The sequence below is a fragment of the Juglans microcarpa x Juglans regia genome, chromosome 5D (assembly GCF_004785595.1).
Source record: "Juglans microcarpa x Juglans regia isolate MS1-56 chromosome 5D, Jm3101_v1.0, whole genome shotgun sequence".
Taxonomy (NCBI): domain Eukaryota; kingdom Viridiplantae; phylum Streptophyta; class Magnoliopsida; order Fagales; family Juglandaceae; genus Juglans; species Juglans microcarpa x Juglans regia.
The window spans coordinates 29,926,931-30,071,109 of record NC_054602.1 but is presented as its reverse complement, the minus strand read 5'-3'; the positions used below and the strand labels follow the sequence as shown (position 1 = coordinate 30,071,109).

The following is a 144,179-nucleotide window of genomic DNA, read 5'->3' as shown; positions in this document are numbered from 1 at the left end:
ATTAAAAATGCGAGCAATACGGACCTGTAAACATTAAGCCCAACATCAGTACCACAGGTCAATTGTAAATTCATAAAAGTGGTGAAATGGCAGGTGACAGCAACATACATAGAGTTTTAAATAAAATATCCCAACTACATCATATCTCATTTTCAATTACATTATTTACAACTTCTGTTCATATGATGGACCTGCAAAGCATTCAGACATCAGAACAGATCAAATTTCATGCCTCGACACATAATGGCAAATCAATCAGAGAATATAGGATTCTCCATAGTTGGAAGAATGCAAAACTTGCCAAGGCTTAAAACAGGCTTAGACATTCATTTTGTGCTCAGTCTACTTTTGTTGAGAGTACTCAAGCTGCCAAGCATATGAAGCACAGATATTGATACAAATACCAGAATTGGATAAAGATATGCAGCAATAAAGATATATCTGAATACCTATCCTTGTGGAATAGAGAACAGCAGAAAATTTAAATGCCTGCAAGTGTCTGTGAGTTTGAGTCAATGTGAGTGTGTACATCGCTGTAGATTTTATAACTGCCACCAAAAGGATTCTAATTTTTAGAATCATGCTCTTTTGTTGTTAAAGATTAGAACCAATTTCTGGTTAATTGGTTTCTGGGAGATAGATAAGTCCTCAAAACACAGTTTCAAGGAAATAACTGATAATGATGCAGGCCAGGGATGGTAAAATCTGAAACTATATCATACAAATAGATATCCATCTGTAATTATCTGAAGGCAAACAACAGGATAATTAAGATGACATAAAATATTCAATTATTAAGTAATAATTGATTGACTTACTCAATTATTAAGTTCCTTTGTGTTTAATGAGGTGTCTTTGGCTGGAAATGAATGGGAGATGTTTTGAAGACAAAGAGCGTTCTTTCGGAGAACTTTAGAATTTTTTCTTTTCTACTTTGTGTTTGTGGGCTAGGATTTTTGTAAGGAATGATGACAATGTACTGAATCTGTATTAGTCTTTTCCTGCTTCTAGAGTGTAGTAGGTATTTCCTTTGTATACTTCTTGTGTCCTTGAGTTGTGCCTATTCTTGGTAATAAAATATCTTATTATTTATCAAAAAAAAAAAAAAAAAAAAAAAAAAGAATGAACCTCAAAGTTCGATCTCCGATGCGCCTTGAGAGTTTCATGGTATTCTCATTAGGCTTTGATGCATGTGATTCCCGTAAAGTTAAAATATGGGCGACTTTAAGCAGATCTAGGTCAATATATGCGAGTAAAACAACTGAAATCGAAATATAGAATTAGTATAACTTCTGGATAGGTAATTGTATAGCTATTGTACATGTAAATCTTAGAATCAGTTACCTCAACATCTGCACCTCGGTGATAATCCATTGCTAAGGTTTCGGCTGTCCGCTTTCCTTCATCGTAGCAGCTCCTCTCACCTAAACATTTTCAATGTCTCATAAACAAACCAAACGACACCAATGCCTCATGAATTGAACAACATCAACAATGATCCATCTTAAAGACCTCGCCTTATCACTAAACTACCATCTCACCTATTGGATTCACGTTTCCCCAATAAGTCTCTTTCTGGGGATGCTCAAGTGGGTCGCCATAAACCTCACTCGTACTCGTAAGCAAAAACCTAGCTCCAATTCTCTTTGCCAGGCCCAACATATTCAAGGTACCCATCACATTAGTCTTGTAATCACAGTTAAGGACCTCAAAATACTTCAAAATCAATGCATAAACAATCCCAATTGCCTGTTTGTATTAGTTTATCAAATTCACAACAAAACCATTGGATTTTTTTTTTTCTTTGATAAGTGAACCATTGGAAAAATTAAAACAAAAAAAGAAGAAATTTGTAAAGGATATGATGGTCTTGACGGGATTATACTTATAATGAACGGGCGAGGCCGGGCAAGCCAAGTGGTAGATCTGATCCACCTCAAGAAGTATCGGCTCCACGACGTCGTGGCGGATAAGCTCGAACCTCGGATTCCCAAAGCGATGAACCAAATTTTCCTTCCTCCCGGTGAAGAAATTATCGATGACTATCACATCGTCCCCTCTGTCGAGAAGCTTATCGACGAGGTGGCTGCCGACGAATCCGGCACCACCGGTGACCACAATCCTCGATCTCTTCCGCGGGATCCCGGCCGGGACCCGCCCAAGCTTGCCATGATTAATCGGGGGATATTGAGCGAAGTTAGAGACCTGGTCGCGTTGGGGCAGACCGGAAGAGAAGGAGCGAGGGACGGAAAAGGAGTTGGGCTCGGAGGGGCCGAAGCGGGACAGGGTTGGTTGTAGAATGAAGAATGTGGAGCCAATAAGAATGCCGACGAGGATGAAGAGGAGCCTCTGTTCTTTAAAGAGGTAGTTTATAGATCTGGGGATGGGAAGGGATCTGGGGTGTTTGAGGGTTTTGGGCGAGTATGGCGCGGTTGGACCCATGGACATCTCCTCGTCTCGTCTGTGATTAATGCTGGATTGCTTATGTAACTGTTTCATGCTGGCAACTTCAACTTCAACCCCACTGTCTCTGTGCTGTGCCTGGTTTGAATAACCAAGGATGGATTATCTTCGGAGCTTCTACCCAAGCGTTAGGCGCAAATAGTTTTTGTCTGGGTCGATTGGATCGGAAGGATTTGAAGCGCCGAAGCTGTGTGCATCGATTTCTGATTGTGTTCTCCTTCAGTCGGTACGAGGAAGGACCCGTTTCTTCAAGAACTGTCGCGTTGGTATTGATCGGTAGAGTGGTTAGAAAGGTAGTGACAGGCTAACAACCATTTACAACTTATAAATTATTTTAAATATAATAATTTTTTTTATATTTAAATACATAAAAACAAAAATTAAAATCAAAATCAATTTTAAAATAATATTATTTTATTAAATAGTTGTATCCAAATTATTATTTAATAATAATTTTATCATTTTCCAATTAGAAAGGGAAGCTTCAGCGGTTTCTGACGCTACATTTTTAGAGTGAATTTGGATCTTGAGTTGAGTTGAGATGATAAAATATTGTTAGAATATTATTTTTTAATATTATTATTATTATTTTAAAATTTAAAAAAGTTAAATTGTTTATTATATTTTGTATTGAGATTTGAAAAAGTTATAATAATAAATTGAGATGAGTTGAGAGTAGTTCATGTTCCAAACGAAGTCTTAATCATGTTTTTCTAGTGGTACTAATTTAACATTACATGTTAAAATAATTGTTTAAATTTTAAATATTAAATGATAGATGGTGAGTTGAAATTAGATTAAAATTAAAAATTTAATAAAATATTATTATTTGTTTAAAAATTTAAAAAATTTGAATTATTTATTATAATTATTCAAGTGGCATGAACTTCGATGGCACATCTGACACGTCCCTTTGTGCAGTGTGAAATGCAGGATCTACTCAGCGTGCCTCTTTATCCTTGACACACGGCATTCTCTTTTTGAGTCCATGCCCTACGTCTTCTCTCATTTTGTATCCCCGTAAGCGCCACGTCCCTTCTTCTTCCCCTTTCATCTTCTCTTCTTGCCCTCCCTCTCCTTACTCTGTCCCTTTCATTTTCTTCGGCTTTCAAGTTACTCACCCTCCTTTTACTTGCTAACTTTTGCTTTCCTCCATTCACATGACTCCCCATAACACCTTTTGTTATGCTTTCGGGGTGCGTCGACCATCTGGCATCCCTTGCTGCCACGAGGCCTCTCAATCCACTGACTTCAAAGGGAGTCAATGGGTAGCAACCCTTCACCAATGGAGTTGGACTTTGTGAGAGATTAACTCAGGGTCCCTAATTCAGTTAAGTTGAGGCTCCATTTGGGTAGTGGAGTATTTTACTATTCAATATTTTATCATTACTTTTCATGTACTTTTTATAATTTTTTTATTACTATTCATTACTATTCAATATTTTATCATTATTTTTCTATTATCATTCATAGAATATTTGGAATTATCTCACTACCCAAACGCAACCTGAGCCTTCCTGACTCTCATGAAGGAACTGTGAACCATGATGATTTAGCCAATTGAATGGGGCTATCGACATGCTTGAGATGGGATTGAAGCTTCCCTTTTGTCGCCTCATTCGCAACGTTTTAAGCTATCCCATATCGACATGCTCGAGATGGGATACTTGTTCTGATTCGTTTCATCCTTAGGCGAATCAGCTTGTGCCAAGCTTCATACGAGTTCTTCTCAAAGATTAGGCTTTTCAATGTTTGTAATAGTCTAACAAGCTTGAATCATGGAAAAACTCAGTAACTACAAGAATGACGGACCAACATTCTGTATTGCAACCAGCCAAAAATCCATCAAGGCCTGAAGCTGAGTCCACAGGTGTAGAAAAAATTGCATCTTTTAATTCCTTAATAGTTGGCTTTTCTAACAGCAGCATATTATTTTCCTCTGTCACCAAAGCAAGAATTAAATCAAGAAAAGCAGTTGAGATATGAACTTTTCTAAAAGTTGTTTCTAGAAGTAATCCACCGCTACCATGTCGCTAAAGAGAAGTTTTAAAGGTTAGTAGCATTCCAATCACTCGCATTTTCTAAACTTAACATAATTTTCAATCCTAGAGGGACAGGGTGTTATATCAATGGGTTGGAGGAATTGGATGCTAGTCAGACATTCCACGCAAACTAGTTTTTGATTAAGCTACAAACAATCTTTTTTTTTTTAATTAGCACTAGGTGTCCGGGAACAGTATCCTGACCAATCCCAAAAGTGCACAGACCCTTGACAAGAAGTTTCCCACAAGTACACCTCAAGCTACAAACAATCTTTAAAAACATGTTATAAGTGAAACGAGGGCTGGTTAGAATAATAATGCAGCTACGTCCCCCACATGACCAAGATATAATAACAACTATAAACAACTCTATGTAGCACAACCAAGGGATGATAACAACTACTTAAGGAACTAATTCTTAAAAGGGATGAAAATGTTTAGATAACTAAGCATCATTGGTGATTACACTGAAGTACTACAAAGAGAAACTATACACTACCAAAGGTCATGTAGACAAATAGCCCTAAAAAATTGTCTAATATCTTCTACACCACACTAGGTGTAATACATCCCTATAATAAATAGCAACTCAAAAGTAAAGAAAACAACAGAATTCAAAATATAAGATAAACTAAAACAACCTACTATTTGTTCTTTTCTTTTTCCATAGTTATAAAATTTAATTAAAGTTTACTAACGGTTCAACTACTCAGACGTTGCACGGTCAGCTTTCTTCGTTGTTTTTAGTTTTACCAATGGCTATCTCTCAAACACTTTCTTGAATGGCAGTCAGGTGCCCACATTCAACCTTCCTTCCAAATCCTGCACTATCAATCGAATTGGTCAAAACTGAAAACTAGACAAACATATCAAATCAAACACAACATACCCAAACATGGAAACGGATACACAAACACACCCACCCACCCACACACACACACACACACACACACATATATCTAAGTACCTTGACTGAAGCTTCACCAAACGAACATGTTTATTATGGCGAGAAAGGTCGAGTTAACACACACACACACATCTAAGTACCAAGACTGAAGCTTCACCAAATGAACAGGTTTATTAAATTATTATAGCTAGAAAGGTCAAGTTAACATCTTAAAATGGAGATTAAATATAATTTCATTGAGGTGTTTTATGTTTGCATTATAAAAATAATCTCCAAGGACGAAAATGTGCGCCTTAACTAGAAGATTGAGGATAGGTTGGCTGCATGAATAAAATACATGCAACTCCAAATAACCCAAAACTGCAAACCAACAATGTTATAAATTAAGGTTTAACAAATCCATTCATATCTTCATTGCCCACATCAGATATGTATACAAATTACAGAACTTACTGATCAAATTGACAAGATCCAGGAAGAAAGTATGTGAATACTAGTGCCAAATTGTTCCATTTCTCATGTAATGAAAAATAAAAGTTTGCAAAATTATCCAAATAAATAAAACTTTGTTTTTTTTTATCAGTAAATAAAATGTTATTGATTATAAAAATAGGCAAAACCTAAGTACACGGGTCATATACAAGAGCAATGCCTGGAAGTGATATTCTAGTGATACAACTTTGTGTTATAAGTTATTGCTAGCAGCTATCTAGTCTTGTAAGCTTTGGCAAACTTCGTCTTTCTTTTCTTCACTACTTTAGGCACTTTCCTCTTCCGAACCTCCCTCTTCTCTTCTTTTGACTTTTTTTTTATTCTCTTTTCTAGCAACTTTCTTATCCACAGGAACCTCTAACTCAGTTTCTGGGGAGGAACTCTCTTATGTATCGTTTGAGTTCTCTTCATCACTAACTTCTTGAGACTCGTTTACACTCGTGGGAGGACTAGACCGAGCAACTGGATTAACAGAGGAATCTTTACCAGGATTTGCTTCCTTTTCAATGGGAGTATGCTGAGCAATTGAAAGAGCATGCTTGAGTCCCGTGATCTTGACAGTCACGAAGATGAGGATGTGATGAGATCATGATGGTATGAAAAGATGATGAGATGATAAACGGTGAGATGATGATGAGTATCCTGAGGTAAAGAGATGAATCATAATGGTTATGAAGATGATGTAATGTATTATGATGATATTTAAAAGATGATGTAATGATAAATGATATGAAAAGATTTTGAGCTAACCTAAGCAAATCAGTAAGGGTAAAACCCAACACCTTGGCGTACAATGCGAAGGCGAGCAGGTCTGCTACCTGCTTGCATTCCAAAGGTGGACAAGCTTAAATTTGTCGATTTTTAATATATATATATATATATATATATAAATCATAATATCATATATATTAAAAAAAAACCCTAACTATAATACAATTTTTTCTCTTTCAATCTCTCTTATGTCATTTCTTTCCTTTCTAGCAGACATCCCTCTCCCCCTCTCTCTTCACCCCCTCATCCATCTCTTTTCCTCATTCCTTTTAGACTTTCTCACCTCAATGGCTACCATCCCTTTTTCTCTTTTTTTTTTCTTCTCCTCCATGTTTCTCATCTTCTCCTCCTCTTTTTAACTAACTTCTCATTCTTTCCTTTATCGTGGGTACTCATGGCCAACTTGCAGTCTACGACGATAAGACCACAGTTTGGTCGTGGGTCTCTACCACTCAAAACCACGATTTTCGTCGTGGGTCTGTATGTTAGACATTCACTGTGACTATGAGTGATGAATTTGCAAGTTTAACAATCCACTACGACGACCATAGGCTATAAAGATCTTTTACCCGAGACCACAGCCTGTGGGTCTGTGCACTATTATTACTTGGTTTCGTTTATTTGTTTCGTTTTATCTGTAATTTTGTGAGTTTGTTTTAGTTTTTTGTTAGATTTATGATATTTTCTGATATGTAATTTTGTTTGTTTTGATTTGTGAGTTTGTTGGTCTTTTTTTTTTTTTTCATTGGACCTTTTTGGTAAAAAATATTATGTTGAATGGGGTGGTCTGACGGTGGTGTCAATTGGTCTGAGTACCCTTTCCATAGGGTTGTACATCTTTATATAGAGAGGAATTTACACACTAGTGCCAGATTTTCTGGCTAGATTCCTACCATATTTCCTGGCCATGTTTCCTGGAAATATGTCTATACAATAATTCCATATTTCCTGGCCAGATTTGCTGGAAATATGTCTATACAATAGTTAGTGGGTGACATGTACAACAACTAAGTAATCCTATCTTAGTAACATCCGCCCTCAAGTTGATGCTGGGAAATCTAGAAGCATCAATTTGTCAATCAAGAACTGATGTCAATGCCGAGGAAGAGCTTTAGTGAAGATGTTAGCCGTTTGAAGTGTGGTGGAAATGTGAGGAAGAGTAATCACATGCTTGTCAAAAGCTTCACGGATGGAAGGACTATCAACTTCAATGTGTTTTGTGCGCTCATGAAAAATAGGATTAGCAGCAATCTAGATAGCATAAGTATTATCAGCATGGAGAGGAGTGAAATGAAGTTAAGGAAAACCAAGTTCTCCCAATAATCCACGAAGCCATGTGATCTCAGAGCAAGTGGAAGACATAGCACGATACTCAGACGTAATGGAGGACTTGGAAACTCTGATTTGCTTCTTACTATTTCAAGAAATGAGTGCATTGCCTAATAACATGCACCAGCAAGTAATAGAACGACGAGTATCTGCACAACCAATCTAATCAGCCAGTAACCCGCGTGTAGAGGTGTCCTTCAAATATCGGATAATACGACGAACAACAGCTAAATGAAGATGTCAAGGGGCCTGCATAAATTGACTGACCTGCTACATGCAAAAGAAATGTCAAGATAAGTAATCGTCAGGTAGTTCAAGCTTCCAACTAGCTGTCGATACAGGGATGGATCTAAGAGAAGCTCGCCTTCCACCTGGTGAAGCTTGAGATTTACTTCCAAGAGAGTAAGAACAGAGTTACCCGATTGGAGACTAGCCAATGAAATCACCTTCTGTGTGTATTTGTGCTGGTGTAACAATGTACAGTCGGAGTAATCTACACCTCAAGACCAAGAAAGTATTGTAGAGAACCAAGATCTTTCATGTGAAAATAGGCCTTGAGATGCTGCTGTAATTGCTGAATTAATTTAGTATCGGAGCCAGTAATCACAATGTCATCAACATATACCAGAAGCGAGACAATTCTTACAGAAAACTTGTGGAGAAAAAGAGAGGAATCATACAGACTCTAAGTAAAATGAAAAAGCAAGCAGGGTAGAGCGAAATTTATCAAATCATGCACGTGGAGCCTGTTTCAATCCATATAAGGATCGACATAGCTGACAAACCTCTGAGGAAAGTGTAGCCATTTTAAAGTCCAACGAGCGGGTGCCTGGTTGGGCCTTTGGCCCACAAGGCCTTTAATATATATATATATATATATGTAAATAAAAATATAAATCGTAATATCATATATATTGAAAAAACATAACCCTAACTATAATGCCACTTTTTCTCTCTCTCAATCTCTCTTCTATCATTTCTTTCCTTTCTAGCAGACATCCCCCCCTCTCTCCACCCTCTCACCCATCCGTTTTTCTCATTCCTTTCAGACTTTCACGCCTCAATGGCCACTATCCCTTCTTCTCTCTCCTTTTTCTTCTCCTCCATATTTCCTATCTTCTCCTCCTCTTTTTAACCAGCTTCTCAATTTTTTTCATTATCGTGTGTACTCATGGCCAACCCGCAGTCTACGACAGTAAGACCACAGTTTGGTCGTGGGTCTGAATGTTAGATACCTACTGTGACTATGAGTGACGAATTTGTAAGTTTAACAATCTACTACGACGACCAAGGGTTATAAAGATATTTTACCCAAGACCATGGCCTGTGGACTTGTCTATATATATAGATATATTTATAGATATATATATATATATCAATATATATATATATATAAATATAAATCATAATATCATATATATTGAAAAAACAAAACCATAACTATAATACCACTTTTTTTCTCTCTCTCAATTTCTCTTTTGTCATATCTTTCCTTTCTAGCAGACATTACCCTCCCCGTCTCTCTTCACCCCTCACCCTTATCTTTTCCTCATTCCTTTCAGACTTTCACGCCTCAATAGGCACCATCCCTTATTCTCTCTCTTTTTTCTTCTCCTCCATACTTCCCATCTTCTCCTCCTCTTTTTAACTAGCGTCTCAATTCTTTCCATTATCGTGGGTACTCATGGCCAACTTGCAGTCTACGACTGTAAGATCACAGTTTGGTCGTGGGTCTCTACCACTTGAAACCACAATTTTCGTCATGGGTCTGTCTGTTAGAGACCCACTGTGACTATGAGTGACAAATTTGCAAGTTTAACAATCCACTAGGACGACCATGGGCTATAAAGATCTGTGACCAAAGATCACAACTTGTGGGTCAGTGCACGATTATTACTTGTTTTGGTTTTTTGTTGGATTTGTGATATTTTCTAATATGTAAGTTTGTTGATTTTAGTTTAGATTTTTATTGGACCTTTTATTTTGTTAAAAATGTGGTGTTGAATGTGGTGGTCTGATGGTGGTGGCTCCAATCCGCCACCCGCTATCCAAACGGGGGCACCTGCCCACGAGGTTAAGCCCCCTCCCCCTCGGTCCATGCAAGTAACAATTGTAGTGAAGAGTGGATGCTTTGCAAAATGATAGTAAAAGTCTTCGTGCCTATTTCTCCCTAATTATTTAGCCCATCTCTAAAATCACAAGTAAAAGACAATATGTTTATGTATATATGATGTTTCCATGGTAAACCACCAATAATGGTAGTAAAAGAGAATGCGAAAAATAATACAAATATTTTTACAATACTTATCTTAATGTTATAAAAATGGACATCAAACCTGTAATTTTATAAGTTCAAGATAACTTCATCTTTTAACAACCTGTCATCACAAAATCTCTTGCAAATATTATAAATAAATTAAGAAAAATAATAGTATATAATAACAAATATCAATAATGATAACAATAATGAAACTAATGAGGATGATCTCAAAACTAATGATGACGATGAAATGAAAAGATGATGTGATGAGGTCATGATGACAGATGAGGATGTATGATGATGTGATGAGATCATGATAATAGATGGGGATGTAACGAGATGGATCATTATAGCCATGAAGATGAGGATGTGATAAGATCATGATGATATCAAAAGATGATGAGATGATAAATAGTGAGATTATGATGAGTATGCTGACGTAAAGAGATGAATCATGATGGTTATAAATATGATGTAATGAGATCATGATGATAAGATGATGTAATGATAAATGATATGAAAAGATGATGAGATGATAAATGATATGAAAAGATTATGAGTTAAGCCGAGCAAATCGGTAAGGGTAAAACCCAACACCTCAACCTACAATGCGATGGAAAGTAGGACTGCTAACCGCCTGCATTCCACAGGTGGACCAATTTTAATTCGCCTATTTTAAAGTCCAGCGGGCGGGTGCCAGGTTGGGCCTTTGGCCCACCCGACCTTTAATATATATATTATATATATCTATAAACAAAATATAAATAATAATATCATATTTATTGAAAAAATATACCGTAACTATAATACCACTTTTTCTCTCTTTGAATCTCTCTTCTATAATTTCTTTTCTTTCTAGTGGACATCCCCTTCCCCCTCTCTCTTCACCCTCTCACCTTTTATTTTCTTCAATCCTTTCAGACTTTCACGCCTCATTGGCCACCATCCATTCTTCTAACTTTTTTCTTCTCCTCCATATTTGTCATCTTCTCCTCCTCTTTTTAACTAGCTTCTTAATTCTTTCCATTATCGTGAGTACTCAAGGTCAACCTGCAGCCTACAACGGTAAGACCACAATTTGATCGTGGGTCTCTACTACTCAAAACCATGGTTTTCATCGTGGGTCCGCATGTTAGAGACCCACAATGACTATGAGTGACGAATTTGAAAGTTTAACAATCCACTATGACGACCATGGGCTATAAAGATCTGTCACCCATGACCACGACCTATCGGTGAGTGCATGATTATTACTTGGTTTCGTTTATTTGTAACATTTTCTCTGTAAGTTTGTGAGTTTGTTTGGGTTTTTTGTTGGATCTGTGATATTTTCTCATATGTAACTTTTTTTGTTTTGATCTGTAAGTTTGTTGGTTTTTGTTTAGATTTTTATTGAACTATTTTTGTAAAAGATGTGGTATTGAAAGGGGTGGTCTGACGGTGGTGGCTCCAATCCGCCTCCCACTATGCACCCCCCCCCCCCCCCCCCCCGCGCGGGCCTGCGTCCATGCATGTAACAATTGTAGTGAAGAGTGGATGATTTGCAAAATAATAGTAAAAGCCTCCATACCTATTTCTCTATAATTATTTAGTCTATCTCTCAAATCATAAGCAAGAGACAACATAGTTTATGTCTATATATGATGTTTGCAAGATAAACCATCAATAATGGTAGTAATAGAGAATGCGAAAAACAATACAAATATTTTTACAATACATAAACGTTATAAAAATAGACATCTATTGGATAAAAGCAATAAAAATAAGCTATTAACGGCAAAATAGAAAATTGGTCTGCAAACGGCAAAGTAGAAAACTGGTCTGTAGCTGGTATGATAATTGATGATATTAAGAGTTAGTTATCTGTATATGAATCATGGTCAATAATACACATTCGAAGAGAGGGCAATAAGGCAGCTCTTGTGCTTGCCAAGAATGCTCTTTTGTCTTCTACATCCTCTGTTGATGTAGGCAGTACTCTCTCTTGTATTCTTGATTACATTTGATGAATGATATTATGAAGAAGTTTCTCAATATATATATATATATATATGACTCGACATTCAATTATTTGATAAAAATACTTATGCAAGCCTATTTATTGATACATTTATGCCTGTTATAGTGTAAACAAGGCAAATTCAAGCAAGTATTGGGCCATCAAATCTTGTCCATTTGATTTTTATTTCAATACAAGTCTAGTTCGAGCTTATCACTGAATTGAATTTTATGTTCACAAACAAGTCATTTAATATTCAAGCAATTTATTTAATATTGGCCAGACATGCAAGGGTGGTGGAGAATACTCTTCAATGGTGGTTTCATCCTCTAGATTTTATTCTAGCTAGTTTGGAAGTTGAAGCTGAAACTAGCCTACAGGCTTAATGTATTTATTAAGTTTGTTTGTTTTATGTTCTGTATTACACTTTGTTTCTACATAATGGATGAAGTTTCTTGTTTCTCAAAAAAAAAAAAAAAAAAAAAATATTCAAGCAATTTGAATTTGTTCATGAGATTTTTTGTTTTGACAAACTTTGACTTTTTTCTAATACTTTTTTAAAATTTATATATTCATATTCTAATGATTATACTTACAAGAGTTTAACAAACATATTTAGCATTAGGAACATAAATTTTTCTTATCTTCTTAAATAAAATATTCTCATTATAAGTATAGAGATAATCTTATAAAAAGCAATAAAGGCAAAGTTGTTCAAGTTTATATGAGCTTATACAACTTGGGCTGAGCGTTATATTAATTTTCATAATTTGTGTTCATAAACGATTTATTTAATAAATGAATCGTGCCAAATTTAAGTTTGACCGAGCTAATTCCGAATTCCTTATTGAGTAATTTTGTGTATTTATATCCTTAACCTAACACTGATATGGAAGCCTTTTACATTAATTAGCATATAAAATATTTATACTTCAAATGAAAAAAAATTGATACTTCAAAATTTTAATAAATAATATTAGATATAGTTATAGGTTGTGCAACATTGTGTACTCTTTTTGAAAAAGAGTGAGATTTATTATTAAAAAATTAGTTTTTTTATGTGTGTTTCATATTTTACTTTTTTAAAAAATAATGTATAATATTTGCAAACTCTATGACTATAAATATCATTTTTTTTTTAATGTAATTATCCTCCTCCATATTAAAAGAAAAAAAAATTGTCACAGAGCTTGGGCTTGGTCCATAAACATGAGTTTGGGGTTCAGCGCATTCCATTAATTTGATTTTAAGGCCCAAAACCTTCTCACAGACCAATTAACTGTTTTTTCCTACCGTACCCTCGAATAAAAGTTCCAACAGACTCGCAACAAAAGCTTCTAGGGTTTTCAGGAGGCAACCAGGAGTCGAAGCCGCTGCTTTGTCCGTCCGGAATGGGTAAGCTACTGCCTTATTCCTTCGCATGTCTAGGGTTACTCTCCAAATTTTATCTTCATTCTGTCTTGTTACACATTCGTACGGGTTGAATTTGTATTTTCAATTTTGTTGTTGTGAATTGTCTGATCGAATGAACGGATGGGTGGAAATGTCTTGTAGCGAGGATCAAGGTCCACGAGTTGAGGAACAAGTCCAAGGTAGATCTATTGGCCCAGTTGAAAGACCTCAAGGCGGAGCTTGCTCTCCTTCGTGTCGCCAAGGTTACTGGTGGTGCGCCCAACAAGCTCTCCAAGATGTACATGCCCTCTCTTCCTCCCCTTCGCTATATATATTGAAGCCTTAAGGCTTTTGGGGGCTTATACGTGTTTGTTTGGATTTGCAGAAAGGTTGTGAGACTAGGAATAGCGCAGGTGTTGACGGTGATATCCCAGAAACAGAAAGCTGCGCTTAGGGAGGCCTACAAGAAGAAGAAGTTCCTGCCCATCGATCTCCGTCCCAAGAAAACCCGGGCCATCCGCAGACGTCTTACCAAGCACCAGGTTTCTATTTTCCTCCCAGATATGTTTTCTTGTTTTTTAAGTTTTTGTTCGCGGTTTGATTTTGAGATAACCCGACAAAAATCGATATTGTTCATGAAAAAACGGACTCTAAATTTGCCCCTATATATGTTGATTAAAGATTGGTTAAGGTTGTGCAACCTGCATGACTACGTTGCAAATGAGAGACTGGAATTAAAGTTCATTTTTTATGCTTGATGGTTGGTACAATCAGACTTGGATTATAACTTCCAATTGATAAATGTTTGAGGGATAAATTCTTAGGTGGTGGAATAGACATGTAGTACGAACTAAAATGCTCAGTGAGGGATTTTGGTTGTTGCTGCCTTGGATGGATGAATTGAAAGTGGAAAAGGAGAGTATGATAAACATTCACGAAAGACGGGGGGGGGGAAGGTTTGGATAGTGAGTTGAGATGAAAGTTAAATAAAATATTGTTAGAATATTATTATTTAATATTATTTTTATTTTCGGATTTGAAAAAGTTGAATTGTTTATTATATTATTTTTGGAAATTTGGGGAACTTGTAATGATTAGATGAGATGAAATGAGTTGAGATTTTTTGGTATCCAAACAACGCCTTAATTACCGATAGTTAGGCTTGAGACAAGAAAATTGGTTAAAGTGGCTTTAAAGGTGGAAGGAGGTACTAACTAGGTGTTTTCTCTTGTATACATCGTGTGTACTTGGGATGGGCTACGTATATTCCTCTATTAGTATTAATGGGATTGGCTATGTATATTCCTCTATTAGTATTAATGGGATTGGCTATGTATTCCTCTATTAGTATTAACAAAATATTTTTTACCTATGTAGGAAAGAAATGATTCAAAGAGTACTAGCACTTTAGATTATAAAATGCTAATGAAACATGCCTATAGCTATGCATAATAACTGGGGACCAGTTTCATTGACCTAGTTCTCTAATTTTGTGCATCTGTGAAAATGATTGCCAAGAATTTTTACATAATTCGATTGGCTTCCAAGATTTAAAGTTAGCTAACCATAATCAAAGGTATGGATGCTAATGATTGCCTATATAGCTTTTTGTGTATAGTAACTTTTGAATTCTTGAAATACCTTTGTTGTCATATTCTAGGTGATGGGTTGATGGTGACTATTGCTGAATTTTAAGTGAAGCTCCATAAACTTTAAAGAAAGCTTCTTCTTTTTACCGTTTCTGTTACTAATGTAATTTTAGAACCTTGGAAACTTATTTATATTTTCCAGTTGCACGGTTGTTTCGCTAACTCCAAATTCCAGTACACACAAGGATCTTCTATTGGAAAGGCTTTTTCTGTTTGCTTGCCCTGTTGATGTGGCTGATGTCAAACATTTGGATTCTCTAAACCCAATGATCTTATGTGGCATGCCTTTTTCTTCCTATTTGTGCAGGCATCTCTGAAGACAGAACGCGAGAAGAAGAAGGATATGTACTTTCCGTTGAGGAAGTATGCTATCAAAGTGTAGGCTAGGGTCACTGCTCTCAAGTTTTTCATTTAATGAAACATGCCACATTTTTACTGAGGCTGCGATTTAGTAGCAGCCTTGCAGGCAGCCTTTTTGTTGATCTGTTATATGCTTGAACCGCTTAGCTCGAAGTTTTAAATAAGAGTTTTTTCTAGGTTTGTGCTTGGTATGGTCCATCCATCTCCTCGACCAAGCAGACGGATTTCTTAACCACCACACCATAAAATTGAAAAGATAGATTGGGCTCACGTCGATTTCTGCCTAGAGTGACCTGTGACTATGGCTGCCAGTCTCAAGAAAAGTTATAGAATAATGACTTATAAGAGGCTTCGGAAGGGAGAAGGGAGAGGAGTGGGATAGAGAAATGAATTCAGAACTCATATCAGCACCTAGAAATGTAAAAATTAATCGAAAAATCAGATCGAACGGGTCCAAACCTTTGGAACCGGTTCCCTTAATTCTAAAACTGGCTGGTATCGATTTGATTCTTGTTTTATGCTTTTTAGGATTGGATCAGACTTGATTCACTATCTTATATATTTTAAATTAATTTTTTAATATTATATATGATATCTTTTATATTATCTAAAATTTATATATAATAATATAAATTATAATTATAAATAAGATAATATTGTTATAATTTATAACATAAAATTTTAATCTTAAATACGAAAATTTATCTGACCATATGTTTAAACATAAAATATATATATTAATAACATTTTATATCAATTTTTTTCTTTGTTTTATAGAAGATTTTTTTTTTTTTTACATAACAGATTTTTTTATAAAGCAGATTTTTGTAAATAGTAATAGATTTTTAATAAATAGATTTTTTTAAAGCAATGATTTTTTACGACAAATTTACATTTTATTAAAACCTGACCAAACTAGATCAGAACTAGAAACACTGAAAGCATCGGTTTAAGAATGTGGTTTAAGAATGTAATCGGTGTGTAATTAATTTTTGAAAATGTAAAATTAATGTATACGGATTTAGTTCTAAATTTTATCTAAAATAAAACTCGACCGAACGGTTACACCCAACGTCAGCACTTTATGTGGGTGGGGTTGTGGTTCTTTTGTTCTCCGTTGGTACATGTTTTCCATTTCACGCTGCTCTCTTCTAGTCTGACATGTTTGTTTATTTTTTTTTCTTTATTTTTTTTTTTTTTTTACTTTTGTTTTTATTTTTTGGTTGGGGTATAATCATTGGGCGAAAATGGCCTCACTCTCGAAACTCCACAAATCCTTCAACCATTATGGGTCGGACCACAAGCCTTGACAGAAGTACCATTAGTTAGAATAGATCACCTGCTGCTGCAAGTAAAAGCCATATTAATACACAAAGAAATTAATTAAGTTCTATTTATTTATTTATTTTTCATAAAATATGAGATATTTTCATCATATCGAAAATAATTAGATCGACAAGTTAAATGAAAAAAAATGATTCGATTTCCTCATGAACCAAATTAAAAGATCATTGACGTGTGTTTATCAGTGTTTTAAATTTCGTACTGCTGGTACGGCTAAAATTTTTCGTTTCGACCGTCCGGCCGGTACAGGTACTATATCTGTTCCGTACCGATCAAAATACCGGCGTACTGGCCGATATTTCGGCTTGTGTTTTTTTTTTTTTTTTCATTTTTTCAAACTACAAGCTTATTTTTTAACTTCTAATTCGGACTAGATTATTTATAATTTATATATATATATATATGTATTTATATATAATTTATTTATATATAGATTATTATTTTGGAATATAATTTTTATATATATTTTTATATATAATTTATTCATATTTTGACTATCTCAAAACGTTATCTCGAAATGCTATCTCGAAACGGTACCGGTATCGAAATATTTTGTTCCAGTACCTTGACCGGTACGACGTCCGGTACAGTATTTAAAATGTTGGTGTTTATTCTACATTCAAAATAAGAGATGGATTTAATTATATTCTTTTATATTTTGTGTAATCTTCTACATCCATGGTTTAAAGTCAGTCAAAATGCCAACAAAAAAATAAAAAAAGGTTTAACCACCGAGACAAGTATGAAACTATGAACTTTGTATGCTTTAAACTTTAAAGTCAAGGAAACTGTCAGCATCAAGATTCAAAATTCATCTTGGAATGAAACAACTTCAACGTTTCCCCATGCATTCAGCAAATTGAATTTCACCAATTTCTATAACGTTAGAATCTATTAGATTAAGGAGTGGTTTGTAAAGGGAGATGTGATGAGATAATTTTAAGTAAAAATTAAAAGTTGAATAAAATATTTTTAAAATATTTTTTTAATATTATTATTATTTTAAAATTTTAAAAAATTTATTATATTTTATATAAAAATTTAAAAAAATTATAATAATAAAATAAGATAAAACACATTCACATTCCAAACTTAGCTTAATTGCTAAAGAATAATGATACATATATATAACAAATTATACAATATATTATACAATAATGATATAAAAGGGATATATTTTTGTAAAATTATATTATTTTTATAAAATGTTTTATAAAAATATTTTTTATTTAACATATTATTGTATAATATATTATATAAAATATTGTATGTAGATCATTTTACATTAACAAAAACATCAACATCGTTACTGTTTGAAGACTTTGAAGTTCTGACAGGTTAGCAAAAGTCATTGTTTGTGCTGCGTTCTGGAAATGTCAACTTCACCGCACCGACCAAATCCTTAATCTGCATACATGCATGCCTGCCTTTCTTTATCGATCGACACTGACAATTAGGATGTCTGAGATCAGCTATGGATCTATATGTGCCGCCGTACAACTTTATTTTTCAGAAGAATACAACCATCCAAATTTCTTCCTTTCATAAGTACGCCTCCCGGCCTTCAAGAACAAAAAACAAATCAAACGGCCATAGTTTGTTTTCGTAGATAAAATAAAATAAATTGAGATAAATTGAGATTAAAATTAAAAAATTAAATAAAATATTATTAAAATATATTTTTTAATATTATTTTTATTTTGAAATTTAAAAAAATTGAATTGTTTATATTATTTTATATTAGAATTTAAAAAAATTATAATAATTAGATGAGATGAGATGAATTAAGAAGTTTATTAAAAACAAACGAGATCTCGTTTATTTAGTTTCATGAAGAAAGAGTTTAGACTTTGTTTATTTTTACAATTTATCTCAACTCATCACATCTAATCATTATAATTTTTTTAAATTTTCATACAAAATATAATAAACAATTCAACTTTTTAAAATCTCAATTCAACTTTTTCAAATCTCAAAATAAAAATAATATTAAAAATATATATATTTTAATAATTTTTTATTTAACTTTCATCTTAACTTATCTTAAGAAACAAACGAGTAGCTCTAATTTCCAAAATTAACGTAGAATGAGCAACCTCGATCGATGTCAAGATTTAGATGACTCACCGCATGTATGAAATTAGCTTTTATGGTTGGTAGCTCAGATGCATGCTTGATCTATATCTTGCGTCTAGTTTGCTGTGTTTAATTTGTTACTAACGTTCGTGATCATGATATCTTGAGTCGTTTTCATGCCTGCTCACAAAAATCAACGTCAGCCCAGAAAGCGAAATGCTTGAACTGAGAAAACAAATTTGGCGTACTTGCTGATTATTAATTTATATTTACGTGACAGATCATCAAATTAATGACTATTTTTCTTCGTATCAAAGCACGCGGGAACTGTGCAGAAAGTTTATAAAAAAAAAACTAAAAAAACTTTAAAACTAAGATATAATTTGATGTAATATTTATAATAAATATATTTTATTTTATGATGATATATATATATATAATCATCAATTTATAAATTGATTGAATAATACTATATATTAATTACTATTTATTTTTATATTTTATATCTATAAATATTTTGTTTATGAAAAGATGTGCGCGATCTCTTTTTGTCAAAAGTTGACAGATCCGATGTCACATCCAAAATGGGATGGAGTCAAATTTTGGCTATCCCCGCAGTCAGACGTACAGAAAAACGTAGACGCAAGTGATTGTGGTATTAACACTCGGAAAAATGGAAAACTCTTCTTTAAGTATTTTTACACACCGAAGCGCACCAAAGCTGATATGGAATGAGATTTAATGAAACGGTGCGCATGGGTAAAGCGGGAGAGACAAAATTTGAAGTGATTCGCAGGAAGAGACTGAAACGGCATGTTTTGATTTTTTAACCCATCGATGGCTCTTCGTGAATCGCCGTGCTTCATCCAACTTCTTCAACAAGCTCAACCTCCATCTCAATCTTGTCCATCTTACAATCAGCCACTCTCTACAAAGTCTCTCCTCCAGTATTTTTCTTTTTCAAAGCTTTAGCATTTTTCTTTCTTTGACCACACAGCCACTAATTGGTTTCGAGGATACTATTGATATTGACGGATTTAAAAAAAAAAAAGTGTTTGGTTGCTGAGAAAATGCTGTGGAAGTATAGAAACCGAAAGCTTTGGTCTTTCTCACAAAAATGATTTAAGTATAATGCAAGTGTTTAATATTGAAAGCATCTATTTATTGTACGCACGAAAAAAAGCTAACGATTCCTATTGGAATAAGCAAAACTCAGGCTACATATGTGAATAAAAATATAAACCTGAAATTACCCTGCCCCACTCTCCCACCGAAAAAAAGGAAAAAAGAGAGATGAGTCGGCTTATGTTGAACACTTTTTCTTTCAGAAAAGTTTTTTATTTAAGTAAACAACTGGAGTGAAGTTTTCTTATATACTAACGGTGCAAGCGAAAAATCATTGACTCTCATGAAAGAACATTGTTTTTGTTTTCCATTCTTGGACTTGACCATGGCAGAGGACGATTTTTCAACCAGAGAGACCATGGTGGTATTTTGGGGAAGGCGAAGGTGATTTGATTTCGATGAAGGGGATTCCGTTTATTGGTTCTTCATATAATGGTGACTTGAGCATGTCCTATTTTCTTTAGAAAGCATCCTCTGGTCTAGTCTTCGTGTATGTCTTTTTCTCCTCTGCGCTTCGGGGTTTTTTTTTTTAAATATAATAAGCCATGTCAGCAATCAGTACACAAGATTGCTTGTACCTAGAAGAACTGCGGAAAAATATAGTCCATTAATTGGGTTTATGAATTAAGTTTTATTTGTACGATGGCCAAGTGTCAGTTCTGTCAGAATGCCACCTAAGAGCTTCATTTGGACCGGGGTAATCAATCAGACAATGTGCGCCAGTCTTGGCAAGTGTCGTGTACCGTATGCAACAAATATATAACAGTTAAATCGGCCATGTGTACTACTCCTCGCTAACTAGATACTCTCCATTTGGTTTTTTCATATCTGGGTTCAATTATTTTCAAGAAAAGATAAGTGTTCTAGATTATTTATTTGGATAGCAAGATTTTCCAATTTTATCTTAATATTTAAATATTTTTTTAATTTTTAATTTTTTCATCTAATCATTATTTAATCATTATAATTTTTTTAAACTTCTAAACAATTCAACTTCTTCAAATTCTAAAATAAAAATTATATTTTAATATTATTTTAATTTTCTAATATTTTTATTCAAATTTTTCTCTATTCATTCTTAAAATCAAATAAAATATCATAATTCAAACCATATCACTATAATTCACATACTATTGTACTATTATTCACAAAATTTTCATTTTATCTTATTATATTTTCCAAGCATCCACTTAAGCTCATTTGTATGCTGTTGCTCCTATGATATATAATTTGTAACAAAGAGATGATGTTAAAAAAAAATAGAAAGGAAAAAAATGATAATACTCTAATGAGTATATAAACAAAACAATTCTTTTGGTTCACATCACATTTTTTTTCTCTCATCAAATATATGGTATATGGATAATGAGTAAAAAAATTCAATTAATTTAAGACGAATAAGACTAAGAACAATTTAAAAAGATTTTTTTTTTTTAAAAAAAAAGTGATGTATAGTATATAATATGTAGAGATAATGAATATCAAAACTCTTTTATAACATGAGAATGGAGAATGTCAGGATATATGATGTTTTGGTTTAAATTTAGAGAAAAACTATTTTGTTGCCTCAATGGTACCGCTCAAGTGTACCACTTGATAATTTTTTTTATTATTTTTTATTTAATGATTAAGAAAGTGATTTTAAATATATTGATGTATTTTTTTATTTTTTAAAAATATTAAAAAAAATGAATAATAAATAAATTAAAAAAAAAAAAGTGCGGTCAAGTAGAGCGACTACACTTAGAAGAGCAACCCGACTCCTGAATTTAATTAGTTTGCAAGCTCTTTCAATCGGTGTTGATTGATTAGACAAGCACCACATGTATTAGACACTGAGCATGCAGCAGCTACAAGTCGTTTTCCACCCACAACAACAACTACAAGTCGTTCTGGAAAAGGATAACAATCTGTCCGTTCTACTTTCACTTGTAATCTATTTTTATTTCTTTTATTACTTTCTGCACATATTACTTTAATTAGCTGGTTTTCTATTTTCGTATATAGGATTCTGTTAGTTTGTTAGAGCAGAGTGTGTATAAGAGAACCTTCTTGTATCGTGCAAATCATTCAAGAAAATACAGTGCAAAGCTTTCCAGACCTTCATGCTTTATGCTCTCTGTTCTATTCCTTCATTTCTGAATTGTTACATGGTATCTAGAGCCTGAGAGAATCCCGCCATGGAGGACAATCTGGAAAGTTCTGCCGATTCTTCCTCTACCCACACAGACAATTCTGCAAACACCTATCGTGCCATCAATATGGCTTGATACTTGCACTTGAGTGACCACAGTAACCCTTTTCGACTAGACAACGGTGACAACCCCACCGTGATTCTAGTCACCGATTTACTCACGACTGCTAATTATCCTACTTGGTCGCGTGTTATGCGACGGGCACTCCATGCTAAGAACAAATTGGGGTTCATCAGTAGCACAATCCCTCAACCAACTGACCCAGCCGATCCCCTCTTTGAGCTCTAGGAGCGTTGCAATGACATGGTGGTTTCGTGGATCCAGAATTCGATCAGCCCCTCTATCAAGTCCAGCGTGGTGTTCGTTGATGACGCGCGTGACATTTGGTCTGATCTTCAGGATCGTTTCTCCCAACAGAATGGCCTCTGCATCTTCTAGCTCAAGAAAACCCTAGCCAGTCTTCTCCAAGACAATGACTCTGTAAGTGTCTACTATGGTAAGCTAAAAACTCTCTGGGATGAACTTTCGATATATGACCCAATCCCCGTTTGCAATTGTGGCACCACAAAAACACTGTTAGATCGATCTCAGCGTGACTGTGTATTTCAATTTCTTATGGGTTTACATGATACATATTCCAATGTTCGTGACCAAATAGCTCCTAGATCCCTTACCCTCTATCACCAAAGTTTTTTCCCTCATCCAACAACAGGAACATCAACACTAGCTCCTCTCTCATTCCCCCTCCCCTGATTCCATGGCCTTAGCTGTTAAAAGACATTTTGTTCCAAATGCCAAATACTCACCTCAGTCACGACTCTTCCCAAAGAAAGACCGAGCTTATTGCACCCATTGTAAAATTTCAGGCCACACTTTTGAAACATGTTTCAAAGCTAGTAATGCAGAGGCCCCCGTGTGCTCCCACTGCAAATTTTCTGGACACACCATGGAGAAGTGTTACAAATTGCATGGCGACCCACCAGGCCATAAACTCTTTAACAAGCCTCATACCTCTGTTGTCTTTGCTACTCAATCTATGTTATCATCTGCTTTTAGCCTTGAGGAAGTTAGTGATGAAAGAGTGGGTCTCACAAGGTCTCAGTATCAACAGTTAATAGCTTTACTTCGGCCAAGGGAGCCTTCCATTGCTGCTCAGCCATCTGCTCAACAGATTCAGTCCAATCATCAACCTGCCAATCAGTCCTCCACACCTTCCAATCTCTCTGGTACCTCCCTTTGTCTCTCTACCTGCACACACAACACCTTCCACTCTTTTGATAGTTCTTGGATCATTGACACAGGTGCAACAGACCATATGGTCTGCTGCACTTCATTGTTTACTCAAATCACTGACATGTTGCCTACTCTGTTAAGTTACCAAATGGCACTGAAGCTCCTGTCACCCACATTAGCACTGTCCAACTAACACCATCACTCTGCCTACATGAGGTTCTATGCATTCCTTCCTTCCATTTTAATTTAATCTCAGCCAAGAAATTGGCTAACTCTCTCACATGCTGTCTAGTTTTTTTGTCTGATTGTTGCCTTATTTAGGACCTTTTCTCTTAGATAACGATTGGGAAGGGTGAAGTACGGAATGACTTGTACCACTTGTTAAGAACTGCCGTCTCTTCTTCAGCCCTTGTCAACACTTTTTCACAGTTTTCACATGCCAAATTTACTGTTTCAGCTTCTGTTAAGTCCAATGTTGATGTGACTGACCTTTGGCACTGTCGCCTAGGTCACCTTTGATTTCCCTGTTTAAGCTTAATTACAGATCCTATTGTAAAGGATAATATTTCCTCTATCAATAGCAAACCTTGTTACATTTGTCCTTTGGCTAAACTTCATCATCTTCCCTTTCCTCATAGTCAACATAAGACCTCTAGACCTTTTCAAATAATACACTGTGACCTTTGGGGACCATACTCAGTTACTGCCTATAATGGCTACAAATATTTCCTAACGATTGTTGATGACTTCACCCGAAGCACTTGGTTATATCTACTTCAAAACAAAGTAGAAACCATAAAATGTATCACATCTTTTTTCAATCTGGTTGAGACTCAATTTGACCTTAAAATCAAGGTTTTAAGAAGTGATAATGGGAATGAATTCCAAATGATATATTTTTTTAACACTAAAGGCATTATACATAAAAAAAGTTGTGTTGGTTCTCCATAACAAAATGGTGTTGTGGAGAGAAAACACCAACACTTGCTCAATGTGGCTAGAGCACTAAGGTTTCAAGCTGGTTTACCACTTGAATACTGAGTGATTGTGTCTTAACCGCCACGTATCTCATTAATAGGACCCCTAGTCCCATTCTTCAAAACAAAACTCCATATGAGCTTCTATTCCACTCCAAACCCATTTATGCTCGCATAAGAGTTTTTGGATCCCTTTGTTTTGCAACTACCCTTTCCCATGGTAGAAAAAAATTTGATCCCCGAGGTCGCATGTGTATCCTTCTTGCATATCCTTTCGGTATCAAAGGATATAAATTCCTTGATCTTGTCACAAAATCCACCTTTGTCTCTAGGGATGTTGTCTTTCATGAATCAGTTTTTCCATTTCAATCATTGCCTTCACCCACCTCTACCACATCTAATACCCCTAACCTGGTTTTTACTCAACCTCTACCAGACTCTCTTGACTTTCCAACTCACACTTCCAACTCAATTCCTCTCCCTTCAACAGATTCTGTCAACTCATCTTTACCCTCAAATTTTCCAGCTTCTGCAGCACCAAATTCCTCTCACTCAGCAACTATTCCCATTGCTCCAACTCCCATACCTACCCCTCCCATTTCCCCCACAAACACTGTTGTTAACCCCCACCCCGCAGGTCAACAAGACTGAGGAGAGCTCTCCAGTACTTACAAGACTTCCACTGTCAATAGGCCTCAATTCCTGCTTCATCACCATTGTTGTCCAAGTCACTTTCTGCCGCAACTGGTAATCCTTATTCTTTAACAAATTTTCTCACATACCAGAAACTTTCTCCCTCTTTTACTGCTTTTTCCACTTCAATTTCCACTGTTTCTGAACCACAAACATATAAGCAAGCTTTGAAAGACCCTAGCTGGTGTCAAACTACGAACACTGAACTGCAAGCCTTAGAACAGAATCATACTTGGATCATCACTGATTTGCCTCCTGGAAAAGAAGCCATCGACTGTAAATATGTCTACAAAACAAAATTCAATTCTAATGGGACCATTGAGAGGCTGAAAGCAAGACTTGTCGCCAAGGGCTTTACACAGTAGGAAGGAGTTGACTACACAGAGACTTTTTCCCCAGTTGCTAAGCTGGTCACAGTCTGAGTTTTACTTTCTGTAGCTGCTGTTCGAGGGTGGTCTCTTTACCAATTTGATGTCAACAACGCATTCCTCCATGGCAGCCTAGAAGAGGAGATTTATATACGAAAACCACCCGGCTACAACAAAGGAGGCCCTCATCAAGTGTGTAAACTGCTTAAGAGCATTTATGGCCTCAAGCAGGCCTCGAGACAATGGTATTCCAAGTTCTCTTCCTCCCTTATTCTCTTTGGTTTTGAGCAATCAAAAGCTGATTACAGTCTTTTCACTAAACTAGATGGCACGTCATTTACGTCTTACTAGTTTATGTTGATGATATTATTGTGGCTGAAAATTGTCCAACTACAATTGCTTCTCTCAAAACTTTCCTTAACACTCATTTTAAAATCAAGGATCTTGGATCTTTGCGCTACTTTCTTGGGTTGGAGGTTGCCCAATCTTCAAAAGGGATCCATCTATGCCAACGAAAGTATGCCTTAGACATTTTAGCTGACTCGGGCACACTTGGCAGCAAGCCTCTCAAACTGCCCCTCCACCAGAATTTTAAGATATGCAAAACTTCTGGTGATCCTCTCCAAGATCCTAGTCCTTATCGTAGGCTGATTGGGCGTCTGTTGTACTTAACAATCACTAGGCCTGACATTTGTTATGCTGTCCAGTTCTTGAGTCAGTATATGGATCATCCCACCACTACACATTTAGCCACTGCTCACAATATACTTAGATATATTAAAGCAGCCCCTGGACAAGGCATTCTACTGTCATCTGAATATCAGCTCCAGCTTAAGGCATATTGTGATTCTGATTGGGCCTCATGCCCCGACACTCGTCGCTCGGTTACAAGCTATTGCATTTTCCTTGGCTCCTCACTGGTTTCATGGAAGACAAAGAAACAATTTGTGGTTTCCCGTTCCTCAGCTGAAGCCGAGTACCGTTCCATGGCCTCCACATGTTCTGAGCTTACTTGGTTGAGATACTTGCTCACTGATTTGAGAGTTTCACATCCGCAAGCTGCCTTCCTTTACTGTGACAACCAAGCAGCTCTACACATCGCTGCAAATCCAGTTCTTCACGAACGAACGAAGCACATGGAGTTGGATTGTCACCTAATCAGAGACAAGATCCAAGAAGGTAGTATCACCACTGCCCATGTCCCTTCCCACTGCCAACTAGCAGACATTTTCACAAAAGCACTACCTTCTTCTCTCCTCCAATCACACTTATCCAAGATGGGAATAGTAAATCTCTATTCTCCATCTTGCGGGGGGCTATTAAACACTGAGCATGCAGTAGCTACAAGTCGTTTTCCACCCACAACAACAACTACAAGTCGTTCTGGAAAAGGATAACAATCTGCCCGTTCTACTTTCACTTGTATTCTATTTTTATTTCTTTTATTACTTTCTGCACATATTACTTTAATTAGCTGGTTTTCTATTTCTGTATATAGGATTCTGTTAGTTTGTTAGAGCAGAGTGTGTATAAGAGAACCTTCTTGTATCGTGCAAATCATTCAAGAAAATATAGTGCAAAGCTTTCCAGACCTTCATGCTTTATGCTCTCTGTTCTATTCCTTCATTTCTGAATTGTTACAACATGCATCGATCCAGGAATCATTTCCTGCACACAACTGATCTGCAACATTCATTATTAATTAATATTTCTAATTTTGACTTGCTTCAACCTTTAGAATTAATTTATAAAAGGTTATATCAGTCATGTCAGTCATTTATGCCGGAAGGAACAGACATGCTCTCTACATTATTAGTATTAATTTAATTCGTAAAATAATTTAATTTAGACCTCCTTTATTTTTATAAGTGAGATAAAATGAGATGAATTAAAATAAAAATTAAAAATTAAATACAATAGTATTAGAATATTTTTTTCATATTGTTTTTCTCTTACAATTTGAAAAAATTAAATTATTTATTTTATTTTATTTGAAAACATAAAAAAATTATAATGATTAGGTGAAATGAAATGAAAATGATTGTCAAAACAAAGAGTTATCCTACCAGAAATATGGAGATCGATCCTGGGAAAGCAAAATGATTGAACAAGCAATGCTGCTATGGGTAGTCGAATTCGCACGCCCCATGTGCATCCCTATTGACCTGATAGGATAATTTAGTAAATTTGAAGAATAAAAGAATAAAAGAAGCTGAATTAAGTAGATCCTCTCCAAATTGTACAATTTCATCGTCTCAAATGGATTTATATGTTAGGAATGGTGGACAAACGAAGACAAGTTTAGAGGTTGAGACATAAAGAGCCAGTGATGATGATGAAAATGAGTCCACTCGAAAGAAACTCAGACCCACCAAAGAGGAATATGGTTTTCTTGAGGAGAGTTTCAAAGAGCACAGTACTCTCAACCCAATAAGTCCGAGCTTCAAAAGCCAATTCTTTTTATCATGCAATTTTTTTTTTTTTTTTTTTATTTTATCAAAACCCAGATTGGAGCAAGATTTTGCCTATAATTATATGTTTTAACTCAGACAAAACCACTATCTTTTACTACTTCAAGGAAAGTTATTTTTTTTCTATATAATATAAAATGTTTTCCGCATAATTGAAGAACTTAGCTTTCTTTTTTTCTTTTTTATTTCCTTTATCAAGAATAAAGGTATAGAGAGCAATGAAGCTTCAAACAAGTGTGAAAGCCATCAATTTTGATGAGGAAGAAGAATGAGAGTAATTGTTTTGAGGGTGTTTCAGAGTTTTTAAAAACATTGAGAGGCTTGAAGATTAGGGATTACGAGGAGGCAAGAGAGAGGAGCTCTGCTTCTAATTGCTAGAAATTACTAGATATGGGTTAACATCTTTTTTCATTTACTTTTCAGCCATAAAATTTAGAGATAGGAAGTGAGAGCTTGAACCGGACGACTCCGAGAATTTTGGATCTCGTCAATGAGAGAGAGAGAGAGAGAGATACCGAAGGAAATCATTCGCTGGAGGTAGGAGAGCACTTTCTTTCACGAGATCACGAATGAACTGCGATTTTTAACTTCAAAAGCTACAGGGGGAATGGAACGAAGGAGAAGAGTTTCTAGGGGAATGGGGAGGAAGGGGAAGGGTTGGGGAAGAAGGAATCCGCCGAAAGTAATTTGTAGCGTTTTAATTTTTCGTCTCCCACCATAATCTGCACCGTTTCATTAAATCCATTTCATGTCATCAAGGTGCACAATGGGTGTGCGAATTTGACTACCAATAGAGTATTTCTCCAATTAATTAGTCTCTCTCTTTCCAAAAGTATAGAGAAATACTCTAGTCACAAAGAAATTACATAAAAGTAATCTCACAAACTGACGTGATTTGATGTGGTTCGTCAGTTTGTGTGATTGTTTTTGTGTAATTTCTTTATGTATGTAGCAGTTCTTGTAATATATATATATATAGAGAGAGAGCTACTATGCTTGATGCATCCCATCCATACATATTTGCATGATTTCTGATTTACATTTTCCCAGAAAGTCGTAGTTGACTTGCTGTGATAAATGTCCACTAAGATTAGGAGGCTTTTTTTCTTGGCACTGAAATTTCTACCTGTGACGCACGACTTCTTAGGGGGCTTTTTTCTTTGCTGAAATTCACGTTTACAACTCTTAGGATCCGTTCAGATGATAAGATGCAAATATCATTAAAATATAAATATTTTTTAATTTTAAATGTTGAGCTTTTTCATTTAATCATTATAATTTTTTTTTAAATTTTAAATAAAACACAAGAAATAATTAAATTTTTTTAAATTTTAAGATAAAGATTATATTAAAAAATTATATTCTAACAATATTTTGACTATAAAATATTTTTATTCAATTTTTTTTATCTTATTTCTAAAACCTCATAAAATATTTTAATTCAAACTATTTCATTATTATTCACGAATTTTCACCTCATATTCGATTAATTAAAACTGATTTTACCGTTTGAGTCAATCTCCAGGTCAAGTTTCTCTCCGACAATTTCTTGCATATTTATCAACCACTCAAATAAACATATTTAATAATGTTTATAAATTCATATTAATTTTATCGTACGAGTAAAAAAATAAACCAAAAAATTCTTCATATAATTATATACATCATTCATGCGCATGATTTGGCTTAGAATCGATACAACAAATTAACATCATATATAGTACATATAACTCAAGTAGTAGTACTTTAATATATATTGACTCTCAACTTGCGCGCCATATATATTTTTTCATAGAGAATTTGACTTGATCATAATGAGTTACTGGCCATCTTGTTTTACCCTCAATTTTTAGGGAGAGCAAGTTGCTTAATTCTATAGCTCCTATGAGCAGTCCTTTCTGATTTTTTTTTCTTATTCAATAATAATAATAATAATAATAAAAGAGCAGACATTTCTGATTTTGATAATTCTGGCTCTAGCTAGCACCCTGTTTGCGTCATTAGTACTACTCCATGCTTAATTAGGATCAGCTTGGCGCTTGTGATCTCTATAGTTTCTATGAGTAGATCGTATATATAATATTAGAGATCGACCTTTATGAGTTTAAGGTTCTCGGGGGACCATTAATTGGCAACACATATATGCACAAAAAGTATTTTTCATTAAATATTCAAAACTTTAGTAATTAAACTTGCTCCACGAAGAAACCGTGTCTGTATTGATCATAATTTGGATCACTTGGAAAAAAAAAAAAAAAAAACTTACAATTGTTTTCTTAAGAACAGATTCAACCGACGCGAAGACAATCAAAGCATAGTAGATCAAACAGTTTTATATAATATATTAGATACATATGGAACCAATAGAAGCTGCGTGCATGCATGCTCGCCCTTAAGTTCGATCTACTAATTATTTGAAGAATAATGTTATGTATAGTCATAAAATACGTAAACATCGTGTAGTTATTTTGAAAAAAAATATAATTTATTATTAAAAAATTAATTTTTTTATATAAATTTTATATTTATTTATTTATTTTAAAGTGGTTGTACGACTAATATTATATATGTATAAGAGACTTAAAACACAAAAGCTGCATTAATCATGAAGACTAATTAATTATTTCCATGCATCAAGCTGGACTCTCAACTTGCGGCCAGCTATTTTGTGCAGATCAGAATTTGCGCTAAGTTGCTGTCATATATGAGCTGACCTTTCTGATCATATATTATCTTGTGCAGTGGGCCAATGTCTCTAGCTATATGCATGAGTTTCTGTGAGCTAGCAGCAGCTCATGTAGAAACCTTTATGAATTTAAGATGCATATAATGATGTTCGGGGAACGTATACGTACCATTCCCGTCGTAGGTACGTAGCCTTTATGAAATTAATTATATATATAGCACAAGAAATGTTCAAATATCACAAGTACTAGTAGTACTATACTTCCAAGCTAGTACGTAGTGCAATTGAAGCATGCGTGCTAGCTAGCTATTTCTACCAATTTGTCAAGAGGGTAACGCGCGTCTAATTAAATTAAATTAAATTACAGAATAAAATACAACTTGCACAAAAAAGTCAGACCTAGCGCCTAGCTAGCTAGCTAGCTAGCTAATTATACATGATATGAAATATTAAAGCAACAGCAATGAATTAATACTTAAATTTCCATTAATTAGTACCCAACTTGCTCTTTTATGCGGAGAGATTTAGCAATTGCAAGTTGCTTATATATATATATATATATATATATATATATATATATATATAGCTCCTAGCTAGGAGGCCAGTCGAGACCTTAATTTCTGATTATTTTTGTCTTATCCATGCACAAAAGATTTCTGAACTTGATCATTTTTACGTTAAATTAAAAGCAAAAACTAGTACTTCATGCATGATCGATTGTTTTGTACGTTGAGAACATATTTAATTGAGGCGAAAAAAAAAAAAATCAAAGCCAACTGAGCATAGCATTAATTGAAGTAAGACTTTTTATCTGGATTGGATTTTTTTTTCGACCCAATCCAAAACCCGGATAACCGGGTCCCGGTTACGGGTTCCGGCCCGAAATACACCCTGCCCGATACCCGGGTTTACATATAAAGCCATCGAAAACTAGATGCCCTAGCGCCCTCCTCCGAATCGCACTCAACTCTCATCTACTCTCTCTCTCTCCCCTCTGCGAAGTGCAATGCACTACGCCTCCCTCCCCCCGATTCCTTTCTCTCATCTTCTCTCTCTTGCTCTGCTCTACGCCTGCTTTTGCATCTGCGATACCCTAGCCCTTCCCCAAATCACTCTCTCATCTTCTCTATCTCTCTCTTTGTTATATGCGATGCCGAACGGTGGAAGTACTTGATCTTGGAATCCAAGAGATTAGAACAGATTTCCATTTAGATATGTTTTCTTTCTCTCCTCCCCCCTCCCTCAGTTTGTTGCTCTAGCTACAAAATGCTAGAGCTGTGGGTTATTATTATTTGGAAGATTTGTTTAGATCTGTTATATCCGATAACATATATATATATATATATATATAATGAAGATTTGTTATTATTTGGAAGAAATGGTTTTTAGGATGTTATATCTTTGATTTTTCTAGATTTTTCTTTTTTTTCTTTTTTTTTTTTAATTAGTTGTGTTCTAGGTGGAGTTTGGAAAAAAAATTGGGGCCTTTGGGTTCCAAAATATTTTTAGGAAAAGTTTGATGGTGATGATGATGATGATTCCTTTGAGGATCTAGACTCAGGCCTTGTGCTTTTCCCCTTCTAGCTTTTAAAGGAGCAGCACGCTTTTTCTTAGTGGCTTGATGATTCTTTACTCTCCTTTTGCTCCCCACTCTATTCTTGTTGCTTGTGCAGCTGCCACCGCACTGAAACCTGATTCTACTGCTTATGCTTCTCCCAAAAGGCCCTGCCATTTAGTGTTCCCAGTTTCCATTACCCAACACCACAAACCAAAGCCCTCTAGGTTGAAAAAAAGAAAAAAAAAGAAATACTACAAACCAGACCCAGAAGGCTAAGACCAGCTCTATTTTCAGCCTAACCCATCTCTCTGCCTCTCTCTCTCTCTCTCTCTCTCTCTCTCTCTCTCTCTCTCTCTTAGTGTCTCTTTACACAGTTTTTTATAATTGTCCCTATTTGATGTACCTAGCAGTATATGCCCCCGACCAAACTGAAAATATGTCAATTGGTTAATATCCCCCAGAGTTATGCAGGTTCAATCTAGTTCTAGACTTAGAAGTTGTAGCCTTCCTCTTGTGGTCCATTCCCATTGCTATGTTCTGGTCCATTGACCTGGTAGTTCTGTTTAGGTGGGAAGATCTACATTGGCTTACATTTTTTAAAGCTTCATGTTTCCACCAAGCTGTCATTATCTTTGGTGAAGCAGCTAGTCCTCTAATCACGTTTATCATATTTAATTGTAAATATCTATTACAAGTTTCAACCTCATGCATTTATTTTTCTTGTTAAATATCTAAAGCTTTTAAGTTTATGAATTGGAGTAGTCATCGTCTTTTCTAGAGAAACTATATATACATTAATGTTGATGAGAGTTGCATGGCCTTCCGGTTTTATATTGGCATGCACTATAAGTGGTTAATGCTTAATATATACAAAGTCACCATGCAGTATGTTGTTATTAGGTTAATTAAGATAGTTATTAGCTAGGTACATATATGTTTTCTCAAATATAAAAAACTAGAAAGTTGGGCAAGATTTTTATTGTATGTTCTTGTTTATTAATTTTGCTAAGAGAAGTGGCTGTCTATGGATATGTATTTGAATGAAAACTCTACAAAATATTTGTTAGTGTGGGTGTATTTGGAAAAGAAGAAGAAGAAAAGAATCCATTCTCATCTTAATCTTTAATTTATTAAGTGGAATTTGTTTTAATCCTTGTATATAATCATTGTTCAAAACTATGTGTTTTGCAGGATCTCTTAGTCAAATTACTTGAAGTTGTTATTTGGTGTGGAGATTAAATCATTGATGGACATGTTACTGATTTTGCAATCCATACATTGTAATTTTGTATATTGTAATGTAATGTATAAATATCAAATAATGTACGTAATATGTAATGTATTGTATTGTGATGCATGCATGGATGAATTTATGCATTTAGTATTTAGAACACATTATGCGTTCCAACTTGACTTCTTTAAAAAAAATAAAGGCTTTTGAATAAAAAATAATTATGGTTTGAAATTTTGTGTTTTGCTAATTGAGCTTTTAGAACATAAATATTTTTAATAAAATAAAGGTTTTTACTAAAAAAAAAAAAAAAAAAACCCCGTACAACTCAGAACCCGGATTTCCAAGTTTCAAAAACTAAGATCCACCCGGGTTTTAGCCCGGGTCTGACCCGGACCAATCCAATCCGGATTTGAAACCTAGGTTCCGATCCGGGTTCTCAGGTCGAAACCCGGATGAACACCCATAAATTGAAGGCATATGATCATGATTACAGTCATGGTCATCATCATCATGTAAAACCGCAAAAAAGATATAAAGGGGAAAAATATTTTGATGCTATTTTTTTTTATAACATGATTTTGATGCTATTTTAATAAATGAATTAAGGATGATTTTTTTTTTTGGTCAATTAGCTTTTTCCACATTTAGTACTGGAGTGTGAAGATATTAGCTAGATATAGCTTAGATTTAAGTCTTAATTAAGCCACCAAACAGGACCCTATGAAAGTGTATCAAAGTTGAACAAACAATTAGAACTGATACATGGATGATTTGCATTACTATTTGAATCTGAAATCAAACAGCCACAATTAATAAGGATGGAAGTACGTACTCAAAGTATTCAGTCAGTCAAAAATGAGGAGCCAATATAGTCACAAGTCATGGTGTGGTAGATGCTCGATCATTTAGGGGGACAACAAGAAATCTAGAGTCGATCCATGGGGTTATAAAATCCTCTAATAATGAAGAGAAATGATAGTTGCAATCGTGAGTACGCAAATACCGTACAATTACTTAGAAATAAATAAATAAATACGAGATCCACATAAAAAAAATAAAAAATTAATTTTTTAATAGTAGACTCCTCTATTTTTTAAAGCGACTACACGATGATTGTGCACTCTACAACTATATGTAGTATTAATAAATAATTAATACATACACGTGTATATTTGAATATATAGCATATATAATTGTTTGGTTTTTTTTTTTTTAAGGAAAATAAAACTTATTGTTCATATGACGTATGATTGTCATTAGTCCATATGCAAGTGGCCAAGCATGTGGCGTATGAATCATTCAGCACAACTTATTATTTTTTGGCATGAAATTCAGGCTGTTCAGGAATATACGTACTGCATTTAATTTGGTTTTGGTCGTAGCTGTTACACAATTTTACTTTTACGTTATGTGTCTGCATTTTTTCTGGTTATGTAGATAAATGTCCCTTTCCCATGACGAATTGGACGTACAAGTAGGCTGTTATTGTTGGCCAATTGGAGTAAAAACTACTCCCCACCTACAATTTATAAACGTGCATCATATATATATACACCTTTGTCATTATACTGCCGGCTGAAAAATAACGAGATTCTTCAGTAAAATTCAGAAATTCCTATGTATGCCTTACGTGGGCCATGGAGTTTTCTCATCCAAGTGGCACCTCTACTCAAGTTGAGTAACTCAACATGGATGCTCAACTTGCAAACCGTGCATGCATCAGCGATTCAGCGTTATGTTCTTTCTCAATTTGTCAAATTAATATTATGTCTTTGAGACAAAGTTTAAGTACATATAAATTGATACATTTAATATTTTAAATTATATTCTAATACTCTCACTCACATATAATCCAGCTCGTAATGAAAATGAATAAGAAAAATTCTACTCATCATCCGGCTTACACCACATATGCACCACACATGATTTTTTAATTTTTCTTCTCTTACTAAATGTGTGGTGTATGAATGATGAGTAGAGTTAGAATTCCTTTAGTTTAGCAAGAGTAAAAATAAATAAATAAATAAAGTGTGGTGTGTGATGTGTGAATAATGGGTACATAGAAGAGCTCAATAGATAATTATATTCTAACACTTCCTCTCAGATATGGGTTGGAACTTGATCTCTTGATAAATAACCTAACGTATGAGATGTTTAATTAAATAGGGTGGAGTATTGTTCCAAAAGTCTAATTAAGCTAATGAGAATATGTAATTATATATTTAACTTATATCTTCACTACCTTTATTGTGTGAGCCTGACTCCTCTTTAATATGTGAGCCTAACACGTATCTAGAATATTTAATTAAATAGAATAAGATATGAGTTAGAGCCTGTCGTTGGAACGTCTCAAGACATGTTCTTTGATAATATGTTAAACCACCGCTTACTCTAAAAGTATATATCTTTATAACAAATGATAATTTAATATATTATATATAAGGGACAGGTTTAAAAAAAAATGCATGTTAATTAGTCAAAAAAGATTATATTTCACTAAAATGTAGCTTAATTAATTTGAATGTAATCTTTCTCAAGTACTAATTAATTAATTTAAATTTAAATTCGGAGAGAAATAGAAATACGCAAATAATACAATATCTAAATTTTTTTGCTAACTTTCGGACAGTCATGTATTTTTAAACATTTCTAAATATTGTGTCTATCCTTTTTTAATTAATTAAAAATAAAGAAATAAAGAACGGTACCATATGATGTGTTTATCTGTATTTAAAATGAAACCCATCAAATTGCTCAAACATTAGAGAGGATCTCATATCTCTATTCAAAACTATATATCTTTATTAACAAAAATAAAGGAAACGTGGGAAACAAGTCTTAGGTCTCGTTTATTTTTATAAATTTTTTCATCTCATCTCTTAATTACAATTTTTCTAAATTTTCACACAAAATAAAATAAAATAAACAATTCAATTTTTTTCAAATCTGAAAATAAAAATAATATTAAAAAAATATATTCTAATAATATTTTATTCAACTTTTAACTTTACTCTCAACTTATCTTATCTCATTTACGAAAACAAATGAAGCGTTAATTTTGATAATTTCTCTGCATGTGCTTATGCAAGTACTATATTCTCACAATTTGAAAAGTTCTTGACACGATTGGCATCATTTCAATCGAAAGAACATCTGATAATCTTATGATCATATATATGGTTCAGTAGGAACAAACTAGAAATTCAATATTATAACAATATATATAAATCATGATTATTTAATAAGATTCATGTATAGAATGCGTGCAAACAAATATTTATGTTTAAGGAATATTACAGATCACAAGTTTCTCTCTACGTACACTCCCCCTTTGTTCTCCTAACCGGGCACAACCAAGTGCTCGCAAACCGTACACTACGACCTTCATCACCATCAAGCAATTTTAATTTCCTCGGCATTATATATCATTTCATATAATTGCATATTGGTCAAAACTATATATATATGTATATATATATATATATATATATATATAGGATTGGATTCCTTCGTTAATCTCAATTTATACTTCCTATATATATTTTTTATTTGTTACTTTGACTGATCAGCACTTAAATCTGAATATTTTGCGTGTATATATATATATATTTAGTTATGTGATCCATCTAAGTAATTTTCATTTAAATGCTTGAAGAAATATATATATATATATATATATATAACTCGAGTTTTGTTATTTATCATCTCACATGTTATATATTATACTTATTTTTATTTTTTGTGTTTTATTCTTTTAAAATTAATTAAATTTTTTTACTCATTATTTATACATCATATATTTAATACGAAAATAAAATAAAATACAGAATTATGTATAATATGTTATGCGAAAAGGATAGTTAATTTTTCCTATAACTCAAGTGCCACTTGTTGTTTGAGACGCACGAAAATATCTCATAAGAAAGAAAGGAAAAGACACGGAAATAAGCTACAGCACACACGTGTAGAATACCCAGGGTGCCGGGTGTCAATTAACGTGGGTCTAAAAAGTCTTTGTATGTACTTATTCTAAAGTCAATCCCCCCACACGTTCTTTCCTTGCTTTCTTCACCCTTTGACAAATGATCCAAGCCTTCACCGTTTCCTTCTTTGACCAAAGGCGTCGTTACTTGCAGGCCGTCATGTCTATATAAACCCCCGCCAGTCCAAAGCTCGAGAGGATCAGAAAAAGCTCAGCTCTGTTCGCTTCTCACTTCTCTCCCGACCATCCCAACCCATTTTTATTTTCCTGGGAAGCAAACAGATCGAGCTTTACTCACTGCATCTAGAAGCTACTAAATATGCCGATGAAGGGAATGAGGAGCCTCTTGTTTCACTCCAAAACTTCTTCCTACTCTTTCTCTCCCAACTCTTCACCTTCATCGAGACCCTCCCACTCAACCCGCCCTATTCCTCGCTCCACAAGCGTCTCCTTAGATTCCGCCATGATCGACCAGTCCATTGAAGCCGCCGCCGCCTTGATCACCAAATGGAATCCGGACAGCTCCTCTTACGCTAATGTTACATCTCTCTTCTACGAGAGCAAGGTGGAGGCCATGCAGTTTATCCACCGCGTCAACAATCTCCAGAAAGCCATGTACGCGTTGGTCTCCGACAATTCTTCTTCCTCCGACAAGCTCGTGCAAGCTCACAAGCTAATGCAGATTGCCATGAAGAGACTCCAGAAGGAGTTCTATCAGATCCTTTCCATGAACCGGGCTCACCTTGATCCAGAATCCGTGTCCGCCAGATCCTCACGCGCCTCCGCGAGATCAAGCATCTCCGATTATGAAGACGACGACGACGACGTGCGACCTGCAGGGGCTTCCATCGAGGAAGTCGAGGAGGTTTCTTCCATTGCCATGGCGGACTTGAGGTCCATAGCCGAGTGCATGATCTCCTCCGGTTATGCCAAAGAGTGCGTCAGTATTTACAAAATCATCAGACAATCAATAGTGGATGAAGGCATTTATCGTCTCGGCGTCGAGAAACTGAGCTCCTCGCAAATCAACAAGATGGACTGGGAAGTGCTCGAGTTGAAAATCAAGAACTGGTTGGACGCAGTGAAAATATCCATGAGGACGCTCTTCACTGGTGAGAGAATACTGTGCGATCACGTCTTCGCCTCCTCGGACTCCATCAGAGAATCGTGCTTCACCGAGATTTCCAAACAAGGAGCTATTATTCTGTTCAGTTTCCCCGAAGTCGTCGCCAAAAGCAAGAAATCTCCCGAGAAATTTTTACGGGTGCTCGACATATACACCGCGATCTCCGAAAACTGGCCCGAGATTGAGTCCATATTCTCTTTCGAATCAACTGCCAGCGTCCGATCTCAAGCCATCACCTCACTTATCCGTCTCGGCGAGTCGGTGCGCGCAATGCTATCGGACTTCGAATCAGCGATCCAAAAGGACTCGTCCAAATCGCTGGTCCGCGACGGCGGAGTTCACTCTGTGACGCTCCACGCGATGAATTACCTCTCGCTCCTCGCAGATTACAGTAACATCCTAGGTGACATTTTTGCCGACTGGCCTCAGCCTGCGAAATCCTCATTACCGGAATCTTACTTCGACAGTCCACAATCCGACGAATCTCCGGTAACGGCAATTTCCATGCGTATAGCTTGGCTGATCCTCGTGCTTCTGTGTAAGCTCGACGGCAGAGCCAAGCATTCCAAAGACGTTTCTCTCTCGTACCTATTCCTAGCCAACAATATCCAACATGTCGTCTCCACCGTACGTACGTCGAATCTGCAGTACCTTCTTGGCGAGGATTGGGTTGCAAAGCACGAAGCCAAATTACGACAGTTCGCTGCGAAATACGAGCGGCTAGCCTGGGGCAAGGTGATTGCGTCACTACCGGAGAAACCAACCGCCGAGATTTCCTCGGCGGAAGCAAAGGAGATTTTCAGGAAATTCAATTCGAGCTTCGAAGAAGCGTATCTGAAACAGGGTACGCTCGTTGTATCGGACCCGAACCTCCGAGACGAAATGAAGGTGTCCATCGCAACAAAGCTCGAACCGGTTTATCAAAAATTTTATGACAAGTATCGGCCAATAACCGGAAGAGGAGAGAGGAACGCGAGGTTATATGTCAGATTTGCCCCTGAAGATGTGGGCAATTACTTATCAGGCTTGTTCTTGGGAACGATTGAACCGATTGACTGTGGAAGTAGCCCGTCGTCCTCGTCTCATCGGCGGCATGAATGATCTAGACGGTGAAAATTTATGCGGCGGTTTTATTGGGTCTTGACCGCCGGTTTTTGTTTTTATTCCCGATTATTTGGAGATGCATATAATAGAATAATTAAGACTCGTTATTAATTTTGAAAAAAAAAAGTGAAATCTATGATTAAGAAAAATTATTAATTTTACGTAAATTTTAAATTTATTCTAAAAGAATGTAAAAAAGTTTACACATTTAAGATTGTAACTATAATTTTTCCTATTTTTTTTTTTTTTAGTAGAGTGGGTATCGAACTCTAAACTTTTATTTTAAAGATTGTGAATTATGTCAATCAGGCCACAAGTCTTAATTTTTAACAATAATTTCTCTGCATAAAAATCGCAACATAAATTTTTACCATCTAGATCGCCACACAAATATATCATTCTTTCTTTCTTTTCGTGTATAATTGTACCATGCTTAGTTTTAACGGTAATTAGATAGATATACAACGTCTACATCGTCTATTTATTATTAAGAAAAATGTCTGCGTGCCCTTTAAATATGCTTTTAGTGTATTTTATTTATTTTTTATAAATAAATAAAATAGACTATGAGGTACTTCTAGGAGGCATATTTAAAAGACATCCTAGCATGATCCTATTATTAATCGTCTCAAATTGTACTTGTACACATGTGGTGAGGGAATGAAGATTGAAGACTGGTGAGAAAATAACCAATAATATTGGTGGGTGGAAAGACTGAAACTAATGTTGAATAGTTTCACGTCATCGAAACTTAATCGCTAATTAGACCAACGAATTAATTATTTTATAACTAAAATAGTCATTAGGAGGGTATGACCCCACGTAAGACTCCATAACAATCCTCAAAGATCGGATTAGTAAATTATGTCTTGAATAGAGTTGTGTTATTAATGAACGTAGAATGTTTTATAAAAAAAAAAAAAAAAAAATGGGGAATAGTATTATACATATTCAGTGTTAATGATCCATGTAAATTAATGATCTGCTTTCTTAGACCGTTTACGATTTTGTTATTGAATAATGTTAAATACATATTCAGTGTGTTTGAGTCATTTGAAAACAACTAGAATACACGTAAAAAAGAATACAGATTTTTCTAGTCAATCAACCTTATTTTAAAAAATTTGTATAGGATTTGTATTTTTATTTTTTTAAATAATAGAGATGGAGGGTTCCAACCCAGATTATTCATTTGAATAATCGGGATATATGCCATGCTCTTGGTATAGGATTTGTACGCCTAAATTTATATTTAGTATTACTTAAAATGACAGATCATACATGTAGAATTAGGCTTACTTAACCACTAGCCCACTACTTTCTGCAACCGGGTAACCACTGGAAGTCTGCAAGTGAACTTTGCTCCAATAAAAAATACGAAAAATCTTATTGGAAGCAAGTTTATGCACTAATTTGTGCATCAATGTTAATATATAATACATATATTTAATGAAACGATATAAATTAAATATAAAAATAATTTTTATGATATAAGAGATTTTCTTCTTCTCTCAAAATTTTTTTTTCATTTTTTTTAAATTAAAAAAATTATCGGTACGTGATATGATGCACGAACTCATTTGTACTTGGCAAAATCTAAAAAAATAACAGGGACTCTCAGATCTTAGTTGTGAGATTAGGGGTTGGTTTGAATTTAGATATGAGATAAGATGGTTTTATATAAAAAATAAAAGTTGAAAAAAATATTGTAAGAATATTTTTTTAATATTATTATTATTTTAGAATTTGAAAAAGTTGAATTGTTTATTATATTTTATATGAAAATTTAAAAAAATTATAATGATAAGATGAAATGAAACACTATCAAGCCTAGGAGTTGAATTCGAAAGAATAAAAAATGGCAACCACCTTCTGATCCGCTGGTCGCGAAATGCACTTCGAATAAACAATTGCTTATCAAATATTGGATTTTGCAACGGGAAGTACGAGTACTCAAAAACTCCTGATGGGCCTGGAGTACAACCACTCAGCCCACTTCTATTTATGAAAATTCAATGAGAGAGCCCAGCCCATAAAACCTATCTAATGCAAGGATCCTATCCACTATCCACCTTATTTAAAACGGTAGCTATATATCCATGTAATGTAAAATAATATGAGCAATTTTAATTATTGTGTTCTAAAAATGATTAGATTTATGAGTGAAAGCATCGTTGTGTACGTCCTCAACGTCATCTGAGGTGATCTCCAAATTGTTCAAAATATTTTCTACGACTCGAAAATGAATATGGTCTATAAATCTCAAAATATTAAATAATTAAAATAAATTAATTAAAAAATATTTATATAATTTTGAAGAGTATTGGTGAAAAGATAGTTGAGCTGTGACTCAAAACAAACCTGAATGGCTCGAAACTCAATTGACATGCTTTGTTATTTGATCAGAAAAGGTTGACTGATTGGTAACCCAAAACCGAATATCCCGAAACAAATTGATACCCCTACAACTTATAGAAGAAGATGATTTTTATGGCATCACCATACCAATTTTCATCCAAATAAGTTCACCAAACAATCTTTTAATCATAAACCCAACAACAGCCACTTCACGATTGAGAACTACTCTCTGATTCAACCATATACGTTTCTTGGTTCCTCAATTGCCAAAGTGAAACTGAATCCAAGGTCTTGACCATTGGCTTCTTGCGAGAAAGAAACTTTTGGGACACACGTTTCATTGTAGGTCGAGACTTTGGTTGGGTGCATAAGCATGCAAATGCTGTGGAGGCAACAAGGGGAATATCCTCTACAACTATACAACTACACAATCTGGAGGTGGGAGGCGTTGGTCTAATATGTCATTTAACATCACTGCACGAGAAGATGATGATAATAGAGTCAAGATTTCACCTGGATGTCTTCCCATTAAAATTTCTAACGCAACAACTCCAAAGCTATAAACACCGCATTTTTCAGTCACTGCAAAGGTATATGCCAACTCTGTGTGGGAAGAAAAGAAAAGAAAAAATTAGAAATGGGATGCTTTTTCTTCTCTTCTATAAAATGTTGTACCAACTAAGGTCCAAGTGATTCAAGTTCTTCATATTGTGTATTTCCGAGGGAATAGAACCATGGATTTTGTTAGAAGAAATGGTAAGCCTGTTTAATTTGGTGAGGCCTGCAATTGAAGGAGGTATCTCACCTCTAAGATGATTGAAGGACAGGTCAAGGAAGGCGAAGTTTGATAGAGTACCTATGTCACTTGGGATGCTCCCTTGAAGTCATTTTCCATGAAGATCAACAAAGTATAAATTTGGGAAGGAAGAAAATTTGAGTTTCAACGTACCTTTCAAATAGCTATTAGCTAAGTTAATTTGTGTGACGCTTCCACTATCAATGCAAGAAATACCTTGCAACTCGCAAGGATTGGAGGTATTGCTGGTGTCGGTACTTGACCACCACCTGGTCTCCTGCAAAGCTTTCATTTCTTGATCTGGAGCTGATGAATTAGATGCTGCCACAAACACAACGACTGCAGTATCCAAATATGTTCCATAGAACAAGATGCGATAATGATGGAAATGGAGACAGGAGATGCCACATGTTTGAGTGTGTGTCTGATGAGGCCGGCCAATTTCAGAAGTTTTGAGTACTGTCTTGTTCATTTACTGGGCATTTTAATAAGAAAGATTGACAAAGCCTAACTCTAATTTATGAAACTTATTCAATAATTTGAAGTAAGTATGAATTCAATTGATCTCTTTTATGGGATTTGATGGATCCGATTGATCTGATTTTTAATGAATTTGAACTTGAAATCGGTTCCTGTACAGCTTCTGTGAAATCGGTTCATGTACAGCTACTGAAAGATTTAACTGAGTCTGCTAGTCATGCTTTGGAGAGTCGGTTAGCCTTAAATTCTTTCCATTTCTTTTCATTTATTTTAGTTCCATCATATTGAAAGCTGAATCACAGTGTCGGTATATGTAATTCTCAAATTTGTCACAAACAACACTTCAATGCACGATAATTTTCAACCCTTTTTGATCGAATTACTATTTCAACAACTAAATGTCTTTTCAATTTCAACAATAAGGACAAGGATGATAACTTCATTTCCAGGATAACTGTTTATTAAAAAATAGAAAAATTATCTTCTAATCCCTTAAAAATTTTGAAAACCTATTCAAATTCCCCAAAAGTATGAAACTCTCTTCTAGCGCCAGCTAAAATTATTGAAGAACATCTTAATTTTTTTCTTAACTCAAAAGTTTTGCCTCCAAAATCTAAAATATTGAATATATGTATATGTATATATATATTACACACACTTAAAAAGGTCAAAACACCCTTGAAATTTAAAAAACCTAAGATTTTGGTCTCTAAAATATGAGTATATATGTGTGCATATATAGTTTTTTCCTTGTAAAACTCAAACTTGCTCCATATTTTTGAAGTTAAAGGTATTTCTTTTTCTAAACCATTAAAATCTGCTGAAATCCTCTATCAAATTTTACTTAATTCACTTCTACTTTCTATTTGCACACTTAACTCATACAAACACACCAACCCCGTTCTGTTCCAGTTGCTTCCTACCTTGAACAATGATTTAGAATGCTTACAAATAATATTTTTCTTGAAAACAGACCGAGAAATGTATATAACACCTTGACAACACAAAAAACACCCTAACAATAAGCAAATCCTGATCCTTCCATATATACTGCTTGTTTGCTTAGTTGCATGAGTGAAACCGTAGTCAAGGGTATGACATTCGGCTTCCTGCGAGAGAGAAATTCTTGTGACACACATTTCATTGTTGGTCGAGATTTTGGCTGAGTATGAAGGCATGCAAATGCTATTGTAGCAACAAGCAAAATATCCTGTCCAATTAGACGATTTGGGAGTGGCAATCGTCTGTCTAATATTCCATTAAGCATCATATTTTGAAATGATGATGATGATGATGATGATAATGAGGACAAGAGTTCTCCCGGATGCCTTCCCATTAATACTTCTAGTGCCACCACTCCAAAGCTATATATATCGCATTTTTCAGTAACTGTCATTGTGTAAGCAAACTCTATAGAGAAGAAAAAAACGATGAGAACCACTAAATACAGTCAATGAACAATAATACATCTAATTAATTTGATAATTATAATTTAACAATAAAATTATTGAATGAATAATAATATTTCATCAAGTTATGGATAATAATCTCTAGTTTTCAAAATACAAGTCTTTTAAAGAGAGAATATAAAGACGTGACAACTTTATTATATAATATTTTGAAAAATAAACAAAGTTCACAAAAATGGGTTCAAGCTTTAACTATTTATTTTTTATTTTTTTTTTTGCTGTAGATGATATAATTTGAATCTAATTTTTTTTTTATAAATTTTAAAAAACATTTTAAACTTATTTGAAATATCTTAAAATAAAATATTTAGAAATTATATATGATATTCTTAATTGATATCTTAGATTATTTAGCTTGCACATTATTCAGATCTAGGACTAGTATTATATGAATTCTAAATCATGAAACTTTGATTATAGGAAGCTACGTAGTATATTATTATATTATTGCTAATTGCAAACTATTCCTATATAGTCTAATTATCCACTCTCCAAGTGTATTATTATTAAATAATATATGCGATTATGCTAAACATATAATTAAATGAAGAACAAATATATCTAATTAAATTTATAATTTAAGATTATTGGGATTTTAGATTTTATGCTATCTTTTTAGTTTTATCAACTTAATATCCTTTTAGCTTAATTGGTGGTAACGATTCATAAATTGTAAATCTGACAAAAAAAAAAATATTAAAGAAAAATAATCTTGAAAAATGTTTAGATACTGATGAATGGTATAGTAATTATAGTCAATATTCTTAATTAAATAATTTAAATGATATTGTTGTAGTAGAAATAACCAATTAACAATTTACCTGGAGCAATATAACCATAAGTGCCAATAACCAATGTTTGATTGGAAGAGTCAGGATCAAGGAGTTTAGCAGTTCCAAAGTCAGATATAAAACCTTGGAATTTGGAGTTCAGCAAAATGTTGTTGGATGATATATCTCTATGAACAATTGCTGGGATGCATTCGTGATGCATGTAAGATAAGGCGTGTGCCGTGCCTTTGATGATGTTTATCCTCTTGCTCCAATCAAGTTCCATAGCTTCATCAACATTTCTTAGGACACAAAATAGGCTTCCCCTTTCCATGTACTCATAAATTAAAAATCTGCATCCTTTATGTACACAGAATCCATGCAACTTCATAATATTTCGATGTCGAATCTCTGTTAACACTCTCACTTCATTTATAAAACTCCTATAGAAAACTGGATTCTCAGCCTCTCTCTGATGAAGTTTCTTTAAGGCAACCACATTTCCGCTTGGTAATTCTGCTTTGTAAACGCTACCATAACCACCAGTTCCAATGCAATATCTGATGTGAAAATCCTCAGTTGCTTCAATGATGTCTTCATATGCAATATGTCCGTCATAATTCCATATCGAGAATATGTTTCCATTCTTAGATTCTCTTAACTCAAACTGATTTTTCTTAAACACACAACGAGACAAGAGAATACCCCCAATAACTAGGAATCCGAGGAAAGTGGTGATGGGAGCGAAAAATTTTATTTTGGTTACTATTGATTTTTTACTCTTGGGGCATGGAGGGAAAAGCTTAAATTGACCGCATAAATCCCTATTTCCAGTTAATGTGTAGGATTTATGATACCGATCAAAACCGTCTGGAATTCGACCCTTCAAAGAATTGTGTGACAAGTCAATTTCTTTTATATAAATGAGAGAAGGGGGGATATGGCCCGTAAGCTTATTGTAGCTAAGATCCAAACTCGACAAATGGGCTCCTACAACACTCCCAAATGCAACGGGTATTTCTCCTCTAATAAAGTTATGACTAAGGTTAACATATTTCACCCAATAAAGGTTATCCTCGTGATAGGGAATGCTTCCAATTAAGTAGTTTACACTAAGGTCTAAATATTCTAAATTAGTTAAATTATCCCAGATGAAAGGGATTGGACCGACGAGCATGTTCGAAGAAAGGTTTAAATCGGTTAGATTTTTCAGCATCCCAATTTCGGAGGGAATGAATCCATTGATTTTGTTCTGATCAAGGTGTAAAGATTGCAAATTAGTTAAATAACCAATGGTGGAAGGGATTGGACCGACGAGCATGTTTGAACCAAGATCTAAATAGGTCAGATTTTTCAGCATCCCTATTTCGGAGGGAATGGATCCATTGATTTTATTCTGACCAATGAACAAATATTCCAAATTAGTTAAATAACCAATGGTGGAAGGGATTGGACCGACGAGCATGTTTGAACCAAGATCTAAATAGGTCAGATTTTTCAGCATCCCTATTTCGGAGGGAATGGATCCATTGATTTTATTCTGAGCAAGGAGCAAATATTTCAAATTAGTTAAATGACTTAGAGTGTAAGGGATTGGACCGACGAGCATGTTCCAAGAAAGGTATAAAATGGCCAGATTTTTCAGCATCCCTATTTCGGAGGGAATGGATCCATTGATTTTATTATAAGCAAGGATACTCCATAATCCTGATCCTGATCCTGATCCTTAGCTGGTCTATTCAAAAATCATCTGAAAAATGAATGGAGATAAGGGGTGAGTTATCAACAACTCAATAAGCAGATGACATATACTAGTGTGTAAACATGAGCATTTTCACAGAGTTCGGAATGCAGAAACAAAACATTTTAGTATCAATATGCAAATCTCAAACAAATACGTTTTATCAGAAAATCAGAGCGACTTCTCAAATATTTCATATTCAGAAACCAACTTTTCATGTTCAAAGACTCCTTTGGCACAACATGACTAAACAACTTCGTCTTATCATATCATATTAGAACAGAGACCATGTTTAACCCCCGTGGTAGGTTTGTGCACCCTGCGGAAAGCCAAGCATAACATAAATCACCGTGTTACCAAAGCGTTTGTACTCAGAACAGAAAACCACTATTATATCCCGTGGCGGGCCAGAGGTCACTATTATCTCCCGTGACAGGGCCAGAGTTTACTATTATATCCCGTGACAGGACCAGAGGTCACTATTATATCCCGTGACAGGGCCACATATCAGAGCAAAACAGAATCAGAATCACCATATCAGAGTCAGAATCGGAGTCAGAAAGTCGTGCCAAAGGTTTTTCAGATGCCACATCATAACATAGTACAAAACAGAACAGAATCAGATCACAAAACATACTTTATGCACAAATTTCATATTCGCTCTCTTTTTCAAAGTTCAGAAACAGAATATCAGAAATAAGCTCATGTCTACACCAGTCAACACCAGTCATGACAGAAAATACTTTCTTCTTAAACAAAATCTTATGAGTAATGCAGAACAAATATCTGAGGTTGTTTTCAGATTTCTTTTCATAACCAAACATGCACATTTTCCAAGAAGGACCTTAGTTCATTTTATTTTAATGCAAAGTCTAGCATAAAAGCCCCGCTTACCTGGACTTCTTAGCTTTTCAGAACTTTCCTCAAAAATACCGAACAAATATTAATCGTCACCTAAAAAATAATCACGTAACTTCCATAAATTTCTAATCAACCACGTATTTCGATATTAAAACTTAAAAATGCTAAAAGAACCTATTTTAAGAACCTCAAAACCTAAAATTCTCATAATACCTAAAATACCAACATTTTCTAAGACCAACAATATTCACTTAATCGAAATCGTACTGGAAAAGAAAATTTATCGAAAAAGTATTATGATACTTATAGAACTCAATAAAAATTAATATTCAAAATATCTAAAATACTAACAATATTTTATAAATAAAAAGAATACATTGATTACTAAACTTTTCCGAAAATAATTCATGAAAAACTCACCACTTATGAAAAATAGATTTACTTACTTTAACTAACAATATTATCAAAATACAATATAGTATTTATTAAAACTTAAAACAAAATCCTAATTAAATATAAACTCAACACACAAAAATTTCTTCTCAGCCGAAACTCAAACCGTGAACTTTCCTAATATATATTAGGTTAAAACTAGTAAGTGCCCAAGTTAAAACTTTACTTATAAATACACACACACACACACACACATATATATATATATATAAATATATATATAAGCACCCTATACGTAAAACAGACGATAAACAAACAACAAAATAAACGAAAAACATGCAGCGGCGGCAGGGACTCACTGAGATGGTGAAGTGCGACGGCGCGGTGTGCGACGGGAGGTGGTGCACTCGGTGGCTATGCACTGGACGAGAAAGAGAGAGAGAGATGCACGGTGAGAGAGAGCTTACGGGAGAGTAAACCAACGTGAGAGACAGAAAATAGAGAGGGAGATACCGTGCGGCGGGGCGGCAAGAGGCGGACCTGGGGTGACGGAAAACTTCGCCGGCGGTTTCTGGAGCCGCAACGTGAAGAAGCTCACGGTGGTTAAAGGTTGCAATGGCTCACGGTAGGAGGAGAACCATCCTCTATTTCGGGAGTGAAAAACAGAGGTTGCGGGATGGCTATCGAAGGCTACGGGTTCACGGCTGGGTCACGGTGGCGCCGCATGGCAGCATTGAGGAGGAGCAAGCGGCGACTTGACTTCCTTGGGAGGCTGTGGTTTTCTAGGAGACGGTTGGATAAAACCGTGAAGATGCAGGATGGCTTTTGGCCGTGCGCGGGCGAGTCTCGGGTTTGTAAACTCTGTCTTGAATAAAGTTATTTTATCTCTTAGACGATATTCTGTAAAAGTTTGCAATATAAACTAAATTATGTCAATTATAATTGTATACTAGACAGTTATTAATGTTATAGTTGACTTGTTATATATGTTTAGGTTAAAATTATAATATTTGTTATTAACGAAGGCAGTATATTTTATAAAAAAGAAAAAAAAATGAGGAATAGTATTATACGGTTTAAAGTCGTTGGAAGGTTCTGAGTAGACATATAACTAACGGACAAGATCCATGTACATTAATGATCTGTTTTCTTAGACCGTTTACGATTTTGTTATTGAATAATGTTAAATACATATTCAGTGTGTTTGAGTCATTTGAAAACAACTAGAATCCACGTAAAAGAGAATACAGATTTTTCTAGTCAATCAACCTTATTTTAAAAAATTTGTATAGGATTTGTGTTTTTTTTTTTTTTAAATAATAGAGATGGAGGGTTCCAACCCAAAAATTTGTATAGGATTTGTATATATGCCATGCTCTTGGTATAGGATTTGTACGCCTAAATTTATATTTAGTATTACTTAAAATGACAGATCATACATGTAGAATTAGGCTTACTTAACCACTAGCCCACTACTTTCTGCAACCGGGTAACCACTGGAAGTCTGCAAGTGAACTTTGCTCCAATAAAAAATACGAAAAATCTTATTGGAAGCAAGTTTATGCACTAATTTGTGCATCAATGTTAATATATAATACATATATTTAATGAAATGATATAAATTAAAGATAAAAATAATTTTCATGATATAAGAGATTTTCTTCTTCTCTCAAATTTTTTTTTTCATTTTTTTTAAATTAAAAAAATTATCGGTACGTGATATGGTGCACGAACTCGTTTGTACTTGGCAAAATCTAAAAAAATAACAGCGACTCTCGGATCTTAGTTGTGAGATTAGGGGTTGGTTTGAATTTAGATATGAGATAAGATGGTTTTATATAAAAAATAAAAGTTGAAAAAATATTGTTAGAATATTTTTTTAATATTATTATTATTTTAGAATTTGAAAAAGTTGAATTGTTTATTATATTTTATATGAAAATTTAAAAAAATTATAATGATGAGATAAAATGAAACACTTTCGAGCCTAGGAGTTGAATTCGAAGGAATAAAAAATGGCAACCACCTTCTGATCCGCTGGTCGCGAAATGCACTTCGAATAAACAATTGCTTATCAAAGATGTAGTTAAACAATTCCAGTGTAAGAACACAAAAATTGGATTTTGCAACGGGAAGTACGAGTACTCAAAAACTCCTGATGGGCCTGGAGTACAACCACTCAGCCCACTTCTATTTATGAAAATTCAATGAGAGAGCCCAGCCCATAAAACCTATCTAATGCAAGGATCCTATCCACTATCCACCTCATTTAAAACGGTAGCTATATATCCATGTAATGTAAAATAATATGAGCAATTTTAATTATTGTGTTCTAAAAATGATTAGATTTATGAGTGAAAGCATCGTTGTGTACGTCCTCAACGTCATCTGAGGTGATCTCCAAATTGTTCAAAATATTTTCTACGACTCGAAAATGAATATAGTCTATAAATCTCAAAATATTATATAATTAAAATAAATTAATTAAAAAATATTTATATAATTTTGAAGAGTATTGCTGAAAAGATAGTTGAGCTGTGACTCAACACAAACCTGAATGGCTCAAAACTCAATTGACATGGTTTGTTATTTGATCAGAAAAGGTTGACTGATTGGTAACCCAAAACCGAATATCACGAAACAAATTGATACCCCTACAACTTATAGAAGAAGATGATTTTTATGACATCACCATACCAATTTTCATCCAAATAAGTTCGCCAAACAATCTTTTAATCATAAACCCAACAACAGCCACTTCACGATTGAGAACTACTCTCTGATTCAACCATATACGTTTCTTGGTTCCTCAATTGCCAAAGTGAAACTGAATCCAAGGTCTTGACCATTGGCTTCTTGCGAGAAAGAAACTTTTGGGACACACGTTTCATTGTAGGTCGAGACTTTGGTTGGGTGCATAAGCATGCAAATGCTGTGGAGGCAACAAGGGGAATATCCTCTACAACTACACAATCTGGAGGTGGCAGGCGTTGGTCTAATATGTCATTTAACATTACTGCAAGAGAAGATGATGATGATAATAGAGTCAAGATTTCACATGGATGTCTTCCCATTAAAATTTCTAACGCAACAACTCCAAAGCTATAAACACCGCATTTTTCAGTCACTGCAAAGGTATATGCCAACTCTGTGTGGGAAGAAAAGAAAAGAAAAAATTAGAAATGTGATGCTTTTTCTTCTCTTCTATAAAATGTTGTACCAACTAAGGTCCAAGTGATTCAAGTTCTTCATATTGCGTATTTCCGAGGGAATAGAACCATGGAATTTGTTAGAAGAAATGGTAAGCCTTTTAATTTGGTGAGGCTTGCAATTGAAGGAGGTATCTCACCTCTAAGATGATTGAAGGACAGGTCAAGGAAGGCGAGGTTTGATAGTGTACCTATGTCACTTGGGATGCTCCCTTGAAGTCCTTTTCCATGAAGATCAACAAAGTATAAATTTGGGAAGGAAGAAAATTTGAGTTTCAACGTACCTTTCAAATAGCTATTAGGTAAGTTAATTTGTGTGACGCTTCCACTATCAATGCAAGAAATACCTTGCAACTCGCAAGGATTGGAGGTATTGCTGGTGTCGGTACTTGACCACCACCCGATCTCCTGCAAAGCTTTCATTTCTTGATCTGGAGCTGATGAATTAGATGCTGCCACAAACACAACGACTGCAGTATCCAAATATGTTCCATAGAACAAGATGCGATAATGATGGAAATGGAGACAGGAGATGCCACATGTTTGAGTGTGTGTCTGATGAGGCCGGCCAATTTCAGAAGTTTTGAGTACTGTCTTGTTCATTTACTGGGCATTTTAATAAGAAAGATTGACAAAGCCTAACTCTAATTTATGAAACTTATTCAATAATTTGAAGTAAGTATGAATTCAATTGATCTCTTTTATGGGATTTGATGGATCCGATTGATCTGATTTTTAATGAATTTGAACTTGAAATCGGTTCCTGCACAGCTTCTGTGAAATCGGTTCATGTACAGCTACTGAAAGATTTAACTGAGTCTGCTAGTCATGCTTTGGAGAGTCGGTTAGCCTTAAATTCTTTCCATTTCTTTTCATTTATTTTAGTTCCATCATATTGAAAGCTGAATCACAGTGTCGGTATACGTAATTCTCAAATTTGTCACAAACAACACTTCAATGCACGACAATTTTCATGATCGAATTACTATTTCAACAACTAAATGTCTTTTCAATTTCAACAATAAGGACAAGGATGATAACTTCATTTCCAGGATAACTGTTTATTAAAAAATAGAAAAATTATCTTCTAATCCTTAAAAATTTTGAAAACCTATTCAAATTCCCCAAAAGTATGAAACTCTCTTCTAGCGCCAGCTAAAATTATTGAAGAACATCTTAATTTTTTTCTTAACTCAAAAGTTTTGCCTCCAAAATCTAAAATATTGAATATATGTATATGTATATATATATTACACACACTTAAAAAGGTCAAAACACCCTTGAAATTTAAAAAACCTAAGATTTTGGTCTCTAAAATATGAGTATATATGTGTGCATATATAGTTTTTTCCTTGTAAAACTCAAACTTGCTCCATATTTTTGAAGTTAAAGGTATTTCTTTTTCTAAACCATTAAAATCTGCTGAAATCCTCTATCAAATTTTACTTAATTCACTTCTACTTTCTATTTGCACACTTAACTTATACAAACACACCAACCCCGTTCTGTTCCAGTTGCTTCCTACCTTGAACAATGAGTACTTCAGGTTTATGGAATGATTTAGAATGCTTACAAATAATATTTTTCTTGAAAACAGACCGAGAAATGTATACAACACCTTGACAACACAAAAAACACCCTAACAATAAGCAAATCCTGATCCTTCCATATATCCTGCTTGTTTCCTTAGTTGCATGAGTGAAACCGTGGTCAAGGGTATGACATTCGGCTTCCTGCGAGAGAGAAATTCTTGTGACACACATTTCATTGTTGGTCGAGATTTTGGCTGAGTATGAAGGCATGCAAATGCTATTGTAGCAACAAGCAAAATATCCTGTCCAATTAGATGATTTGGGGGTGGCAGTCGTCGGTCTAATATTTCATTAAGCATCATATTTTGAAATGATGATGATGATAATGAGGACAAGAGTTCTCCCGGATGCCTTCCCATTAATACTTCTAGTGCCACCACTCCAAAGCTATATATATCGCATTTTTCAGTAACTGTCATTGTGTAAGCAAACTCTATAGAGAAGAAAAAGACGATGAGAACCACTAAATACAGTCAATGAACAATAATACATCTAATTAATTTGATAATTATAATTTAACAATAAAATTATTCAATGAATAATAATATTTCATCAAGTTATCGATAATAATCTTTAGTTTTCAAAATACAAGTCTTTTAAAGAGAGAATATAAAGACGTGACAACTTTATTATATAATATTTTGAAAAATAAACAAAGTTCACAAAAATGGGTTCAAGCTTTAACTATTTATTTTTTATTTTTTTTTTGCTGTAGATGATGTAATTTGAATCTAAATTTTTTTTATAAATTTTAAAAAACATTTTAAACTTATTTGAAATATCTTAAAATAAAATATTTAGAAATTATATATGATATTCTTAATTGATATCTTAGATTATTTAGTTTGCACATTATTCAGATCTAGGACTAGTATTATATGAATTCTAAATCATGAAACTTTGATTATAGGAAGCTACGTAGTATATTATTATATTATTGCTAATTGCAAACTATTCCTATATAGTCTAATTATCCACTCTCCAAATGTATTATTATTAAATAATATATGCGATTATGCTAAACATATAATTAAATGAAGAACAAATATATCTAATTAAATTTATAATTTAAGATTATTGGGATTTTAGATTTTATGCTATCTTTTTAGTTTTATCATCTTAATATCCTTTTAGCTTAATTGGTGGTAACGATTCATAAATTGTAAATCTGACAAAAAAAAAAAAAAAAATAGTAAAGAAAAATAATCTTGAAAAATGTTTAGATACTGATGAATGGTATAATAATTATAGTCAATATTCTTAATTAAATAATTTAAATGATATTGTTGTAGTAGAAATAACCAATTAACAATTTACCTGGTGCAATATAACCATAAGTGCCAACAACCAATGTTTGATTGGAAGAGTCAGGATCAAGGAGTTTAGCAGTTCCAAAGTCAGATATAAAACCTTGGAATTTGGAGTTCAGCAAAATGTTGTTGGATGATATATCTCTATGAACAATTGCTGGGATGCATTCGTGATGCATGTAAGATAAGGCGTGTGCCGTGCCTTTGATGATGTTTATCCTCTTGCTCCAATCAAGTTCCACAGCTTCATCAACATTTCTTAGGACACAAAATAGGCTTCCCCTTTCCATGTACTCATAAATTAAAAATCTGCATCCTTTATGTACACAGAATCCATGCAACTTCACAATATTTCGATGTCGAATCTCTGTTAACACTCTCACTTCATTTATAAAACTCCTATAGAAAACTGGATTCTCAGCCTCTCTCTGATGAAGTTTCTTTAAGGCAACCACATTTCCGCTTGGTAATTCTGCTTTGTAAACGCTACCATAACCACCAGTTCCAATGCAATATCTGATGTGAAAATCCTCAGTTGCTTCAATGATGTCTTCATATGCAATATGTCCATCATAATTCCATATCGAGAATATGTTTCCATTCTTCGATTCCCTAGACTCAATCTGATTTATCTTGAACACACAACGAGACAAGAGAATACCACCCCCAATAACCAGGAATCCAAGGAAAGTGGTGATGGGAGCAAAAATTTTTGTTTTGGTTACTATTGATTTTTTACCTTTTGGACATGGAGGGAAAATCTTGAATTGACCGCATAAATCCCTATTTCCAGTTAATGTGTAGGATTTATGATACCGATCAAAACCGTCTGGAATTCGACCCTTCAAAGAATTGTGTGACAAGTCAATTTCTTTTATATAAATGAGAGAAGGGGGGATATGGCCCGTAAGATTATTGTAGCTAAGATCCAAACTCGAGAGACGGGCAACACTCCCAAGTGCAACGGGTATTTCTCCTCTAATAGAGTTATGACTAAGGTTAACGTATTTCACCCAATAAAGGTTAACCTCGCGATAGGGAATGCTTCCAGTTAAGTAGTTTACACTAAGGTCTAAATACTGTAGATGAGTCAAATTATCCCAGATGAAAGGGATTGGACCGACGAGCATGTTCGAAGAAAGGTTTAAATTGGTTAGATTTTTCAGCATCCCAATTTCGGAGGGAATGAATCCATTGATTTTGTTCTGATCAAGGTGTAAAGATTGCAAATTAGTTAAATGGCCCAGAGTGGAAGGGATTGGACCGAGCATGTTTGAACCAAGATCTAAATCGGTTAGATTTTTCAGCATCCCTATTTCGGAGGGAATGGATCCATTGATTTTATTCTGACCAAGGGACAAATATTTCAAATTAGTTAAATTGCCCAGAGTGGAAGGGATTGGACCGACAAGCATGTTCGAAGAGAGGTATAAACTGGTCAGATTTTTCAGCATCTCTATTTCGGAGGGAATGGATCCATTGATTTTATTCTGATCAAGCCACAAGTATTCCAAATTAGTTAAATGACTCAGAGTGTAAGGGATTGGACCGACGAGCATGTTCGAAGAAAGGACTAAATCAGTCAGATTTTTCAGCATCCCTATTTCGGAGGGAATGGATCCATTGATTTTGTTCTGATCAAGCGACAAATATTTCAAATTAGTTAAATTGCCCAGAGTGGAAGGGATTGGACCGACAAGCATGTTCGAAGAGAGGTATAAAATGGTCAGATTTTTCAGCATCCCTATTTCGGAGGGAATGGATCCATTGATTTTATTATAAGCAAGGTACAAATATTCCAAATTAGTTAAATAACCAATTGTGGAAGGGATTGGACCGACGAGCATGTTCGAAAAAAGGGATAAAATTGTCAGATTTTTCAGCATCCCTATTTCGGAGGGAATGGATCCATTGATTTTATTCTGATCAAGCTGCAAGTATTCCAAATTAGTTAAATGACTCAGAGTGTAAGGGATTGGACCGACGAGCATGTTGGAGTAAAGGTTTAAATAGACCAAGTTCTTTAACATCCCTATCTCAAGTGGGATACGCCCCGTAAGGGAGTTCCTACTAAGATTTAGACTGACTAAATTTGGTAATAAAGAGAAGTTGAGTTTGATCAACTGACCTCCCAAACCTTGATCAAATCTATCGATGGTTGTGATACTTCCTCCAGCATTGCAAGTAATACCATCCCAGTGGCAAGCACTTGAATAATTACTATTGGCTTGGGCATGAGTAGTGGACGGCCACCACCCAGTCTCCTGCAAAGCCTTGGCTTGTTTAAGTTGAAGGGTAGATGATCCAGATGCAGCAACAACAAGGTGATGAAATGCATCATCCAAACACTTTCCGCATAACAAGATCCAGATAGCCCATATCGCTACTATCGGTATGGAAATGAAAATGGAGACTGTTGCCATTTTTATGAGTAAGTAATGATGGATTAGTACTAGGCTAGACTTTTATATATAAGAAAAGATACTCTCAAGTTAGGCCGGCCTGTGAAATAATTGAATGAATCATCCAGGAAATTTCCAAGGAATGAATATTCATCCTAGCCAGCATTGAAATTTCCTTTTGAAAGCCAATACATTTATTCCTTGAAATCGACCCTCAAGACTTGTCCTACATGCATGCGACGACTCATTGACTATATTCATGTATTAATTATATATAGGTCTCATTTGGGGAATTGATCTTATATATATATATATAGTTTCGACATTTTTATCCATACAATTAAATAGAAATTGGAAAAAAAAAAAAAGATGAGAAAGAAACGAAACGAAAGGTCTAGAACACGTATGCGGTAGTGATGCTTTCTTTTGAACTGCTTTCAGCCTTTTCCTCCTTAACAATTTTATTCTTTTCCTATAAATAGGGGATTTTCAATGTTTTTTTTATATAGCTCGTTTGATGGATCTATATTAGTTTTCAAATATAACTCCAATTAAATTGATTAAGTTGTACTAATATTTAATTCATTCATACAGCTAATAAAAAGATTTAATTAGTTGAAAAGATTGGGCAAGAAATAGAGCTCAGTTGGAAAAATTATTGCTCGACGTATTGTTCGGTCTTTACTTTTCAGTTCTGATCACTTATCGATGAGAAAAGACTACCGCACTGACTTCGTCAAAGACTTCGATAGATGTGGAGACTTTTCTCACCCAACCCCACGTCTGGGGAAGATGAGAAAAATGCCCAAATTTATCAATTAAAATAAAAATTGAAATCACGCATTTCTTCTGACAAAAATTAAAGAAAGATATATTAAAAGGAGTAGCGTTGCGAAAGTAAATAAAAGAAAATAACAAGATTGAAGAGATTCTTATCTTCTTCATATGGATACAAATCTTTAAGAGGCTTTATAACAACACTTCAATGCACGAGAATTTTCAACCCTTTTTGATCGAATTGCTATTTCAACAGTTAAATGTCTTTTCAATTTCAACGATAAGAACAAAGATGATAAGTTCATTTATGCTATTTATTAAAATTTTTGAAAAACCTAGTCAAATTCCCCAAAAATAAGAAACTCTCTTCTAACCCTAGCTAAAATTATTGAAGAACGATCTAATTAGGGCTATACAAGAACCGGCAGGACCGACCATCTCCGACGCGGACCGGCCACAGGATTCAGGAACCGGCCAAAACTGGTGAAGAATCGATCTGCGGGCGAGAGGAATTAAGGGAAAATCGACGTCAGCGGTTCGGCGCCGGTCTGAACTCCTGAGAAACCGCTAAACCGGCCGACCCTGTCTTTGTTTTGAATATAATGTAAGTGAAACGACGTCGTTTTTAAAAGTAGAACTTAGAAAAAAAAAACATATAGAACGGCACCGTTTGTCTTTAAACCAAATGGCGCAGTTTTGAATTAGGTTTCATTAACCCCCCTATTATTCTTCTTCCTCGCGTCTCCTTCTTTCTCCCGCGTCTTCTCCTTCTTATGCAACCCTAAACCCTAAGCTTCTACTCTCACTCGACAATGGACGCGGCATTCCTCCTCCGTCACAGAGATGCCAACGGCAGACCGAAGAACCGAACCACGCCGCGCCGCGTCGAGATCGATAATATCGATTTTCTCTTCCCAATCGAGCGGTTTCGGCCGGTGCTGAGCTTTCATGGCAGACGTCGGTGAGATCTCGATTTTGCGCCGAATTCGACGCCGAAGCCATCGGTGTACACCCCTAGTTCTAATGCAAAATATGAGCAACTTTAATTATTGCGTTCTAAAAATGATTAGATTTATACGTGAAATGATGGGTTGTGTACGTCCTCAACATCATCTGAGGTGATCTCCAAATTGTTCAAAATATTATATATTTAAAATTAAATGGGTAATATCCATTTCAAATTATAAATGGAATTTTCGGGTTTTTCACTGCCACCTTGGATCAATAAGTTGTAAAAAAAAAATAAAAAAAATCCAAATCATTGGGCAAAAAAGCCAAAAGGAGACAATGGTTCGCATCAATATCACTTTTTAGATTGGTTATACCAAGAAGATATTTTCTAATTTTTTAAAAATATTTTCTACGTCTCGAGAATGAATATAATCTATTAATCTTAAAATATTAAATTTTTTTATCTCTTTTTAAATTGTAAAAAGTAATAGTCCATAATTTTAATGGTCAGAATCAACAAACTAACAACCAAAAGAGTCTTTTATCGAGAATATTGCCGTCTAGTTCTGTATAAACTACTCCTTTAAATAAATAAGCATCTCTGTTATTTCAAACCACGATAAAATTGGAGCCAATGGTTATTTTTTAAGAACCATTGGGAGATCCAATCCTCCTTCGTTAGAACCCGTGGTCCTTAAAAGATCAGAGATAAATACCATTAAATACAAACACAACGACTGACTGCAGTATCCAAATATTTTCCATAGAACAAGATGCAAATAACCCATGCTACTGCAATCATGGAAATGGAGACAGGAGATGCCATGTTCCCGTGATTAAGTAGTACTAATATTATTTTGTTAATATTTTTGTGTCAATAATTTATTCATATAGCTAATAATAAGATTTGTTTGGCAAAAAACAGCTCGATTGGAAAAATTATTGTTCAATATATTGTTTGGTCTTTATTTTTTAGTTCTAATCAACGAGAAAAGTCTTCAGCACTGACGTGTAGACTTTTCTCACCCAACCCCACGTTTGGGGCAGATGAGAAAAATGCTCAAATTTATCAATACAAGATTTCAGGGGCATGGGGCTGGTCTTTCTCTTTCTGTCATCCTTTTTTATGTTTGTTTTGACTTTCCAAAGGGAAAAAATAGAATACCAAAGTGATTAGTCTTTTTCTAATCCAGAGGAGACAGTCCTTACTCGAAATTCTCCTTTGACCTCCATGGACCTGGTTTATGGTTTTTAGTTTATTGTTTATATTATTTGATCAAATAGGGGTTGGAGCTCAACTAAAGACTCAACCACATACACGGGGTTGTTCCTGTTACCAATTTCTATCGCCATTATAATCTATTCACCTCATTCGATCTATTGCTCTTTTCTGTATTATTTCCTTGTTCCCAGGATCAGGTGCTATATGCATGATTTCTAGAAACCTAGATTCTTATTCTCACCAATTGATATGAAAGGGCTAAAGGGACTTTTGAACATCATCCATTTTCAGATGGAAAAGGAAATGAAAAAGAGGGCAAGACATTTATTATTATTATTAATCATTTTAGCACAATTTTTTTTACTACTGGCTTGGGCAGTAGTGGACGACCACCACCCAGTCTCCTGCAAAGCCTTGGCTTGTTTAAGTTGAAGGGCGGATGATCCAGATGCATCAACAACAAGCTGATGAAGTGCATTATCTAAACACTTTCCGCATAACAAGATCCAGATTGCCCATATTGCTACTATCGGTATGGAAATGGAAAGGGAGGTTGTTGTCATTTTTATGAGTAAGTAATGACGGATTAATACTAGGCTAGACTTTAATATATAAGAAAAGATACTCTCAAGCTAGGCCAGCCTGTGAAATATTGAATGAATCATTCTGGAAATTTCATTTTGAAAACTAATACATTTATTCCTTGAAATCGACCCTCAAGATCATTTGTCCTACATGCATGCGACGACTCATTGACTATATTCATGTATTAATTATATATAGGTCCCATTTGGGGAATTGATCTTATATATATATATAGTTTCAACACGCTACTACTACTGAATTTAAAGTGTACGTATTATTGCATCTTAACGACGTACATGATGTGATTAATTAATACTAATAGTTGCATGCGCAATTTGTGGGTACTAATTTCATTCTAAAGTTTTTAACTATTTTCTATTTTACTTTTCAAAAAAAACTATTTTCTATTTTAAACTTCGTGAGTACTAATTTCAATGAAATACATTTAAAATGAAAGAGGACAAAATATATTCATGTGTTTTTTTAGTACTTTTAACGTCACTCCATAACCATTCATATTATTTTAAAATTATTGAAATTTATATTCAGATTTTTTGGAAAGTAATTAAAAAATATTTTGCGTATTGAAAAGTCAGAAAGTAATTTTAAAGTAGAAAAGACTTCCGCATTGACCCAATGATGAACAATTACTAATTCGATGGACGTGGAGAAAGACAAGCCCTAGGCCCATACGCCCACTTTTAACTCTACAACTACCCCCTTGTGGTGGTTGTTAGAAATAAGGGACTTTTTGGAAAAATTACAGTTAGTCACGTCAACAGCCAACTAAAGACTTGTCCTACATGCATGCGACGACTCACGTGTCAATTGCACTCACATGTTTTACGTTTTCTTAGAGTTTTTTTTTTTTTTACGTCTGGTTTGTTTTCAAATTTAACTCCAATTAAATTGATTAAGTTGTACTAATATTTAATTCATTCATACAGCTAATAAAAAGATTTAATTAGTTGAAAAGATTGGGCAAGAAATAGAGCTCAGTTGAAAAAATTATTACTCGACCTATTGTTTGGTCTTTACTTTTCAGTTCTGATCACTTATCGATGAGAAAAGACTACCGCACTGACTTCGTCAAAGACTTTGATAGATGTGGAGACTTTTCTCACCCAACCCCACGTCTGGGGCGGATGAGAAAAATGCCCAAATTTATCAATTAAAATAAAAATTGAAATCACAAATTTCTTCTAATAAAAAAGAAAGAAAGATATATTAAAAGGAGTATCGTTAAGAAAGTAAATAAAAAGAAAATAACAAGATTGAGGAGATTCTTACTTGCTTCCCTACCCCTAAGCCTTTTCAAACAATTTATTTTTCTCCACCCAAAAAAATACATACTCATCCCATCATTTGGACTAAGATATTTTATTCAATCTTTAGAATTTAGAGTGCAAATGAAATAAAAATTATAATAAATATCTCTTTAATTTTGTGACTTTTTTTTTTATTTGAAAAAAAAAATCCAAAAACCTATTATTTGGGATAATAAATATCTCTTTGTGTGCATGCTTGGTAATTTAATGGTGATAATAATTAATGGATCCCTATTAATGGTGAGTTAAGTGCATGCGTCCTTTGCGTTAATTCTTTACATTTTTCTTTGTTGTTTTATTATTTTAGAGTCCTACTTGCAAGTTGACGTGAAGAAGAAACATTTCACACCACTGACATGATAAAAGCTAGTTTACTTGAAAAGAAACTTACGTATATGAATTTTAAAATTTTTTTCACTCTTGACATGTATATGATCATATGCTTTTAGGGATTTCTCCCACAACGGATTGCAAATAGAACTTTTGCAACCTATGGGAGTAAGTTATGAATTTTATGGCTATATAATTAATTATCACACAGACCATTATTTCCAAATTATAAGTTCATCATACAGCGCTAGACAGCTTTGATCATAAACCTAACAACAACCAATTTATGATTGAGAAGTACTCTATACCAATTCAACCATATGTGCGATTGGTTTCTTACGAGAAATAAATTCCTGGGACACAAATTTCATTGTAGGCCGAGACTTTGGTTTGGTTCGTACGCATGCAAATGCTATATGGAGGCAACAACGAAAATATCTTGTACGAGTAGATGATTTGGAGATGGCAGGCGCTGGTCTGATATGTCATTTAGTATCATATCTCGAGAAGATGATGATGATGATGATAAGAGACTCAAGATTTCCCCTGAATGTCTTCCCATTAAAATTTCTAATGCCACAATTCCAAAGCTACAAGCATCGCATTTTTCGGTCGCTACCACAGCATAGGCCAACTCTATATGCGAAGAAAAGAAGAGTAATAAATTTTGGATTAATAGGTGGGAGTCGAAAAATAAAATAAGATGAATGAAGATACAAGTTGTACCATGAAAAGAATAACTCACCTGGGGCAATATAACCGTAAGTGCCTGCAAGCAATGTATGATAGGTGGAATCATGATCAAGAAGCTTTGTTGTGCATAAATCAGAGACAACAGCTTGCAATTCAGAATTCAGCAATATATTGTTGCTTGATATATCTCCATGAATAATTTGTGGGATGCATTCATGATGTAAGTAAGATAAGGCATGTGCATTGCCTTTTATGACCTCTATCCTCTTGCTCCAATCCAATTCCACAGCCTCAGTCGTTGCACAAAGTAGGCTTCCCCTTTCTATGTACTCATAAACTAAAAATGTACATTTTTTTATGCAAACAGAACCCATGAAGCTTTACAATGTTTCGATGCCGAATCTCTGATAAAACTTTTACCTCATTCTTGAACCTATTATAAAAAATTGGGTTCTCAACCTCTAACTTATGAAGTTTCTTCAAGGCAACAGTTCTGCCACAAGGTAATTTTGCTTTGTAAACACTACCACACCCACCAGTTCCAATGCAATATTTAATGTCAAATTCCTCAGTTGCTTCAATGATGGTTTCATATGCAATATGTCCATCACAATTCCATATAGAAAACAAATTCCCATCCCTTGTTTCTCTCAACACAGATCAAGCTTTTTTAACCATGCGTTTAGACAGGAGAAAACCCCCCAAGAGCTAAGAATCCAAGGAAAATGGCTATGGGAATAATAAGTTTAATTTTGCTTCCAATTGAAGAATGACAAGGAGGGAAACCCGTGAAGTTAGCACACAAGTCATTGTTGCCAATCAAAGTGTCGAGTGAATCATATTGATCAAAATTGTCAGGAATTTCTCCCTTCAATGAGTTGTATGACAAGTCAATTTCTTGTATGGTAATGAGAGAAAGGGGAATGTTGCCTGTAAGATTATTATAGCTGAGATTTAAAATTGATAAATGACCTGAACTCCCAAGTTTACCTGGTATCTCTCCACTGAAAAAGTTGTGACTAAGATCAATAGTTATTTAGCCAATAAAGGTCAGCGAAGTGATGGGAAAAGCATCCAGTCAATTAGTTGTGACTAAGATTAATAGTACTTAGTGAATGAAGGTCAGCCACGCGATCAGGAACTCGTCCAGTTAAGTAGTTGTAGCTCAATGACAACTCCTGCAAATTAGAGCAACCAGAAGAGTTGTAGGGACTGGACCAATGAGACTGTTAGACTTGAGGTCCAAAGGCATCAGATTCTTCAGGTTTCCTATTCCTGTTGGGATGGAACCACTAATTTTGTTCAAACTAAGGTACAAGTGATTCAAGCTCTTCATGTTGCCTATTTTCAAGGGAATGGAACCATGGATGTTGTTAGAAGCAATGCCAAACGTCAGTAATTGGGTGAGGTTTACGATGGAAAGAGGTATCTCACCTCTAAGATGATTGAAGCACAGGTCAAGGAAGGTGAGGTTTGATAGAGTACCTATGTCACTAGGGATGCTCCATTAAAGTCCATTTCCCTGAAAATCAACAAAGTATAAATTTGGTAAGGAAGAAAATTTGAGTTTCAACTTACCTTTCAAATAGCTATTAGCTAAGTTAATCTTTGTGATGCTTCCACCGGCAGTGCAAGATATAAAATACCACTCGCAAGGACTTGAGGTATTGTTGGTGTCGGTACCTGACCACCACAGTCTCCTGCAGAGCTTTCATTTCCAGATCTAGAGCTGATCATTTAGATGCTGCCACAAACACAACTACTGCAGTATCCAAACAAATTCTATAGAACAAGATGCAGGTAACCCATGCTACTAGAATGACAGAGATGGAGACAGGAGATGCCATGTTCCAGTGTATGTCTGATCAGGCCAATGTCGAAGGGTTGAGTGTCCTGTTCATTTAGTCTGGCATTTCAATCAGAAAGATTGAGGAAAGTAAGTCAATGAAAAATGATTGAATGCCATCTGTCATCCCTTTTTATATTTGTTTTGACTTTGAATGGGAAAAAATAGAATACCAAAGTGATTAGTCTTTTTCTAATCCAGAGGAGACGGACCTTCCTCAAAATTCTCCTTTCACCTCCATGGACCTAGTTTATGGTTTTTAGTTTATTGTCTATTATTTGATCAAATAGGGGCTGGAGCTTAACTAAAGACTCAACCACACACACAGGCTTGTTCATGTTAGTAATTTTTGTCACCGTTATAATCTGATCATAAATGCTGACGCACGTGTTAAAAACAACAAAACAGTCAATCCCGTTTGGCAAAGAATAGTAACTACTTCATTTCACTTGAAATTCTTGGAAGAGGAGGTTCTCCTCAAATTCTTTCCCATTTCTTTTCATTTGTTTAAATTCCATCATATTGGAAGCTAAACCACAATGTCAGTGTGTTAACTTTGAAATTTGTCGTATTATATGGTTACAAATATATAAGAGGCAACATAAAATACTCGCAGGGACACAAACAACACTTCAATGCATGAGAATTTTTAACCCTTGTGATCGAATTGCTATTTCAACAGCTAATTTTCTTTTCGGCAGAGATATAAGTTCAAAACAGACCAAGCATACCAGAACATTTACTAACAAAAAGATTAAGGAGCAGCAAAATTTAAGACCTGACAAACTATAGTGAACATCAAGGTCTAGATTACATATTATACATATAAATTAGGCTGCTTAGCTACTAACCCATCACTCCATGCAGCTAAGAATCCACCTTCTGATCTGCTGGTAGCAGAACACTCTGCCATCCAGGGCAATGTTGGAGAACGTGCTTAAGATCACCACTGGGAGGTTCCACTGTCCAAGTGGGGTAGTATTCACTTGGATGAAACATGCTGCGGTCAGAACTCTCAGTCATCAACCCCACTTGAGTTCCACTCACGAACAAGTCCCCTTCAGACCTTATGCAGCCAGTCATTGCTTTCTCCTTGTCAGATGCCTAGAGAGATGTCACAAATAACCAATTTCAATCTCATTATGAAAAAAACAGCTCCACCGTTGGAGCTTGAAAAATATGTTGGTTATAGAAAAATTCACATGCTTCCAGTAAATTTAACGATTTCAGAGGATTGACGGAGGCTTAAGAACTTGTTAAGCCTGCATAATGTGTTAGACATAATTTCGACCACTCTTTTATGGCATCTAGCTGAATGTCTTGACAAGCAAAACTTTGTAATATGGACAGCACTATTAAACTATGGATTATGACAGTTAAAAGAGTATCAGATGATGTCATGCTTCCTCCATTGACTAGTCAAGGAGCATAAATGTTTTGCAGTATCATCACGGATTCATAATGACAATTGTCCAGTCAATGAAAGCAGGAAACAGCCACCCCCATTATAAATATTAATGCATATTAGCTGTGCTTTTGGCAATGTCCCAATCAAGATTCCTATTTTCAATGATCTCAAGTTGTCTGACAATGTATTCCTATTGTTGATATAAAAGATTTATGCGGGCGGTCGCAAAATTAACTACACGGGACTTGTCTTCTTTTATCATGGGAGGATGCCAAAATTGCTAGCATGCTTAAAACTCAACTTCAACAGTAAAGGTATGAACTGTAAGAGTCTCTTTAATAATGCTTAATTAAGTCAGGACTTGGGAGTCCTCTTTCATAATGCTAGAAAAGATTACTTACAGTCGCACACTTTTATAAATGAGAAAGCAATATGCTCAAATTTGAATCGAGTGCAGGAGTCTCTCGTCTATTTCGTTGCTATTAGGTGGACTCTTCTCTCAGAGATATCTTCTTTCTATTATTCCGTCCTACAGGCATCGAGGGCTTCCTCATTGGATCTATTGCTCTTTTCTGTATTATTTCCTTGTTCCAAGGATTAGGTACTATATGGTTTCTAGAAACCTAGATTCTTATTCTCACCATTTTATATGAAGGGCTAAAGGGACTTTTGAACGACATCCATTTTCGGATGGAAAAGGAAATGAAAAAGAGGGCAAGAAAGCTTGATTGATACTTCAATATAGTCATTCATGTAGGGACAAAGCCAAACTTTGTTAACTTGCAAAATTAGAGTCACTGTTCCTACAGCACAAAAGAAAGGCTGTGAGTGAGAGAGAGAAAAACACTGAAGGTTAGGATAGATGAAAACATGCAGACACGTTGGAAATGGATATGAAATTCAAAATAGAAATGCCAATGATGTGCATATCAATCTCTAATCTCAGTGTAAAAGTGTATCTAATTGGTGTGAAGTGTCTTAATTTATCATACATAGTTCCCAACTAAGGCCTTTTTGTTGCTTTTTTTTTTTTCTTTTTTCCATTTCAAATAAAAATATGGTCAAAGAGCTGAATTAAAACCAAAAATTCTATATGTGCAAACACACTTACGCACACTTCAATTGATCCCCAAATTAATTAAAACCAAAAATTCTAAATGATTGGCAGAATTCAGAAATGTACTGGTTGAAAACAGAGCGAGGGCACATACCTTCTCTGTGAGACATTTAAATGCCATCTTCTTCTGCCCTGCTTCATATATCATTGGGAATATATCTGGTATCAAAATATAGATTACAAGATCTTTAATCACCTAGACTAGGAAACATATTAAAACCTTCAATATTAAAACTAACAGATATTAGAATTTGCTATAAAATTAGCACCTGTGATTCTACACTGGCATAAACAGCATAAATGCCCCAGTTTTTGGTATAATCGTTGTACAATTGTACTTTTGCAAATCTAACTCTAGGATGCTGATGTCTGGTCCCATCAAAAAAGCAATGGTGGATGGTCACACGGATGCATCTGCCGTCAATATGAGAAGGGTCTGCCCCCATGAGCATTGTCTTGTTATGCTGTGAAAGTGACACCTGAAGCCAATGTTTGAAGACGTATTATTATTATTATTCATTTTAGCACTTTTTTTTTTTTTTTTTTTTTTTTTTTTTTTTTTGTGATCTTAGTTTTCTAAACAAGGACTTGATCTTACCGAGAAACAGTAATATCTGTGCTCTTTCGTGTGATGTCTATAAGTCCATCATCGTAGTCACGGAGGCTGCAGCGATCTATCCATATATGTTTTGAATTAGGCTTTATTTGAATACCATCAGCATCAGGACCCTTACCGCCTTCAAACACCAGATTGCATATAATTACATGTTCACATTCCTTCAGCCGCAAACCCTTCCCTGTGAATTTAACCCTTTGGCCCCGGCCATCAATGGTCTTACAAGACGACACAGCCAAGTAAGAAGAGAGATGAATGGTGCCCGAAACTTCAAAGACAATACATAGTGGCTCTTTGCTACAACATCCTTGGCAAAGTGATCCTGGCCCATCATCTACACAAATTGAAAAATATGTTAAATTAGCATCACACATCAAACGAATATTATAGGGAAACTCTAGAAGGACCTTCATAGTGAAGATGTTCACAAGGCAATGACCAGTAAATTTTGCAAATTGTGAATAATCTGGTTTGGTTAGGGAATACCAAATCGAATGTACCTTAATTACACTTGCAGAATTCGACATTTGCTAAAAACAAAAAATGTGCAGACAACGAATCAAAAGCATTTTGTTATTTCAATGAGCAAAATCTCAAAACAACGCAATCAATTTGAAGAACCCGCAAACATTTGATCTTCAAGCAATTTGCATCATCAGGAACGAACTAGTTACAAATTAAACAAGCAAGAAGAAACTTAGATAAACCACACAAGATTACTAAACCATAAAAAATATCAGAATATCCTAATAACTACTAAGCAGTTAAAAGCTTATGAAATCTAAAAACGCCATCCCAGTGCCAGAATCCGAATTTCATGCAAAAAAATAAAAAGGAAAGTAGGCATAACATACACGAGCAGACAAGTAAAGAGAGGGATGAAGATGACCTGCTAAGGAAGTAACGTGGTAAAGGGGACCGTGGAGCCCACCGATGGCGAGGCGGCCGAAGCCCTCAGCTTGGCCGGCGAGGGCACCGAGGCTGAAGTCGACGTGAGCGTAAGGCAAAGAGACCATGTTGTTGGCATGGGGAGTAGTGGAGCTGGGGATTTGTTCTGAGTGCTTGGACGGACTATATTTAAACGCAGGCGGAGCGTTGGAGCCGTAACGGTGTGTTTGGGAATGGCCGTTGGTGTTACCCATTAATTGCAGTCGTTTCTAAACTTAAACTGAAAGCTCGCTCTCTTGTTACAGTCTTGCATGGATAACGACCGACACTTCAAGTGTGAGGTATTATTTGTTTAATACCGACATGAACGTCACATCATTTTTCAACTCAAACTTTAAAATATATAAGAATCCAAAGGCCATGTGTATGCTTCTGCCGTCAAGCACTTGGCTCGATCTTGAGATGAATTGATTAAAAAGGTAAATAAAGAATATTATGTATTTAGCACTAATATCTGCGATCAGGCTGATCAATGCATGGGAGGGGAGGTGAGCCTTAAATTCTTTCCCATTTCTTTTCATTTGTTTCAACTCCATCATATTGGAAGCTAAACCACAATGTCAGTATGTAAAACTTTCAAATATGGATACAAATCTATAAGAGGCTACATAAAATATTTGCAGGGACAAACTACACTTCAATGAAAATTTTTGAACTCTTTTGATCAAATTGATATTTCAACAGCTAATTTTCTTTTCAGTTTCAATGACATGGGCAGAGATAATAAGTTCAAAACAGGACCAAGCATACTGAAACATTAACTAACAAAAAAATTAATAAACAGCGAAATATAAGAGCTGAAAAATACAAATAAGATTATATATAAATGATTACATTTCACCAAGAGGAAGGCACACACCATAGCAAATATCAAGGTCAAGATTACAGATTATACATGTAGAATTAGGCTGCTTAGCTACTAAACCATCACTCCATGCAACTAAGAATCCACCTTCTGATCTGCTGGTCGCGGAACATTCTGCCATCCAGTGCAATGTTGGAGAACGTGCTTAAGATCAGCAGTCGGAGGTTCCACTGTCCAAGTGGGGTAGTATTCACTTGGATGAAACATGCAGTGGTCAGCACTCTTGGTCATCAACCCTGCTTGAGTTCCACTCACGAACAAGTCCCCTTCGGAACTTATGCAGCCAGTCATTGCCTCTGCCTTGTCAGATGCCTACAGAGATGCCACAAATAACCAATTTCAATATCAGTATGAAAATAACAGCTCCACCGTTAAGATTTTGATAAATATGTTGGACCGTTGGTTATAGACAAATTCACACATTTCCAGTAAATTTAACGATTTCAGAAGATTGACTGAGGCCTAACGAGTTGTTAAGCCTGCATAACGTATTAGCCATAACTTTGACCACTCTTTCATGGCATCTAGCTGAGTGACTTGAAAAGCAAAAACTTTGTAATATGGACAGCACTTTCAAACTATGGATTATCAACAGTTAAAAGAGTATCAGATGACTGATGATGTCATGCTTCCTCCATTGTCTAGTCAAGCAGCATAAATGTTTTGCAGTATCAACACACTATCATCTCTAATTGATAATGGCAACTGTCCAGTCGATGAAAGCAGGGAACAGCCACCCCCAGTATTTGTCTGACAATGTATTCCTATTTTTAATTATTCTCAAGAATTTGTCTGAAAATGTACTCCTATTGTTGATACAAATGATTTACGTGGTCACAAAATTGACTACATGGGATTTGTCATGGGAGGATGCCAAAATTGCTTGCATGCTTGAAACTTGACTTCAACAGCAAAGGTATAAACTGTAAGAGTGTCTTTAATATGCTTGGTTAAGTCAGGCCTCGGGAGTCTCTTTCAAAATGTTTGAAAAGAGGACTTACAGTCACATGCTCATATAAATGAGAAAGCATTATGCTCAAATTTGAATAAAGTGCAGGAGTCCATCTATTATCTATTTCGTTGCTATTAGGTGGCCTCTTCTCTCAGAGATATTTTCTTTCTATTATTCCCTCCTACAGGCATCGAGGGCCTCCTCATTGGATCTATTGCTCTTTTCTGTATTATTTCCTTGTTTGAAGGATAGGGTGCTATATGGTTTCTAGAAACCTAGATTCTTAATCTCACCGATTGATACAAAGGGCTAAAGGGACTTTTGAATGACATGCATTTTCAGATGGAAAAGGAATCGAAAAAGAGGGCAAGAAAGCTTGTGTGATACTTCTATATAGTCATTCATATAGGGACAAAGCCAAACTTTCTTAACTTGCATAAATAGAGTCATTGTTCCTACAGCACATTAGGAAGGCTGTGAGTGAGAAGAGAGAGAGGAAAAAAACACTGAAAGTTAGAATAGATGAAAAAAGATGCATTGGCAATGGACATGAATTCAAAATAGAAATGCCAGTGGCATGCATATCTATCTCTAATCTCAGTGCAAAAGTGTATCTAATTGGTGTAAGTGTCTTAATTTATCATACATAGTTCCCAACTAAGGCATTTTTGTTGCTTTTTTTTTTCTTTTGTCCATTTCAAAAAAATATGATCAAAGAGCTGAATTAAAACCAAAAATTCTATATGTGCAAACACACCAACGCTCACATCAATTGATCCCCTAATTAATTAAAACCAAAAATTCTAAATGATAAGCTGAATTCTGAAATGTACTGGGTTCAAAACAAAACAAGGGCATATACCTTCTCTGTGAGATATTTAAATGCCACCTTCTTCTGCCCTGCTTCATATATATTGCATTGGGAATATATCTGGTACCAAAATACAGATCACAGGATCTTTAATCTCCTAGACGATGAAACATATTAAAACCTTCAATATTCAAACTAACAGATATTATAATTTGCTATAAAAGTGCACCTGTGATTCTACACTGGCACAAACAGCATAAATGCCCCAGTTTTTGGTATAATTGTTGTACAGATGTACTTTGGCAAATCTAACTCTAGGATGCCGCTGTCTGGTCCCATCAAAAAAGCAATGGTGGATGGTCACACAGATGGATCTGTCGTCAATATGAGAAGGGTCTGCCCCAATGAGCATTGTCTTGTTATGCTGTGAAAAGTGACACCTGAAGCCAATGTTTGAAGACATGTATTATTATTATTATTCATTTTACAACAATTTTTTTCTTTTTTCTTTTTTTCTTTTTTTTTTTTTGTTATCTTTGTTTTGGAAACAAGTGCTTGATCGTACCTAGAAACAGTAATATTTGTGCTCTTTCGGGTGATGTCAATAAGTCCATCATCGTAGTCACGGAGGCTGCAGCGATCAATCCATATATGTTTTGAATTAGGCTTTATTTGAATACCATCAGCATCAGGACCCTTACCGCCTTCAAACTCCAGATTGCATATAATTACATGTTCACATTCCTTCAGCCTCAATCCCTTCCCTGTGAATTTAACCCTTTGGCCCCGGCCATCAATGGTCTTATAAGACGACACAGCCAAGTAAGAAGAGAGGTGAATGGTGCCCGAAACTTCAAAGACAATCCAAAGTGGCTCTTTGCTACGACATCCTTGGCGAAGTGATCCTGGCCCATCATCTACACAAATGGAAATATATGTTAAATTAGCAGAACACATCAAACGAATATTATAGGGAAACTCTAGAAGGACCCTCATAGTGAAGACTTTCACAAGGCAATGACCGGTAACTTTGCAAATTGTGAATAATCTGGTTAGGGAATACCAAATCGAATGTACCTTAATTTCACTTGTCGAATTCAACATTTGCTAAAAACAAAAAATGTGCAGACAACTAATCACAAGCATTTCGTTATTTCCATGAGCAAAATCTCAAAACAACGCAATCAATTTGAAGAACCCGCAAATTTTTTATCTTCAAGCAATTTACATCATCAGGAACGAACTAGTTAGAAATTAAACAAGCAAGAAGAAACTTAGATAAAGCACAAGATTACTAAATTATAAAAAATATCAGAATATCCGAATAACTACCCAGCAGTTAAGCTTATCAAATCTAAAAACACCATCCCAGTGCCAGAATCCGAATTTCATGCAAAAAAATAAAAAGGAAAGTAGGCATAACATACCCGATCAGACAAGTAAAGAGAGGGATGAAGATGACCTGCTAAGGTGGTAACGTGGTAAAGCGGACCGTGGAGCCCACCGATGGCGAGGCGGCCGAAGCCCTCAGCTTGGCCAGCGAGGGCACGGAGGCTGGAGTCGACGTGAGCATAAGGTAAACAGACCATGTTGTTGGCGTGGGGAGTAGTGGAGCTGGGGATTTGTGCAGAGTGATTGGTCGGACTATATTTAGACCGAGACGGAGCGTTGGAGCCGTAACGGTGTGTATGGGAATGGCCGTTGGCGTTCCCCATTAATTGCAGTCGTTTCTAGATTAGTTGAAACTTGAAACTGAACCGAAAGCTCTCTCTCTCTCTCTCTGCGTTGTTACTGTCTTGAATGATATTGGATAACGACCAACACTTCTAGTGTGGGGTATTATTCGTTTGCTGCCGACATGAACATCGCATCATTTTTAACACGAACTTTAAAGAAAAATACTTTAATTACATAAAAATAAATTTAGAAACCATATTTTAGATTTTAAAATTATTTTTATTAAAAAATAAATTTAACAAATTTTATAAAATCATATCAATTTATAGGTTTATTTATAGAGAAAAGCTTCAAATAAGATGGGTGACTTTGTTTATTTTACACCTCACAATAAAATTAAAACATGTAATAATCTCATGAGACTTTACGATAAGTATGAGTCCAATGTAAACCCCATTCTCAATTCATCGTCTTCTCTCCCACAAATCTCCCTCTTCTCACCAAAAATCTCCCTCTTCTCAACTCCGAAGATCTCCATTATCTCAATCCAGTGGTCTCAACTTGTCGAAAACCTCATTAGAGCTCTATCGAACCAGTAGCATGGGCTGTATTTTCCTTGCAATACAAAGCAAATACACCCACAACTGCAAATATAGAGCAAATATACCCACGTTGGCATCAACTATGACAACTATAGCTTTAGCCACTGTCATTACAGAGCAACAAATACACCCAACCCAGCCCTAAAATCATCATAACTATGCAATATTTTCATTACTTACAGAAATTACGAGCGACGAAAAGCAACTCTGGGAAGGGGGACGACGAGTGACGAGGAGGGGTGGGGGGAGATCGGGTTTTTTTTTGGGGGTGGGGGGCTTGGAGGGAAGGCCACAGAGGAGAATCGGGTCTTTTGGAGGGAAGATGGCATAATGAATGGAATGCATGCATGCATTCCTATTGTTCAACTTAGTGAACTTGCTACGTGTCGAATTCTTATTAGTGGGTGTAAAACTCAAAAGCTCATCCAACCGGCCTGTAGCTGCTCCCTTATTTATATAGTCTCTTTATATCTGTAACGATTTTCAACTTTAAAATATATAAGAATCCAAAGGTCATGTGTATGCTCCTATCATTTGCCGCCGAACACTTGGCTTGGTCTGGTCTTGAGATGAGTTGAGAATTAAAAGGTAAATATGGAATATTATGTATTTAGCTCTTTATTTATGGTATTGTAAAAAGAAAAATTATATTTTGGGACAATTGAAATAAAATCTTATGAGAATTATTTATTTTGGATGATTGTTTTAGTGGTAAATTTAGAAAAATGTACAAAAGTTGATAAATAATTCTTTTATTTAACAAGGTTAGAATAATTAGTTTTAAATAATTTTCAAAACATTTTAAATAAAATATTTAGTTATTATAATAAAAAAAATCTTTTTTAAAATTCTCGCCTAAGGCCTCATTTGGCATTGATTAGTTGCCCCTGTATCTGATACTTGATTTTGCTTTCAATGAATATTAATTTACATTTTAGTTTGGATAAATTGAAATGTAATCATAGAAACCTAATTCATAGATATTTGATTAAAAATAATATAACAGAGAAATACAAAAAAGTATATTATTTTAATATTTTAATCAAGTTTTCAGATAATTCAATGTGGGATACATAGCAACTAAATTATGTAAAATAACCAAGATGTCATCTTTAGCTAAAATTTAATTAGAATTATTGATGCCAATGCTTTAAGTGTTATAAAATACAATCTTTTTAAAAGAATAGTGAATAAATATACATTCTTGATTCCCACTTTCCTAACTAATAAAATTTAAAAGAATACTTTCATACCTGTGCAAGTCAAAGGAGGAGAAAAAGTAGGATTATTCAGATTTCTGATTTATCTAGCAGAATTTTGAAGGATCAAGAAGGTATTGAAGGAGCTTTTAAGAGACACTTTGAAAAAGTCTTATTCTCAAGTGGTCCATCTGTGGAGAAGATTGAAGCTGGAACTCAGTTTATTAAACCTAGGGTGAGTAGTGAGATGAATGGACTTTTAACAAGAGATTTCACAAGGGAAGAGGTGAAATCAGCTGTGTTTTAGATGGGGCCTTACAAATCTCTAGGAGTGGATGGATTTGGAGCGTGTTTTTACCAGAAATACTGGCATGTAGTAGGAGAGAATGTGTTTTTGGCTATATTGGAGTTTTTGAGAGAAGGCAGTGACTTGAGGTTAATTAATCAGACCCTTATAGCCTTAATTCCTAAGGTTAAGGAACCTGTCACAGTTAGTGATTTTCGACCTATAAGTCTGTGTAATGTTCTGTGTAAAATTGTGGCCAAGACATTAGCAAATAGGTTGAAGATGATCCTGCCAGAAATCATATCTGATCAATAGAGTGCTTTCATTAGAGGAAGACTGATATCTGATAATACTTTGATAGCTTATGAACTGTTACACTCGATGAGGAATAGGCACAAAGGTAGGGTGGGAAGCATGACAGTCTAGTTAGACATGTCAAAGGCCTATAATCGTATTGAGTGGATTTATTTGGAAACAATAATGAGAAGAATGAGTTTATGTGATCAGTGGGTGAGGTGGATTATGGCTGTTGTTTCTACGGTATCATATTCTACTCTAGTGAATGGGAGAGTAGGTGAGTCTTTTGTGCCTTCACGGGGTTTGAGGCAAGGGGATCTCTTGTCCCCTTTCCTGTTTGTTTTATGTGCTAAGGGACTAAGCAGTATGATTGATGCAGCTAAGGAAATAAGGGAGTTAAAAGGGGCTACATTTACTAGAGGAGGAACATCTGTGACCCATTTGATGTTCGCAGATGATTGCATTCTGTTTTCCAAGGCAAGTGTGAGTGACTGGATGAAGATGAAGGGGATTTTGGAAACATATGAGGCAGCTTCTAGTCAATGCTTGAATAACCAGAAAACTTCAATTTTCTTTAGTGGAAATACAAAAAAGGAGGTGAAGAAGCAGTTATTGGAAGTGGTGGGAGCTAGATTGTGCAGTGATAGTGAGACGCATTTGGGTCTGCCTACAATGGTTGGTAGGTCAAAATAAAATGCATTTAGAGGGATCAAAGAGAGGATCTGGCAAAGATTGAGTAGTTGGAAAAATCAGTTTTTATCACAAGCTGGGAAAGAGGTACTTCTAAAAGTTGTTATTCAAGCTATTCCTACATACAATATGAGTGCTTTTCGACTACCTAAGAGATTGTGCAAGGAGATCTCTGCTATGATGGTAATGTTTTGGCGGGGCCACACACAAAATGAAAGAAAGACACATTGGAGAAGCTGGGAAAAGATGGGGGCATCAAAACAAGCAAGTGGTTTGGGATTTAGGGATATGGACAGTTTTAACACAACTATGTTGGCTAAACAATGTTGGAGAATCTTGACTAACTCAGGGTTTCTCTCACCTAAATTCTAAAAGAAAAATATTTTTAAGGAAGAGGATCTATTGTCCTCAAAACTTAGATGGTGTCCTTCTATTATGTGGAGGGGATTGTGGAGTTCTTTAAGGCTGGTTAAAGAAGGGGGGATTTGAAGGGTAGGGAATGGGAAACAAATTAGGGTATGAAAAGACAAATGAATACCTTCTTGGACTTCTTAGCGCCCATCACAAGCTCCTGTGCAGATATTAGATGAAATGGCTAAGATAGAAGAGTTCATAGATAAGGGACAATGGCAGGAGGAAGTGTTAGAAGCTATATTGGGAAAAGAAGAGGTTAAGATTGTGAGATCAATTCCCATCAATAGAAAGGGTGGCAGTAATAAACAAATTTGGGGTTTCACAAATACTGGGATTTTCTCAGTTCGAAGTGCCTATCACTTGGATATGGAACTAAAAAGAAGGTGTAAAGGTGAATCCTCTAGCATAAAAAATGGTGGAGTGGGATGGAAGGCTATATGGAAGATGGATGCCCCTGCAGCGGTGAAAAACTTCATGTGGAAAGCTATAGATGATTACCTCCCTACTAAACAAAATCTAGCCAAGAGGAAAATGGTTGAGGATGCCTTATGCCCTATCTGTGTCAGAGAAATTGAAACAGTGGGTCATGCTATATGGAGTTGTGGTGCTACAAGTGATGTGTGGGCTGAGGGGAAGAGTCCTGTCCAGAAGTGGTGTAGTAATGAGGAGGAATTTTGTGTAACATGGAGCAGAATGGTGCAGCAGTTAAATCAAAGGAATATTGAACTGGTTTCTGTCACAATGAGGCATATATGGTTACGAAGGAACAAGGTGGTCTTTGAAGAAAAATTCACAGGACCAAAAAGAGTTATAAGCAAGGCCATTGAAGTATACAGGGAAGCTCAGGAAATCAGTTGTGGACAAAGAAGGTCAATTGGAGTAATGGGAAATAGAGAGGTGAGATGGAAGAAGCTTGGAGTTGATGAAGTTAAAGTGAATTGGGATGCGGCTTTCAACCAGAAAACTATGACGATGGGAGCCGGCATAGTGATAAGGGATGAGGAAGGTGTGGTACTTGTTTCTCTCAGGATGCCAAAAGGAAATGTCTGTAGTCCAATAGTTGCAAAGGTTCATGCTTTGTGGCGAGCTGTTGAGTTGTGTACTGAGCTTAGATTTACAAATGTAATCTTTGAAGGTGATGCTTTGACTGTAATAAATGTTGTAAATAGATCAGAAGAGAGTTGGGTTTGGTATGGACAAATGATAGAAGATCTAAAGCAGTTTTTTACATGTACAAACAGATGGAAAATACAACACATATATAGGGAAGGCAATCAAGTGGCACATAGTTTAGCTAAAAAAGCAATTGATTTAGGAGAGGAAATAGTGTGGATGGAGGATTATCCAGATGATGTGTTTTCTGTTCTACAGTTTGATAGAAGTGTAATACTTTATTATAGTTGAATGAAATGAAGATATATGAGGTTTTATTCAAAAAAAAAAAAAAAAAGAGAAATGTTTGATTTATACATGATTTATATAAAATGAAGTTTACAAACTTATGTATGTTAATATAATACATCAGATTGTAAAATACTTTTTGTTACAAAGTAAATCTAACGGATTGCATAAAAACACGTCAGTTTATAAATTTATTTTTGTAAAATATATATGTAAGGATAACACTTTTCCAAAAGATGCTAACAGTGTTAATTTAGAAATTAGCAAACACATTATATACAGGAAAATCCTAATTACAAGACCCATTATCCAGACTCGTAACAAGTTGCAACCAAACTCCAATTCCTGAAAAGTTGTTCAATGATGCTAATTATCTATCATATGAATGAAATGGAAAAGTCTAAAGCAAAATTGAAAGCTTACATTAAATAAGTATTTCACACGCTGCCTATGGAGATGAACGTGTATGATCATAATTATCTATGAAAACATGGCCCCATTTCATGGCACCATTCTTTTTTGATTCATCAAAGTAGTCTCCCTACACGAGAAATGCGACATATATAAAAAGAGTATATAAATATAAACTCATAAATTGATGCGATTTCATTTGATCCGTTAAATATATTTTATAATAAAAGTAATTTTATAATTTGACGTACTGTATCAATTTGTGGATTAACTTTTATATAATCCATTTGTGACTAAAGCATTTCTCTTTGAAAAAACATATGAAAGGAGGGCTAGGCTTGTTGACCATGCCGGAGCCAAAAATTTATCTTAAAGAAGGTGAATTTATATTATAATAATAATAACTTTTTGTATAGAGTTTATATCTTTCTATTTGTTAATATAAAAAGAAAAACATAAATTACAATTGAAGAGGTGAAAAAAATATATATTAACATGTAACTTATGAAGACGTACGTAATTTAATCAATCTTCCATTCAATTTCAGAGGCAATAAAAAATAAGATTACGAGGGAAATGACGGTAATGAATATTCCCCTCTATCCATTCAATTTAAGTTAACTAAACTTCTTAAAGGACTTAGAGGTTGTTTGAAAATAGATATGGTTTCATTTCATCTCAAAATTTTTCATCTTATTTTCTTCACAAACATCACTCAAATACAAATGCTTATCAATTTCAAATCTTCATTTTTTCATATAATCATTACAATTTTCTCGTACTTCCAAACAAAACACAAAAAATAATTCAACTTTTTTAAATTTCAAAATTACAAAAATTATATTTAAAAATTATATTCTAATAATATTTTAACTTTATAATATTTTTATTCAATTTTGTATTTCTCATTTTTCAAAACTCAATAAAACATCTTAACTCAAACCATTTGATCATTATTATTCATAAATCATTTTGCTATTATTCATAAATTAATCATCCTATCCCATTCTCCAAATATCCCCTTAGGCTTCTAAATAAGAGAAAATGAGATATTCTAAAAAATATATTATTTTTCCATTCTATTCCCTCCTCCCAAACAAGCCGTTAGTTAAGTTGGACCAATTTAATTACATTGGTGCTAAGAAGTACAACCTATAAAGGCAGATTGCAAAGATCAGGGAAATTGAGCAGGGCACATCCAGCCTAAAATCAAGCAAGATCATTCAAATCAATTTCTTTATATTCTTGTAACCGTTGCATTTATTTTAATAAATCTGTAACTGCTGCATAGTTTTAGGCAAATTGATGTATATTGCCGTAAATAGTTTTTCCTAGCTATGTATATAAGTCAGGTCTCATTACATCAATAAAGAGTGAAAATTTTCATTGACAACAGCAGTATTAATTCCTTTATATGGTATCAGAAGAGCCATTCTCTCAAGAGCATCCGATCCCCAATATGTCGTCCTCCTCAGAATCCATCCCACTCAATACCCATACAATTTCCGGCACTGATAAACAACTTATTGCCCTTAATATCACTGCCTAAATCAATGAAAAGTTAACACCCTCTACCTTTCCTCAATGGCGTGCTCAATTTGAAGCACTCCTTATTGGCTATGATTTGCTTGACTATATGTCAATGGCATATCTTCTTGCCCTCCTCCAGTCGGCACTTCAACTACTGATCTCAACAAAACTCATTGGGTTCGATAGGATAAACTTATCCTCAATGCCATCCTAGCCTCTACACCCCCCACAATCACACCACTCATAGCCACGGCAAAAACATCACATGAGGCTTGGAACAAACTCAAGACGTTATATGCTAGCCGTTCAAGAACAAGGGCTATGCAACTCAAGGAGGAACTCACCTTGATTCAACGTGGAAATAGGTCAATTTCTGACTTTTTGCATGCTGTGAAGGGTTTGGCGGATGAAATCGCCATCATCGATCATCCAATGTCTGATGATGATTTAACCCTACATGTCTTGAATGGGTTAGGGCCTAATTTCCGTGAGATAACTGCATCGATCCGAGCACGGGAGAAGTACTTGGTGTTTGAAGAGCTGCACGATCTCTTAGTGGGTCACGAATCTTACCTTCGGCGTCTGGAAGCTGCTACTCAACAAATGGTGATGACGGCAAACTTCACAAACAAAAGTCATCCTTCATCTGGGGGTGACTTCTCAAAGAAGTCTTATAAACCGAACGGGCCTTACTGAAATCAGGGTCAAAACTCAGCCTGCCAATCAAATGGCCACCAACATGATGGATGTCGCTCCAACCATGGGTTTGTGAAGCCCAACAACAATCAGAAACGTTACACGCCGCGCTGCCAGTTTTGTTAGCAAATGGGCCATACCGCAAAGCACTGTCCTCAACTCCAGTCCAAAGATTTCACAGTCAACTGCGTAACCTCTTCTAATGGCAAAGACAAAACTTGGCTCATGGACTCAGCGGCCTCGCACAATATAACGGGTGATCTTAAAAATTTGTCCATTCACAATGAATATGATGGTACTGATGAAGTGATTCTTGGTGATGGTTCAGGTTTGCCTGTCTCACACATTGGTTCTTTGGAATTACATTCACCCAACCGCACTTTTATCCTGAGTGATACTCTTTGTGTTCCAAATCTTTCCAAAAATTTAATTTACGTTCATCATCTTACCAAACAAAACAACGTTTTTGTTGAGTTTCATCATTTTCATTTCTTTGTGAAGGACAAGATCACGAGGGCGATTCTACTTCGAGGAGCATGTGAAAATGGTGTCTACATTTTTTCGGAATCAATGATGTCTCCCTCCTCCAACATGGTTGCTAATGTGCATGAGCAGACCTCAATTGATGGGTGGCACAAGTGCCTTGGGCATCCATCTCTCCGAATAGTTCATCATCTTGTTAAAAATTTTCTTTTCCCATTGTCAAAGAAAAAAAATCTTTCTCAATTATGTAGTTCATGCTCCATCAATAAAGCACATCAACAATCTTTTTATACCAATAGTCTTCAAAGTCATGCAGCACTTGAACTCATTTACACTGATGTTTGGGGACCTGCACATTATAACGGAATCGACGGATCTCGTTATTACCTCATTTTGATTGACCACTTCACAAAATACATGTGGTTCTATCCAATGGCTACAAAATCCGAGGTGTCTACAATTTTTCCTCACTTCAAAAAATTTGTAGAACCACGCTTCCAAACCAAAATAAAAAATTTGTACTCTGATAATGGTGGGAATTCATTGTTTTAAAATCTTTTTTATTGGTAATTGGTATTGGTCACTATACCATCGCCCCACACACCTTACAACAAAATGGTATCTCCGAGCGTCATCACCGTCATCTTGTTGAAACAAGTCTCACTCTTCTTCATGACACATCGCTACCTTTTTCATATTGGCTTCATGCTTTCCAAACAGCATGCTATTTAATCAATAGGCAACTCATTTCTCTTCTTCAAAATCGATCCCCTTTGGAAGCTCTTTTTGGTCAAAAACCAAATTACCTCAAATTAAGAAAATTTGGGTGTCTTTGTTATCCACTTACCCGGCCTTACAACACTCATAAAATGCAACCAAAATCCTCACCCTTTGTGTTTCTCGGGTACTCTCAAACCCAAAATGCCTACAAATGTCTTGATCTTAAAACTCACAAGATTTACATTTCTAGGCACGTTCTATTTGATGAACCAAACACTCCCACTCTGTCTTCTACCAAATTGAAAACCCACACACCCGAATCTCAAAATATCTCTATGTTCTTCGATGCCCAGGTGACGCCCGTGCCGTCGCCAACACCGTCTGCTCTGCTGCCCGCATCAATGACTCCGGAAGGTGTAGCCGCCGTCGACGCATCCTCCTTAGGTAATCTCGTCAAACCTTCTTCTTCTTCTTCTTCTTCTTCTCCGATTTCATTTGAAAATCTAGGTCAAAATTCATTGCACTTGAATTCCTTATCTCCTAGTTCTAATCCCAACACTGGTTTGCATGATTCACACTCACTGAGCACTCACGCCTCACCTGTTGAGCAACCAATCGGACAAACTGAAAACTCCCAAAACCCAAATGCCCACATTCCCTCAAACCCACCTGTGTCCCGTCTTCACCAAATGACCACTCGGTCAATGAACAAAATTTTCAAACCAAAGCAACTTCATTCTATGTCTAAACATCCACTTCCTGAGACCATTGAACCAACTTGTGCGAGTCGAGCCTTATCTCAACCACAGTGGCGTGATGCTATGTTTAGTGAGCTTACAGCTCTCCTGAAGCATGGAACTTGGGATTTAGTACCACTTCCTTTGAACTGTAATCCAGTGGGCTGCAAGTGGGTGTTTAGGGTCAAAAGAAAACCTGATGGATCAGTGGATCGATTCAAAGCCCGCTTAGTTGCAAAGGGTTATAATTAGCGTCCAGAGCTTGATTACAAAGAGACCTTCAGTCCAGTAGTTAAACCAGCCACCATTCGAACTGTTTTGTCTATTGCTATTGCGAATGGTTGGGATTTAAGACAAATGGACGTTAATAATGCATTTTTACATGGTGCAACCCCCGAGTTTCAAAGATTCATCTAAACCAAATCATGTTTGCAGGCTTAAAAATGCAATATATGGTCTCAAACAAGCCCCTAAGGCTTGGTACACTACACTGAAAAATGTATTGCTTGAGCTTGGATTTGAAAATTCCAAAGCTGATTCGTTTTTGTTTATTTATCGAAATGACTCTATAATCTGTTATTTCTTGGTGTATGTCGATGATCTTGTGCTTACAGGAAATAACAAAAATTTTGTGGCTTCAATCATCAAGAAATTGGGAGATCGTTTCTCTCCTAAGGATATGGGTTTACTTCATTTTTTTCTTGGTGTGGAAGTTGTATCTACTCAAGCTGGACTATTTATCTCACAACACAAGTACATTCGAGAGTTACTATCAAATACCAACATGAGTGGTGCCAAAGATGTCTCAACTCCTCTTTCAACAACTCAGCCTCTCAAGTTACTTGATGGCACAGCAAATGCGAACAGCACAGAATTTCGAAGGATTGTTGGCAGCCTGCAGTACCTTTCCTTAACGCGTCCAGATATTTCATTCGCGGTTAATAAGTTGTCTCAATTCATGCACAAGCCTACCACCACTCACTTCACAGCAACAAAAAGGCTTCTTCGATACTTAAAGCAAACCATCTTCCATGGTATATAGCTCACAAAAACTGGATCTTTAGCTTTAATCACATACTCCGATGTTGATTGGGCTGGAAATATTTGATGATCGAACCTCCACATCTGCCTATATTAGCTTCTTAGGCCCAAATCTCATTTCATGAAACTCAAAGAAATAAAGAGCAGTTGCGAGATCCACCACCGAAGCTGAATATCAAGCCCTTACAAATGCGACATCTGAAACAATGTGGCTCCTTGGACTTCTCCACGAGCTGGGTTTTCCACTCAAAACAGCTCCCTTATTACTTTGTGATAATCTTGGTGCTATGCATCTAAGTTTCAATCCGGTCCAACATTCACGCATGAAACACATACAAATCGATCTCCATTTTGTTCGTGATCTGGTTCAATATGGTTCTCTCCAAATTCGACATGTTCATACACAAGACCAATTGGCTGATCTGCTAACAAAGCCATTGTCAAGACAAAGAACCGAAATCTTAAGAAACAAGATTGGGCTTGTTGATGGAAGCTCAATCTTGAGGAGGAGTATAAAGACAGATTACAAAGATCAGGGAAATTGAGCAAAGCACATCCTGCCTACAATCAAGCAAGATCATTCAAATCAATTTCTGTATATTCTTGTAACTGTTGCATTTATTTTAATAAATCTGTAACTACTGCATAGTTTTAGGCAAATTGATGTATATTGCCGTAAATAGTTTTTCCTAGCTATATATATATAAGTCAGGTCTCATTACATCAATAAAGAGTGAAAAACTTCATTGACAACAACAGTGTTAATTCCTTTATACAACCCACATAGAACTGTTCATCTGGATTCCAATTCGAAAACATGGATATACCCAAATCGAGTTAGCTCGGGTCGAAAACCTGGTTTTTTTTTTCTCTTCTTCTTTTTGGTTAATGTTTTGATGTGGAAAATTTTATTTAGATCAAGAATGAACAATGAAAATCATAAGTCTTTTTTACTCAACCTTTTAGGTTAAGGTCTTATAGAATATAGACAGTGAAAATGATACACTTCATGCTTCTTCCATGAGTGTATAAACATGTTATGTTTTTTTTACTCGATACAAGTGTGCAACCCAAAATGGGTGGCCACAAAAAGTCAGTTTTGATTGATTGGATTTTCTGATATGTCGTTTACTAGAACACTCAGAACTGCTGCTTTTGGAAGCCATTAGCCACTAACCAGTATACTATCACCGAGGTGCATTTCATCATAGTGCAATAGGAGAACATACAACATTCTGGGTTCTTTTAGGAAATAAGGAATTAGATAGAATGGGAAATTCTACATCAAAACATTCAAACAAAAGAAAGAAAGAAAGAAAGAAAGAAGAAGGAAGAAAAAAAAAGGTTTTGGGTTTAGAACCTGGTACCCGAACCAGGTGTACCTAGGTTTTGCAACCTAGTTTCCTACCCGAATTTGTTCTAGGCCGAAACCCAAAACTAGAATCCAGTTTCTCGGGTTCCAGACCCGGTCGAGAAAAAAATCTGATCCTGATAAACGGTCCTAAACCCACAAAATGTTTTGGAAAATGAGGTTAGCTGATAAATTAGATCATCTCGTGTTTACAATGTCTAATAGTTTCGATGCAAGAAAGATCTATATATATAGTCGGAAAAATGATTTACACAATACATTTTTACAACACTTTAAATAATTATATTTTAAATAAGGGGTATTTTTATAAAATAACTTATAAAAATAATATCACCTTATAAAAATATCATTATCTTAAAATATAGTTCTAAAATATGTTATGAAATGTGTTGTGTGGGTATCATTTTTCATATAGTCGTTGGTTGTGAAGGCGACATGCAAGCCAGATATCATGAAGTTTACGAAGCAACCGATTTGTTGCTGCTAAGGTTGTTCATTTATACTCAATTTTGACATGATGTGTGTAACTATAAGTAATCCAATTTTGACATGTTGTACACCATGAGCTAGCATAGATTATGTTGAACGAACAGCATCATGTAGAGAAAAACTAAAAAAATAAAAACATGGTACAATTCCTTAGAAAAATACATTTTAAGATTTTAATTGTATATGCTTATGAACACGTGGTAAAAGTGAGAGTATATATACCACATGATGCGTTATTCAAACTTCTCCAATTAAACCATGTATTAATTCATTGCTTTCGGGCATCAAAGCCAACAATCCAAAATTACACTAATATTTTGAATCTTTGATTGTTAAAATCTAAATCAGCCATTTAAGTTAACATAATGTCGCGTGCATTTGTAATTATGTTGAGTAATTATATATATAATTGTGAATTGCGTAAATATTATATAGTCGCTTTGAAGAATAGTAAGATCTATTATAAAAAATTTAATTTTTTTTATGTGAATCTCATATTTTATTCACTTTTTTCAAAATAATTACGTAGAGATTGCATAATTTATAATTATAAATATATTTTCTCAATTATTGCATAAATAGTGTATGGTATAAACATTAATGAGCATGTAAAAACTCATTGTCTGTCTACCTTTGTGCGGCAAACAATAGCATGCAGCGTAAAAGTAGGGGCAAGTAAAGACGGTTGCACTGTTGTGTCATTCCTCTTCAAATAAGCAGGTTTGCTATCTGTGAGAAGTTGGTTCTTTCTCACCGTAGGGACGATTGATACAAGTGCGAGCTATAAGACACGTTAGGAGATCAATTCCCTTTTGATTGAGAGGTGAGTTAAAATGCTCTGTGAATAATAATAAAATTTATGAATTAAAATTTATTAATAATAATAAATAATATTGAGATGAGTTGATATAATTTTTCAATCCTAACCATAGACTATAATTAATTCTAACATTGTAGAAATAAAAAACGACTTTCACACCAATGCACCATCGCCGATTTTCATAAAGGTTTCAAGATTTTTCTTCTAGAAGTCTTTGTCTTTTAGTAAAAACATCAATAGATCAAGGTCGTTGATTATAATTGATGGACAGGCCAAGATAAAACTAGAAAGAAAAAAGAAAACTTAATTTTGACAGACTAAGCTGTGTTCAGATGTTTAACTAAATCGAATTGAATTAAGTTAAATTGAAATGATAAAATATTATTAGAATATTATTTTTAATATTATTATTATTATTTTAAAATTTAAAAAAATTAAATTTTTTATTATATTTTATGTTAGAATTTTAAAAAGTTATAATGATGAATTGAGATGAATTTGTTAATCAAATGTACCTGAATCTATAATTTTTTTTTTTAAATCTCTTTTAAACCCGTTAAATATTTAAAAGAAAACACAAATTCATTAAAAAAAAAACACTTAATTAACTATTAAATAAAAAAATAAATCGGTACAAGAAATCGGTGGACATCCTCTAGGAGTAATGTTTTCCTACTTTATAATCCTTTCTTCAAAAATATCTAATAATTTTCCGTGAAGATACACTATATATACAACGTTCCACTACCACGCTTGTGTCTTAAAAATTTGATATAGTTAGAGGTTTGGATAATTAATTGAGATGAGATTAAAATTGACATTTGAATAAATATTATTATAATAATATTTTTATTTTAAAATTTGATAAATATTTTAGAATTTGATAAAGTTGAATTATTTATTATATTTTATATAAAATTTTAAAAAAATTATAATAATTAGATAAAATAAATTGAGACACTCTCTAAATCCAAACAATTGATGGTCATGCCGCTCTTTATATTTTATTATAATATTTTTTATATATTATAAAATGTGAGCCTTTGACTGGTAGCATGCACTTGAACAATATAAAAATGTGATTTATCGTTTGTCGACCGACATCTTATAATCGACGTATGTGTATGCTTTTTTAATGATTTTTTTCCTGGATGAGATAGACAATTAAAGTACAATGAGTGGATATAAAGTATCTCAAAAAATTTCCTTGAGGAAATAAAAATATCCAAGCTTAAAGTAATTTTTTAAACCCAGCTTTAGATTGGGATCTCATTAAGAGAAAAGAAAGAAAAAATGAATGAATAGACAAAAAGTTGAAGAAGTAAAAAGAGTATTGAAGGAAAAAATGAAATGTGGCATAAAGGAGAGGGGATGTGATATAAAGGAAATATGAACAGAGAATACAAGGAAAGGACCAAACTGCTACTTCGACTTCTCCTTCAACTTGTTCAACCTAGCAACAAGAGTTCCAGAGTGAATGTCTCTATCAAAAGATAGATCTTCGATCTCCATTATACACTGAGGATGAGAAATCATGAGAGCTTGTAAAACAAACAAATTATAGTAGATTCTCCCCCCCCCCCCCAAACGACCCATGGATATAGAAATTATATCGAACCACATAAATCTATGTGTTTCTATATCTTTTATTTTCTCCACATTTATTTCCTGTTTACTTTTATAGATGTACGCACGGACACCGTATAGTCACACCAGAAAACCGCTGGGAGCTCCACACCAGACCACTTGAGACCCGAATAGTCATAGCGGGTCGGGAATGACTATTTCAGTGCATAAACTAAAAGTGAATGAGAAATAAAACCTAACCATTCAAGTTCTATATTTTCTTAACTCATGATTGAGAAAAAGGCAGCCATGAGGCGCTTGAGTCTATGAAAATGTGATGAGGCTGAGGGAGCTTGTGACAAGAAAGTGGCACAGGCTGAAACCACAAATCTGCCCTCCTGAGGTCATTTGGTATCACCCGAAGAAAGTGTTTGGTGGTTTTGGGCATATATTAACCCCAAAAGCTAGCTCAAGAGGTGAGACTTTCCCTCACACTTATAAATTGACCATCAGCCCCTTCCACAACCGATGTGGGACAATCCTAATTCCCTTTCACACATTAGGGCCTAGGTTAGAGCAGCAATAACTCTTTTCTCTTGCAAATTGTTGGGTCGAGATTGTTGGTAAACATTGGCTCTGATACCAGTGTTGGGTGGTCTTGATCCTCTCTCAACCCAAAAAAATAGCTCAAGAGGTGAGGCGTTTCCTTACATTTATAAACTAACCACCAACCCCTTCCACAACCAATGTGGGACAAGCCCAATAATCTCCCTTTCACACATAGGGCCCTAGGTTGGAGCAGCAGCAACTCGTTTCTCCCGCGGACTGTTGGACCAAGACTGTTGGTAAATCTTGGCTCTGATACCAATGTTAGGTGATCTTGGGCCTCTCTCAACCTCAAAAGCTAACTCAAGAGGTGAGGTATTCCCTCACACTTATAAACTGACCACTGACCACTAACCCCTTCCACAACCGATGTGGGACAACTCCAACATAACCCCAACAGAAAGGACCTTGGTTGGAGTCTCCTCCAAATTGTAGGTGAAGAAGCTCCACCCCTAAGAAGCGAAGTACTGAAAAGTGAGGAAGGTATAGAAACCTAGCCCCTCTATGGTCAACACTCGGATGATCATCCGGGATAGTCCTCTAGGATTGAATGGGAATTTCAGAGTTTCCCCACCAGAAATTGTGGAGGAAATGGATTACAGGGGGCTAACCCCACCCTCTACATCATTTGAAGGAGCGGCACAAGCAAACTGAGATAACTTCTCCTCACCAACCTCACACTCCCCAGCATGGTCTTTTGGTGCCGAAGAAGTCCCCCCGATGCCCTTAAAGGGCATCTCAGGAAAGGTACCCTAAAAACCATCTAGTACGGACTCAAGAAATTCAAAGTGTAGTACCCCACGTCAATATCTGCCTCCTTTTAATTGAGAATCTAAACTAGGCGATCAAGATTCGATGGACGTTGATGAACCTGTCCTCAGTCACCGAGCTAGGATTACGAACATGCCCAAGAAGGCTCAGAGGCATTTTGAGGGCTAATCCCAGGGGATTCGATGTCCAGTACCACATCCAGATCAGCCTTTGCTTGATCCAAGATCTCCTCCAAATTGTCAAGGATCAATGAAGTTTATTGAACATGTCCACCGCCACCCAACGACGATGAAACCCATTGCTTTTGTTTGGAGCTACCTGAAGGAATGGAAGCCTCAGGTTCAGAGCTTGATCCACCATGGGCCACACCTGTGCCAAGAACCAGTTCGCTATCTTGATGATGTTTCTTCCCCTTCTACTCCACCGGAATAGGAGGAGGCTTTTTCTGTCAATGAGGAATAGACGATTTGTTCAAAAATTGATGACCCACAAACATGGGAACAGTTTGGTAATACTAAAAACTAATCAATGTTTGCCTGTGTGAGAAGAACATCAAACCAAATGGCCTCAAAATTTTGTTCCACCCAAGAATAAATCAGTTGTAGACAAGCTTTCACCTCGTCAAAATGTGTCACGCCAAGGGAACTATCCTAGGGAACAATGCCCCCACAAAGCTCAAACTGGAAACTCCTGGCGACTGGTTTCACTCATAGGAAACTCCCAGCCTATACTAGAGACAAAGAAAAATTCTCTTATGCCACCACTTTTTGGCATGAGAATAATGGGACTCCAAGCGTACCACTCTATAGTTAGTCCAGGAATGAAAGTTGCATTGATTCCCGTCATGGTGTCGAACTCCATAAATGTAAAGGAACTCCCTAGTGGTAAGGTCAGGATATTCCTCACTGGCAGGCTTCAGAACTTAACACCACTTCATGCAGCACAATATTAGGATCCTCCAAGTGTTAGGAAGGAGTTGCGAAGGGGCCAAACACCAAAAAATCCAAAACGTTGCGAACAGAGTGACAAAAAGGTATTCCTCGCCCATTGCATTAATGCCACCAACATATCACTCTCTCATACAAACAAAATTAAAGCTCTAGTAGTCTGCATTCCAACAAGGACCAAGGGGAATCATGCTGAAAGACAAGCTCAACCATATGGGAATATATGTCTCATATAAATAGAGATTGAGGTACGTATCACAACAACTCTCTCTCTCTCTCTCTCTCTCTCTCTCTCTCTCCCCCTATTTGTGGGAAGGATAGAAATATAATAAGTAACCCGTACATTTTACTATCATGGACTTAGGCATCGAAGGTGTCCCACACCACTTCGAGCCTCCCTTATCTTCTGGATGCAGGTTGCTAAAAACCATTTGTAGGAATATGAAACACATTTAAACAAAGAACATACCAACCCTTTTTTTTTTTGGGGGGGGGGGGGGGGGGGGGTGGTTGGTTGTTTTAAGAAAGCATTATCACGGCGGTGCTGATTTAATTGAAAGCATTATCATGCTTCCTACCAATATAGGGTTATTCTCATCGTTTTTTGTACTTGCTTTTCATCCGGTTGGTTTAATTGATTGAAAGCATTATCATGTTTCCTACCAATTTAGTTGGTTTAAGAAATCATTATCAGAGAGGGGGGCTTCCTACCTATTTGGGAGAAGGTGCAAAACCACCTAAAATGAACAAAGGGTACATGAGAAAGAGAGACCTATTTCGAATAAAGGTTCCAAAAAAAATCTCTCATGTAAAACTCATACCAGCTACGTAAATCTTAGAATCCATGAATTAAATAAAATTTTATTTTAGATATTTCAAATTATTATATACTATTGTATATAATATTTTTTAAATTGATGAGGAAGTTATCTCATTCAAATAAAATAGAGAGAGTATAAATCCCACATTGATCAAATACAATGTAGATAATAATTTCGGGCAAGAAATGTTGCTAACCCCGAGAAACGAGCAAGGGGGAAGACCAGTCACTAAACGCTTGACCCAGGATGAATATCGCTCTCCCGAAATCATTACTTGCCCAGAGCATAAATGAAGGCTATAAGTGCGTGTCGAGCGTTGAGTGCAGTATACAGGAAGTTAGTCATTTTTAACTGCTAATCTACATCGTGATGCAAGTTTAATCAACGTTAAGTGGGCTTAGTAATGACCGTTATGAGGATTTTTTAGGTCATTACGTTATGGTCACAATAATTATGGAGCGGTCAACTGATCAACGTCTCTCCATCTTGGAATGTTCATAAAATGGTGTTTTTTTGAATTGTTCCGATAAATGCTAATAATCTAAGAACAACTAACCGGAGGGCTTTATTGTATTTCGGAAATGATTTTGTCAAAACTCTATAACACTGAAAAAAGTGACAAATTTTGTTCTAAAAAATCATCATTACGTTTGAGTCTTGAAACCTATTTTGATATTCCATTAAAATCTGCCTTCGTGATTCCCAAATTTTTAGAATATATTTCTAGCACCAAATTTCATCCAAAATCTTGACATCTGGAAAATTTTCCGATCCCCGACCGAACATTTTAATCAAGCATTACAAACAATCACAAAGTGGTTCTATCTATTATTAGAGTGTGTTGTGAAAGATTACCTTGAATCTAATGAAAGAACTTTTAGGTTGTATTTGAATATTGAGGTGATGTCAGATATTTTGTGACTGGTAATATTTTGTGAGTCCCGTTGTGATATGTTTGAAAATAAATAGGTTGAAATATCTATTTAAATGTGTGAAATAGGGAGTTAAAAAAGTAATGAGTCACATCAATGATTGATTTGAAATAAGTTGAAGTGATCTTAACATCCAAACATAAGAAAAAAGAAGAGTGGTTACTAGAACAGTGCCATTAGATCTATCGTCTATAGGAATGAGACCATACCTCAGGCTCCAAATGCAAGGCAATATCTGCTGAAGTCTAAAAGTAGCTAGAAAAGCCACATGACAACCCACAATTAAAACATATGCCCTTCCAAGTGCAATACCCATCAAGAAGATAATGCACACAAACCCAATTGAGAAATATCAATCATAACAAAATAAAGGTAAACTTGGTGATAAGCCTCCTCCATCCTCTAACAACAGAGAGAGACAGAGAGAATGCAAGAGAGCTTGCAATTTGTATAATTTCATGGTGTTTTACCCTCTCTAGTCTCTTAGGCTATTCATCAATCAAACAACGTAAATTCCTATCTAACCTCTTATCTCATTTTTTTTCTTTTCTTTTTTTATATTTATGATTATATGATCCCTTCCATTCCCACCTTAGATACCGAATAAAAATATGTTCTCAAGAAGATTGAAAATGTCAAAATGGAGATAAGAGGTAGGTAAAGGAAAGGAGTGCTACCCTTCATTGGTAACAATTTGAAGTGTTCGGGACGTGTTCCACACACCTCCAACCACACGCGTGACCTGTAATATAGAAGATGGCAGCACAATGTGCCCTGAGGACCTCCAACGCCTAAATTATGAAAGCGATAATGAACTGTATCTATAACTGAATATTATGCATTACCTTTGGGTGTTCTTTATAACACATAAATTTGGTGATAAATATTAGGAACAGACTAATCGCCAAGCTGATCCCTTATTATTTCAAATGATCTAATAAGATAACCTTCCTAGTGACGGTGAAGGCATTATCTGCTTATCACTTTATCCCTCATGTGCCTGTCGATTGAATACTGGGCCTTGCAGCCCTGCTGGATTATTGGACTTGATTTGTTAAGCCTTGGGCTTAGGTTTTCTATTACAAAGGCTTATTTCTTTTGGGGCCCAAATAACCCTTCCATGAAGTGTGAATGGAGAAGAAAAGGAGACTCGTGACTCCTTATTGGGTCTCCTTCAATAGAGATCCATGGCACTTTCGTGGGTCTCTTGCCACGGAGATCTAGTTTCTAGAGAGAAAGAAGAAAATAGAGGGAAGAAGTGCCTGCCATGCGTTGGAAGCTTTATGAGGTGCAAACTATGAATAATCCAAAGGATATCCTTCCATGCAGTCTAACCAAATTACTCCAAATAGTTGTTTTTAAATACAATATATAATATTCTAAGACACGATTAGGTTGCATATTTCATTCACAACACATGTGGTTATGCAATATTTAGAACAACATAATTCTAGTACTTGTGGTTTATCCAGTTATAGATCAATCGTACTGCAAACTACTTGCTTCTATGGAGTCGGAGGACTACTTAAGCCCTTCTCAGAGTTCAGAGTCAAGGTCCAGAAACAATCATGACTCCAGCAAATGAGTCAACGTTCGGAGTCTGGATCCGATTTCCATCGAAGTCGGAGCACATCCCTAGTCTCTTTATAGTTTTTGTGGTGATGTGATCTCTTTCTTTGTGCTCTTACATTTGTTTACAATACTGAGAATAGGACTACTATACAACACCAACTACTCTACAATTTATCTACAACTTCATATTAAAAAATTATTTTACTCTATAATTTATCTATAACTTCATATTATAATTTTTTTTTTTTTTTTTACCTTAATTCAAGATGATTGTCTTAACAACAGTCTAAAATACAAGAAAAAATAACTATTTAATACTTAATTGTAAATCGATTGTGAAATAGTTATTATATATTTCCCCTAGAATATATGCAGTTCGGATTTATTTGCTTTATAAAATCGTACTTTGAACTATTTACAATCTGGAGTTTTATTTGTCTCTCTAATTTTCATTTTGGGCTCCGGCCTAAACTCCATCTTAAGAAGTCAAAATGGAGCTAAACTTGGGCCCTTCTAAGAGTGGTAGACAGTTTAGAACGATGCAGGCTTCATTGAGATGAAATAAAAAATAAAATAAAATAATAATAATAATAATAATAATAATAATAATAATAATCTGTAAATATTATTGAAATTGTTTAATTAAGGTGTTTCATAGAATGATGAGAAATGAGAAAAAAAATTTAAATAAAAATATTATAAAGTTCAAATATTATTAGAATATTATTTTCTAATATTATATATGTTTTGAGATTTAAAAAAGTCAAATTATTTTTTATATTTTGTTTGGAAGTTTAGAAAAATTATAATGATTATATGAAAAAGTTAAAAATTTGAAATTAAAAAGTGTTTAGATGTTGAGATGAAATATTTGTATTAAAAAATAATATTTATAATCATGGAGAGTACAAGCGCCTTACAATCTTTTTGAAAAAAAGTAAGTAAATATAAGATTAATATGAAAAAGAATTAATTTTTAAATAATAAATTTTACTCTTTCTTAAAATGACTATACAGTACTTGTACACTTTACAACTATATATAACTTTATTTATTTGTGTTTGCGTATTTGGGCGTTGGACTCCAAACGAAGTCAGAGCTTGAGGTTCTGGATTGCGACTCTTTCAAAGTGGAAATCCAACCCTAATCATTTGCCGTGAATATTAATTTGTTGTTAAAAAAAAATAGTTTGTGACGACATAAATTTGTTGCAAATATTATAATTTTTCATTGCAAACTGATATTATTCCTGTCAATAAATTTAGGGATTGAAGGCATATATAGTCCTCGCTGATTAAAAAAAAAATGATTATTTAAAAAAAAAAAAAAGTTTTTACCTCGAGCCAAATAAATTTGTCCCAAATATACAATATCATCGCTTTTTCGAAATGTCAACTTTTTACGCCTAACATCGAACTCTGCCAATAAATACTTTGGTGGCAAGACATGCACACACATGTGATTCCCAACGTCTGACATGTCTTTTTAAATGTTAATGGGACTGTGTTAAAAAAAAAAATGTAAATGGGAATGAATCATTCTATATTTTACTATTTATCATTTTGACATATCATATATTATATTTCTATTTTTTTATTTTATTCTTATTAAATTAATTAAAATTTTTTACTTATTATCCATACACCACACATTTAGTAAAGTCTCATTTAGTTACGCAGTTTAGATGAGATAAAATGAGATATTTTGAATAGAGTAATGTTACTTATCATTTCAACTTCCATCATCCTATGATGTGATATTGGGTGATTAGAAATTATTTATTATATTTTACTAATAAATCTATCATCTAATACTATATCATGGGATGATGAGAGTTTGGATAATGAATAAATTTTTTCTTTTGAATATTAGTGAGATTCTTGAGTTAAGATGAGATAAGATGATTTGTAAAAAATGTGTGTTTGGATAGTGAGATGATGATATGAGATGATTTTAACTTTTTTGATATTTGATAAAGTGGTGGATCCCACCAATTATTGAAAATTATTTTTAATTATTGGGTGGAAAATATTATAAATATATTAAAAATAAGTAATATCTATTATTAATTTAAAAACTCATAAATATTTTTACTTTCCCAAAATATATTTTATATTATTATATTATGACATATTTATTATTCTATATTTTATAAAATTCGAAATATATTTTTCTAATTATATATTCCAATAAAATAAAAAATTCTAATAGATAATTATATATATTTAAAATGTGGTAGTTAGCTTTACTGTAGCGGTACTGTAGAGGCAGATAAAAGTTTGTAGCAGATCAACTCTAGCGGTAATATATCGTTTCTGTAGCGTTACTGTAACATTACTGTAGCGATGACTGAAAAATCAGAGATGAGATAAGATTTTGTTTTCTACCGTTTGGATAGGCAGATGAAAGATGAAATATGAGTATAGCTCAAATGTACTTCATCTGGGCATCCAAACCGAGCCTAAGAGAAAAAAAAATAAAAAAATTACATGTAATGTGTGGTATGAGAATATGAGTAGAATTTTTCTTTAAGATAAGCAACTAGATTATATCATTCTTGCATTTTTAGACCCTCTACATAGTGGACATGATAGAAGTTAGCTTTTATAAAAGTTTGAAAAATTGTATATAATATTAAATCTATAAATAGATGTTATAATAAGTTTACAAATGAGATAATTTAATGTAATATATCAAATCTATATTAGAATCTACCGTATCATATCAAGTCCTATTAATTTATAAATATTTTTATAAGACCTTTTTATAAATTAAGTATTTCTCTTCAAAATTTTGGGGGAAGCCGATCACGAATCCCGAAAGTGAGTTTAAGGATAGTCTAAACATGGATATATGAGATTTATAGTAAAAAATAAGTAAAAATAATTATAAAATATAGAGCAAAGATACACGATATAATTTTTTATAATTATATTTTAAATTAAGAGTATTTTTATAAAATAATATTCTTTTATAAATTGTTCTTTATTTAAAATAGAATTATATAAAAAAGTATAAAAAATTTTATATAGATTATTTTTTTAATTAATGCTATTTAGCCATACGTGGAATGAAGAGTGAAAACAATAATGGGTTTAGGATGTGTACGAGGACGAGAAGAGACCACGGATCTCCCAAAACACGCGTGTACGTCTATTATGACTCATGAGGGAAAAACTACCTGCTCCCAATTGTATCGCTGCTTGTCAAAATTTATTTATTTATTTATTTAATAATTAAAAAAGTAATTTTAAGTGTATTAATTTTTTTTATTTTTTAAAAAATATTTAAATAAATTAAAAAATTTTAAAAAATAAAAAATAAATAGCAATAAACTTCAGTAATTCATTTAGGTTGTGTTTAGATATTAAACTGAATTGAATTGATTTGAAATGATAAAATATTATTAGAATATTATTTTTTAATATTATTATTATTTAAAAATTTAAAAAAAATAATAATAATAAATTAAAATAAATTTGGTTTCTAGACGAAGCCTTATGAACGTGGTCGGTAAGCCGTAAGAGGACAATGAAAAGCGTACGCGCTGACGCAGGTTAGCCCCGCCAAAAACGAACGAACCAACGCAAGCTTCCAAAAAATGGTGACGCCTTTCTTTGTCTCGGAGCATGACTTATGGGTCTTTAGAAATTGTTAGTTTAGGGTACGTTTGGACGTTGCATTCATGAGTTAATTTGATAAAATATTATTAGAATATTATTTATTATTATTATTATTTTAAAATTTAAAAAAATTAAATTATTTATTATATTTTATATTAAAATTTAAAAAATTTATAATAATAAATTAAAATAAATTGTGTTTCCAAACGAATTGTTAAAATTTAACGGCCAGCGGAGGGCCGCATCGATAGAAACGACAAAAATCTACGTGGAATGTGGCGGCCTTTGATCCTGCTTTTTGGTCAGTCAACGGCCCTCTTTTTTAATTTTATTAATTGAGGGATGCTAGCGTGCGTGTTCACTAGTAAAGATTTTATATTTTATTTTATATTTTTTAAATATCTTAATATTGTTGCTTTGATACTCATGTTGTTTTTGTATGAACTAAATTATTTTGGGACAATGTTATTATGTTAATATCTTTCATGTGATTGATTTGGGACAATGTTAAATATCTTGAAACACGGATGGTTATATTGTAATGATATAGAGTTTATTTTGTATGCTGATTAATCATTGATCGCTTCATTTTATTTTAGAACTACATTAGATAAATGTATCTTAGATAGAATGAATTTTGAAAATATGATTGTTGAATAAAATAAAATAAAGAAGTAATAAAAAATTACTATTTTAATAGTTTAGCAAAACTTATAACTATTACAATGGTATGCACTTGAAATAGGCTAACTAAATTAGCTAACATGTCTTCTTTTAGCAAGAACTTAACTAGAAATATACCTAATCCAAAGTCAATACTCCAAGTAAAAGGTTATCTTCATACTTCAAAGGTTACGAGAGAAAATTCCCTCACTATGATTATGTGTTATAAGTAGTTTTTAGAATTAATAAACAAATAAAAAATAGTGTTAATTCTTTATCTATAAAGAGTTTAGTAATAATAGATTCACAAACAAACATTACTTGATATAAGATGTTAAATTATAAAAACTTTTCCTTAAAATAAATATGATGTATCACATGATCAAGTCATTTAGTTTATAATTAGGAAAATGATAGAGCTACCGAGAATTGGGTCTTGATATTTTTTTTTTTATTTAGTGATTAAGAATGTATTTTTTAATGATGTTGTGAATTTTATTTTTTTTTAAAATGTTTAGAGATATAAAAAAAATATGAAAGAAAATCTAAAAAAATAAAGAGAATTTGCAATTCTCGAAACCCATAATCATGAGTGTACGTAGCACTATTCTTATAATTATAGTTTTTAAAAATCTCAAATCTAGTACTTTTACCACTGTAAAGTTAATATATTTTCGTATTATGTGATACGTGTAATCCCGTGTGAGCCCCGACAGTTTTCATGTACACTGTATGTGTGGATCACGTGAAAGAAAGAAACTCGGTTGCGCGTCCTTCCTTCCTTGGTCGTTCATACTTCCACTAATCAACTACAGCACAACGGCCTTCCTTGTTCTTGATCCGAGGAGTCTGAGGAGAGGAAATGATAGCGCTTAAAAGTCAAAAGTGGGCCAAGCTATCATTTCACTCTTTCGCTCACCTCCACTCAACTCTTCGGTACTGAAATTGTGGCCTTCCATTTTCACACCTCGTTTCCACGCTTCTTTTTTTATCGTTGCTTTCCATTTTGTTCTCAGCACCCGATTTTCAAACCCTTTGGCTGAGTTTTTCTTCCGTTTCTAGATTTGGAGGCACAAAGCCCAGCTTTTTACACGCAGAAGGTGATTAATTCATCAGTTTTCTCCTTATATGGATTATTATAATCACCCAGTTCGTCTTCTGTTTGTTTATTTTTCATAATATAACTTTTGAATTTATGATCTCTTGGTCGGTAAAAGCCCAATTGCCAATTTAGTCTTTGCAGTTCATTGAATTGCTACGCATATTGTGGCAAACCGAGAACGGTTTTTCCAAGTCCTTCGTCTCCTTTGCGGCTCTAATTTTCTTGTATCGATGATTGATGACAATTATGAAAGTTGAAAAAAAAATTGTATATAATTATGGGGAAGCAAACACATCTGGGTTTTTACCTAATAGCAGTCCTTAATTTCTGTTGCAGAAGCTGCCAGAGTTTACTATGAGTATCAGAGTCATGGGAGTTTCCTACATGCTCATCTATGGAAGGATCTAAATAGTCTTATCTATATCTATTGGCGGATTGGTAATTTGGGGTTCAACTGTTAAGTAGACGAAACCCTCTTAAGGTTAGGACTTTCTTTTCCCCCTTAATTCTGTGTTCTTAGAGGGTTGAGTGGAATTGGTATCAATGGAAGCTCCGGAGAGGCAACAAAGATCTGGTGGGAAGAAGATGACCAAGCAGTTGACCGGAAAACGGGATGACACGCCGCTGCATATGGCGGCGAGATTGGGGAATTTAGAATTGATTAAGGAGATATTGGCTAACGATGGAGATGCAGAGTTGAAGCAATTGTTGTCCAAGCAGAACCAATCGGGTGAAACTGCCCTATATGTTGCTGCTGAACACGGTTGCGTCGATTTGGTTAAGGAGTTGATAAAGCACTATGACGTTGGATTGGCTAGTACAAAAGCTAAAAATAGCTACGATGCATTCCATATTGCTGCCAAGCAAGGGGAATTGGGTAAGTCCCTTTGGAAATTGAGATTTTAATCTTAACTTTCCCTTTTGATATCTTTTTCTTAGCATCCACAACACATACTTGGTGTTAAATCACTACTTGAGTAGAGTTAGGGTTCGAATGCAGAACCACTTCTTTCACACCATATTAAATTACATCCCATCTCAAAAGCTTAAAATGAGAGGAAATGGTGAACTTAATCATTTGAAATTGTATTATCTAAATATTTAGTATTGAAACTGCAAAAACTTGTCATGACTACTACAACATAATTTTTTATGACTCTTCTTTGACAGTTTGTCCCAATGATAATCATGAACTATTTATCTGTTGCAGAGATATTGAAGGTCCTCACTGATGCCATTCCCGAACTCTCAATGACCGTTGATCTAACCAACACTACTGCATTACATACTGCTGCAGCTCAAGGCCATATTGAAGTAGTAAATTTCCTCTTGGATAAAGGAAGCTGCTTGGCCACCATAGCCAGAAGCAATGGGAAAACAGCCTTGCATTCGGCTGCGAGGCATGGGTATGTGGAGGTTGTCAAGGCTCTTTTGAGCAAAGAACCTGGAATCACTACAAGAACTGATAAGAAGGGGCAGACAGCTCTCCACATGGCAGTTAAGGGACAGAACGTGGAGCTTGTGGATGAGCTGGTGAAGTCAGGTCCTTCTTTGACAAACATGATTGATTCCAAGGGCAACACTGCATTACATATAGCAACAAGGAAGGGTCGACTGCAGGTCAGGAAACTCTTCCTGTTACTCTTTTTTCAGATGTAGACTTATGGCTGTTACGAGGTTATTCTATGAATATCAATTTTATTTATTGTTCCTTATTTCCAAAAACTGTACTTCGATTAGACTTAAGGATTTTAGAGCGAAATAGATACATTATTTTTCTTAAAAGGGTAAGCAGTGTACTTCTTTCCATTGTGAGTGATGTTGCGACGTCTCTTTCTCTAAAATCTTCATTGAACGAGTTTTACTACTTGCAAGCTGGTGTGTAAGCACACCACTTACAATTCAAAGTTCAACTTTTAGGTTGCTATCTCAATTCGACTTTAAATCCCTTGAAAAGATACGGAAGTCCCTGACACACATGCTTTGGTTGCAGATTGTTCACAAGCTAGTAGAATGTGAGGGCATGGACAAGATGGCCATTAACAAATCCAAAGAAACTGCTCTTGACACTGCTGAGAAAGCAGGGCACTCTGAGGTTGCCGCTATCCTGCGAGAGCATGGAGTTCAAAGTGCAAGCTCGATCAAAACACCAACTGCGAACACGGCCCGAGAGCTGAAGCAAACCGTAAGCGATATAAAGCATGGGGTGCATAATCAGCTAGAGCACACGCTGCAAACAAGAAAGCGTGTGCAAGGCATAGCAAAGCGGCTCAACAAAATGCACACAGAGGGGCTCAACAACGCAATCAACTCAACCACTGTTGTTGCTGTCCTGATTGCCACCGTTGCCTTTGCTGCCATCTTTAACATCCCGGGCCAATTTGAGGATGACCCAAAAGTGCTTCCTCCTGACTATTCGCCCGGTGAAGCACGAGTCGCTCCCACAAAAGAGTTTATGATATTCATCATCTTTGACTCTACAGCCCTCTTCATATCATTGGCTGTGGTGGTAGTTCAAACTTCAATTGTAGTAATAGAGAGGAAGGCCAAAAAGCAAATGATGGCAGTTATAAACAAGCTAATGTGGTTGGCTTGTGTGCTGGTTTCAGTGGCCTATCTTGCCTTGTCATATCTTGTTGTGGGAAAAAACCATAGGGGGTTGGCTGTCGGAGTAACAGCCATTGGGACAGTGATCATGGCAACTACATTGGGAACAATGTGTTACTGGGTGATTGTGCACAGGATGGAGGCTTCTAAACTGCGCAGCATTAGGAGGTCATCCATGAGCAGTACTAGGTCACAATCACGGTCTATGTCTGCTGTAATGTCGGATTCCGAGATTCTAAGCACAGTCTATGCAATTTGAGAGCTCCCTTATTTTTTTCCTCGGTTTTGGATCTTTCGAATATGTATATATCCCATGTAACATAGTCTTAACCTTTTCCTAGTAAGAGAGCATTGGATGCTTGAACAAAGGATGCCCATGATCCGATTGTATTTGTATGAATGATCCATAGATCATGCATCGTTTCTTTTGAAGCAAGTTAGTTATAATTACTCATCGAAAAACCTTGTGTGGAAACCGGATTCCAGATTCAAATATCTAATACTTCGAGTAGATGATGATGTATATAATAAATAAACCTTATATTGGATTCGGATTTGGTTGTGAATTAGGTTTTGTTTTTGCACTTTAGTTTGGGGTTATTTTGGCTCTCCAAGGCGTTGGATTGTAACCATTGTGTGAGGGGGTAAAATACACCAGGCCTAAAATGGTTCTCTAGGCCTAACCCATCAAAGGGTCGTCACTAGAAGATAAAATGAGAGAGGAAGATGGGACAAAAAGAGACAAGAGGGTGAGGGTGTCAGGAGACAGGGAGGTGTCAAGAGAAAGTGGGAAATGGAGAGACGGTCAGACAAGCAAAGCAGACATCCCTCACTACTATCAAGATGTGCACAAGAAGAGAGTTAGATAAAGGGACAAGGTGCCTACGATTTTGGGAACTTTTCTTTTGAACACTTGGAGGGACTTTTTGGCCAGGTTTCTTTTTCAGCTTCTTCTTCAGCCTCTAGATAGGGAGCTCCAGAGAGAACATTTTCTCCAGCAAGTAGATCTCCAGCTCCTATTGTACAATAAGAAATAAGAGGTTATGAGAGATTGTAAACAAGCATATTTTAGTAAAATCTCCCCTCCCAAACCCTCGTGGACGTAGGCCTAGTGCTGAGCCACGTAAATTTGTGTGTTCATCTCTCTTTATTCAGCATTTAAATACTGTTCACCGCCATGGACATATGCAAGGACACCATACAGCCGCACCGGATCACCAATGGGGCCTCCACACCTCATCGATCAAGGCCCAGCCCTCCTCAGTGCGTCCCAGGAATAGATCTTTCTTCCTTTCTGGGCTGCGTTGTTTTTGGTTAGCAGTGACGCTGTCTATGGGATCGAGATTATTTTTGCACCAAAAGCGGAAGGACGATTTCTCGACACCCTAAATAATCTTTAAAGGAGTAGATGAAAGTTTTCCAAATAAGTATATTCAGCCTTTCCACTTTTATTTTTATAAAAAGTACTACTACAGAAAGGGGGCAAGTGAATCTTTTCTCGCCCAGACGGTAAAAAGTGCACCGAACTTGAATACTTTTTATATCAGTGTGTAGGGCCGAGGTCCCAGACTCCTTGGCCACTTGAGCTCAAATAGCGCCCACCACTCCCTGTGCTTTTAAGTAAAACACTACTACATAAAGAGGGGAGAGTACGTGGGTTAGTACTGTGCACTCTAATGCACAGTGCGTGAAAACCACTCGATAGGTCACTGTGAACATTACATTGCACGTGCCAGGCATGACACTGTGCACTTAAATGCATAGTGATGTGCACGTCCCGCCTATGCATGGCACACAGTGCCATGCACGAGAGTGCAATGGGTGCACGTCGTGCACCAAAGATGTAATGTCCTTGCCATGGCACGGCACAACCACCATATAGGCCATCAGCATTGTCTGACTCCTTCGGGGTGGTTCCGAACCACCCTACTGAGGTGGTGTAGGGTACAGCGTGGGAGCGGCACCGACGGTCACCTACTGAATTGTTGGCTCTGTCTGTCCTTTTGGGAATGGTTCGCGACCACCCCTCATGGCGAGGACCTCACCGAACGGCCACATGCACGGAAGTGCATCGGTTGGAACTCCTTGGCCCAGCCCTGTCGTGGCACGACAGGTTTGCTGGAAGCCACCTAGTGGCTCACTGGTGTCTCCTGCTACCTTTGGGGCGGTCTTCAACAACCCCCGCCAGTGGTGGCAATGCTGCAAGCCGCACCTGCACGGGAGTGCAGCGGCTTGGGCTCCTCGGCTAGCTCATTGTAGCCAGTGGTCTCCTCTTCGGCCGTGCATCATGAGCAGAGCTCCTTGGTCAGAACACTTTAAGGCCAGAACACCTCTATGGCCAGAACAACTCCAGCGTGTAGGGCTAGAGCACTTCATGGCTGTGGCCAGTGACCTCCACTCCACAACCACATATATTGGACTCCATGGCCATGAGCTCAAATAGCGCCCACAACTGCCTGTGCTTTTAAGTAAAACACTACTACATAAAGAGGGGAGAGTACGTGGGTTAGTACTGTGCATTTTAATGCACAGTGCGTGAAAAACACTCGATAGGCCACTGTGCACATTACATTGCACGTGCCAGGCATGATACTGTGCACTTAAATGCATAGTGATGTGTACTTAAATGACAGTGCTGTGAACGTCCCGCCTATGCATGGCACACAGTGCCATGCACGGGAGTGCAATGGGTACCGTCGTGCATCCAAGATGTCATGTCCTTGCCATGGCACGACACAACCACCATATAGGCGATCGACATTGTCTGACTCCTCCGGGGTGGTTCCGAACCACCCTATTGAGGCGGCGTATGGAATGCATGCCATGGGCAACAGAGCCCATGGACACACAGCTCTGCCCAGCCATGAGCCCCTCCTGTTCACGCCAGCGGTTGTCATTTGGACGGCCAATGCCGTCTGCCTCCGTCAGAGAAACCCATGACCACGACAGCAGGAAAGCGACTGTGCATGATAGCACACAACAGCGGGCAACTAGAAGTGCCACAACCTTGCTGTGGCGTAGCGTGGGAGCGGCACCGACGGTCACCTACTGAACTGTTGGCTCTGTCTGTCCTTTTGGGAATGGTTCGCGACCACCCCTCATGGCGAGGACATCACCGAACGGCCACATGCACGGAAGTGCATCGGTTGGTACTCCTTGGCCCAGCCCTGTCGTGGCAAGACAGGTTTGCTGGACGCCACCTAGTGGCTCGCCGGTGGCCATGCTGTAGGTCGCACCTGCACGGGAGTGCCGCAGCTTGGGCTCCTCGGCTAGCTCATTGTAGCCAATGGTCTCCTATTCGGCCATGCATCATGAGCAGAGCTCCTTGGCCAGAACACCTCCATGGCCAGAACAACTCCAGCGTGTAGGGCCAGAGCACTTCATGGCCACGGCCAGTGACCTCCACTCCACATCCACATATATTGGACTCCATGACCATGAGCAACGAGCCCAGGCTATGAGCACATCGGGCAGGACTCCATGACCATGGGCTCGTTGCTCAGTCTCCTCGGCCAACCAGTGACAACTCAGCTAGTGCCCATGGCTAGAGATCTCCTCGACCAATGACAACTCATCACCCAGACTCCATGGCTAGTGCATTTGTCGCCAAGCAGCTCATCGGCCAAAGACCTCCATTCCACGGCCAATACGTTTATCGCCAAGCAGCTCATTGGCCACTTGCTTCTCACCCATGGACTCACCTTCTCTAGGACTCATCATCTCCTTGTCTTGAGACTCATTTGCACGGGTTACCAAAAAAAAAGAAATGGAAATAAAATGATGAGCAAGGAAGAGAAGAATTGACAGACAACAACGGGCAATTTTAGTCAAGCAGCAGGCAAACAACAGCAGGCAAAAATCAGTCATAACAGTTTAGTACTCTGGTTTGTCTCCTTCAAAATTTATATGGATTTTGTTTTCACTAACATGATTATTTTCGGTAGTGCGAAACACTAGTTGTACAACTCAACACAGAATCTCCATCAACTACTTACCTCCCTGCAAGACACCAAAGGGATTAGTCACACCACATGCAGCTCTATCCCTCTCACAGAGGAGTGTGGGTTAGCCTTCAATTACCAGAAGACGAAGGCTTACCTTCCTCTTGAGCGTCAACAGGTGGGAGCGGGTACAGTGACAAACTGCCCTAACAACGATCCTCCCATGGGACCAAAGGGGTGAATGTAATACCCAAGGTTGCTATACCCCTCCCGCGATGGAGTGTAGGTCCAGCCCTCACGGCAACCTGAAGGCTTACCCCGACCTCCACCACGATGAAGTGTGGGTTCAGTACCAACCGGACGCAAACATACCCTTCCTTGTTATGTTAATAGTCGGGAATATGTATAGTCTCAAACTGCCCGAACAACCTACCTCTACACGAAGGATGATAGGTGAGCAGACGGCTTAACCTCCACGTTCGGGACAACAAGACTAGCCCCCTAGCGGTTTGAAAACTTACCCCGACCCCAATCATGGTGAAGGAGATGACTAGCAACATCGATGTCCGAATTATCTCCCTCACAGGGTACCAGAGGGAAATGTAGGCCTAAAGGTTGCCTTATCCCTCCTGCGGTGGAGTTCAGGTCAGCCTTCGTCAACCTAAAGATGAAGACTTACATTCCTCGTGAGCATCAACAGGTGGGAGCGGGTCCAGTGACATACTGCCCGAACAACGTACCTTCCGCTGGACCAAAGGGATGAGTGTAATGCCTAAGGTTGTTGCTCTACCCTTCCAGCAATGGAGTACTAGTCCAACCCCCCTGGCGGCTCGAAGACTGACCTTGACCTTCGCTGCAATGAAGTGTGGGTTTAGTGCCAACCTGACCCAAACTTACTGTTTCCTGCGACGTCAATGGGTGGAAACGTGTCCAGTTCCAAACTGCCCAAATAACTTACCTCCCTCAAATGATGATAGGTGAGCAGGTGGCTCAAGCTCCTCTTTCAGGTGAGTGGGACTTGCCCCCATGGCGGCCCAAAAGCTTACCTCGACCCCCCATCACAGCGAAAGAGCGGACCAGCAATATCGTTGTTTGAATTACCTCCCTCACTGGGTACTAGAGGGAGAGGTAAGCCTAAAGGTTGCCTTACCTTTCCCGTGATGTCAACTGGCGGGAGTGGGTCCAGTCCCAAACTGCCTAAATAACCTATCTCCCCATTGGACTAGAAGGGGCTGGCCGAGCAAGAGGCCACCTCGTCCCTCTTGTGGAGGAGAACAGGTTCAACCTTAGGGCTACTCGAATACATACCCCAACCCTAGTCACGAAGAAGAGAGGACCAGCCCCGTGGCCATCTAAAGAAGTTACCTCCTTGGGGGACTAATGGGGCGGGTTGGCTTGAGGCATCCCGACCTATCCCTAATAGAGTGCGGGTTGGGTTCTTCGACTACTTAAATGCTACATCGAGGAATGAGGATAGAAACGACACGATAAAAGGCAGACCAGGCACAATGTTGTTCGACTACTTACCTCCTCGTGAGGTGAAATGGATGAATGTAATGACTAAGGCTGCTCTATCCCTCTTATGGAGGAGTGCAGGTCAGCTTTCTGCTCCCCAAAGACAGAATCTCAACCAATGAAATCTCCACCAATAGAATCTTTATTAACGAAATCGCCATCAGCAACTTACCTCCCCGCAAGACAAAATAGATGAGTGTAATGCCTAAGGCTACTCTATCCCTCTCGCGGAGGAGTGCGGGTCAGCCTCCGGCTACTCGAAGATAGAATCTCCACCAACATAATCTCCATTAGCAACTTACCTCCCTGGGAGACAAAAGTAATGAGTGTAATGGGTAAGGCTACTCTATCCCTCTTGAGGAGTGCGGGTTAGCCTTCGGCTACCCGAAGACAAAATCTCCACCAACGGAATCTCTATCAACAGAATCTTCATCAACGAAACCTTCATCAACTGAATCTCCATCAACCAAATCTCCACCAATGGAATCTCCACTAACGGAACGTCATCTCCAGCAACAGAATACTAAACGAATAGCGCCTTAGACCTTCACTGCACCCCGACAAGACAACTCAGGCTTGCAAATTTCACACTTGTGATTGAGAAATATTTGCAGTAACAGGTTTGACTTTTGTAGCATCTTCAACTTTCCTTCACGTAAGGGTCAACAGGCGGGTCTTGCCTTCAGGCGGCCTAGCCTGCCTCAAGGCGAAGTGAGGGTTCAGTCCTTTGATTGCCCGACATTGCTTTTGAGACAACATAGTGCGATCGGACATTTCTACTTACCTTCCCGTGAGGGTCAACAAGTGGGTCCAGCCTTAAGAAGGCCCGACTTGCCTTATGATGAAGTGTCGGTTTAGTCCTTTGATTGCCCGACATTACTTTCGAGACAACATAGCGCGGTCGAACATATTTTACTTACCTTCCCGTGAGGGTCAACAGGCGGGTCCAGCCTTAAGACAGCCTAGCCTGCCTCATGATAAAGTATAGGTTTAGTCTTTCGACTGCCCGACATTACTTTCGAGACAGCATAGCGCGGTCGGACATCTTCTACTTACCTTCTCATTATTGTCAATAGGCAGGTCCAGCCTTAAGGCAGCTCGGCCTGCCTCACGACGAAGTGCGGGTTCAGTCCTTCGATTGCCTGACATTACTTTTGAGACAACATAGCGCAGTCGGACATCTTCTACTTACCTTTCCGTGAGGATCAATAGGCGGGTCCAGCTTTAGGGCAGTTCGACTTGCCTCACGGCGAAGTGTGGGTTCAGTCTTTCAACTACCCGACATTATTTTTGAGACAACATAGCACGGTCAGACATCTTCTACTTACCTTCCTATGAGGGTCAACAGGGGGTTCAGCCTTAAAGTGGCCCAGTTGGCCTCACAACGAAGTGCAGGTTCAGACTTTCGACTGCCCGACATTACTTTTGAGATAGTATCTCCACCAGCAAATGTCGTGTGTTCGTACTCGTGCCATAACTGCTGTCAGCAGGTTACCTTCGGAGTTAACATGCCTCTAAGCTCCACAATTGCCTGAAGTGAACCCAGAGGGTCGACGGGCTCTCTGACCACTTCACGCAGGTTACAACATATATACTTTAACATACCGAAATTCATATCATAAAAGGAAAGTTCATCAACATCATAAAAAACAAAGATGCCGGAAGAACATAAGCCTTTCGACAAGACTTAGGGTGAGTCCAGTTTTACAAACTGCTCAACTCACTTGACTGCTCGACCAATTTTCATACACATCTTACGCGGTCGAGCCCATCTCCCGCCATAGTCGAGCTACATGCTCGCACCCTACCTCCCACTTACCTCACCTGCCAAGATTCGAGCTCACGCTCCATGCATCGAGCCTACCTCCCTCTTATCTCGCTAAGACGTGATTGGACCCTATGCATCTCTATGCGGTCGAGCCTACCTCTCGGTTATGTCACCAAGATGGGCTTTACGCTCGCACTCTACGCGGTCAAGCCCATCCCGAGCTCAGATGACAGGGCCGGCTCCCAGAATTTATTTCTCTACAGACAAGGGCAAATCAGTTCGATTACATATTTTACCTTTAAAGATTCTCAATGCCTTCTTTGAAACAAATTGCCCTTAAGAATCGCAAGCAATTGTGAGAGGTAAAATACAGTAGGCTTAAAATGGTTCTCAAAGCCTAACCCATCAAAGGGCCATCACTAGAAGACAAAATGAGAGAGACGAAGAGGGGATAAGAAGGGACAAGTGGGTGAGGGTGTTAGGAGGCAGGGATGTGTTAGGAGAAAGTGGGAAAGAGAGAGACAGTCAGACACACAAAACAAACATCTCTCACTACTACTAAGGGGCACACAAGAAAAATGTCAGATAAAAGGGATATGGTGCCTACGGTTTTGGGGACTTTTCTTTTGAACGCTCAAAGGGACATTTTGGCAAGGTTTCTTCTTCGGCTATTTCTTCAACCTTTAGACGAGGAGCTCTAGAGAGAATATTTTCTACAACAAGTAGATCTTCAGCTTAAATTTTACTGCGAAAAATGAGAGGTTATGACAGACTGTAAAAAAGCATATTATAGTGAAATTTTTCCTCCCCAAAACCCCGTGGACATAGTTCTAGTGCCGAACCACGTAAATTTATATTTCTTTCTCTCTTTATTTTCTTAGCATTTAAATATTGTTCACTGCTATAGACATACACATGAACACTATATAGCTGTATTGGATCACCGTCGGGAGCTCCACACCTCATTGATCAAGGCTAAGCTCACCTCAATGAGTTCTGGGAATGGATCTTTCTTCCCTTCCAAATTGCACCGTTTTTGGATGTTAGTTAACACACTGTATTCCTCTTCCATAAGTGCTTATTTTTTAATAAAAGAAACTTCTATTCAGTGTTCGTGATGTTGCATAAAAGATCAGCCCAAAAGTAAAGCATTTTAAATAATTTCTAATCATTTGCTATGGCATCATAGAATCATCTTCTTTAAAACTGTTTGATGAGTATGTTAAGTGGACAATTTGGGGTTGTTTGGACGTTGTGGCGAACAATTTATTTTTTTTAAGAAGAATTATGCAAAACTTGCACGCTCTGAATTTACATAAATTATTATCCTTTAATTGTCAGTGCAATCATATGGAAATTTATGCAAATGGCTTGGGCCTAGGGGTGTCAAATCGTGTTAACGTGTTCGTGTCGTGTCAGAGTATGTACATTACAGTTAATGGGTCAACACGAACACAACCCGTTAAGAATTTCGTGTCAAAATTTCAAACATGAACACGACACGGTAAGATAACGGGTTGACACGACACGACCCAACCCGACCTGTTCCAACCCGTTTACGTTAATGGGTTGAACAGACACGACACGACCTATTTGATTTGATTATAAATATTTAAATATAAATATTATCTATAAAAAAAATTAACTACAAGTCTAAAAATTAAAATTACAATCCAAACAAATATAATCCACACATTGTAATAATATATTAAAATTACATCTCAAATATAATAAACAAAACACACATAGTAAATATATTAATGTTATAATCTCATATAATAAAAACACAAATCTAAACAAATTTAGAACTTGAAGAATGAGGTGGAGCAACCTCCAAGTCCTTGTTCTTGTTGTTCTCCAACTCCATTACATTTTCAATTAACTCGTCCAATTTAACTTCTTGTGTTTCTATTAAAAAAAGACATCAGTAAAGTTTTATATTATTGAGAAATTACAGTCATTTATTCAATAAAATAAAAATAATATTACCTTACTTCTCGCCATATAACCAGTCTCTAGTGTAGACTAATGCTTCAACAATATCTACTTTTAGTGCACTCCTAAACTAATCAATGATACGTCCACCAATACTAAAAGTAGATTCAGATGCAACTGTAGAAACTGGAACACTCAAAATGTCACGAGCCATACAAGCAAGATTAGAATAACGAAATTCATTTCCTTTCCAAAAGGAAAGAATATCAATCTTTGCATTTCTATTTGCCCTAGGTTCATCCAAGTAAAGATCCAATTGATTTTTTTTTCATATGGGCAGAAAGTTCATCAGATCAAAATGCGTCAAATTCCTGTACACAAAAAATAAATAAAAATATTTCAAGCCAATATGTGATATGAAACAACAATATAATATAAATCATTAAACAAAAAATACTATTTGATATTACCTCCAATAAAAAAATTATCATATGAAAACTGACTTTCCTCTCTACTAATAGTGTTATCAGAAGTCACGGTAGAACATGTTATTGTGGGAGCACTAGAAGAACCATATTCCATGAAAAGAGATGACATTTTATTCCGAACATTCATATACTCTATGGAACATTATCCATAAAACTTTGTATAAGAAAAATCACAAAATGAAGTTTGTATCGAGGATCCAATATAACTGCTATAGGCAACAACACATTTAACTCAGATCAATATTTCTCAAACTTAGCAAGCATTTTACAACGCATTCTCTTCATGTAGTCATTTTGACAGTCAGAGTGCCACTTTAATGTAAAATAAATCGAAAACACTGATGGAAAGTAGAGATTGGTTGTAGGGTATTTCATCCCAGAAAAATTATAAGTGGCTCCATAAAAAACTCTCAATAAATCGTTAATCTTTTGTACTCTTTCCCACTCAGATATTGATGGACAATGCTTAAAATTGGAATTAGTCAACTCCAAATGAGTAAAGGCACGGCAATAGAAAAGAGCACTCTCAAGTATCAGAAAATTAGAATTCCATCTAGAGGAGACATCTTGTCTCAACCCTTTCTTGCTATCCAAAGACATTTGATTTGTTGAATCTATAAATTTTACTTTCCTTTTTGTGATCATTTGACATACTTAATACTTTTACGAACTTTTTGGATAGCAACATCAATCTCTTTTAACCCATTTTGTACTGAGCACAAAAAATGAAGATGAAAGAACTTACCATCACAAAGAAGAGTTTTCTTAATGTTCAATTGAGTTCTTAACAACTCTATTGAAGCATCATTAGAAGAAGTATTGTCTAAAATCAATGCAAAAATCTTGTGTTGAATTCCCCACTCACATAACAAATTATAAATTTTTTCAGACAAAGATATGTCATTATGTGGTGATGGTATAAAAGAAAAGTTCAAAACCCTTTCCTGCAAAACTCAATTCTTATCCAGAAAATGTGCTGTAATGCACATATAACCATAAGTGGTTATAGAAGTCCACAAGTCAGATGTTAGACTAATTCTACCAGGAGAATCATTTAACATGCATTTAATCCTTTTTTTTTTTCTCGATGATACATCTTAACCAAATCAGCCTTGGCAGTATTCCTAGAAATAATTAGAACATCTGGGTGCAAATATTCTAGTAAAGATCTCACCTTCGAATATTCAACAAACCGAAAAGGCAATTCATGCTTCACAATGGCAGCTACCAAAATTTCTCTATATTGTTCAGTATCAAATTTAGGATCAAATTTAGGAGTGCTTACCAAAATATTTCCACTATTTTGTGATAACATCATCTGACTAATATCTCGTAAACTTCTCCTAGGGCATGTGTCAACATGATGCTTCATATTTCGGTTCCATATTTGCTTGCTGCCATGTAAGTAACTCCACACATCTTGCACTTGGCTCGTGGCTTGCCATCATTGATCTCAGAATCAGAAACCATTTCAAAAAAAGCCCACACGTTTGACCGTTTCCTTCTTTTTGCTTTAACTCCCTCGTTTTGAAAACTTTCTGAGTCAAACGGGTTCAAATCAATCAAATCGTCATTTTTTCTTGCTGCCGAACTCATCTGACAACAAACAACAAGAACAAATGTAAGAGTGACATTATATATAAGAGTAGGACAATGACATTAGTCCATCAAAATGGTCATAATTAGTGTAAAGCTTAATCAAAATGTATTAAAATTTAAATTTAAGCACTATAATATATAGCAGATAATAGAAACGACGAAAGCAGGATCAATATCATTTGAATCTTTTTTTTTTCTTCTTCTTCTTCTAGTGTAAAGTTTAATAAAAATGTATTAAAATTTAAGCATTAGCACGTTCAATCAAGCCTGCAATTAAAAAGGGCGATCCAATTGTGGTTGCAATTTAAAAGCTGAATGAGGATGGTTTACATGTAAGAGTTTTAGATTATGTTCTCAATCAAAAAAGTTTCATTTTCCTTCAACTTTCAACACAACGCATTTTTACACAAAATACTTTTCCATCTATCCAAAAAAGGAAAGAAAATCATCAAACTTCTTATCAATGGTCCCCACGAGTCTCACAGTTAGAAATGCAAAATGCAAATCACCACTTTTTCTCCAAATTTGCAAACATTTTCTTAGTTTTTAGGATAATGAATATTGTGTTTTAAAAATACTGTTGGCTTCATACTTAACTCTTTTAAGTGTTCTGTCTCTGAAATTTTGGTGCAATAGCAGCATGTCATTACATTTTAAATTATATTATCTTTCCATTGGCATTCCTCTCACCTATTTTCCAAACGGATATTGTTTTTTCATGGATCTAAGGACACTTCTGTCTACTTCTGCTTATTACTTTTACCTCTAGCCACTATCTGCAAACTGTCCAGATGGGGGAGAAAAAACAGCTCTCCAGATGGTAAATTGGTATTTTTGCCAGTGTAAAGGTTTCTATGTTCATCCTAGATTCCTACAGATTTATAACTCAAAAAAGTTTTTTTTTTCAATTTCTTTTTTTTCGACCTTATAGCCTCTCTACTGCAATTTAAATGAAAATACATAATAACAACCCAGATTAACAGTACACGAAACTAGAGTACACCGAGTATTCACTGAGTACAACACAGCAAATATAGAATAATAGAAACGAAAATCAAGCTAATCTTCTTACAGTGGGTGGCGCGGCGTGGGCGACGGGTGTGGGCGGCGAGCAGTGCAAATCCATGGCTTTAAGTCTGCGTGAGCGACTCAGCGTCACTGTGAAACTGGAGGGGGGGTCACTGTGAAGACTGAAGAAAACTTGAGGGTGGTGGTGATGCGACATCACCGTGTAGAGGAGTGGAGCCCGGAGGGGGGAGCAGGGCTGCGTGGTCGCGATGACTTTCTGAAGAAGAAACACAGAATGTGAAACGGGGGGAGGGGGCGGCTAGTTAGAATCTTATATTAGAGTTAGGGTTTTTTACTCTTTTTTTTTAAGTTTTAGCCTTTAGGTCATAAGGGTATAAGGGTAATTTTAAATTTTTTAATGGGTCATAACGGGTTGACCCCGTTAGTGACCCGTTAAGCAATCGTGTCTTAACAGGTCAACCCGTTTTGACCCGAACCCATTAACACTCGATCATAATCCGCTTTTATCGTGTCGTATTCGTATTAAATTAACGGGTCGTGTCACATATTGCCACCCCCTCTTTAGACCTTGGGGGATTGACATCGATCCCATATCAATTTTAAGAAAAAAATAAATATAATATATAAGATTTGTAGGCAAAAAAAGTCCTAGATTCATAATATTTATAATTATATAGTACCTAGGTATTTGTGTTTCTAAACACCATTAACACTGAATAAATATTATAAAATGAAGTGTTGTTGACTAATACTCTTTAATATGTCTCGTTTATTTTTAGAAAACATCTCATCTCATCTCATTTCATCTTATCTATAACTTTTCTAACTTTTAATACAAAATAAAATAAACAATTCAACTTTTTCAAATTCTAAAATAAAAATAATATTTTATTAAATTTTTTAATTTTAATCTCATCTTATCTCATCTATAAAAACAAACGGGTCTGTCTTTGTTTTTAATTTTGGTGGCTAACACAATACCATGATTTGAGGGAAGATTTCGACACACATCTCGAAAGTTAATATTGCAACACCATTACAATTAGTTGTTGAATTTGACTATAAAACAACAAAATTTCTCCAATATCCTTAAAATTAATTAGGAACAATTAGTCAAGTCAAGACATGCATGATTGGAAATCTCTACGAATTTGAAAAAACATCATTCTAAGATCAAATTAGGTTTCTTGGACTGGATTTCAAGGCAATGGGAGAGATCAACAGTCCTTGTAGGATCTTATGAGAAAATGGATGTAATCACTGAATCGACCGAATTGAACCAAGGCGAACCGAATAGAACAGTCCATTTCAACTGACGGTTCTCTCTCTCTCTCTCTCTCTCTCTCTCTCTCTCTCCAGTTCGGTTCCAATTTTAAATATTTTGGACCGAACCGAATTCAATATTCTATAAAATTCTATTAACTTTTAATATATGCTATATATATATTATATTATAAATAGTAAAAGGATAATAATTATTGCATGGAATTTTAAGTAATTATTATACATAATTAGATTTTTTAAAATTATAAAATGTACAAGAATTTGGAGGAAAAGAAAAAGAGAAAAACAGGATTGCTTTGGATATAACATGAACCGAACAGAAATTATTTCCCAGTTCGGATACTCTTTTTCGGAATGATCTGTGTCTCTGATCACTCTGGGAGGTGCATCACAGAATGCGAGCCATTCATATATGATTCAGCAAATATGATTCATAAATGTATGCTCTGGTCATGAGTATTTGAATATAACGAAACTTCGTTCTTTTCTTTATTTGAGGATAAGGACAGTATCCTGCAAAAAGATCAATGAGGAAACAAATGAATCAGACAACATGGGCCTGCAATTTTGGACTCTCACTGTTAGCAATATCTTTTGGCCCATCATGCGGAACAATACATGCATTGAGGTGTAGTAAGTTATGTCTATTGCTGTCTTATGATTTTTGTCGATTATACATTGAGATATCGCCATGATCAATGACTGAGCTATATATACTTATGATCTTTTTATGTGTAAATGAAAGGCTCTTGCATTTAAAGATTCTATGAGATATAGATGAATCACTTGATAGGCAATTAATATCAGATGAAAAATATCTGTCACACGCAATATAAATAAGAGAAATGCTATACATCAGTCACTATTTACTCTCACACCCCACTCCTATAATTTTTTTTTATAGGGTATGAGGTAGTGAATAGTGATTGATGAGAATAATTTTTCTATAAACAAACTTTTTTTTTTTTTTTAATTTTGAGAAATGTTTTCATCTTAAATTTTGTCATTTCTTATCGATACATTTCAAATAGTTGTTTATTTGAATAGCAAACATATTATACGATTTAAAATGTGTCATGTTAGCGTGTATTCAAACTGTTATAAATAGGGGTTTTAAAAAAATGGTAAACCGGGAAACCAGACCGAACCGGTGGGTTGGGTCCGGTATTGAGTTTGGTTCAGTCTGGTACCGGTTTTATTTTTCTTAAAACCGGTCAAAATCGATCTGGTTTCCTTTTTCTTTTTCTAAAACTGGTCACTATATTATATATTATAATATATCACTATAGTCTATAATACAATTATAATATATATTATGATATATTACAATATATTATCACTATAGTATTATATACTATAATATATTATTATATATATTATATAATATATAATATAGTATATTAAAATAGAAAAATCAGACTGAACTGAACCGGAACCGGTAAAATAGGAAGTATCGGTTTAGGAGAATAATTAGTGCAGAATCGGTTCTTGAAAATGTAAAACCGGTGTATACTAGTTCGGTTCTAAATTTTATCTAAAACCGGACTAAACCGGATCGGTTACAATTTAGAGAGAGAGAGAGAGGGTATTGAAGATATGATCAGGTCAAGAAAGGAATAAAACCTAGCATGGCACACAGGTAAATTAAGTTTGATCTATGTTTTGTTAGTTGTTTGTTGTTTTTTGGTGGAGATGATGATTAAGGTTATCTTAAGTTGTATAGGGACCGATTTTCGTCTCTTGACTTTATTTTGCCCATATTGTAACTTGTCATGTTGTTGGGGATCGACATGCATCAGGTAGGAAGAGTAAGAAGATGACAAGTTGCATGCAGACGATATGGATGCTTCAAAGTTCAATCTCCTTGCTCACATGCTCCCCACCGGCTTACTGGTCCCAACACTGTCACGTCATGGACACACATTTTTTTTTTTTTTTTTTATATTTAGTAATATGTAAATTAACTAGTTATTTTTAAGTGGACAGAAACATTTTTCTCTGGATATTTGATCTGGTCTGGGCCCATGCAGTCGCATATTTATCTGAAACCTGTCAAATACTCAGAAAGGAAGTGGTATTAATTAAGAAACGATCGATCGAAAGATATTAAGACCAAAAGACATAAAACAAGAGCTCGATTTGATTTATTTATTTTTTAAGTACAAACCAGCTAGATGTCAATATTTCACATGATTAGTGTATAATTTGCATAAATTTTCTTAAAATAACGAACATTTTTTTACCTATTTACTACTCATAGATGGCAATTTTTTAACTATTAAAAAAAATTTTAAAATATATATAATTTTACTAACAATCACTTCTTTAATTATTAAATAAAATAAAAAATTAAAAAATTAAAAATAAAATAAATCATAAATGAGTAATAAGAGGATAATAACCTTATCATTTTCTTTCTACAAATATATGTATGGCATATACCATAAAAGTTTGTTAGGCTTAGATTAAAGTTTTAAAAGTTATATATCAATATATATATATATATATATAAATATATATATATATTTTGTATTGCGCTGCCACAAAATAGTTATTAAGATTTTAGAAAAGAACAGTTTAGACAAATTAATTTATTGAGGCATTTTTTGGAAAGTTTTTAAAGGTGGTATTAGTTCAAGTGTAATTATTTGAATCAACATGTAGCCGCAGCACACCCCTATATGCTAAGTGAAAAAAAAAAAATTATGTGCAGTATGCGAAGAGTGCAATTGATGTATAGCCGTACTTTTAGTTCAAAGCTAATTTTACAGTCTCTATAATTTTGAAAGAGAATAAACTATATATAAAGTTATCAATTTAAGGTAATTTTATTTTCTTAATATCATATAACATTTTGATTGGATATAATATCATGGATTTCACAGACACAAAAGCTGGGAAAGAATTATCAAGATATGTTCTTTTTCAATTTTAATATGAACAAGCAGAGAATTATGAACAAATATTATATATTGAGGCCCGTTTAGATAGTGAGATAAGATGATATGATTTTAGATAAAAGTTGAATAAAATATTTATTATTATTTTGAGATTTAAGAAAATTGAATTGTTTATTATATTTTTTTATGAGAATTTAAAAAAGTTATAATGATGAGATGAGTTGAAGTGAGATGAGATGAAATACTTTTATTATCCAAACGGGCTTGAATCTTGTATCTCAAAATTATTGAGGAAAAAGTTTAAACCTGATCGAATTGCCGATCTTCTTGTTCAATAAACCATAACATCTTCTCCCTTCTTTGGCGAGTGTGGAAATTTTTCTTATTATTTTATATTAAACTAATAAGTAACTATTGGAATTTTGGTTTCTATAGTAAAAAATAAATAAAATAAAATAAAACTAAAGATAATGATAGGATTATTATTCTTCTTACTACTCATTTAGTATTTATAGTGAATTTAAAGTTTTTTTTATTTTTTTATCATTTTCTTTTAAGTATTTTTTAAACATTCTTAATCATTAAGAAAAAAATTAAAAAATTAAGTAAAACATTCTTAATTATTTTCTTTTAAGTATTTTTTATTAATATTCATTTTCTTAATTATTAAGTAAAATTAAAAATTAAAAAAATCAAATAAAAGAAAATAATAAATGAGTAGTGGCAAAAGAAAAGCAAGGCCAAGCAATCATATCTTCCGGCCTGTGCCATGTTAATTTGACTATAATTCTAAAACTTCTGATTAACTTTAAAGATAGATGAGCGAATCTAACAGTACATGAAAACCAAGCAACCATCCGAACATCGAAATACATTCAGTGACGGTACTCCTTTCGGAAAGGTGAACAAGAACTGCACGTGTTTCCATCTTACTCGCAACGTCGTACCTTGTCTCTCTCATGGGCTTCTCTTCCCTCATGGCGATAGCAATCGATCAGATGCTGCAAAATCCTCTTCTTTGTTCATTAATATCCTCACAAACTGCAGTCCTTGAAGCAAACAGCTGTGAACAAACCCCAGCTTCACTGGCTACCCTTGGAGAACTATACAGCCGCTGAGACCGTTTACAGTGAGCGATTGCTTCCTCTATCGAACCCTCTGTCTCTGAATTTGCGCTGCAACTCCTCTTGAGCAGCTGCAAATCGTAAAAACCACTTGAACCAAAAGAAAAAGATGAAGAACCAGATGAAGATGTAGACGAAGATGAAGACTTCGTCGCAGAAGGCCGTTGAATCACGCCAGAAAATGACCTCCTGTGGGTAGTAGCACTTTCCTCCAGCATCTCTCTTTCAATGCTCTTCATCAAAGTCGTTGATATCTGGTATCCGTCAAATGGGTTTTTCTTGGCTGCCTTCGGGAACTGTTGTAGACAGTCCTCTTCCTTTGAGGGAACTTTTGCTTCTACATTACAAGCTGCTGCCTTGGCACAGGAGGATTCATTTGAACAACCAGATTTGCTGAACAAAGACTTGAGATATGATCTTGAAGCCTTGAGCTTTTGACCCAGTGCGAATTGCTTGATTTGCTTCAGCTTCTTGGACCAAGACCTCTTTGGACGATCACCATTAATGAATCCACTCGTTTCGGTTGGCCATTGGAAAAAATACTCGCCTGGGTTTAGTTCAGTGCTAACCCGGCAAGACTCCGATGGTGAAATGTTGCAGGATTCAAGTGGGGTACTGGTATTAGTATGTGTGGTGGAGCTACTGATGATCAAAGGAATGCCACTGTTTTCTTCCAAGGCTTCTTCTTCATGAGCAGCTTTATCATGTTCACTGGTCGTGCTGGAAGAACTCTCGAGGATTTTTCGAACCATTTGCAAGCGAGGAGGGAGGTGAAGAGGAAGGAGATTTCCTCTGTAGAAAAGCTCATCTGCTGGAGAAGTTGTGGGTTCTTTTTCATGTGAAATTGAAGTCATTTGAAACTCAAATTCTCTGGTTTGTGGTGGAGAACGAATTGAGTAACAGAAGAAGTTGGAAGAAGAGCTCAGCTCCATATCAATATAATCTTCATCTGCATGGTTATAATATGAAGGTTGGTTTGTAGCCATGTCATGTGAACTACTGTCACAAACCTCTATCTCTTTTCTCTGTAATTTGTGTATAGAGAATAGATACTGCTTATGGGGAAGTGAGCTTTTTGGCGAAGGAAGAGAAGGGCAGAGCATCATTTTAAAGTGAGGATGGTGCCAAACTAGAATAATAATATAAAATTGCATTAATTGTCAGATTTTTTTTTTTTTTAGTATCTTGAATTTGAATGCTTCCAAGTAAGAAAATCTAGAAAACAATTGTGGACCTTTCCCTGCCGAGCATCAACTCACTGAACCATATGTGCATAGCTTGTTCATTTTTCCATCAAAAAGGTTATGTAGTTTATATGCTAGTTGCTTTTGTTTCAACTGGGTGTGTGATATATCATGTTGAGAGATGCGCACCGGCAGCTTAACCCACATCAATTGGCTCGTCTAGGTAGTAGTAGTACCTATTTTCTAGCCATTATTAAAGTGAATGGTTGCGCTCCTAGAAATTAGTCTCTAAGCTGTCCAAAGTTTGATATAGTAGTCAAGATCTCGATCTAGGTAGAAGAGATATATATATATATATATATATATATATATATAACATGTTCTGTACTATTTGTTAAATATTGAAGTTGTACAAAGCTACACACGAGTGGTAATAAATGTTGTATACCGCCCACTTCACGTGTCTATCTCTATCCAATTTGAATCTATCAAGTTTAGATAAGAACTTAAAAGTTTTGAGGATGACATGCAAATTTAAAAGTCTTTAGTACTATTGAAACTTGAAAGAGGCCGGAAAAGGCTAAAGAAAAAGAAACGAAGGGTGAGTACAATGATTCAAGCAAGTACTTGGAAAGCTAGTGATGAGGAGAGAACAGGAAGTCACAAATCCAAAGTGAATGGACCATTAGCCTAGCTATTGGATGACATTGCTAGTACAATAATCCATATGTATCTTCTTTTATTCTTTCGTTTCATGCATGCACGCGTACACCTTGTACATCATGTTGGTGCCTTGAATTTGAAATGCCTAAAACGGATTATGGATCAGTCTCCACTACAAGAAGATGGATGTTGACAGAGGTCCTGTTTTTATGTACAGTTTCAATGAAAGTAACAAACCCATAATTCAACTGAGAAATAGTGTATTGGAAAATGAAAGTTCAAACTCAATGGATCAAGACTCATGACTCTCGGAATGGGTTCCTGAGATGCATTATTATTGTGTACTTCCTGAGGAATTTCTGAATGGACTGATGCTTCAAACTTGTCTATATTCTGCATTGATCTCTTATCTAATCAGCTCCATGTTGACTCACGTTTGTGTTGCACAAACCATATGCATGCATGTAAGGTCTGTTTTTTTTCTATGAATTCTTTTTTTTTATTTGTGTTTTTTTATTACGAAGAATGAAGTTAATGATTTGAAAGAATTAAAAATAATAATCTTTATAAGATATTTAAATAAAGGGATTTTTTTCCTTTTCAAAAAAAAAAACTGAAATTCAATTTTTTTTTTTTTTTTTAAATAAAGCATATATCAAACTAAGAAAAATATATTAAGAGAGGAGCCACCAACCAGACGGGTGTAAATGAAGTTTTACATGCACCCACTAAAAACAATATGACACGTAGAAGCTTCACCAAGATGAAGAATAGAAGGGCATGTAGTGTATCCGATTCACTGTGCCCTTCTTCCCCCTCCCAATTAATAACCCCGATTCACTGTGCACTTCCCCCGAAAAAAAAACCCGATCTCCCCCACCCCTCCCTTGTCGCTCGTCGTCCCCCCCTCCCAATCTATACGCCTCTTTCTCCACCGTCGATCTCACTAAGATACTATCTCGCTCTCTCCTTCGAACATCTCACCATCTCTTTCAAAATATCCATCTGTAAGTTGCATTCATCGCGAAATGGCACAATGGTCACTAGTTTCTCATCACCACCACTAGGAATCCATATTCTTGGAGGAAGATTAGAAGAGCTTCAAAGAACAGAAAATGTCTCAATCTTATGTGAGGAATTGTTGTGCAACATAAAAATGATTCTCAACCCCCCACACCAACTAGCAAACGGACCTATGAACCCATTATGGAATTAGTGGTTCGAAGGACCCAAGATTCAAGGTGCCGAATTCTTTGAGTAAAGGTTATGAAATTTGTAGATTGAAAATATTCAATTTGCAATCTATTTTGATAAATATTGTACATGAATATATGTAGTTCCTGGAGAAAAATAAAATTCTGCCAATCGCGGTTTGTTGTGCTGAATGCGGGGACAAAGTTTCTTTCTCTGCTAGTGAAATGGCAGAAGATCGCGGGGCCAGGGGGGGAAGGGGGATGGATTCAATGAACTGATTCATCTGTAGTGGGTTCGTAATGGGTTCCAGAGATGGGATGAGATGGGTTTTCGATAGTGACGATAGGTTTGAATAGAGAAGAGAGAGGAGGAAGATTTTTGGAGAAGAAGAAAAAGAGGAAGCGAGGGGTCTGAGAATGGGAAAGGGGAGGCTGGACTCACCCTTACAGTAATTCTTATTAGACTATTACGCGTCGAAATTTCATTGATTGGTGTAGAAGGAGGAAAGACATCTGACCTGTTTGAAGCTTTTTCCATATATTAATTAGAAAAATTCTATTTATAAGCCTTACACACCACACACGACCTTTTTATTTTATTTTATTTTTATTTTTTTATCTTATTAAATGTGTGGTATAATGATGATGAGTAAAAAATTCAATTATTTTAAGAGAATAAAACCAAAGAAAATTTGTAAAAAATTTTAAAAAAATACAAAAAAAAAAAAAAATTATGGTGCGTGTGTTTATCAATAGTAATTTTCTATTAATCATCCCCGGTTTTTCACAATATTTGCTCCATCCAAGATGTGCATGGGCTGTCACGCAGCAATGGTTTTGGACTCTTTTGGATTTTGACCAAGTCAACATGTATGGAAAGCTCGTATTCTTTCCGTTTTTGGAAATTTTAACTCTTCGTTTAGATTCCCTTACTCTAAATTCATTTCAACTCATCATTATAAATTTTTTAAATTTTAACACAAAATATAATAAATAATTCAACTTTTTTAAATTTTAAAATAATAATAATATTAAAAAAATAATATTCTAATAATATTTTATCAATTCAACTCAATTCAAATCACTTCAACATTCAAATGGTACCTAACATCAGATATAAGCAACTTTCAATATAATATTCCACGGTAGACTAAACATTGAAGAACGAAATTTTCGTCCAATGCTCGAGGGCATTCTTGCTTCTTTTGAGTCCTGTCACTATTAAAAACTATATGATGTAACGCTCGGGTATCGCAGTAGTCGGAGAAATATTTCCTGCCACTTAAAATTATATTTTAATAATATATTTATGATTCTAAATTCTCATATAAAAATTATTATTTCAAACCAACTATTGAAATTTATATGGCCCACATACTGTATTTATATATTTTATAATTACCAAAAAAAACAAATAATTATAAAAAAAACCTTCGTCTCATAACCATGGCTCGAAAAACCAATTCAAATCAGACAAGAAAGAACTAGTTTTAGTGTATTTTTTGAAGTGCTTAGAAAATTGGGTCAATTGGAGAATTCAAACCAATTATAGCCTTTTCAAAAGAATAAATATAGATAAAAGTTACTGTTAGACGTAATTATTTTGCATATATGATGTGACATCATCTAGATCACACATCTCTCAAGTCTAAAATAAAAAAATAGAAAACTAAAAGTAGCCATATAGTGAGTGTAAAGTGTGCACTGCTACAGTAATTTCTCTCTAATATTACTCTTTTCAAAACTCTTTTCGTTTTTAACTTGTGTTTGAAAGATGTTTTTTTTTTTTTTTTTGTACAGAAATATGATAAAATTGAATGTATATTGACATTTCCTCATTATGTCCACTAAGAAGAGTAGAAAAATTGAAAGATAAAGTATTAATTTGTCTTCTTCGTAGACAAGAATATTTGGGATAAGAAAAAATGAGGGCACTTGAGGTTAATTAAATACATTAATTACATTCTTATTAATGCTATTAAAATTCAAATAACGTTCTTATTGAAGTTAGTCAACAAATTTTTAGTGTAAACGCTTTTATACATGATTTTTTTTAAAGCAAATCAGAACTGTATATATTATAAAATCAGTCCTTACTAGCTTTCTCTTTAAGCACCACATCTGCAATTTGCATAGGGTATTCTTCCATCCTTATATGTTCCTCTGGTATAGATAGTGCTAATTTAGCTAACTTGCTTATAGTGCTAATTTAGCTAACTTGTAAGCAGCATGATTAGTTTCCCTAGAGTTGAAAGATACTTTCCATCCCACTCTGATCTGCAACATGCGCTTGATATCATAGAGAAAAGGACTCACAGCTGTCCAACTGTCTTGTTGTGCATTGAAAGCCTTCACAATCTCCTGACATGAGTCTCCTTCAAAAATTGCATTTGAGAAGCCTAGATCAACACATAACTCCATCGCCCTCCTTAGTGCTCTTGCTTCTGCAATGACTGGTTGAAGATTTGCTTTAATAGTGCAGGCCAGAGAAACTTGAGCCTCACATGCAGCATCTCTGATTATCACTCCTAAACCTGTAGTCATTGACTTAACATCCATAGCAGCATCCCAATTATCCCTCATATAATGCTCAGCCGGTTTCCTCCACTTCCTAAGCCCCCTCATTGCAGCAACTGCACTAACATTCTGAGATTGAACTGATTCCTAGACAGATGGGTATGCTTCAAAACTTTTCCTAGCCTTGTGAAAAATAATTTCTGGTCGATCAAACTTATTATAAAAAATGACAGCATTCCTTGGATTCCATATATTTCTCATTACCAAGACCACATATTCAATATCTTCCACATTCAGATTTCCTATGATCGATCAATTTTTTCTATAGTTTCCAAACATCAAGAAAAGTACTTGACAATTTCTTGAGAGTACTCAATTTTTTAAATGCTTGAATTGTAGTTTATATTGTTTATTAATGCTCAAATACTTTACTAAAACTTGTAATGAGTCGCTTGATTCAAAATTTGAATCCCCCAATGTGTTGAGTCGGTCTTTGTCCAATTATGAATCGGCCGATTATGATTTTTTGAGTACATTTTGTGTGGACTAAATTTAGTACGAACCTGAGTTTTCACTTTTTATAAAGGAAAAATATTGGAAGCAGCCACTTTTGCATATCCTACTTAGTTTCATCCAAACCACATATTTTTCAAATTTGAAATTACTATGGATTGAGAGAGAGCGGAGATGAGAGAGAGTGACGATGAGTGAGAGAGACCGAGATGAGAGAGAGAGTCGATGAGGGATGAGAGAGATCTGATGAGAGAGAGAGACGATGAGAGAGAGAGAGATGATGAGGGATGATAGAAAGAGTCGAGGATAGAGAGAGAGATGATGAGAGAGTCGAGGAGAGAAAGAGAGCCGGCGAGAGAGAGCTGATGAAAGAGAGAAATGATGTGCGTCTTGCACCAAAAAATAAAAATAAAAGGATCAGAAGCAGCCATGTAATGTGTGTACAGTTATAATAACTGCTCTCTAACAATACTTTTTTACAAATCATCAAATGTCTAGATTTTTACAAAAGATTACAGCCTGTAACTATTTTGCAAAAAGTTGAAAACGTATAATCTAGTGAGAGAGAACTGATCCGCCGCGTGAGTTTGCCATTCCCCGCCATGAACACATCTTGCCGCCGTCTTCGGTCAACTTTGTTCCATCCCATTCTGCCATCAAATCTCCTTTTCACTGTCATGTGATGCTGACATGTCATTCCATCCTACAATAATCAGACTTCTGTCGAATTCGTTTGTTCTTTGAGAAGCAATTCTCACCCTCACTCTCAATAAGAGTGGAAACATTCTCTCTTTTTGCAAGAAATTGACATTAGTTCATACTTTCCTGTCCAATGATACATTATATATAGGAGTGAAGAGCCCGTTACATCCATTGGATCGCTTCTGCAACCGCTTTCAAATAGACGAAAAAACTAAGCGACTGAATCCACTCCACCTTATCTCCATTTTCATACTATATATTAGAGAATGTTTGTCAAGCCCCCGCCCCTCTTATTGTATCTTTGTTGTTTACCTTAAAACAATAGCTAATCAATGGATGGATAAATAACGTTGCATGAAGATGCATGTTAGTGAAACAAGATATGAGTCAAACATGTTTCTTCATTTTTTTTTTTTTAATTTTTTTATAACCCCTCTCCTGATCCCTTTTGATGGCAAGGTATGTATCTTACCTGCTCGACCAATGAAGTTGGAGGGAACATGTCATTTACAAGAGTGTGCAAAGATGTGTATGACTTCACATCAACGCGATGACGAATAGCCACCTCTCCCTATCAGTTAATATCAAGTTTCAGTGAATAAAACATTACTAAATATCCTTGGGGTTATAATAAATATTTTGCCCTTGGGAATCCCAATTTTCTTGTAACTGACTTCATCTGTGTCTCTATTTCCAAAGCCCGCCTAGAATGGATTATAATCAGAAGGATGGAGTTTCTAATGAGCAGTGCTTGCACGAGACCGGTCCCGAAAAAAGAAAAAAAATAAAAAATAATTTTTTTTTCCATTTATTTTTTATATTCTTAAATATATATTATTTAAAATTCACAACATCACTAAAAATTATTTCCTTAATCACTAAGTAAAAAAAAAATTATCTAAATCCAATCGAGACCAAATCTGACTCTAGCATTATTGGTTTTCTAATATCATGCAAAATATGACATACCATATACAATGAAATATCGCAAAAAAGATCCAATGATGAGTAAAAGTGTCTGATGTATAGAAAAATATTTATAAAAGTAAAGTTACTTTACAAATATATATCCAGTAATAAGATTGATCAACTGGGAATTCCTGAGGTTGGGGTCAAGCGGCGGACTCAAGCAGCTGACCAAATGGTACTTCAGGCGAGGAAGGTGTTGTCAAGTTGACAGACTCGGGAGGCGGAGTGAAAGGAGCAGTTGTTGGTTCAGTGGTGAAGGTTGAGAAAACCTGCGGACAGACAGACTGGTACGTTTAAATTTAAACTCCTTTCAATTCATTTTTAATTTATTATTATAATTTTTTTAAATTTTAATATAAAATATAATAAATAATTTAATTTTTTAAAATTTTAAAATAATAATAATATTAAAAAATAATATTCTAATAATATTTTATTATCTCAATTTAACTTAACTCAACTCATTTCAACATCTAAATGTAGTAATTTCACGAGCGTAAGAACCTATTAAAAAAATTGAGGTAGGACCACCTTGGGAGTACATATTCGCAGCAATAGAAGTGCGCGACAATATACCCACTAGTGATTGGGTAGCAGAAGGAGGTTCTGATCGAAGGAAAGATGCAGGAGAGGATGGAGGTGCAACAAAGGGAAATACTAGTGCAGATGCTTGGATTAAAGCATGTGACAAGCCTCATCATACATCTGATTACAGTGGAGAAACCACTACAACAACTAAACATTCATATAGAAATCATGTTGTCTAGAGGTCAATCAGTGCATATCCCAATAAATAACTGGCGCCCTAGGCAACTGCCAACTGCACTGTACTGCAGATTTGATGCAAGCTGAAGTATCTCGTGCAACTTAGTGACATTGTATAATTTCTCAAGAATATCAACTTCTCGAAACAGCGAGGGAAATAATCCATGAAATAACAATAGGTCCATGTGGTAATGTTTTCCCATCCTGAAATTATAGAAGAGTTGTCAATTCGGCTTTTATATAATCCTATCACCCACAGTAGCTGTAACCACTGCAAGCATGATGTAAGGCAAGAGAAGAGAACAAATGAGCCCGAAAGTAAGCTATAAAAATAAACCACAACGGCCCATAAATTGATCCAGATAACTAAAAATAATTCTACTCAATACTTATCTTCTCCACACACCACACACCACACACCTCACCTATTTTAATTTTTTTTTTTTATAATAAATATAAAATGTATGGATGATAAGTAGAATAACTCAATTAATTTAACAATAATAAAATAAAATAAAAAATAATTTTAAAATATATAAAATGTGTATTGTGGGATGATGAGTAACATCCCTTGATACCCAAATGAGTTTTCCAGATGCTAAATCGGGCCCCAACATCTTAAATAAAACTTGTTGAATTTCCAATTTTCCTAAACATTTAAACTGATGGGAGGAGGTTAAGTAAATCATTTAATTTATAAATTCTATTAATCTCCTCATGTGTGGGCCAAGTTTTCTCTTAATAATGCAACTCGACACATGTAATGTTTCATTGAAATAGGGAGTTAAGCATAGAGTCAACACTAGGAGTCAGTTTTGCTTTCTTTGCTTTGGCTACTGTGATGTTTCAGTTTGCCAAAGCTGTCTTTCCTAACCATGGATTGGCTAACAATTTCGAAGGTTCTGTTCGAGAATCTGTAAACCTATGTTCACTGCTTACAATTCCCTAAAGCATATGTCGCTCACTATGCCGTTCCTTGTATCCATTGCAAGTCTTTTCTCATTTGAACCTTGCCTTTAACATTAAGGGTATGCGAGTCTGAGATAGGTGCAGCTAAATGGAAAGATCTTACCAATAACCATGAATGATAAATCATAGATTGACGGCCAATAGCTTTGTGAAAATTCAGTGGAACAAATCCAGATTACAGTTGAAGGGTGTGAATAGGTGTTTTATGATAATCATGTGGATTTAAAAATATGAAGTGCCAGGTGCTTTACACTTATGCCACTGACATCTCCCAGTAAGCTTTGATACTATGTAAAATGGTCAATTGTACCAAACTGAAACTGATGTAAATAGTTGAATTAGATCGTTTAACTTGTACTCTTAACCAAACTCAAACATCACATTACAGCTGATGCCACCAAATTGCCAATAACTTTTCAATGCCAAAGATTTGACAAAGCTGCCAGTAAACCATTTTGTCTTTGTACCTGTTTCAAATTGAGTAAAAAACTCAGAAACAGTGCATGTAAAATATTAGACATGCGATCAATACATGAAAGAGCGAGATCATTTCAGAAGACTCTACAACCATACCGCTCAAAAAAAAAAAAAATCATTTAAACCCAACTCCAAAGAAAGCAAGCGCTTTCATAAAAAATTGAATTACTAACTTACTGCAATGAAACAGGACGTGAGAAGGGAGTGCCATATATCATAAGAAAAATCCCAGAGTCTCGTCTGATCTATCTTGAAGTTGATAAAAAAAGGAGTGGTCAATCACACATTGAACTCACATGCAGCACAAATGAATCCCGTCCCCAGTAAAATAAAATGAAAACAAATGATGTCCCTGTTGAAAACTAAACTTGATTTTATTGCTGAAACTGATGAGTTGCTTTCAGTCAGAATTTGAAGGGGCAGTTTTTAATGAGAAAGTTAAGGCCAATTAAGAAATTGTGAAAACCAAAATGTGTCTTTTTATTAGCAGCATTTGATTGTGTAAAACGTCCAAGGACTTGAATAGCATTAGATGTCATTAATTTAGACTCTAGAATTTTCTTTTGAATTTTTATGGCCATGTACTTAAGCTTAAATCAGAGTATGAAACAAGTGGCGTATTTCTCTTCCATTTTCTTCTTTCTTTGTGTGTTTTGTCTCCATCTTGTTTCCAACAAAGTGGCATCAGAGCATTGGTTCTAAAGGAGCCACTCTTTCCTTCCAATACCCACAACTCACCAAGTTCAATTATGAGAATTGGGCAATTCGAATGAAGGCTATCCTTGGCTCCCAAGGATTATGGCAGATTGTTGAGAAAGGTTTCGTTGAACCTCAAAATGAGGAGTCTTTGAATCAAGTCCAAAGGGAAGCCTTGGAGAAAGAAAGGAAGAAAGATCAATGTGCGCTCACCGTTATTCATGAAGGCTTAGATGATGACATGTTTGAGAAGGTTGCCAACAAAAAAAACTCCAAGCAAGCCAGGGATACTCTTCGAAATTCCGTCATGGGAGTTGAAAAATTGAAGAAAGTGCATCTTCAAACAAGGGATGAGTTTGAATCTCTTTTGATGAAAGAGAGTGAATCCATTTCAGATTACTTCACAAGAGCCTTGGCGGTGGTGAATCAACTGAAGAGGCTTGAAGAAAATTTGGAAGATGTTCGTGTTGTTGAGAAGATTCTCTTCTCTCTCGACTTCAAATTCGACCATGTAGTGGTAGCCATTGAAGAATCTAAAGATTTGGAGGTCATGTCCATCGACAAATTAAATGGATCCTTACAGGCTCATGAAGAAAGAATGAACCGAGGCAAGCAAGAGCAAGTGGAGCAAGCCTTGCAAGCAAAGCTTTCATTGAAAGCTAAAGGAGAAGCTTAAGAAAACGGTAGAAGAGGCCAAGGACGCAGAAGAGGTCGAGGCTGTGGACGAGGACTTGGTCGTGAAAGAGGAAAAGCTGAGCAAAATTCTTCTCAAGAGGCAAGAAATCAGAATTTTTCAAGAGATCATGGAAGGGGAAGAGGCAATCATGAAAGATACAATGATGTAAAGAATGAGAAAAGTCAAATTGAATGTTATTCTTGTGGAAAATATGGGCATTATTATTGGGAGTGTCAAATTAAGAAAGTAGAAGAGGAGACAAAGCTCATTTTACACAAGGAAGATGTGGAGGGCCCGCATTATTCATTACGCTTAAGGAAGAACCCAATAGTGAGAAGAGTATGTGGTACCTAGATAATGGAGCTAGCAACCACATGACGGGCAATATAAGCAAATTCGTGGAACTTGACACCAAAGTGACGGGCCATGTGCATTTTGGTGATGAATCAAAGGTGGAGATTAAAGGCAAAGGCACAATTTTGTTTGAGGTAAAGAACGGGAGCCATAAGATTCTTCCTAATGTTTATTACATTCCTAAGATGAAAAATAATATTTTGAGTATTGGGCAACTTATGGAGAATGGTTTCAAAATAAACATGGAAGATTGCTTTCTTTGGCATAGAGATAAAGAAGAGAATCTTATTGCTAAGGCTTCTATGACAAGAAATCGCATGTTCTTATTGGATATGAAGACCAGTGGAGCCATGTGTTTAAAGACTTGTGTTAAAGATCCATCATGGATTTGGCACATGAGATATGGGTATCTAAATTTGGGGGGGGCTCAGAGATTTGGGAGCAAAGAAGATGGTGAAAGGTATTCCAACAATTGATCATCCCGATCATTTATGTGAAGCTTGCTTACTAGGCAAGCATTCAAGAAAGAGTTTTCCCAAGCAATCCAATTCAAGAGCCACTGAGCCGCTTCAACTTATTCATGCATATGTTTGTGGTCCAAACAAGCCCTCATCTCTTGGTAAAACCTCTTATTTTTTTGCTTTTTATTGATGACTATCCACGAAAAATATAGCTTTATTTTTTGAAGCAAAAGAGTGAGGCTTTTGAGGCATTCAAAAAGTTCAAAGCTTGTGTTGAAAAAGAAAGTGGCTACGAGATTAAATCTCTATGAACCAATAAAGGTGGAGAGTTCACTTCCAATGAATTCAAGGCCTTTTGTGAGACACATGGAATTCGTCGTCCCTTGACCGTTCTTAGATCGCCACAACAAACGAAGTTGTCAAAAGGAAGAACCGAACAATCCTCAATATGGCAAAAACCATGTTGAAAAGCAAGTCGATGCCAAAATAGTTTTGGGCTGAAGTGGTCACATGTGCAATTTATCTCTCTAACTGTTCACCTACCAAAAGTTTGAAGAATGTGACACCCCAAGAAGCATGGAGTGGATGGAAGCCAAATATATCACACTTGTGAGTCTTTGGGTCTATTGCCTATGTTCAAGTACCAGAGCAAGAGAGGTCAAAGTCTGATGATAGGAGTAAAAAGGTTGTGTTTATCGGCTATGATGAGAACTCAAAAGGCTACAAGTTTTTCAATCCAAGCAACAACAAAGTCATGATTAGTAGAGATGTTGAATTTGAAGAAGATGCAACATGGGATTGGAGTACACAGAATGAAACTGCTTATGATTTTCTCCCCTATTTTGATGAAGAAGAACTCCAATACAAGAAGCCCAAGGCGAAGTATCTCCAACAATGCCAACATCGTCCTCTATAGCATCATCATCATCTTCTCCTTCATTTAGCTCAAGTGAAGGCCCTCGTAGATATCGAAGCCTCATGGATCTCTATGAAGACACTGAAAGGCTAGAAGATGAGAATTTATTATGCTTATACTCTAGTGATGAGCTTTTGAGTTTTGAAGAAGCTATGAAAGATAAGAAATGGATACAAGCCATGGAGGAGGAAATTCAAGCCATTAAAAAGAACGGCACCTAGGAACTTGCTTTACTTCCAAGTGGCAATCAAGCGATTGGAGTCAAATGAGTGTATAAAGTTAAGAAGAATTCCAAGGCTGAAGTAGAAAGATACAAGACAAGACTTATTGCAAAGGGCTACAAGCAAAAACAAGGCATTGACTATGAAGAGGTTCTTGCTTTTGTTGCTCGTTTGGAGACCATCCAACTATTACTATCACTTGCAGCACAGAATCACTGGAAGATCCATTAGATGGATGTAAAGTCTGCTTTCTTGAACGGTCATCTTGAGGAAGAGGTTTATATTGAACAACCTTCAGGCTTTGTTATTATTGCTTTGTTATTGAAGGTTATGAAGACAATGTGCTTATATTAAAAAAAGGCCTTATATGGATTAAAGGAAGCTCCTAGAGCTTGGAATAGTCTTCTTGATAATTATTTTAAAGAGAATGGCTTCACTAGATGCATTCACGAATATGCACTCTATGTGAAAAAGGAATATAAAGATTTATTATTTGTTTTTTGTGCTATGTGGATGATCTTATATTCACAAGAAATAATCAAATGATGTTTGAAGGTTTTAAGAAGGCGACGGCTCAAGAGTTTGAGATGAGTGATATGGGACTCAAGTCCTATTTATTTGGGAATTGAAGTTAAGCAAATGAAGGATGTGATTTTCATCTCGCAAGAAGCCCATACAAAGGAAATGCTAAAGAAGTTCAACATGTTGGATTGCAATCCTGTCAACATGCCCATGGAGGGTGGAGTTAAACTTTTAAAACAGGAGGAAGGGCAACAAAAGGTTGATCCAACATTGTTTAGAAGTCTTGTGGGAAGTTTAAGATATTTGACTTGTACCAGACTTGAAATTGTATTTTCAGTTGGACTTGTGAGTCGCTTTATGGAAAATCCATCTGAGACACACATGAAGGCAGCCAAGAGAATTCTTCGTTATCTTAAAGGTACTATTGATTATGGAGTTTTTTATTCGGCTTCAAAGGAGTTCAAATTAATGGGCTATTGCGATAGTGATTACGCTGGAGATATTGATGATAAGAAGAGTACTACTGGGTTTGCTTTCTTTTTGGAAAATAATGCAATTTCCTGGTATTCTAAGAAACAACCTATAGTCTCTCTTTCAACCTGTGAAGCAGAGTATGTTGCTGCTACTGCTTGTGCTTGTCATGCAATTTGCTTAAAGATATTGTTGAAGGAACTCCATTTTGAGCAAAGTGAAGCTACCAAGATCATGATGGACAGTAAGTCAGCCATTGCTCTAGCAAAGAACCCGGTGTTTCGTGATCGAAGCAAGCATATTGAGACAAAGTATCATTTTATTCGACAATGCATTGAGAACATGCACGTAGAAGTAGAATATGTGAAGTCACTTGATCAAATTGCTGATATTTTCACAAAGCCTCTCAAATATGATACATTTCAGAAGTTGAGGATGATGATCGGTGTTGGAAAGATGTCAAGTTTAAGGGAGAGTGTTGAAAACTAAACTTGATTTTATTGCTAAAATTGATGAGTTACTTTCCGTCAGCATTTGAAGGAGCAACAATTATCCAAGTTTTTAATGAGAAAGTTATAGTCAGGAGAAATTGTGAAACCCAAAAAGTGTCTTTTTATTAGCAGCATATGGTTGTGTAAAACGTCCAAAGACTTGAATAGCATTAGATGTCATTAATTTAGACTCTAGAATTTTCTTTTGAATTTTTATGGCCATGTACTTAAGCTTGAATCAGAGTATGAAACAGAGTGACGTATTTCTCTTCCATTTTCTTATTTCTTTGTGTGTTTTGTCTCCATCTTGTTTCCAACAATCCCACAAAAGCATGATGCGCAGCAATTAAAAATGAAAAAAGATTCAACATACATTGGTAAATTACTAAGAAGTTAACAAGTGGTCATTCATGAAGAGAAAATGTATAAAAGGCATAATAGTAAGCCCTACACATCTCTTTTTCTTGGTAATTGAAGAATAGTTGAAACGAGGAGTGGTATCAACCACAGTGGGAGTCAAACCCACAATCTTTCAATCAAAATTCAAATTCCCTTCGTATATCATACAAACCTAGAAACATATCTTAGATAATAAATCTCTATTTTTTTGTCCAAAGTTAATACTTTTTTCCTTTATTATCTAAGCAATGCCAAATTTTGTTTTGTAAGATTAAAGGACTAACAAGTCAATACAAATCACATGACAATTTGGGAAGGTTAAAATTAGAAAAGAAGTACCTTAATTGCGGAGAAAATTATAGCAACCCTAGATTGAGGCCAGTCCCTTCCAACTACAGGCATGAACTGGCCTAAAACATCAGATCTAGAAAGCAAGAAAAAAAGTGTCATGGTACTGCATGTCATATAAAACCTAGATTCAATCGGAAGACATCCAATATCCTAATTAGCATCATCAATTAACTTTGGCAGCAAGAAATGCTCATAGTTGCTTCAAAATAACTCACCAATCATCAATCATCATGGAGGAACAGTTTCTTCTTCCAAAAAAAATGCTCATAGTTTCATCTGATAGCCATTAGTTCAACAATTTTTTACTCGATACTATATACTGACTTTATATTCCCTATTACCCGATGTATAATATTTTCAACTTCAATCGTAGCTATGATAAAGAAAACTAGAGATCGGCAAAAATGGAAAGGACTATTTCCATTGAAATTTTATACAAAACCATCAGCAAAACATTTGTCTGATAATTAGCTCCCATGAGTAAAGATAATTACAGAAAGGGAACACAAGTCTAATAACAGACACTTTCCGACCTATCAGCTCGATCAGTCTTTCTTATCATGTATATGATGGTATATAAGGGGGACATCATTGTCATTCAGTGTCAAGAGACTATCTTCTTTGAAGACGATATAGGGTCTTACTGACAGTATTAAGCAATATAGAAAAATCACATACTCCAACAACTGCAGGTTTTGGAGCAGTCCCATGAACGTGTTAGGGTGGGAGCAAGCTTTGACACATCGGCCTACCTGAGAGGAGTTGTAGGCTCAAAAAGTTCAGGAAGTATTGCCTATTCAATTGGTACCCATAGACTTGAGGGTGGTGGCAGGAGTGCTGTCGGCTTGAATGAGGAAATGGCGCATCGTGTCCTAACAGAGATGAAGATTTAGCTTGGTGACATGCAAGAAAAAATCAACTGGCTTATACGGTGAGTTGAGGAGAAAAAATAGGTGGGCTTGGGCTTGGGTTGGGCTGTGATTTGTTTGAAGGGAACATAATGGATGGTACCTCAGGCCGTCACACTCAAATGGGCTAGGTAAAGATTAGTGGGCCTCATTTTGTTAATCTAATTAAAGGGAAGGAAAGATTAGAATCGAGCCCAGGCATTGGGCCTCAGCCCACGGGAAAGCAATACACCTTTCAACAGGCGGGCCCTATTTGGAGGAGACAGAAGTCGAGTGAAGCAGGCCCATTGGCAAGTGAGTACCATCGACAGGTGCTACGCCGCCGGAGGTCGAATCCACAGAGCATTGGGGTGCGAGATCTAGAACCACTCTTGCTCCTCTTGTCTCCTAGGCGCTGGGACCACCACAGACCAGCTCGATGGAGGCTACCAGTGCCTCTACTGTGTCTATCCCGTAGATCGCCCATCTTGTCTTGGTCGCTAGTTTATTGAGGAGTGCCTTGAGAATTTCTCGATTGCTAGTTTATTTAAAAATGTTGAAGATGGGTGGGTGGGAGTGGGCTTATGTAAGCATATGTAGGCCAAACATGAATAGAGATAGGAGAAGGCTATGGGAGGAGTTAGCGGGTTTATATTATTTATGGGACGTATCATGGTGTATGGGTGGGGATTTCAATATACCCGCTTTCCTAGTAAGCGATCGAGAATTCATCGCAACTCCTTGGCCATGGAGGAGTTTTCTGAGTTCATATTTGATTTGGATCTCATGCATCTCCCTTTTGTTGGGGGCGAGTTCACATGGTCCAATAATTAGGGTTGGTCGAGATTAGATAGGTTTCTCATGTCTCCTTCGTGGAAGGCCCACTTTTTGGAATTGTGCCAAAAGTTTTCACCCCGAGTTTGTTTGGATCACTTTCCTATTCTATTAGATTGTGGAGGCATTCATGGGAGACCTCAGTAGTTCAAGTTTGAAAATATGTGCTTAGCTACTAATGGCTTTATAGATAAGGTTAGATCTTGGTGGTCTTATTATCATTTCATAGGCATTACTTGTTTCATTCTTGCAAGTAAACTTAAAGCTTTGAAGAAAAATTTAAAGAAGTGGAATTTGAAAGTTTTTGCAAATGTTGACATTCAGAAGACTAGGAGCTGCATGTTTTAGAGGGGAGGGAGTTGATGGGAGATACCTCGGAGGAGGTATTATTAAGGAAGAGTGTGGTTGTGACTGAATTGGAGAAGGTGTTGTTGATGGAGGAGACTTCAAGGCGACAAAAATCCAGGATCCTTTGTTAAAATAAGGCAATAAATGCACGAAATTCTTCCATGAAGTGGCTAATTTACATCGGCTCAATAATGCTATTGAGATACTTCATTTAGGTATTCAAGTGCTCTCTCCCCCTTTTGAGATCGAGAACCATATTGTGCATTATTATGAGAATCTTCTCATGAAGTTGGCTAATTGGAGGGGTTGAGTCTTAATGGTTTGTTGTTTGAGTCTATTGATCCACAAAGAGCGAGCTGGTTGAAAATACATTTTGAAGAAGATATTTATAAAGTGATTGGTGGTATGGCCAAAGACAAAGCACCAAGCCCCGATGGGTTTTCAATGAGATTTTTCCAAGGTATTTCAATTGGTGGTGAAATACCCTTCACCACCGTATGCCGCTCCTCTACTCGGGCCAGTTCCTGAACCGGCTGGCAACTATAAATGTGTCGGCCTTTCTGCACTAGGTTATGAGTAATGAAGAACTCACGGGCCGTGAGGTCAACGAAATCTAATCCGGCCTCCTCCAAAGTGCAGCGCCAGATTACACAGCACAAGACCAGAATCCTCCATGTGAGGGGAGGGAGCTGAGCAGAAGCCAAATCAAACAAGCTCAACACTTCACGCACTGGTCGGCAAAATAGCAACCTAAGGCCACAAGAGAACATGGCGGGGTACACTGCCACTTTAGTACCATAACCTTTAGAATTCACCACGCCTTCACTGGGGGAAGGCACTACAAGTTCCACCTTCGAGGGGATCTTATAGGTCACCCTTAACTCTTCCAATTCGGTGGAGACAACCATCGACTGCCATGAGTATCTAGTAAAGCTATCTAGGAGGGGGCCGCCACGACTAGCCCAACGTGATCAACGCCTGAAGGCCCCACTTGTTCAGCATAACTCGAAGATTTCTTCGGAACCATAAAGGATAGAAAGAAATGGTAAGGAACTTCAGAATAAAAGCAAAAAGACATCACAGAATAATAGGAGGAAGGCAAAATGAGTATAATGGGTTTCACAATGTGAAAGGGAGTCCTTATATAGGTAGGGTTGACGTTCGCCCTCTCGAGGCATCATAACTCTGTATATCTCAACGTGTCCCTTTCGAGTACCAGAATCTCTCGATTAACGCAACCGCTACATAGCATATATGCTAATACGAGGTGCGAAGTTAATATCTGTAAAACACGAAGCCATGACACAGAAATCGAAGGGGCACCATTTAATGCAGAAGCGTAATTGACGTCTTGTTGCCATGTATGCGAAATGTGAACGGTCGCTTAATGTGCTGCAAGGCGGGCCGAGAATTTGGCAAAATAAAGGGTCAAAAGAAATAAAAGGAATTCCCCCCAGACCCGTTCGGGAGGAATTGAGGAGGTAACTGTAAGGGAATTTTCCTACTAGGAAAGGCCCACTAGACTTTGACCCTAATTCAACTCGGCCCAAGGATGTCCTAATACGCATAGGGAATAGGGGGTCTACCAAGGAGGGGAGCCGAATGGGCGACAAGACTGATTAGCCTGACATTCCCTGGCTGACTTCAGAGCCCAGGAACCTGCACAAAGTATGGCAGAAAATGCGAAGAGCCTTCGATCCATCGACATCAGGTCATCTACGACTCGTATAGACTAGACGCGGGGTTAGAGAACCACACTACATTAATGACACTACTGCTAAGTAACACGCCACATTTATGGAGCCAACGTTGAGTCACGCCGCATTAAGGAAGGTTTAACAATAGATACAGAAAAGAAGGCACATACTTTGTGGAGAAAAAAACTATTTGCACCCTCCCCCAGACCACGGTATAAATAGCCAGCTCCAGGTACCAAAAAAGTTATTTGATTCCTAGACTCTCTTACTTATTTGCTACCCTCTCATAATATTTATGAACTTTGGTATCAGAGGTTACCCGAACCCTAGGTCGCCTTCTTAAAACTGCAGTCTTTTCTACTTTTTGCAGGGCCCATTTTCAAATACCTGAGTTGTCGGAACTTAGTCTAAAAGTGTGCGAAACACGACGTTAACAAGATGAGTTGAAATTAAAGTTAAAAGTTAAATAAAATATTGTTAAAATATATTTTTTTAATATTATTTTTATTTTAAGATTTGAAAAAGTTAAATTATTTATTTTATTTTATATAGAAAATTTTAAAAATTAAATAAAATGAGATAAAATGAATTAAGAAGAATTGTGAAAATAAACCAATCCTAAATCTAAACAAAAGATGCTTTAAGCTAAGGCTACGTTTGGGTATCAAGAGTACCTCAAGTATTCTCACTATTATTCTTTACTTTATTATTACTTTTCATCTTTTTTTTATTATTTATTACTTTTTATCTATTATTTATTATTTTATTATTATTATTTATAAATATTTTCAACACTTCTAAATTATTTTCACTGCCTACCGTAGCCTAAAACCGAAACAAAAATTATGAGAGATTGTCGTCAGCCTCGGCCGGAGACGGTTCGTTGGAACCAACCACGTGGGCCCACGCATATTGTCAAAGTGGACATTATCGTAAAGTGGACGAAACTCTTCAATTTACTCCATCCACCATCGCTTCGGATCCTTCGCTTCCCCATCTTTCTTTCTTTCCTTCCTCCAACTGCTCACCACTCCAATTGACCGATCAACCTCAATCCTCTCCTCCTCCACCTCCACCTCCACCAACATCAGGCCCCCAAAATGACGAAAACGTCCTCCTTCTTCGCCTTCTCCGTCTTCTTCTTCCTCCTCCTCTTCTCGCCCTCCTCCGGCGAGATCAAAACCCTAACCATAACCTCCGACACGCGCCCCATGATCCTCTTCGAGAAATTCGGCTTCACCCATACCGGTCATATCTCAATTGCCGTCTCCTCCGTATCCGTCTCCTCCTCTCTCTCCCCTCCCGACCCTTCTCGCCTCGGTTTCTTCCTTCTGTCCGACGAGTCCCTTCTCCAGGTCCTCCTCGAGATCCGCCAGAACCCCCAGCTCTGCGTCCTCGACTCCCAGTACACTTACAAACTCTTCACCTTCCGAGACCTCTCCCCCCCTCCCGCATCTTCCTTCAACCATTCCTACCCTGTCTCCTCCCCCAACGAGTACTCCCTCTTCTTCGCCAATTGCGCACCGGAGTCCTCCGTCTCCATGGACGTGCGCACCGAGCTCTACAACCTCGACCTTGACAACTCCCGGGACTACCTCTCAGCAGGTCTCACCCACCACCCCACCCTCTTCTTCCTCTTCTCCCTCGCCTATTTCGCCTTCTTAGCCTTCTGGATCTACCTCTGCTACACCAACAAGCGCTCCGTCCACCGGATCCATCTCCTCATGGCAGGGTTGCTGCTCATGAAGGCTCTCAATCTGATCTGCGCCGCCGAGGACGAGCATTACGTGAAGGTCACGGGCACCCCGCACGGCTGGGACGTGTTGTTCTATATCTTCCAGTTCATAAGGTTGGTCCTGCTCTTCACCGTCATCGTTTTGATCGGGACTGGTTGGTCCTTCTTGAAGCCCTTCTTGCAGGAGAAGGAGAAGAAAGTGCTGATGATTGTGATCCCGCTTCAGGTCCTGGCAAACATTGCGTCGGTCGTCATTGGCGAGACCGGGCCGTTTATTAAGGATTGGGTGACCTGGAACCAGGTTTTCTTGCTGGTGGACATTATTTGCTGCTGCGCAATCATATTCCCGATCGTGTGGTCGATTCGGTCGCTGAGGGAGACCTCGAAGACCGACGGGAAAGCCGCGAGGAACTTGGCCAAGTTGACTCTTTTTAGGCAGTTTTACATGGTTGTGATCGGGTACTTGTATTTCACGCGGATCGTCGTGTTTGCGCTTAGGACGATTGCGGCGTATAAGTATCAGTGGGTGAGTAATGCGGCCGAGGAGATTGCTAGCCTCGCGTTCTATTTGGTGATGTTCTATATGTTTAGGCCTGTGGAGAAGAATGAGTACTTTGTTCTCGACGAGGAGGAAGAAGAGGCTGCCGAGTTAGCTCTTAGGGATGAAGAGTTCGAGCTCTGAATTGGGTGGGTAATGGGACGAGATTCTTGCTGGCCTTCCCTCTGTGGAATTTTGCTGCAGCAAAGTGTGGGACTATTTGGGACTTTTTTAGCAGGTTTACGGATAGAATTTCTGGGTCAGGTTGCTGTTCCTTCTGTTTTGCACTCTCCTTTTCGTTTCTTTTTAAATCTGTTATATTAACTCTCATGTTTAAGGGACAATACCTGTATGTCTGATCATGGAAAATTCCATTTTGCATTTCATAAGAATGGTAATGAATCATGCCATATAGGTGAGCTCGAATCATGTTCTTTGTACTTCTTATTCCATTGTTCTTTGCCATTTGGCTTTATGTTTTTTTATAACTATTGCACGACGAGCGTTGTATTATTTGCCTTATGATTGTTACTTGATTTAACAGGGTGCCAGTGTTTGTAAGTTGTAACCATTGAGTTTTCTGGTTCTGCATCATGTGCGTGGTTCAATAAAATCCATATACGGAAAATCTTCTTCAATTACTTTCCTGAACTTTGCCGCACAGATCAAACATTGTTGTTTCATATGTTTATGTATTATTTTGTTGCTTATGAATCTGAAAATAGGTGTTCATGTTGATGTGAGTGTTTCTATGCATTGAGACAAGTTTTTAGTGCAGCATGTAAATTCAATTTATGTCCATAAAATCTTTGAGCGGGTTTCATATTTATCTATCTATTGATTGCAACGATAAAAAAAAAAAATATCTATGCTATACAAAGTATTTTGTGAACATAGTATATATACATACGGTGTTCTTACCCGAGGGTGTAACTTACCTAAATTTAGTAGTTTAGGGTGCCAGGTGTTAATTATGATAGTTTACGGTGCATATTGCAAAAATGGTGATAGTTTGAAACTACATTTTTGTTCTTCCTCCATTAGGTTCACATTTGATATTTGGCAGTCAGCCTAGGCTATTAGGCAGAACAAGTGCTACCATTCCGAGGGTTTGTTTTGTAAGTTTTTCATTTTGTTCTAATTGTGGTCTGTTTGCTTAGGCCTTTTGATAATATTTTTTATTTGATACTGTCAGAATGTCTACTGACCTAAATGGCCGAGCATGATCATGGATTTTAAGAGAGAAATGGTACTTGCACAAGTTATAAGGCCTGTTTGGTGGGGCGGCTGGCATGAGACGTAATCCCTTTTTAACATTTGCATGTGGATGGTGTAACAAGCAGTTGCCCTATAATCATTTATAAAAGGACTTTGTGCATGTAGTAGATTTGCTTTTAAGAGCTTGGTTGAGAAAGGGTACTTAAGGCAGCAGTGTCATGCCTTTGTATAATGGTTTGTCATACCATTATATTTATAAGCAGCCTCGAGATTTTGATATCTCTGGTGTACCAGTACATTGATGTCCGGAATCCTGAGTTCCCCTTAGCGGAAGTAGAAGCATGAATTAGTTGCTGCTCTTCATTAAATTTTAGCTATTACAAGTGATCTTGATATTGTCATTTCTTTGATTAAGGTAGAGATTCTTTTTCTTTGCAACCTAGAGAATGGTAGTGTTATGGCTTTTAAGCTTTGATGAAATCTGAAATTATTGTTTGCTACCACAGATCATTCTTACAATGTCAAAATTGTGTTGTCCGTATGGATAGCAAGACTCCTGTATTTAGAAACCGCTTCACCTCTTTGGTCATGGCATTGGTAAGTGCAAGGGGTCGAAATGTCCCAAGGAATGCAAACTGGCATGCTTTCCGCCAGAGGGGGGAGAGGGGGGGGGTGACTTTTGTCCCTACTCCGGCGTGCGTAATTCCTTGGGAAATCAAAAGAAACGTAGTGTCATGAGCATTAATCGAGCTCCGTTATGACAAGAATATGGTATTGGTTGATTTTGTTGATCATAGGGAATTACCACTTCTATGGCTGGGGCTGCAAAATCGACCTTTAGGGACACCAAACCGCATGGTAAAACCCCGTGTAGCACTGATCGGAACAGCATCAAGTGGCAATGTCAACTGACGCTGACCTCAATGATGGCCGGTCAGAAGCTCGGTTGACCAAAAGCCATCCCCTCTGGCCAAAAGCCAACGTAAACAGCGCCGAAAAGGGTCGGGTCTACTCTTGCACACGAAGTCTCTCTCGCTCTCTCTAAAGCCATCTTTTGAGAGCAACCACTAAGCAGTATTAAGAAACATTGATCGAGAATAAGTTAACTGAACTAGCACAAGAATTTCAATTCGAAACAACTAGAAAACCTTCATCTATAATAGTCCTTTGTTGAGTAGAAACAAGCTGAAACGACTAGATAAGAAGAAAAGAGAATCTCCACACCACACCTCCATTACCGATTAGCACCAACAGTGCTGTATAGCCACGGACAAACTCAATAATAAAGGCAAAGGCGGTGTGATGTGGAGAACCTCGATAAATGTTTCTAACTACTGTTTTGCAAAGTGGGGGTTTTAGAGGAAGAGAGTTCGTGTGCGAGAGTAGACCCGTACCCCTTTTGGCGCCGTTTACAGGGTCTTTTAGTTGGAGGAGAGGGCTTTTGGTCGAACTAAACTTTTGAGAGGTTGGCGTGGGCGCGAAGGGGAGACGGGAGACAGGAGACGTGTTAGCTTCTGACAGATTTTTTGAAGCTTGGGTAGTAGACGGGTAGTACCGGTATCATTACCTATAATGCAAACCTACAAGCCAAGAACAAAAAACTGTTAGCTTTGGAGAAATGTTTTGCCTTCCTACGCAAACCGAACGAAGGGAGAAAGATCGAGTAAGAAATCAAAGAACCCCAAAGGAAGGTAGAACAAAAAACTAGAGACAGAATCAAAGAAAACCTCGAAGGGTACCCTTTGAAATCCGAGGAACACGAAAATCTAGCCTCAAAATTTTGATTTTAATATTACCGTGTGGCGGGCAACTTGCATGGAGAATGGACAGGCCTATGCACCTCAAATTTGGGTCTCGAAAGCCCCCGTCAGCACTTTTGTTTTGGTTCGTTTCAAAGCTTAAAGCGACGCGTTTAAGCTCTTTTTCATGCCACAAAGTGTAATTTAAATGTGGCCCTCTTTTGCAAACCTTTCCAGATTTTTCTCTTCAGAGGTTGGGGTTTCAGACGAATTAGACCCACTCTCCTTCCCCACTAGGCTTAAGATTTCCAGCCCAAAATGGTGTTTTTTTGAGTTATTTCAAGCCCGT

The 144,179-nt window shown here is 36.1% G+C and overlaps 10 protein-coding genes and 2 pseudogenes across 11 annotated transcripts in view; 5 read left to right on the top strand and 7 right to left on the bottom strand.

Annotated features, from left to right (window-relative positions):
* The window catches only part of LOC121265335 (UDP-glucuronic acid decarboxylase 1), a 4,242-nt gene extending 1,479 nt beyond the window's left edge, over positions 1–2,763 (bottom strand). The window contains exons 1-4 of the mRNA XM_041168923.1: positions 1,864–2,763; positions 1,542–1,689; positions 1,345–1,424; positions 1–24 (exon numbers count right to left, since the gene is read on the bottom strand). The exon at positions 1–24 is cut by the window's left edge and continues 60 nt beyond it. Of these exons, the coding sequence (XP_041024857.1) occupies positions 1–24; positions 1,345–1,424; positions 1,542–1,689; positions 1,864–2,499 (888 nt within the window). The 5' untranslated portion in view covers positions 2,500–2,763. The remainder of the gene's footprint in view (positions 25–1,344; positions 1,425–1,541; positions 1,690–1,863) is intronic.
* A 10,760-nt stretch (positions 2,764–13,523) lies between these two features.
* LOC121266417 (60S ribosomal protein L35-like) lies at positions 13,524–15,844 on the top strand. Its single transcript, XM_041170230.1, has 4 exons — positions 13,524–13,658; positions 13,818–13,953; positions 14,041–14,197; positions 15,612–15,844. Exons 1-4 carry the CDS (start codon positions 13,655–13,657, stop codon positions 15,684–15,686), a joined length of 372 nt encoding a protein of 123 aa, XP_041026164.1. The 5' UTR covers positions 13,524–13,654; the 3' UTR covers positions 15,687–15,844.
* Positions 15,845–37,730: 21,886 nt separating this feature from the next.
* LOC121266566 (exocyst complex component EXO70H1-like) lies at positions 37,731–40,001 on the top strand. Its single transcript, XM_041170435.1, has one exon. The coding sequence runs from the start codon at positions 37,926–37,928 to the stop codon at positions 39,831–39,833; it is 1,908 nt and encodes a 635-aa protein (XP_041026369.1). The 5' UTR covers positions 37,731–37,925; the 3' UTR covers positions 39,834–40,001.
* A 4,449-nt stretch (positions 40,002–44,450) lies between these two features.
* On the bottom strand, positions 44,451–47,398 carry LOC121266258 (probable leucine-rich repeat receptor-like protein kinase At1g35710). The gene is made up of 2 exons (XM_041170033.1): positions 45,761–47,398; positions 44,451–44,880 (listed from the first exon to the last, which is right to left on the bottom strand). The coding sequence occupies exons 1-2, from the start codon at positions 47,355–47,357 to the stop codon at positions 44,486–44,488; spliced, it is 1,992 nt and encodes a 663-aa protein (XP_041025967.1). The 5' UTR covers positions 47,358–47,398; the 3' UTR covers positions 44,451–44,485.
* Positions 47,399–53,353: 5,955 nt separating this feature from the next.
* LOC121266257 (MDIS1-interacting receptor like kinase 2-like) lies at positions 53,354–57,238 on the bottom strand. The gene is made up of 2 exons (XM_041170032.1): positions 54,823–57,238; positions 53,354–53,938 (listed from the first exon to the last, which is right to left on the bottom strand). The coding sequence occupies exons 1-2, from the start codon at positions 57,236–57,238 to the stop codon at positions 53,553–53,555; spliced, it is 2,802 nt and encodes a 933-aa protein (XP_041025966.1). The 3' UTR covers positions 53,354–53,552.
* Positions 57,239–62,950: 5,712 nt separating this feature from the next.
* LOC121265892 lies at positions 62,951–64,840 on the bottom strand (annotated as a pseudogene).
* Positions 64,841–65,595: 755 nt separating this feature from the next.
* On the bottom strand, positions 65,596–90,720 carry LOC121265995 (annotated as a pseudogene).
* On the bottom strand, positions 69,675–73,473 carry LOC121265994 (probable pectate lyase 4). Its single transcript, XM_041169680.1, has 5 exons — positions 73,129–73,473; positions 72,232–72,583; positions 71,896–72,106; positions 71,718–71,786; positions 69,675–70,215 (listed from the first exon to the last, which is right to left on the bottom strand). The coding sequence occupies exons 1-5, from the start codon at positions 73,379–73,381 to the stop codon at positions 69,979–69,981; spliced, it is 1,122 nt and encodes a 373-aa protein (XP_041025614.1). The 5' UTR covers positions 73,382–73,473; the 3' UTR covers positions 69,675–69,978.
* Positions 90,721–98,897: 8,177 nt separating the features above from the next.
* LOC121265053 (ankyrin repeat-containing protein At5g02620-like) lies at positions 98,898–102,177 on the top strand. Of its 2 annotated transcripts, none has more exons than XM_041168504.1 (4): positions 98,898–99,132; positions 99,471–100,011; positions 100,345–100,754; positions 101,128–102,177. In XM_041168504.1, the coding sequence occupies exons 2-4, from the start codon at positions 99,678–99,680 to the stop codon at positions 101,998–102,000; spliced, it is 1,617 nt and encodes a 538-aa protein (XP_041024438.1). In that variant the 5' UTR covers positions 98,898–99,132; positions 99,471–99,677; the 3' UTR covers positions 102,001–102,177. The 2 variants fall into 2 exon arrangements, with proteins under 2 accessions (XP_041024438.1, XP_041024439.1); XM_041168505.1 differs by having other exon boundaries at positions 98,907–99,132; positions 99,474–100,011.
* Positions 102,178–118,923: 16,746 nt separating this feature from the next.
* LOC121264147 (probable membrane-associated kinase regulator 4) lies at positions 118,924–120,420 on the bottom strand. The gene has a single exon (XM_041167223.1). The coding sequence runs from the start codon at positions 120,308–120,310 to the stop codon at positions 119,195–119,197; it is 1,116 nt and encodes a 371-aa protein (XP_041023157.1). The 5' UTR covers positions 120,311–120,420; the 3' UTR covers positions 118,924–119,194.
* Positions 120,421–130,045: 9,625 nt separating this feature from the next.
* On the top strand, positions 130,046–130,648 carry LOC121265891. Its single transcript, XM_041169556.1, has one exon. It carries the CDS (start codon positions 130,046–130,048, stop codon positions 130,646–130,648), a length of 603 nt encoding a protein of 200 aa, XP_041025490.1.
* Positions 130,649–139,548: 8,900 nt separating this feature from the next.
* LOC121264853 (protein CANDIDATE G-PROTEIN COUPLED RECEPTOR 7-like) lies at positions 139,549–141,444 on the top strand. The gene has a single exon (XM_041168165.1). The coding sequence runs from the start codon at positions 139,701–139,703 to the stop codon at positions 141,015–141,017; it is 1,317 nt and encodes a 438-aa protein (XP_041024099.1). The 5' UTR covers positions 139,549–139,700; the 3' UTR covers positions 141,018–141,444.
* Positions 141,445–144,179: the final 2,735 nt, after the last annotated feature.

Bases quoted from the DNA above. Each gene is read 5' to 3' on its own strand.
- LOC121266417 (XM_041170230.1), top strand. The intron at 13,954-14,040 runs GTACATGCCCTC...TTGGATTTGCAG, and splicing joins CCCAACAAGCTCTCCAAGAT to AAAGGTTGTGAGACTAGGAA. The intron at 14,198-15,611 runs GTTTCTATTTTC...CTATTTGTGCAG, and splicing joins GACGTCTTACCAAGCACCAG to GCATCTCTGAAGACAGAACG.
- LOC121266566 (XM_041170435.1), top strand. From the start codon at position 37,926: ATGCCGATGAAGGGAATGAGGAGCCTCTTGTTTCACTCCAAAACTTCT.
- LOC121266258 (XM_041170033.1), bottom strand. From the start codon at position 47,357: ATGCTGAAAAATCTGGCCATTTTATACCTTTCTTGGAACATGCTCGTC. The intron at 44,881-45,760 runs GTAAATTGTTAA...TCTTCTCTATAG, and splicing joins TTATGGTTATATTGCTCCAG to AGTTTGCTTACACAATGACA.
- LOC121266257 (XM_041170032.1), bottom strand. From the start codon at position 57,238: ATGGCAACAGTCTCCATTTTCATTTCCATACCGATAGTAGCGATATGG. The intron at 53,939-54,822 runs GTAAATTGTTAA...TCTTCTCTATAG, and splicing joins TTATGGTTATATTGCACCAG to AGTTTGCTTACACAATGACA.
- LOC121265994 (XM_041169680.1), bottom strand. From the start codon at position 73,381: ATGGGGAACGCCAACGGCCATTCCCATACACACCGTTACGGCTCCAAC. The intron at 72,107-72,231 runs GTACGATCAAGC...CATTGGCTTCAG, and splicing joins ACAAATATTACTGTTTCTAG to GTGTCACTTTTCACAGCATA. The intron at 71,787-71,895 runs GTGCACTTTTAT...TTTTGGTACCAG, and splicing joins GTGCCAGTGTAGAATCACAG to ATATATTCCCAATGCAATAT.
- LOC121265053 (XM_041168504.1), top strand. From the start codon at position 99,678: ATGGAAGCTCCGGAGAGGCAACAAAGATCTGGTGGGAAGAAGATGACC. The intron at 100,012-100,344 runs GTAAGTCCCTTT...TATCTGTTGCAG, and splicing joins TGCCAAGCAAGGGGAATTGG to AGATATTGAAGGTCCTCACT. The intron at 100,755-101,127 runs GTCAGGAAACTC...CTTTGGTTGCAG, and splicing joins CAAGGAAGGGTCGACTGCAG to ATTGTTCACAAGCTAGTAGA.
- LOC121264147 (XM_041167223.1), bottom strand. From the start codon at position 120,310: ATGGCTACAAACCAACCTTCATATTATAACCATGCAGATGAAGATTAT.
- LOC121265891 (XM_041169556.1), top strand. From the start codon at position 130,046: ATGAAGGCTATCCTTGGCTCCCAAGGATTATGGCAGATTGTTGAGAAA.
- LOC121264853 (XM_041168165.1), top strand. From the start codon at position 139,701: ATGACGAAAACGTCCTCCTTCTTCGCCTTCTCCGTCTTCTTCTTCCTC.